The sequence below is a fragment of the Anguilla rostrata genome, chromosome 4, assembly GCF_018555375.3.
Source record: "Anguilla rostrata isolate EN2019 chromosome 4, ASM1855537v3, whole genome shotgun sequence".
NCBI lineage: Eukaryota > Metazoa > Chordata > Actinopteri > Anguilliformes > Anguillidae > Anguilla > Anguilla rostrata.
In genome coordinates, this window is record NC_057936.1 from 29,936,717 (window position 1) to 30,080,895 (window position 144,179).

Genomic DNA, 144,179 nt, shown 5'->3' on the forward strand with positions numbered 1-144,179 from the left:
TACTGTGCCGGCAGGGGGAGCTCAGGTGACAAAGACACAAAGCAATTGTCGCAGCCAAATTAATTCACTCCGAATTCAACAGCTTCATTACACTTGGATATAGAAATGAATTATGGTAGTAGAGTCAGATGATTTTGTCTGAATGAGGAATGGCCTATGGGAAAATGCCATATGTCTTTTGTTCAGTGAGAAATGCATTACCATTTATTAGATAGGCTACTTATATAGCGAGTTTATCAAAAAGAATTACGAAAGGCTGATTATTCAGGTTACACTGGTGCGGGACTTAAACTATCATATAGTAATAGGTACCATTCATTTATTATTGTCCCTTGTTTAACTGATATTTTATGTCGACTCGTGTCAAACAAGCGCATTCAGTCCCAAACGTGTAGCCAACACTTTTTGTTCCCAACTCAAAGACAGAGGCAACAATTTGATAGTGCAATATGCTGAGAGGACAACGTATTTTAATGCACACAGACTCCTTGTAACCAAAAGCCCTGGTCCAATCAGAGAACAGCTGTTCTGTATAAGGAATCGTTTTGCTTTCTTCAGCGTCCGGACTGAGTGTGGGGTTACTAATCTCGGACAAGCGCCCGTGAGTCGACAGTTACTTCAAACTGTGATTGTGCTCGGGCACTTCTTGGTCCCTTCAGCCGAGAGGTCACGCGCACTGAACAATAGCACCTCTAAGAAACACGGAGAGCATCTTTGGCACAAACGGAGAATTTCCCCCTGGTGACAGGCGAAATAAAAAAACTAAAGATTGAACTTTCTCTCTTAATCGCTTCACATCTTTTGCACCAAATGTCTTTCCTATTACCACAACACTTTTTGAGGTTTGACTGAGAAATACGTAAATCTTTTGAAAGGAAGAAAAAGTAGTGTATGCTGCGGACTAAACATGGTCTTTGGACCTTTTCCTCGGTTTGTTCAGCAGATATTGCTCCTTGTGGTTTTGTCCACTGCCCAGGACACGACGACCGAAGGGACAAAGGAAGATATCCCCGAAGGAGCTTCTACCTTAGCGTTTGTCTTTGATGTAACTGGCTCCATGTACGATGATTTGGTGCAAGTCATTGAAGGAGCATCGAAAATATTGGAGACGTCTCTCAGCAGACCAAAGAAGCCTTTGTATAACTTTGCCCTGATCCCTTTCCATGACCCAGGTAAGAGATAGCCTACGTTATTTTTTACAAACCTATGCAGGAGTGTTTTCTTGATATTGTGGATAAGTGATTTCAGCGTCTAACCAGAAGCATTTAAATGAAATGTGAATCGCATGCAGCAATTAAAGTGTTACACTAAACGAAATGATTAGTTTCGTTTGCTTAACGCAACGTGTTTCCTCGTGTATGTGCGTGTGTGTGTTGTGCTGCATTTGGATTAATGTCTCGGAGGTTTCCTGGATCGTGTTATTTCTAAAATCAATCATTTTGTGAATTGCTTGCGATGATATTGTGTTGTCTCTGGGATATACATGAATACGTGATTCGGTGCCATGTATATGGCCTGGGCTGCTGTGAAGTGAGAATATATGTTAAACAGTTGTAACCATCGTGTTTTTATTTACATTTACTACCAATAAGAATGGTTCCAGATGTGCTAATTAAAATGAATGAACAGGCGTTGAAACAGAATCGCACTTACTTGTCAGAACGTGAGATATCTTGGTTTGTTCAGGCTTAATGGTTTCGGACAGGACCATCTCGCACCTTGTAGTGGTATCAAAGCATTGTTTTCCCCAGATGTTCCGCTGTTCTTTCACTGTCATTATCATTCCGCTCGACCTCAACGTAGAGCATGAGGTTTTTTTGCATTTGGGGAACTCCTGCCTGCGCTTTGTCTCCAATGTACAGTAAAGTGTATTGAAATACAGATAGGATGTGGTTAATACCCGCGGAGTAATATAAATTAAAAGGCATATATTACGAAGGGATATGGTGCATATACCGAGATATTGACTACATTCAGGCAAACATGTTGTATTTCAGATGGATTCTAAGTTTAAAAGAGCAGTTAAAACAGTATCATCTTGTAAGCCGGTTGAGACAAACTCACACTACTCTCCTCAATTAAAAAGAATGGGCTATGCTCGTCGCGGCGTCCCATACAACGTTTTTACTTGACCATGGAGTGACATTGAGTTACAATGCTGCAAACCTTCATAAAAATACATACGGGGCATCCCAAACGTACAGGAGAACATTTTAAAATCACAGGTATAGTTCTCATGTTTCTGGTCGCATATTAAAAGTTTTAAGTTTTGTTTAAGTTCTCTTTGAAGCCTGTTATTCAGCAAACCGCAGATAAGGCAGATGGTGAATGTGTAATTAGGAGGTGCGAAGAGAGAGGGAAAAGCACACACCTTAATCCATATTAACCTAAACCAAAACCCCTGCCGGTGTTGTGTACTGAGGCAGAAGTGAGAACAAGAGGCGTCGGAGTAAACGCTTGGTCAGCATTAGCAGCGCGTAAACAGAGAGAAACGCCGTGGGCGCGCTCTCTTGGGACGCCCGGGGAGAGCTTGTTAAAAAGAAGACACACTACTTTTTCATACTTCTCGCACTGAACCTAGACCTGACGTACAGCTTGTTTCCAAACACCATGTGTCAAAGAGATTTTCCACCTTGTCTTCTGAGCTCTTTGGAATGTCTTTGGAATCACTGGCTATCCTTTCAAACCATCCTCCACTGTAAATAACCGAGAGATTTGCACACACACACACACACACACACACACACAAAAACGAAAAAAGAAGAGGTTCCAACGAGAGCAAGCCTGTCCTTCAAAGGAGTTCAGAACCAGTTTTCCAGATGTGGTTGTTACTAATATTATGCTAAAGTCAGCATGTAACATTCTTTAAGCATTTTTGAATGATATCATTTAAATAAAGGCCTTGCGTGCAGTTCCTTGGAAATGACTAGTTGAAGTGAAGTATGCATCTTGTATACAGATATAAGCCTGTGCAAAATGATGTCCGTTTGTACAGTTTTTATTCATAGTGAACGCATCATATTCACATAGTATCAAACATCTTATGAACAAGACAATATCGTATTTACATTAGCAAAATGGACAAGATGTGTTTAACACAGCTCTGTCCTTTTATGATATCTTTTCATTGAAGCATGGTCCTGTTATTAAGGATCTGCTTTAAAATGCTGTTCAAGTTCTGAAAACTGTGGACACATTTTCTCCATTTCCCATCCCACACAGTGATAAGGAAGTCTGTTTGTTTGATTTGGCTGGCTTTGAATCAGAAGTCAAAACTACATATTATTTACTTTGTAATCTGAAATGGTAAACACAAAGAGGAAATGTGTGGGGTATTGGGGACCGGGTGTATGAGAATAATGTGCAGGAAACGTGTCTCTGTCCGGAGAACCCGGAATGGCTTATAGTCAATGGCAGCGCTTGTGCTGCACTAGTATGTGGAGCCTTTGCCTGCCACATTATGCAAATCTAAAGAAGGTCTACAGCCAGGGGAATGCACACTGTCCTGGGAGAGGAAGGGGAGCTGCAGGGAACAGGGTGGGGGTGAGGAGGGGGAGTGGCTGTGAGAGAGCAGGCAGCAGTTTCAGATGACTTCAAAGGGTTTGGGATGAACCCTTCGGACCAGCGCAATGACTCAAAGCAAAGGCTCCCTGTGTAAACATACCGTACGTACGCAGGCCGTGATTCCCTGTAAACACGATTCTCCTTGTATATTTTTACATGGCTGTTTTTTATTGGTCGTGATGAAATAGGTCAGTGCTCAGTGCTGGGTCAGGAGGAAGCGCTCTGAGGTCATCCGACGGGAGATTGATGGGAGCTGCCATCGCTCTCTCTCTCTTCAGGAAATGAGCTCACAGGATGGCCCTGCTCTCCCACAGCCCTCCATCCGCTGATTGCCATGACAGCACTTCCGACAGTAAAAAATAAAACTGTTCCGCCATTTTCCCCATCATGTGAGCAGGGTAGCAGCATCCAGCATCCAGCCGGACAGCTGTATTAGGCACTGTTTGCATTAGGAATGGTGCTTATTGTTGATTCGATAGCAATTACTAGAAAACAGTTCAAAGAGTACTACAAGGCCATATACGGAAGCTTGTTCTGTCCTGCAGTCTCTGCAGTCTGTAACAGATGGCAAAGCTGGGCCAGTGTTGTGCTGCTTTTCCACATCAGCCATATCAGGTCAGCTTTAAGGAAGGCAATTAGTTTAAAGGTTCAAGGGTGCTTTTCTCCTATCTGTCATTTAGCCCTCATTTCATCTCTCAGCTCCAAAGGTACGCTTGGTACCCTGTGTTTAAGTGGTGAAATAAAGCTCTTGGAATGGGATGGGAGGTGTTGAGAGAGAGCTTTTAAACCCTGCGCCTGTTCAAAGCCTCTGTGTTTTTTCTACACATGTGTCTTCTCTGCCTGATTTGTCAGATTACAAAGGTCCTGAAATGACTGTGAATAAAGTCGATGATGATGCCATTAGCTGGAAATTCCAGAGAAAACCCGTGAAAATGGGAGTGTGTCGCAGTACAATGTAATTATGGGTTTCGTGTCTTTAATGACATGCTGGGAATATTAAAATGTCCTCTAATTTTGGAGTGTGTCATACAGTTTTAAACACACTCTTTAAAAATATTTCCTTTGTCATTTTCTATTGTTCATTTTGTATGTTTTATCTTCTACTTTGATGTAAATATTTTGTAGTACTGAAATTTAAACGCTGTTCAAATAGTACTGTTTAGAAACTTTTCTTTTACATCATATTGCAGTATTGAAAGAGGCAGAACAACCTAAAGTGATTTTATAGCATCACCCTACTTACTTAGTTATCTGAGAATGAATCTTGAGAGTAGACTGAATAATTTTGCCACTTGCTTTTCAATCCTGTTGTGATTGGATGACGGTATATTGCCTGCATTTTGACTGTGATGTCATAAACTTGAGACTAGTACGTAGAGAATCAAACACGTGAGTCTTTTTCTCTGATTTTCTCATGGGTTATGACGTTAGGAGATTCAATGCCCTCTCATGCTTAACGAGGTTCAGATTGTGACAGCAGGTCGAATGATAGCATAGACTATACAAGCTCACGACCAGATCAGATGGCATTACAGTCGGCAAAGCACAGCAGGCAAAATGTCATACGTGGAGCCACCTCCTGATTGGCCAACGTGAATTGAAACACAGAATCGCCTCGCATGACCTCTCACATCTGACGAATTCAAGCCAACTGTGATATTGATATGATTTTTTAGACACTTGGATCAGTTCAGAATGGTATCTCATACTTTGCAAGTTGCAACGTTACGACCTAACGTTTTTCTTACGATTTGGTCCCAATCAGAAAAAAACAATTGGAAGCCTGCAAATCGTATAATGTACACCCTACCTTAGGGTGCATTCTAGCCACTTATTTTTTTCTCCTTTCCTTCTTTCCTTTCTTGGTATGGAAGGCCAAACTGGTCAAAACGACATGAAATTGACATCTGGAATCACACGTTGTCTCATTACATTCGCTTATTTTATCTCCTTGCTTCCTTTTCTTGCTCATAGCTCCACCCAATGGAGGACGCTAGGAAAGGAAGAAAGGAAAAGACACAGGGACAAAGGAATCGAGGAAATGTGTATGAGACAATTGAAATGTCCTTGCTCTTTCAAGGATGAGTTTGAAGCCACGTCAATTACAGATGTGGAAGACTGGGAGAGGTGGATCCACAGGTCGATCATTACACGTCACACGTTCTGACAGAATACTTCCGCAAAGGATGCACTTGTGCTCCCTTACTCAAGAATTCTTCAGGAGTCTCCTAGCTCCTCACTCCTAGGTCCTTCAAGAAGCACTTAACGAGTTGGAATGTCCTCAAAGATGGCGCACCTTGGGTCAGTCAAGGATCTCAGAGACAAAGGACAAATAAATTAAGCGACTGGAATGCACTGACGTTGACAACGCATGATTCCAGACGTCAATTTCATGTATTTTTTTTACCCTTTTGGCCTTCCATACTAGGAAATGAGGCAAGAAAAAAAAGCAAGGAGGTGAAAAAATATGCGGTTGGAACGCACCCTTAGAGTTGCTATTGGAGAAAAAAAGGCAAGTGAGATGTAACAGTAAGTGTAGGCTTTAATCCAAAGGCTTGTTGATTGGCAGCCATATTGGCCCAAGCTCTGGAAATAGCCTAATTGAATCTGCGTTGGCTCACCGTATGGACGTATTCAGGCCAAGGCATTAGAGACCTGCAGAATAAAGCCCCCTTTTTCATTACTACCATGGACGCAAAAGTAACCTGCTGGTAGTACCCAGGTGACCAGTGCAGCCCAATGCTGGTGCTGCTTATTCCCTTGGGTCTGACCTGGGTATGTATCATGTGTGCAGAGCTGTATATTTGTAATCTGCATGATCATGGTAAACCATATGCTGCAGTCTGCAAATGTACGATTTAATGTGGAATAGGAGAAAAATCGTGTAGCAAAGAAACATGTTGTATGGCCTCGTCTGTTCATCACTGCTCTTTCACTGATGGCCACTGCTCTGTCTAGTATGATCATGCGGTTTGCAGGGATGTAGTCACTTTCCAGGTGGTAAATGCAAAGCAATGGAAAGCCTTTTCAAAAGACTGTAGTCAGCACCATTGGTTGGCACTTATTCAATACAGAAGTTTTAACAGTCAAATTAAAATCTATTACACAGCATAATGGATGTCTAGACAGCAGTTTCCCAAAGAGTGGTTATTTGAAGGTTCTGCTGATTTTTAAAAAATTGGTCTGGAGAATGAATTAACACTTAATGCAGTGCAACGTGTTATAAAACAAAGAAAGGCCAACTTCCACATTTTGTTCTTGCTAACTTGATCTGATCTTTTGCTCTTTTTAAATATCCCTTTTTCCGAGCACTGCACTGTAATGCTGTTAATGTAAAGCAGAGCCAAAACATGGTCTGAGTAACGGAACTACTGTGCTGACTGACACGCGGCGTGTTTTATGGTCAAGTCGAGCGCTGCGGTCCCGTCCCCTCCGGTGAGCGGCCCAGTTGTAAGTTTGGGTTCCGTGCGTGTGTGCTTTAAGTAGGTTAGCGGAGGAGAGAGCAGCAGAGTCCCGGGGGATGGCGGCTCTTTTATCGGCTGGAGCCCTGGCATATTGTTTGAATTAGAGCGCCGGGCCCAGAGGAAGCCATTGTAATTTTGGTGGCTGAGAAGCTCTGGAGCGCTCTCTCTCTCTCTCTCTCTCTCTCTCTCTCTCTCTCTCTCTCTCTCTCTCTCTCTCTCTCTCTCTCTCTCTCTCTCCCTCCCTCCCTCCCTCTCTCTCTCTCGGGCTCGGCCCTGCCATCCCTGGGGGCGGCCGTATTCTGCTGAAACATTTCCTGAGCGGCTGCTAACGCGGCTCCGCTGGCACGCCTCAGTCTGTTTAGTCAGTGGCGCAGCTGAGCTCAAGCCATGCTTTGGGCCCAGACGGGCGGGGTGGGAAGGGGGGTGGGGGGTGATGTTAAGGGGAGCACTGACCACTCGATCAGAGCTCAGCACACACTGGCAGCACCTCAGACCGGGGTCCTGGGGGGGGAGGAGAGGGGCTGATGAACAGCTCTACATTAGAGGGAACCCTGCTGTCCCCGGTGTTCCGTAAATGTGCTTGAATGTGCAGTCTGGGGTGGAGGCTGGGGGGTGTAAGACAGAGTCACATTGTGAGGGGATGGGGGAGGTGACACATTGTGCTGTAAAGCATGGAGGAATGGTAGCGCTGGGCTTGTGTTAGCGCCACTCGTACCGACATTCCAACGATGAAAGGAGTTCGGTCCAAACCGCAGCGAGAGCATTAAGGAACATTTGCATCTGCGGTTACTCTGTTGCATGCACCCGGAGGTCCGTCCGCTGCGGTCGTAAATGTGACACCGCCCCTCTGCTTGGCAATAACACAGAGGGCCAGCATGCTTTGTACACAGGGACTGTTTTGACAGTTAGCATGCTGACAATCTCAACTGCCAAGAAATCAAGTCCACATGTTTGAGCAATCCCTATAGCGATATAACTTTACATTACATTATAGGTTCTTAGCAGACGCTCTTATCCAGAGCGACTTACAACAAGTGCATTACAAAACTCAGAGACAAGTGCTTTACAACATTAATATTTTTAACTTCCTGCTTTGAATTCAGTAAGTGTCAAAATATTTTCTGCACTGTGTCTCATTCGTAAACATTCAGATTTCGGAGCATATTTGGGCATTTCCATATCGCACATCCATCATTAGGGTGTCTGCCCCACATTGTCAGCCCTGCACTCTGCTGAAGCTAAGAGCTGACCCAGTTCCTTCCATTCATTTGAAAGTAAAAGAGCCTGAGGACAGAGCAGCCAGCAGTAATGGTAAAAGTTAAGTATTAATCAAGTCAGCCTTTTAAGAGGAAGGCAGACACTGCTCGAGGCCACGGGGCGGCAGACTCTGTGCTACTCACATGCTTGCAGGCCTTGCAGGAGCCCCGCCCAGAGGCCAGGAAATGAGGCCCTAATGAGTGGTTACCTGCCCTCCAGAGGTGCATGCTGGGAGTACTGTCCACTGCAACATTGTTCCAAGTAGGCTTGAAAGAAGCCTTTGTTTGAGTCTCAAGGTGCTGGCTTTAACCTGAATTTATTGCCACGGCACATCATTATGGACGTATGGTAGAACTTGCTTTTCAGAGGTGACAGTGATGGCAAAAAAGAAGATGTGTGACTGTAGTGTTCTGGCAGTGCTGGGGTTCATCTGGTATGTGCTTTGCATCTTATTCATGTCCCTGTGTTGCCATTATACCATAGTATCTTCTCACTAAATTGATTTTTGTTAAGCACACATTACAGTCTTCTATGGTTACATGACAATTGTGAAATTGTTTTACAGTGTAAACTTTAATGATTTGGTTATTAGGTTATTGTCATGACATCACACATACTATGATTATCTTTTGTTTCAAGTCCAAAAGAGCTTTGTTTGTGACACAGACACATTTCTAAGAAAACATTGAAACCAGAAGTTTTCTGTTTTCATTTTTCTGTTTAAAAAAAAAAAAATTTGGGAAACAACATCTAGCAAAAAACATTTTCTGCTTATAATGTTTTACAGCTGCATTCCTGCATTGTTTATGCAGCTCATTCAGGTTGCTTCCGCATCTCTCAGCCAAGCAGTGGTCAGGGGTCACATCTGAGACAGGATCAATCTCATTGTCATCTCTCAAAATAACACAGCCTTGAGTGACTCCCTAGGCCAGGAATCCTAGGGTTATCTTTGGAAACTCAGAAGAATATTCTGACACAAAGAAGAACCTGCCAAAAAAAAAAGCCTTCTGTGACAGCCAGATGGCGAAGACGTTTTGAGAGAGCGAACTGAGAAGCATTTACGGTTTTAACTTCTGGAAATCATTGCGATAATGAAATGCAGTTCTGGGAGCATTACTTATAAACAATGACTATGTTTTTTCCTGCCATGAAAATAGTTTAGTTGGTCTATACATTTCCACTGTGAGTTTCATACATAAGCTTAACATTCAAGTCAAGTCAAGTCAAGTCACTTTTATTTATATAGCACATTTGAAAACAACAGGAGTTACGCCAAAGTGCTTTCCAGTCACTACAATACAACACAACAAACCATTAAAATCAAGAATACAGTGAATTTAGTCCTATGAGAGGGATATGTTGCATTTTGGGACATTATTCTTTACTGTTTCTGACCGAGTCACTCCTCAAAGTTTAGTCAGCCTTTTTTCACAGTCATTTGTAGGTTGAAAATTCAGATTGTTATCACTGATGTTTGCAGGGGAAGTAGTGTGTTTGCCAACATCTGTCAGTGTTTAGCATTCGCAGACAAACTAAATAGTTTTAGGATCAACGCTGTTGTTTAATTTCTATGAAACTCATTCCCGTCTTCAAATGAATATTTTTTGGAATTTGAAAGGCAATAATGCATGGAGGCTGTGTGTCATTCTTTCAATTTAATCTTGTCCTCTGTCATTGCACAAATTCTGGAAATAAACATATTACTTTATTGTGCACATACCAGACACATGAACATTTTATTGACCATTTGATCGCACTCTTATTCCTCCATAAAATATGTCTCACTTGCTGCTCAGCTCCCTCTGTACTACCTCTGCTGGCTCCCTGCTTGCTTCTGGACTCCCCCTTACCCTCAAACTGAATAGTAGCGTGGGCCTCAGGACCATGCTGTGACAGTTTTATGGGGTTCATCACACCGTCCCTCAGCATTACTCAGCTCCGAGACCTTCCTCCACACGTCCCCGTTCCAGGTCTACAGCAGGCCCCTGTTCTGCTCATGCCAGACCAGTCACGTCCACCCAAATTGGAAGCAGGCCTTGGCGGAAGTCCTCGGGGCATATCCTGAGTGGGGACCCTCGAACCCTCCTCTCCCCCAGTCAGCGGCGACAGACCACCTCTGCTCCCGCTCGTTAGCCGCTCGTCCATTAGCCTGCTCGTCCACAGGCATTCCGCCCTCCGCTGCAGCTGTCACCGACGTGCCTCCGCAAACAGCAGAGATAATCTCTCCCAGCCACGCGGATAATCAGTCTCCCGGTGATGGACAGCAGGGCATCTCCGCCAGTCAACCACTGACTTAATAAGGGCCGCTGAGCAAGGACTGAGGAATCTTTTCAGCCAATCACGAAGGGTTCAGTCAGGTTATCAATCAATCAGTTTTCTTTTGTAGTGTGACGCTGATCATGAAGAAATTTTTGTTAACTCCAGATTTTGTCTCGTTACTGATTAGGCCTCTAGCCTGACCAGGAAACAGAGACTGGTTATTTTTCTTATTTAACTCTCTACCACTTTTTTGATAAAGCCTGCAAGATGGAACCATAAGCCTGTGCAGTGGTGGAATGCTGCCCGAACGACCTTCCGTACACCTCAAGAAGTGAAAGCAAAGAAATCACTTTTGTTATGACATTCTAATTTTTTAAATTTTAGTTAAACTTTCTTTATTTGAACAATGTAGAGAGATGATTTTCCAACGGAGATCCTGGGGGGGAAAGTGTTTAGATTATAGGGGTTATTAGTGGTTGATGAAGTCAGAGAGAAAGAAAAAGTGATGTGAAGTGGAACCAAAAGCATTGTGCTTTGTAATGCTGTCCCTCAGGGCTCTGGAACAACAGCAGTGTTTCCTGAAGTCAGCCTAAATAAGCAAAGCCTGGGCTCCCAACTTACAGTATGATGTTAAGTATTCTTGTATAACAAGCCCAATGGCAGGACTTATGCTTCTCATGTGGTTCTAACTGTACAGAATATGTACTGTGTTCAGGTTACTAAATGGGCTGAATTTTCAACTGTAATATAGATGGGAAAATAATCTGCCTATGTTAAACAGAGCATTGTAGTTCATTGAATGTATAGTTAAACAGAGGTGCCAGCTTTCCTGTAGGGACTCTGTTTTGAGGATGCAAAAGGACATTTGTGCAAGGAAATTTCCACCAAAGTTTCTATTTCAGTTTCTATTTTCAGTCCATAAACTGAAACACGACCTTGATGTACCACACACCCATGTGTTGAGCAAGTATTTGCCCACATGTTTGCCAACTTGCCTTTGCATCCTCAAAGTAGAGCTGTAAGTATTTTGCCAGTCTCTTAGTCATTAGCGTATAGTATCCATGCGGCACAGCCGGGGTGGGGAAGTTTTGCTAACTCATCTAGATCTCTCAGCACTTCAGCTGTGTGTCAGGCCAAGAGCAGCTGCCTCTTTGGTCCTCTCCGGCATGTGCCTTATCACCTGCATGGAGCATGCATTCCACCAGTGTCCATCACAGAAAAGTTGAAATCGAGCCAATCTCTCTCAGTCAGCCTCATAATCCCATGGCTGTTTGTGAGCACCCCTCCCCCCCACCACAAGAACATGCACCTCTTATACCAACTTTTCTCACCATCTCAATCCCCCACACCCCTCCCCCCCTCCCCATTAGAAAAGGCCTAAGAGATTGTGGGTTTAGCCTAAGGAATTCTGGCACTGCCACACTTCAGCTGATGAATAATTGCATTGTCAGGCTTGAGGGAGACGTATGGGGGTTGGGGGTGGTAATTATATTACAAGAACAGTGAACCTACTCAACCTCTAAGAGACCTATGACTCCCCTGGGACTAGAGGCACCGATGTTCTAATTGGAATTATGCTAAGCATGTTTTACAGTTGTATTTGAAACATGCTGCCAATTATTGCACGTATTACCAAATTCCACAGCACTGTGATACACATTCATTATTACGTCGCATATTCAGCGATGTAATGAAACTCTATTTCAACAACTTCTGCCAGGTATAGTGGAAGGTTACTATGATCATTGACATCAAACTTATTTATTCACTAGACAGCTGCTGGTCTTGTTTACTGTAAAGAAGCAGTATATGCCCACCATCTTTTAAATAAATTTAAATAAACAATTACAGTGGAATGCCACATTTTACCAATGAACGCCAGTCTGCTTTATTATGAAAGATTGCTGTTGAAAGCCAGCCTGTAAATCCATAATGACAGCTATTACCCCTGTCATGGGAGTTACATGTGAAGTTGATGTAGTGCTGAGGTTGTGGTGCATTATGTCCACTGTGTCTGTCTTGTTTCTTATAGCTTTGTTGTGTCACTCACATTATTACCTGGTCAGTTTTATCCATACTGCCAAACAGTATGTTAAAGAGTATTAGCTGTGTTGTGTTGTTACCTGCAGCGTCTATTTTACTTTTTGTGAAAAGTGAACATAGAATCAGAGGATTATGCCCACAATGTAGAATGAGAATTTCCTTTTTCTCATGCGACATTTCACACCTCTAAAAGACATTAATTTCTCAGGGTCTTGCCAGGACCACCGTGAGTTCTAGGCAGGTTATGCAGAGGCCACACAAAAAAGTTTATTTCTTCTTACCATTGAAACATTACATCCTCCCTTTTTAAATGCAGTTTTTTTCCACAAGGCTTTTCCATGCACCGATCATGTATTTTCATTTTCTTTGCACTTCAATGCTTTATTTTAGCATATTTCCATATTTTTGTCTTATAAATGTTTCCTTATTTTTCATAGTGAAACTGTTATAATAATAATACAAATAATAATAACAACAACAAAAACAACAATAATAATAATAATAATAATAATAATTATTATTATTATTATTATTTTATAGCGCCAGTGTCAAGAATGTATGCATGGGGAGACTGGGAGGGGTCGCAGGTGGCTGCTGACATCACAGTTGAAAATTCACGATTAGCTTTTCTACTGTTTTGCAAGTTTGCATTTCACAAAAACCTGTTATTCCCTGCTATGTTGTTAGAGTACTTGAATTTGTGCTGCTGACAATCTTCTGCATATCCCTGGAATTCATATTCTGTCTAAATGTAAGTGATCAACATTTATATTGATCCTCCTGGACCACTAATCTGTCATATTCAACAAGGTCACAAGCTATTGTGCACAAGCCAGGTACCGCTACAACTGTTTTGCAAATGACATGTATGACCTGAGTATAAGCTTTTGTCAGTCCATTTTTGGTGAAAGACAGCGAGTCAGTGCATGTGAAAGCAGCTTTTGTTTTTGCAGTAGGAAGTCAAACTCTCCTACAAGAAAATCCCTGTGGTTCAAAGGACTACTGTACGCTTACATCAAATATAAAAAGCTCTAATGCTATATCGGCTGTAATAATTGAATGGAGACTAATCAGAAGTTATGGAATTAATACATACACCTCAAAGGTCAAGTTTATAAAACCACCTGTTACTGACTGAGCTCCCATTATCAGAACAGACTGTAAGAGAAAGCATTTTCTGTCAGGAGAGGAGTTTGGTTCAGATATTGCAGGCACTCTTAAACACAATGTAGTATAGCAGGAAAATGCTTGGTAATTATAAAAGGACACATTCTTGTTGATTTATGGTGGAAAGACAATAAAAGGGATAAACTAAGGCAGAAGGGATTGCACATCCTTGGGATTAAATGCCTTTTCCGGACATCTTGTTAAACTATCATAAAGATGCTTCCAAAGCCTGGAATTCCAGTGTGCTGCTCAACCTGGGAAACTTATCAAGAGAAAAAAAACAGGGGCACCCTGTCACACTGCATGATTCCTAGAAGGTCTTTTTTAAGCCACACAAAATCAAAATATTCAGCATGTTCAGAGATGCTTTAATTAGTTATTTATAGAGAGCTGAAATTATACATTCAGAGAGGCGCATTACACCCCAGGGCCTGAAAATGAATGAAAATATATGTTCTGGACCGTTGGTGTGATTACTTCCACAGCTATACAAACTCCCTTGCCTATGGCGCACGAGGAAATATTCACATTCGTTTCCCAGACCGCTCCAGTGTTTGACTTGGGCAGTGCGGATGCAGGCAAAACTGACTGCTGCTTCTTCAGAGGAATTTCCTGATATTTCAGCTCTCTGAATGAGCAGGAAATGCTAACCTGCTAATGTTGACCTCAGTGAAGAAGAAGAAAAAAAACAAAAAAACAACTGTGACTTTGTATATGAGACTGGAATTCTCTAATATTCCTGCCAAGACCAAAACACAAATGCAATTTCCAGTGAATTACCTTAGCCTAATGTCCAAGGCAAAGTTTAGATTGTTCTGGAGGGAGGCCTGGATCATTCCTTTCCATTCGCTTCTCTGTTAGCATTTAAGCACACACATGGTACGTGGGGGCAAGATATTTCCACATGCTACCTTGGAATGCTTGAGAGAAGGTAAAATTGCCAGAATTAAATTAATTTGTTCCTCTTTTCCACTATAAACCTTTTTCGGAATCTTGAACTCCATTTACCTAAAATGATTAGCATTTGGCTCGTGTTCCCGTTCCTGTGTTTTGTTTTGTTACCCCCCGTTCATACTTCTAAGCATTTTTTCCACCTGAGATCATGCGCGTGTTCCTGTTTGCTCTGTTTGTGTTAGCATCATCAGGAAAACACTAAGAAAATTCTTGTAATATAAGAATGAACGACACCCAGATTGTTTGTTTTAAGTAAAAAACACATCCTATTTTATAACATTTAGTTTTGATTGTAGGAGAATGGCTTGGTTTCAGAATTGACTACAGAAGAGGGTTATTATTTCCCCGATTCCCAACCACCGTATTATATTTTAAGAATGCTCCAATGACTTTGAAAACACCTTTTCACAACAATTCGCCTACCACACTGGGGGAATCCCATGTGCTATCTGTGTTGTCACTTTCTTACATTGCTTTATCTTCGAAGAGCTAAGCAGCACAAGTTCAAGAGCATGAATGCATTTTAAGACGAAAACAGCCTCAATCAAGAAAATGTTAAGTATATATATATTTCCATTCATGAAAAGCAAAACTTGTTGAAGCAGTAAAATTTGAGAATTTGGAAACTTTGCTGGGTAGTTTAACATCATATTATTTATGTAGCATTTCACATGAAAACCCGCGAAAATCCAATCGAAGCTAAATTATTGGAAGCTATTTTGTAAATGTAAAAGTGAGCAATAAACAATGGTGCCCACAATAATGTGTTAATATATTTCTCGACGAAACCGAGGCTTCCACGTAGCGTCAAGTCGCTGCTGTCTTCTGTTTGCTGTATTGAATTGCTTATAAAAATCCAGCTCATTAAAATGATTTAAAGGGTAGATCCGAGAACACGACCACTGAAACAAAACAAACATGCGGTCATTGCAATTGTTCATGGTTTTTAAAGCGTTCTCGCACCGAAGCAGACACGAGAACATACCTGAGTCAAGAGGTATTTTCCTCGTGCAGGAGAACAGCTGATGAGCGTGGAAACGAATGTGCGGTTAATGAGGAGATGTTGGTGACGGAGCCATAGCCAATTAGTACCAGCAGGGTGCATCATTAAAGTGGGGTTTATGGGTTGCGTTAGCAGTGTGACTCCATAATGTTATTATTTAATTAAATAGATTTTTTTTCTCTCCCTCAAATGATTCACTTTTTAACAATGTTGAGCACCAAGCATAATCACTATGGGAAGGACATGCAGAGTCTATACATTGAAAATGGAAACCCTCTGTGCTCTATGATTCACTCCCTTACAAACTGGTGCAATAGTGTGATTACATTTAGTGTGAATTTTGTATGTGTGCATGGTTTTAAGTCCCTTCATACACACACACACACACACACACACACACGCGCCATTGTAGATGTTACACAAAACTAAAGCTCTGTTTTGTGCAATCCCAATCTAATTCCAGTCTAAACCATGATAGCCCTTTGAAAGAGTGGGCTGACATCCCTGCAGGGTTGCGCTCCTTTATCTTTCCCAAAAGAAGGGCCCTGGTGGACATGGTGGCGCCGCTCTGCAGACGGATCTGTTTTGAGCAGGGGCACAGAGAGGTGTGGGTTGGGGTTGAGGTGATTGATGAGGGGCTGGCTGAGGTGCCATGGCGGAAACGTGAGGAGTGCGACGTCCACTGTCAAGCACACTTCACAAAGCCATCCATCCTAAAGACCACTGGGCCCTGTTAGCAGTAAGCCCTGTGGCCTCTGCTTAGAGGGACCATATGGCTGTCGGAAATACCGGTTATTAGCATTGCTTCGCCTGCATATTAAACCATTGGGGGTGTTGGGGGGGCTCCAGAGGGGTTTTCTCACTGAACAACACGGAGGACCCGCAGCGTGCCAGGATTACAAATGAGAACAGTCCTCAGAGCAACAGCCACATACCCCAAATTCCACAGAAAAGCATAAATTAGAATCAATCTGATTTCCTCTGTGTTTACAGAGCAGGGCGCTGTCAGTTGAACTCAAGCACAGAAAGCTGAACTACTGGGTGTCTTCTGTCAAAGGCCAAGATAAATATTTTTCAGCAGTATGGAATTTGGGAGGGAAAAGAATTTCATATCCAATGATACTTTTTCATAAGGTCATTGGTTTCAAAGCATCATTGTGTTATGTATTTATGTTGTTAATGTTGTTTCTTTAATCTTTGTAGAGATTGGCCCAGTCACCATCACCACAGACCCGAAGAAGTTCCAGTATGAGCTCAGGGAACTCTATGTTCAGGTGGGTTCTGCGCAAGATCGTTGTTCTATGTAAATCACAACCATTATCAAGTTAATGTAGATGATTTACACTGTAGACTTCTTAATATTACATATACTTCATTCTATATCTTAACTCATACCTTTATTAAATATATCCCTGTAAAGAGCAACTGAAATGGCTGCATTAAAGCTCACAAAACTGGAACACAGTTGTGTCCAAAAGGATGTTATACTGAACACAAGCAACTGCTCTGTGAGCGGAATAAATTAACTTTACAACAATATTGTAAGACATGGAGTCACTGTCCTGAGATGGAGCATCTTTGAGTGGTGTGTCCTGTGTAACATGGCACTCTCTAAGAGAGCCCACTTCTCCTGTACCCTCCTCTCACCTTCTTACAGCTTATAACTGCTGGTGGGGGGACTGCCAGATATAAGACAGTTATTTCCAAATGAGTACAAGTCTTTTATTAGTTGCAGGATTGCAACAGCACTGTCCATGGTGTCATGCATACGGTGCTGGGCTATCTCTAGTATTGGTGGCAGTAGTACTGGAGATTGTGGGAGGGATTGGGGGCAAGATAAGAGAAACAGATGAGGACTGAGTGATAGAAAGGGACAGAGAGCACCTCACATTCCATCCCGACTGGGGGAAACACAGATAGCTGACTTCCAGATGTGCTGAGCCACTTGGCGTGCTGCCATCAGTGTTCCCCCTCAGTCACACAGCTCCAGGAATGTGCAGCAAAGACAGTTCCCCTATCCTGAGGGGGAGGAGCATGTCTTCCCCAGTCACTCAGAGACAGCCAGAGTGGGGTTCCACCGTGCAGCTGAGTGTGACTGAACCAAACGTGCACCCCCGGAGGAAAGAGTGACAGGTCCTTTCTTTCAGGATCTCCCCATGTCTTCGACTAATGACACGCTTAACTGAACTGTCTACCATAACTCCTCAAGCACTTAAGGAAAATTAATTTGTCCACAAGAAGTGGGACACTTCTGTTATAAGGATTTCTGTGGATTTATGAGGATTATATTTTGGGGGTAAGACAATGTATGATCGTGGGAATGATGTTTCAATGCTTGTGGTCCTGGTATCAACAGGGAGGAGGAGACTGTCCAGAGATGAGTATTGGAGCCATTAAGATTGCCCTGGAAATCTCTCTCCCAGGATCGTTTATCTACGTCTTTACTGATGCCCGGTCCAAAGACTACAGGCTCACCCATGAAGTGCTGCAGCTCATCCAGCAGAAGCAGTCTCAGGTGCAGCCTTCTCAACACAGGGACCACGCCTTCAGTGTCAAAACAGAGTCACAACCTCATTCAGTTCAAGCAATGATTTGTCTGTAATCTTGGACAGATAATTGCTGGGAAAGTGCTCTATAAATAAAGTTATTATTATAATTAAAATAGGAGATCACTCCACAGCCTGTAGATACACTATTCCCAATGGAGAATCTCAGCTGTGGATACTGTTAGTTAGTGTCCCTAAAGGTAAAGTCCATACCCAAAGGATAAATTCCATATTGGATATGGTATGTTCTTGTGAGTAACCTTTTATTCCCTTGATATCCAGTGATATCTTACATATTATTCTATTCTAAATGCTTTTTGGATCTTTGAAAGCTTTCCTGCTCACAGATGATCATTTATATAGCCGAAGTCCAGCTTTAAGGTCCTCCATATGTGTATGTGTAACGGTATCTAGGTGGTGTTTGTTCTAACCGGTGACTGTGATGACCGGGCACACATTGGGTACAAGGCCTATGAGGAGATTGCGTCGACCAGCTCAGGGCAAGTCTTTCACCTGGACAAGAAGCAAGTCAATGAGGTATGTGACTCCCTTTGCCCCTTGGTTTCTCTCAGTGTATGCTACATGGGTTTGGCTACCAGTAACAAGGTTTTATCACCATACTGGAGTCACAGTTCTCAGTTGAAGGCTCCCAAGTTCGGTAACACATGTGGTTATACTTTCTTATACTCTGCAATCTGCACCTATACTCAGTCACAGTAGGCAGATCTTACTGTCTATAGAGTCCTTTTAAAGGAACGATTATTTAACCAGTGAAAGCCCTGTACTGGCTGCAGTCCTGATATTTTTGCTCAGTGGAGGAGATATGGTACTCATGGACAAATAGAGTCTTCATTCCTATCATTTTTCTCAATTTTTTAAAATGGTTTATTCATTAAGATACCAACAAGCTGTGTGGCTTCAACTGCAGCTATGCGTTTAAATTTTCTGTCATGAAATTAATCTTAAAACATTACTCATTGCCCAACTATTGCATCCCCCTACTTGTGTTATGGAATTTTAAAAGGAGACATGCCACCATTAAGTGCAGACCCCTGAGTGATTTATGGATGAAATTCAGAACAGTTTATTCCCATCCTTTAGTTGATGTAACCCATCTGATGGTTGAAGCATGTTTGTGTTCTTAGGCGATTGAAAGCTGGATGTTTGGTCTGAAATATCCCAGAAGCCATTTAAATTTGAGTTGAGAGTCTTGTAGCTCTAGTTTCCCAGCAGGTGCATTCAAACTATATTTTATTTCTTTGTGGTTTAATTTAACCTGAATCAATCATAGTTCCAAGTAACTAGAAACCAGAATTTTGGAACTTCAGACCAGTGTTGTTGTTTTAATATCATGCATTCCAGTCAAATTTTGTGTACTTAATAAGCATCAGCCCTCTCTGAATGATATAAAAGCCTGAGCTTTCTCGTCCAATGTCATCCATGACCAAAATACAAAATGACTTGGTTAAAGTTGCACTTTCTTATTTTCAATTGATTGTCCTTTTGTTTTGTACTGTACCTGCGCCCATGATATGTTCTGGAAATTTGTTAAGTCAGATGAAATGGATGCGGTTGCTCATGGAAGACGTAGTCTATCAATGCTCACCCCTGACCCTTCCCCAGTCTTTTGCACCTGGCCTTGCCATGTATGACCCTCTATGACTAAGATGTCAGGATATTCTGGACTGTGGCATGTTGGGAAATAGCTAGCATCCTTGATCCTGTCCTGTGGGGTCAGCATTGGTACCATGTGTCATGCCCTTTTTAAAGCTCTGCTAAACAAACAGGAGCCAGAGTGGAGTCTCAGTAAATTTCCCAGAATTCCTCGCACATTCCAGGGATGACCTCACAAGCAGAGAATAGGGCGAGAAGGCAGAGGGTCTTCTAGTCAAGCTTGTTCCATTCTACAATCTGGATGAAAATGTGCTACTGGGCAGACAAATTTTTTGTCAGATTTGATGAACTAACTCTGCAGTCCCACAGTGGACTGCCTTAAAGGACGGTTTGGTCCCAGAGAAGACAAGAGATGGTGTGCATACAGAGAGAGGACACGGCTGACCACCCCTTGAAGAGGGATCTAACAGTCTCTGTGTCATTAATTACTGTATCAGTTTTAGATGTGGAGTCTTGCTTTCATGGCTTTTTAAGGCAGGCGTGAAAGTCAAATTCAGTTTAATATACTGTATATACAGATATGCATATATTTATGTTATCTTTTTAAAATTTAACTATGATGGGTACAGATGGATGTATTTAGTTAATATAAATGTTGTGTATGAATGGAATTTCATAATGTGTGGCGCCTTTCAATGGTATATCTGTGCTTCCTTGAGTGAAACCATATATTATGGCCTATAGAGTAACTCATCTGGAATGAAATTGCATTACACATTCATGATAAATTCTTTTTTTTTTCTTTTTCAATAATTACCTGAAAAAATAATAGTTTCATTGACTTTACAGAAAGCTTGACTCATCCCACCAATCTTTTGAATTTGTTGTCGTTTTTGGTTTTACAACTCCTTCACGTAAAAGCAGACAAGCCCAAAACAAGCTGCTTATACAGTTGACGAAAATCTAATTTGTAGGTTGTCTTTATTATTCGTTATTCTAACTTTATTTTATTATTTAGTTAAGTAGACAATTGATGTTGAACGTAAGTGTTGAAATAACTATCAGCGTCCTGCCCAGAGTCCAACTGAGATGGTGTCTCTTTGTTTACAGGTGCTGAAGTGGGTGGAGGAGGCGGTGCAGTCCTCCAAAGTTCATCTGCTGTCCACTGACCACCATGCAGGCGTGTCCAACACATGGCAAATCCCCTTTGACCCCAGCCTGAAGGAGGTGACGGTCGCCCTCAGCGGCCCAGCTCCTGATATTGAGATTCTGGATCCCCAAGGTAGCGCCTCCTCTTGAGCGGATGTGGTTGGTTTGGATGTGCTCTCTGGTTTCTTTGTCCATTTCATATGTCATCAGCAGCCCAGAATCACGGAAATGGACTGCATGTCCTTGTGGCTCTGAGCTAGCCATTGGTAGGAGTTGTGATGTGACTGTGTTTTCAGGGAAGCGGATTGAGAAGAGTCAGGGTTTGAATGAGCTCCTGCACATCCCAAACTCTGCCAGGGTCATCAACGTCAAGGACCCAAAACCAGGAATGTGGACCATTAAGGTAAATGAATCATTTCCTTTAGTTTGAAACTTTGTTTTGTTAGAAAACAACCAAGTCTTGTTTTAGAAGCCCTCAGCTACTTGGCAAAGCTTTGAAGGAATTTGATTTGTTTTATTAATGATGCAGGTGACAGGTCTCTCAACTCAAGGCAATGGTCCTAATTCTGGGGCGCCTATTAAATATTGCTCCGCTATATACATGTCCTCTGATGGTACTTCAACTCTGAAGTCTTGCTGTGTGAAGTGTTGGAATAAAGGGTTCCCACCAGGGTGTCTGCCATGTCAAACTGGCACAGGAGGAAACACTCACATTTTTGCCTGAGTGATTTGCGGTGCTGTGGAACCACAGGCTTTCCGGGAGGCCCCTTGGAGATCCTCTCACTCCTCTGCTGCGCCACTCTTTGTGTTTGTTATGACGGCTGATTTATGACAGGGGATAACGTCACGTAATCCTAGGATCCTGGGTGTGACCAGGCTGGAAACTTTGCAGAGGAAAGATCCACAGTTAGCAATGTTACCACTTTTATTTTTTGCCTGTGTTCTCTAATTCAGCAGGCTGCCACATGTTATGTTCTTCGCTACCATGGCAACCCTACCAAAAAAAAAAAAAAAAAAAAACCTGGCAAATGACCCATTAAGAACATTTATTGTAATTTAATTGCGAACTTTCTTCCCAGTAAAGTCCCAGTATGCATCTAGTGACGTTAAATAAATTAATTTGGCCTTTAAAAAAGAAGAATCTGTCTTTTGGCATTCAGGCTAGACTGATGTTTGTATTCCCAAAGAAAATAACAAAGAGAACTTTTGAATCGGACTGCCAGTTTCAGGCCTCTAAGCAAGTCGTCTGTATAACCCCAACTAAATACCAGAGGCTGCTTAATACAATTTTCTCTGTTGTTCTGACTTCCTGTGTCCATGCTGCCTGTACACTTCAGTTCCGGACTGACCCATTGAACATAATAAAGCAGACATTCCTTAGGTCTCTGGGTTTGTGCCCACTGATATCATGAACTCGTTGCTCCCAAAAAATGTCTGTCATTATTATGTCAAGCAGAGAATACAAAGCATAAACATTTTTGCCCTGTACATTCAATATGTCTATCTGCTTTACCAAATATTCAAGTCCTCCATCCAAGGATCCCTAGTTGGCAGAATTACTGTTTTGTCTCAGGCATTGTGTTAATACCGAATTAGATTGTTTCTGCCTACTTTTAAAAATGTTTACATTTTTCCTACCCTTTAATGAGTGCCAAGGTTTATAAAGTATGACAACCTCTGAAAATATGATAATTGTTTTTTTTCTGTTGGATGTCGCACCAATCTGAATTTATCTTAGTTCCTTCACACTAATGAGCTCAGACATTCTCAATGTAAGGCAACAGCCACAAGCTTTGTGTGATTGGGCCTGATCCCTTTTTAATCTGGCTGTAATTGAGTGCAGTAGCGAGTGGAACTTGGACGCCCCCACCAATCCGTGGCGTCTGATGTTTCTTCCGGCAGCCCTGACCCAGATCCTGCCTTGACTCTCATTCAGCCTCTGGATTTGGATAGCAACAGTTGCTGTGGCCTTGAAGGACTGTTCCCCCCTTTGACTCTTGAGATTTTAGTTTGATCTTCTCCATTCCATTGACCCCAATGATGATGGTCTTGGCTTCATACTACATTATATTTTATGACCCGTGATAATAGTTTAGGAAGTCTGTAATTTAAAAGGTATTCAAAAAACCCTGAGGACTTGCTAAGCATTGCAGTCATGCACCTCATTGATATCTTCAAAGCTGCAGATGTCATCCAATCCTTTCATATCTTTTCTTTCAAAATAATTAAATCAATATTCCAAAAATAAAAATGTTGAGCAATAGGGGAGTTTTCTTTGTAAAAGGATTGGAGAGTAAGGTTGCTCTTTCCAAAACAACAAAGAGTGAAGTTTTCTTCTTCAGAGTTACAAGATGGTTCACAGCATTAGATTCACATGATGTTCATATTGAGCATTGGGGTCTCAAACAAAGAGAGTCAGACTCTCTTGACCAAATAAAGGCCCCAGTCAGCTGTGAAGCACACAAAGCTATGGTTCACAGCTGTGCGGACGCTCAGTCAGTTTGTCTCATAGGTACAGCTTGCAGAAAGCTTGCTGCATTGGCACAGGGTCTGTTCCACATTGGACCCTCGACTCCAGTGATGGTCAGTCAGGTGACCCTCCTGCTGTTTGGAAGGGGGAAATGTGTCGGTTCCGTTGGGAACTTCAGAGAGACTCTTGTCTTTTCACAAGCAGGGCATTTCGAGGGAGATTGTTCTTAGTCTAAATATGTATTTTATCTCATTAGTTGTCATGATATGGATACTGTTATCATACTGAACACTGGTTACTGTCAGCATAGTGTGATCCGGCTTCTGTGTTAGAGAATTAACTGTTCATCATGGGTATTCTTTGCTGCCTGTTGTGTTCTGTTTGAATGACCTACATTACATTATTTGTACAGCAGATGCTGTTTTCCTGCCTGGCTCTGCTTAGTGTAGAATTACTTTCTTTTCAAAGTATTTCAAAATTAACTTCAAATAATCAATTAAATGATTACTGCATCTATGTTTTTGTTAGGACAATATGCTTTTTCATCAGAGGTAAAATAGCAAGGCTTTCGGGCGGTCTATATAATTTATTTACTTGCCTTTCTTCATTTGGCTAATTCTATATTTAAAGCAGTGCTTAGTACCTCAACAAAGTTAATTTCCATGTAAAGCAAAGCAAAGAATATCATTATTTTATATGCTGACTTAGTTTACTATGCTAAACCAAAAGTATTACTTAATAAACAAGAGAAGGTTTTATTTTCTGCCCTGTTGTCATGTTTATTTGAACAACGCTGACATTTTCATGCAGTCTTTTCCGTTACTTTGTAAACAGCATACAATATTCTAAATTTGTTTGAATAGCTATCAGCATCATTCTTAAATGCAATTGTTTAACACAAAAACATTCAGGAAACATGCTTTTGTTTTACAACAGAATATAACAATGCTCACTTCTACCAGTATAAATGTGATTCTAGAATAGAAATCAGATTGAAATATAGTAGTTATTGTAGAACTGCTCCAGCTTTAGCACATTGGATGCATTTTCTTTTGGATTTAGAAAAGGGAAAATTTGTGAACACCCCATTGTTCTATTATTGGAATAAATCAATCTCCAGGCACAGCACATCATATCCTTTTGTACTAACTTCAGAACTTCCAGTTCTTATTCTAGCTTGATGAAGAATGAGTTTGGCTTGTGAAACACAATCACTGTTCATTGTCCTGAAATGCCTGTTCTGACTGCACTTGATATGAACTATTTGGCCATTCCATGCTATTGGATCACTGTCAGTCAGTAAACAGGCCTGTCATCCCCTGTCTGCATTGTTGTTAACACTGATCCCTTTGAAGTGTGGGCCCTGCTATCATCTTGGCATGAGAGAGGTCAGCTGAGAACTCCGTTGTCAGGGGTGTCTAGATTCTACAGAGAGAAATAAATCTTCTCAGTTATAATGGAGACTAATACCTGGGAGTATTTCACAATAAAATCATGGTATCGAACAGGAAAATAACCACCCAGCAGCTGTTATATTCCGAGTGCAACAGTGTGTTGTATATTAACTAGTTAAATGGTGAAAACGCGACTCTTTCATTTTGTCATTATCCTGCAGACGACCAGTGAGGGGAGGCACTCGGTTCGAATCTCAGGTCTCAGCACTATTGACTTCCGGGCTGGTTTCTCCAGGAAGCCCACACTGGACTTCAAGATGACGTCCAGCAGGCCTGTGCAAGGTCAGTGCAACCAATCCTCTTCTGTGCATCCGTCATGTTTTGCTGCTGGTTTTGGTGTTAATGTTTGTTGCTGTTGGCTTTGGTGTTGCTGTTAGTTTTTGGTGTTGAGGTTTGTTGCTGTTGGTTTTGGAGTTACTGTAAATTGGTTTTGGTGACAGTGTTTGTTACTGCTGGTTTTGGTGTTTCTGTTTGTTGCTATTGGTTTTGGTGTCACTGTTGTTCCTGCTGTCCTGATGTCCTTCTCGTCCTCTGGTCGCCCAGGCATTCCCACTTACATCCTGCTGAACACCACGGGGTTGTCTCCCCCAGCACGAGCTGACCGCCTGGAGCTCGTCAGCATTTCGGGCGTCGTCATAAAGACTCTGCCCATTCGCTACTACCCTGAACGCCAGCCCTTTGGCCTCTGGAACATCACAGAGTTCATCCCTCCAAATGAGGCCTTCTTCCTCAGAGTCACAGGCTATGACAAGGATGGATTCCTCTTCCAGCGGGTCTCCAGCGTCTCCTTCTCTAGCATCATCCCAGGTCAGTCCTCATTATGGGGGTCTAGACCTCAGATGTGTTACCTCAGATGCGGTCACAGGGCTGGGATATGGCTAGTCACAGCCCATCGTTGTGTCTCAGGTTCTCATGAGGCTTTATTACCATGGGACCTCTCCTTTCTAAACACCATAATGATCTCATGCTTTCTTATTTCCCAGCATGTCCTTTTGGTGTTGTTTATTTGAACCTCATTTTCTCCAGATGCTCCAAAGGTGACAATGCCCCAGCGCACCCCAGGATACTACCTGCAGAATGGGGCCATTACCTGCCAGGTGGACAGCCTGATCCCCTTCACCCTGCGCTTTAGCCGAGAGGGGGTCAAACTAGGAGTGGATCAGCTTTTCAAGTAAACACCGCCACCTGCTAATCGACAAACCTTTAGCTACCTTTTCACAAAGAAGCTTCATTCTACATTTGTCATTCTCCCATATCACCCCAATTTTCTTGCCATTGCAGGGAATCGTCCAGCACCTCTCTGGAGATTGAGCGGGTAACCCTGAAAGACGAGGGGTACTACGAGTGCATCGCCATAAGTAGTGCAGGGACAGGCCGGGCCCAAACCTTTCTAGATGTGTCAGGTAAGTCAGCTCTCCAGGATGATATTAAACTACAGGAACAATCCTCACTTGAAGTTCATGATACACTGTTATTCAACGACAGATTAGAGGTAAGGGGGCAATACTTAGCCTAATAGGCTTAGAATTTGTATTTTTTCTTTGTTTAATTAAAAATAATTTAACTATTTTTATTTTTACAATTTTCTACTATTTTAATTGATAGCCTGTGACTCAAGTCACTACTTAGCCACTAGCTCCTACAGAAAGAGCTCTGCACCAAGCTACGATCAACAGTGTTTGGTCTGGTAATCTTTTTAATAAAATGTTTATTATCGATGAGATACATTACCAACATTTAAAAATATATTTTTAAAGGAGATCTGTGTTGTGTATTACTTTACCAGCTGTGACTCAAAGTTGAGTTGCACATAGCCATTACAGATGGAAATTATCAAATAGGATCTTAACTTTAGGTCCCTATGAGGCAGCCATTAGCTTAGATATGGAGATATGCCATCTGCAAACATGTTTAAGCGCTGTTGTGGACATGATTGAGTATCACTGAGCCTTGCAAGTAAATACTGTGAAATGGGCTGTAATGGGTCACATGTGTGATTTTGGTCCAGAATCCATTACTCAGAATGCCTGTGAGGAGTTTAATGGTGGTTGGTCCGAACACTGCCATCTTTGTTTGCATGTCTGATCTGAGGCCTGCCTGATTAGTGGGACGGAGACATGGCTAAACTCCTTTGTTCAGATACTGAAGATAATAGCTCCTAGATTAGGATCAGTACTCTGCAGGAGAATGGTCTCAGTGTATGTTTACTGTATGCAACTGCCTCAAGTAACCCCCACCCCCTAGAGAACACATTGCAGGTGCCATGGGTGAAATGGCAGCAAACATAAACTCCAGCATTTATGCTATGCTCAGTGAAACATGGCTGAATCTCTTGGGTTACCTACCACTGAATTACATTAAGTAACAAAATAAGATGAAATTGATTTTTTAGTCCCTGCAAAGGCTAGTAATTGGGCAGTAATTGTTCTTGACCTTCATGGAGGGAGATGATGATCTTTCCTGAACAGAACTGTTTGCGAGAGAACATAATGTGGGTGACAGTGGGTTCCTTCAGGCCTTTTACATATTGTATCAGTAGCCTCCTACTTCTATATGTAATGTTTGACTTGGGCTGCAGGCTAAGGTTGGTTCATACAGAATAAAGCTTGCCTGCTAATAATAAAGGATGCTTCAGAATGCAGTCCAAGAGAGTGGCTGTATACTGGCTGTGGTATTATTCTGTTGGCTGGAGTCGCTCATATGCTAAATGATATTGTGCTGCCTCTGCATTTTAATAGCATTGTGTTCAGTGCATCTGTGTAAAGAACATGACGATTTGAAGGCAATAAATTAAATGAAATATGGCAGAACCTCGCAATTATGGACTGTCCATGTTCTAATGAGATCCCAGTTCATAAAAAATGATTTATGGCTATGAAATGAGAGCATGTTTAAAAGTAAGGAAAGACTAATGCAAAAAAAAGAAACTATTCCAATAAATCATTTAAAACAGGTCTATGTTCACTTAACTTTCAAAGTTAAAAACATTTCCGAACAACATCAATTTCTGATAAATTAATAATTCAGGAGTTCCACTGTATGAATGCCACCAGTTTATTAGTCTAATTTTTACTGTTTTCTCTTGTGTAGGCAGTACATACCCTGTCCAATTTTGGTTGATTGATTGAGTTTTATTGAGTTGCCACATATACACTTAGCCCTGGACCTATTCCAACTATGACAGACCTACTGTCCAACACTCTACAATGACATTCCAGCCCGTAATAACAGGTGACAGAACAGTGCTTTTGATTGAGAGGTTCTGGTGCACATCCTCTCCCACTGTCTGCGTGTGGACTCTGGCTTCAGAAATAATGAAAACATTCATAACAAAACTGAATGTACTCAAGTTTCTTGCTGCTCCATCTAATTCCCATCTGTTGTATCCATCCCTCCGCCCACATTCCTTGTTATTGAGGGCAGTAACCTCTTTCACCTCCAAAGGCAAAAAAAAGCTTGGGCTGGTCATTTTTATTTTTGGAATGCTTGTAATTGTAAAGAAATAAAAAAGCAAAGACCTTTCTTTGCTGTCTTGCATATTTTGTAAATCCTATGCCAAGGAAAAGACCATGATTCTTCATTCCGTGGTATGAATTTACTTTTTTTGTCCTACTGCGATAGATTGGCATTATTCCAGTGATTATTCCAAAGGATGCAGCTGACCAATATAGGTAATGTTTGGGTACAAGTGTTATGTAATATGGGTGGAACAAATACAGTTAAAGACTAATACATAATATTGATTGGTAAAGACGAGTGTGAATGAAGTAAAATGTGGTGAGCCCAACAGATTTCTGAGAATAATATCAGATTGTAAAGTGGCCTGCTTTCATTTGAACAAAATGTATAAAATTATGCGCTAATTTTTGGTTTATTTAATCTTTGGGATGCACACTTAAAATTCAGGTAAATGTTTAGGATTCTGGGGCGAGAAAACCTGACACTCTATCATCCCCATCAGTGTTTAAACAAACAATAGTGGAAGCGATTCGATTTCCTATACCTTAACGTTTATTGAAACGTAACTAACGATGCCAAAGCCTTGTAATGCCGCTGGCCTTGGAGGGATCTACAGCTTGTGGAAATAAAACATCACCATAGCACACTGGTGATGGAGACCCCTTGGGCTTGATAATTCACCCCTGGTGCTGTGAATTCCCTTTCTTTTTTACCTCTGTCACCAAGCCAGTGTCATACTGAGCAGACTCTCAGGGTGACATTCCTTGCAGGTTCCATCTTAAAAAACTCCCTCCCCTGTCCGAGGCCTTTGGTTTTTCACATAGTTGGCTCTTATTGGAGAGAGGATTTACGATATTCTGAAGAGCAGAAGATTACATCTCCAGCAGTAAAAGCTACGCTGATGCATTGATTCAGTGTTACTTACTGCCAGGGGTCAGTCCTTGTGTTTCTGGTAGCTGGATCTGGCTCCAAGGATGTGTAGTCTATGAGACCTTTTCTATGATATTTTGTCTAAAAAAAGAATTACCAACCCATGCGCTCAAAGAAATTTTTTAACAAACTAGGCTGTATAACAAATAAATGGTGCGTTAGCTTCTCATAGATAATCATAGAAAGGAAAGACGGGAGCCCGCTCTCTTAATGAATAGATATAGATTATGAATGTCACTGAGTGACACTGAGGACGGCTTAGGCCGAAACATGTCTGTCTCTTTGTCCATATAGGAATAAAAATGAAAATGATTTTGTTGCGTAGACATTCATAATCTATATCTATTCATTAAGAGTGCGGGCTCCCGTCTTTCCTTTCTATGATATTTTGTCTGCCTAGTGCTGTTTGTGATGGCTTCTCCATCATACCTGTGTCTGAAACCCTCTCTATCGATGCCCTGCCTGTAATGCACTGTCTGTGCTATATAGTAGTATGGTTCATGTGATATCCTGTCTCATCCTCTGTGAATAATACTTTTTCAGGAGTTCTGATGAAACATTTGTGACATTCTGTCTTTGGTACCCTGTCCGTCATAACCTCTATGTGTGGCGTGTTCCAGAGCCTCCACCCGTCATCGCCGTCCCCGGCAACGTGACGGCGTCGCCAGGCACTGTGGCCGTCCTAACCTGCCTGGTGGCCAGCACGGTGCGGTACAACGTCACTTGGCAGAGGGGTGGGGTGGCCGCCCATCTGGACCCCCGGGTGCGCACCATGAGCAACTTGTCCCTGGAAGTCCGCAGGGTCACTGTCGATGATGCCGGCTGGTACAGCTGCATTGCTGCCAACGAGGGCGGGGTCTCTACTGCCAGAGTCTACCTCCTTGTGCAAGGTGAGGCTGATGGGGTGCTGTGGCCAACCCTAATTATAATTTTTCTGGACATGTTTGGCTAATTGCTTGGTTGGTTGTACTACTCATTGAAACTGTTCTTACCTCCCTTACACTCTGTGAAGATTTGCAGCCTACTCTTTTGTCATATAGCTGGCTAATACTGGAGATTGGATTTATGATATTCTAAAGTGTAGAGGATTATACGTCCAACAGTAAAAGCTGAACTGATATAATGATTCAATGTTCCTTCTGCCAGGGCTATACTGGTGTCTCTGATAGTTGAGTCAAGCCTGTCCAATGCATAGGTAGTGATGCATTACCTGCGATACACAGGCAGTGACACAGGTGCTGATCCCTCGTTTCTCATAGCGATGCATTACCTGCGATACACAGGCAATGACACAGGTGGTGATCCCTCTTTTCTCATAGCGATGCCTTTCATGTGATTCTCTTTCTCTGTAAGCTTGTGTGTGGTGCCTGCAGTATCATGTCTTGATCTAATGTCCAATGTACACATGCCACCCTGTCAGTGATAGGCAGTCTGTGATGGACGGCCTATCCCTCTGTGTCGGACGCCTTACTTGAACTTATTTTTATGGTATGATTATAAATATTTTTCATTTGTGAAAAATGTGGTCAAAAATATTACAGCTTTTCCATTGTTCTTTGATTTATGTCCAACAGTGACAGGTATCTGGAAAGTCTGCAAGATCTATTGTTGTAATAATATGAAATCGCTGATATGGCATGCAGGTTTTCCAGGAAAAGAAAAGAGTTCCTTTCATGTTCTGTCTTTGTAATAAGTCCCAGAGTGAGAAGTGTCTGGAGTAATTGATAACCCAGGGTTGAGCTCATTGATAAATCTGCTTTAATATAGGTGTGAACGCCCGTTCAGAACTTCATGTGGTGTTTTTAAACAGTCATGGAACACAGGCATTGCAGTAGAGGGGCGCTGTGTTCTTTCTGTGGAGTGTTCAGTGTAATCACAGGGCCACTGTTGGCCGGAGTGTGTCCTGATGACATGCAGAGATTTACACCATCGGGAACAAGACCCTTGGAACAACTCTTACAGGCAGAAACACAAGACACATTTTCAGCTCAGCCACAGGGCAGTATATCATTTTAATAGTTTTTTGGATGTGTGAAAATTATTTATTTATGGATTTTTGGGAGTACAGAGCTCTGTCTTTTAAATAATCAATTTTTTGTTTTTTATTTTTAGTAACACCCAATAAGCTTCTAATGCAATCTTAGAAATAAAAAGGAAAATCTGGTAATGAAAGGCTCCAAGAGATATTGAGTAACTGGATTTGTTTCCCAATAAAATACAGATGCAAAACTGCTTGTCAGTCTGTCTCCATTTAAATGGAACTTAAAATAGAATGGAATTTCCGGTGCTCCAATATTTTCACACAGGTTCAGAAAAATGGCATTTTATGTTATGTGATGTCGGAAAAATATGTTTCATGAGTTGTGTAGGGTTATGGGACATCCCGAAAAAGCATGCCTCACACCTGACAGCGTAACCAAGAAAACCCTATGGATTTCATGTCAGCGAGGCAGGCTTTCTGTGTGCAGTTCGTACCTGTGGTCTACAGTTAGCCTGCTAAAATTTGAGAGAAGCCCTTGAATTTACTCCCATGTGTGGAACAATGCGGTCATCAAGTACGATCGGTGTAGCACAGCAAAATGGTGATGTGTGTTCCACTCCATTCTGTTTGTGTGCGTGTTTGTGTGTGTGTGTGCATGTGGTAGTATCTTTCTCTAACCCCCTCCATCATTTTCTCTGTCTCTTGTTACATCGACCACCCCATATAAAAGTCTTTGTTGCTCAGCTACAGTGGGAGGATGACACTGACACACAGCCAACTTTGATTCCTTTGACTAAACTGATCGCTCCCCTTCACAAACAGCTGTCACAATGGGCCCAGGAGAGCTCTAATTAGCACCTGCGGAGATGCCTGTCCTACTCATTAGTCTAGCTTTGAAGTGTGGCTGCTAACACAGGAAAGCTAGTGGATGGGAGAACAGGCCATGCTTATAGTCCATTATTGAATGCTAAAGACAGGCTCAGCTTGACAAACAGAGGCTTCTTAGTAAGTGGCAAAAAATGCACCACTCTATTGATTCACGTCAATATAGCTCAAGCACCAAAACCACATTCATAGCCCTCTAGGTACTTTGTCTCAGGGGGTGTGGAAAAGACCCAGACTTACCCCAGTCACTAGTGTGCAATTTGTGAGGCATTATGGATTACTGCAAAAGCTGCTGAACTGTTGCTCCCAAGTAGACAAGGAAAATACTTTCTAGGACTATGTTTTAAATTCTTTGCAAGCACATTGTAACTTCAATTAAACATTTTCTGCGACTTGAATTGTGTATCCTCATAAGACCCAGCAATTCAGTTTTGTCCACGGGACAGAAGTCTCTGGTCTTAATCTCTACAACCAAATATTCAATTATGCTGAAGCCTACACTACATGGGACATTCGATAAAACCAAAATAAATTTATTTGGAAATATTTCCACTGCAACATGTTTTTGGTCATCCAATACACTAGTATTATGTTAGAAAAATGTATAAATGTGAATGTATGTATATATATATATATAAATATATATATTTCCTTGAGGACACAGCAGTGCTGCAGTTTGAATGGTCCCAGTTACAGAGAATAAAACACAACAATCTCACACTTACTATACTCACAAACTCTTCCACAATCCCCTTTGGAATTTCTGAACAGGAACCTAATACAGCACATTCCTCCTTTCTGCAGTTTCTAGGAACACCAGAGGAGACCATGGAACTGGACAGGGCTTTGTGTTTTGACAGCAAACGCTCCCTTCCAGGATGTGTCACACTTTATGAATCAAAAGGGAATGGCCATGATTCCACAGCTTAAACGTGTCTGGAATCAGTATTCCATTTTTCAACCTGTAAAACATAATGATAACAGGAAGAAGGTGAAACCACTGCAGTGAAATATTATGAAGAGTAAAATCGCAAAACAGCATTAAAGAAAGTAGGTTTATTGTTACACCTATAAGGTGGGAAATGGGTGGAGATATTAATGTGATTGAATTTGATTTAAAAAGAATGTTTGAATATGAAATGGACCATACAGTCAAATCAGTGTGGGAAGATGCACAGCAAAATATTCAGTGTAAAATAACCCTGATTGGGTTCTTTTAACTCTAATAGATTACATTTGGTCCGTGTTGGAATCCTATAAACTATTAGAATTGATTGAACATTAAGCATTTTGCTGTGTGGCTCCCAAGGGTGGAAGTCTGAAATGGATGAGCCCCTGTACCTACGTAAAACTGATTATCTTGTCAATATCCATAAAACTGTTTCCTGGTTTCAAGCTCAGGAGAAAGTTAGGGGTAGTTATTTTCATGCTTGTGATGTGCATTTTTGTACAATATGCAAGTTTTTATAATTTATTTGAAAATATCCAAACCCCCAGAAACCCCGCAGGTCACGGTAGCACCCCACAACCAGAGCTTCCTGACTGGGCAGGAAGTGCGCATCCGCTGCTTGGCAAAGGGCTACCCTGCCCCTCGAGTGGTGTGGACTCACAATGACATGTTCATCATGGGGTCCAACAGGTAAGGACTCTCTCTCTCTCTCTGTCTCTCTCTCTCTCTCTTTCTGTCTCTCTGTGAGATTAACTTTCCGTTTTGATTCTCTTGAAGACACCGCTTAACCCCAGATGGAACCTTGATCATCAAGAACACGGTTCAGAAAGACGCAGGAGTGTATGGCTGTCTGGCCAGCAATGCTGCAGGGACAGACACGCAGACATCACTTCTTACCTATTTAGGTAAGTGAAGGAGTGGGCAAGCCTGTCTCCTCACAGTGTTCAATAAAAAGGTTGGTTTTGTGGACCTTTTGATAAGCTAGCCAGAAAGAAAACATTTTCATCTTTGAGTTCCTGCCTTTGCTCATGTTGTCTTTAAACCCTCTTGAAGTGCATGTAGATGGAGTAACCTTATCTTGTGTACTTATTTAGTCCATGTGTTGTACTCGAAAGAAGGGCAATGGTGTACTGTACTGCACATGTTCACTCAGTGCTTACAGTGAATTGTCTACACAGTGCATTTCTGTAGTAAACCACAAGTGTGTGTTCATGGAGTGTGTGTGGTGTGTTTACAGAGGCTCCGCAGATAACAGTGACCCAGAGCGAGATTCTGATTGGTCTGGGAGACACCACGGCCATGGAGTGCAGAGCCACAGGGATCCCTCATCCAAAGGTCCAGTGGCACAAAGGTGAGGAGCCGTCTCCACAGCCCAACTCCAGTCATTTTGGGAGAGGCTGGGGCTCTTTTTTTCCTCCATTTTATTTAGCTGCTGTCAAGGGAGGATTGAATTCCTTTCCATCACTGCAGCCTCCTCTAAATCTTCTTACAGCAACAGGAGAGCTCTGACCAGGGGCCTCACTTATAAATTGCGAGTACACACAACAAAGATGCGTGCATCACTTTCCCTGTGGATTTGGGATTTTTTACGTAGATTTGCAATGGGCCTCATTCACGAAACATGGACAATCACATTTGATCGTAAACTACGTGTAAACTGTGTGTATGAACATTTCCTAGAACATTTTGGCATTCACAGTATTTTTCTTATCTGTGTTTGTTCATGGCTGTTTCCTTATGCTAATCACATGAACAGGATTGCACATAGAATTTAACAGTCAACATTCATCATCTCATACACCTGGTATATGCACAAAAACAAAGGTCTGCACTTGTCATAAATCTCATCCTGTTTTTTTTGTAGGAAAGTTCTTAAATTCTTATCTATGTGAAACTGTTCTGCGTAATCAGACAGTAAAGTATTATCGTATCATTTAGTGTTTTAAATAACATCTCATCGCTGGCTGATAAGTACCGAGACTCAAATAATCACAACAGTTATTATTAATTCCTGGCTATAACCTTAAATTTACTGCGGGAACTTTTTGTCGCTGCGCATGCAGTGTGCTTCCATTTTCCATGTCCGGCCACTTCTTTTTAATTCCTGAAATGGTTCGGCTGCTGTGACATGCTTCCCCTCCACAATGTTCTTTTATTGCTTTTGCCACAACTATTTCCGTCAAATAATATAGCCCATCTGGCCTCTTCCTCTGTTTTTCTCTTTTTTGCATTGTGGTCTGACTTCTCCATTCTTCCTGACAATGCATGACAAGCTGGTTTATACACATGACTGTTCCATTAACCATTTATGTTAATTGTGGGAGTTGATGGGAGCGATACTAGGCCCATGCACATACGCAATATTTCAAGTTGCTTGATTTATAAAATTCCATGCTGTTCAGTGTAGGCATGGTTTTGTAAATCAGGATATTTTTTGACCTTACGTGCTTTTCTTCGTTCGTGCATGCGCAGCCTTTTACTGTAGAACCTCCGCAACATTTTATAAACGCAGCCCTAGGTCAGGTCTCTGATTCATTTGCGTTAAGTGAAAATAAATTAGATCAGGGTGTCCAAGAGCTGGAGCGGAAAGTGGTGAGTTTGGAGGGTGTTGCAGATGTTGTCTCTGCTAACAGTGGTTGGTTTTGTCCCCCTGCGGGACCCTCAGTCTGTCAGCTGCAGTGATGACTTAAACAGCCATGTGTGTTTCCACTCCCCTACTGGTCACTTTCATCGGACTACATTCACAGGCAATAAGACACCTGCCAGGGAATGCCTCTTATGCATTATACATTACCTACTTGAGAAATATGTATGTAATGATTCAGTCGAATTTTATTATGCAGCTTAACTTTTCCATTTGTCAGGGTGTCCTCAAAGACTTGTAGCATTTAGAGAGTGTGGAGATGCCATGCATGTTTTCTACTGGTCCAGTCAAGATGTGCAGCAGGTGTCAATGAATTACATTCGAGCGCCAGAACTCTGTTCTCTAAGTTCTGTCCAGTTGAGTTTTGGGACTTTGGCCATGTGTTGGTCAGGTGATCTTCAGCTGAGGACCTCTCCGTTTGTGAGCGTCGATGACCTCCGAGGGACCCTGGAGATCAAAGAAACCCAGGACGATGACGCCGGAGACTACACCTGCGTCGCCATCAACGAAGCAGGAAGAGCCACGGGCAAAGTCACTTTGGACGTGGGCTGTAAGTCTTTAGTAACATGGAGGACCCGGTAGTTGCTGCCCGCAGCCAATGTTTGGAACAGTGATAGAGATTGAGTTCACTCACCCCTGGCTGTATCCCCTCCAGCCGCCCCAGAGTTCTCCCAGGAGCCGGTCGACGTCTCTGCAGACATCGGCTCCAACGTCACCCTGCAGTGCCACGCCCAGGGCTACCCTGAGCCCAAGATCATCTGGCGGAGAGATGACAATGCCGCCCTCTTCTTCCGGCACCACCCCCACAGCTCCATCACCCAAAAAAGTGGCGGAGACCTACTCATCAATAGTGTGTACCCACTTTCTATAAATTACCGCAAGCTCACAGCTTTGTCCAGCTATTTTTATGGGTCTCTTTATACCTGCAGCCTTTCAGGAGCAGGGATGGGAATTTTCCCACCCTGAGCACTGCTGTTTATTTGATCACAGCAGTATTGGCCACTGAGGATTATCTTTATACACATGCACTGACTTCTGATGTGTAACTGCATGAATCTGTACTGACCTCTGTCCTATGGTTATCTCAGATCTGTGGGTGGACGATGAGGCCGTGTACATCTGTGAAGCTCAGAATCAGTTTGGGAAGATCCGGGCACAAGCTTCAGTCACTGTGACGGGGCTAGGTAAGAGATGTGTTCTCCTCATAGACATACGGTACTCTCCGTGTGCCATTGATAGCAGACTTGGATTTTGTTGTAATCAGTATTTCACTAATAGTTAAAAAATAATGTCAATAATTGTTCATTTCACATTGTCTGCTTTGCTTTGCTACAAAGATAAAGTCATATGTTCATTGGTATTTGGCTCTTTAAAACAAAACACTGTAGGAGTACAGCTATGACTGTTTGCATGCACAAACACATTAGTAAAACAAACATTTTTTCCCCAGAAATGTTATTTCAATTATTTTCTTTCAATTGAAAGCAGATCCTCCCATTGGGTCTGGCAGCACAAAAAGGTAGCCAGAATGTGAATTATATATTAATATACAGTGAATTCATTTTGAAATGCAGGAATATCCATCTTGCTGTGAACTATGTCTTTTAAACAGGTTGGCAGCATGTGAATAGTCAAAGATGTCATATTTGCTGAATAAAATGCAAAGATTTAAAATTCAAAGACTGGGGGAAATGAATTATCTGCTTTTCCAGATGTGCATGAGGGTTTTGGTTTGATATTTCTTCATTTGCGTGTGCTAAGGGTCGATCAACCATGTGGAAGAATCTCTGGTATGCGCACAATCCTGCAGTCCTGTATCTTTAGGAGGTGATCAAAGCCAAGGAGCCAAAAATATTCTTCCAAGTTTGTGTTTAGTATTTATGATCTTGTGTTTTGGGCCGTCTGTCCTTTCTCTGGCGCTTTGAAAGCAGCGACAGGGGAAACTGCATTGGAGTCACTCTTGGCCCTCCGGTCTCCGTGGGAGTTTCACAGCCTCATTAACTTCTTAACTGCCCTGTAGGCCAGGGAGTGCACGGCCGTATGTAGGCTAAAGGTCACACAGCACAGGGCCCCGCTTGGCCAACTCTTACCCCTGTCCTGACCGACAGTCAGGCCTCAAGCCTCTATGCAACTCGACAGCTGTCGTGACATATTGTAAAGATGCAATATGGGAACTTCTACCACTTTCAGAGAGTGAGCAATTGAAATGGAGGTGAAACTATTTTACAAAGACCTGCTTTTATCCCCAGTTCACCCCGATTTGTATGAAGTGACTGTATCTGTATAGCATGGATCATCCCTTTTTGTCCGTGTGTTTGTTTGAGAGTGAAAAAAACACGAGGAGCTCTTTTATCGGAGCCATGCTGGGCTTAGTCACATTTCTGGGTTCAGTCATAATTCTCTTTCATCTCTCAACATTTATGATGGATGGCCTGCATTGTTTGGCATTTGAAGATGTTCTATGTGGTGTGCGGTTGATGAAGATGTATGAAAATATGCGGCCTAGAATGAAATGTTGAAATTGCGACTGAAACAATTGCTAAGTGCGTTCATAGCAGCCCTTGATCAGTGGGATAACTTATGGCAGCCCTTATTCTCTGTACTGTGTATGCACTCCAGATGTAGTCTCTTCCTGGGCGGCCTGGGCCTAGCAGATCTCCCATCGCAGAACAGGAGAAATATCATTGCTTGGCCCTGACGAGGAATTGGTCCTCAGAAAGCCTTGAGTCGTGGTTTCTCCAAAAGTGTTCAGTGTCCAGTAGGCGACCGTCCATGCGTCCAGGAGCACAGCGGCTTTGATTGCGCCCATTTTTGCTAATCGCCAGCCAGAGGGTCATTCGGAGGGGTCTGAGGTTTTCCGAGCCAGTGCTGTGGCTCATGGGAGAAATGTAAATACAACACAGTGTTTATAGCAACCAGGCAAGTGACGCCGGGGCTCCTCTTGGAGAGGAGATGTGGAAACCATATGGGGCTGAGAATGAGCGCAGCATGCCATAAAACACAGGGCTCCAGAGGAGTCACCGTGAAGGGGAACCGTGGACAGGCTGGGAGGGAGGCAGGGCAGCCCTGGGGGAACTCGCTGGAGATGGAGTAGACCCCCAGCTGGGAGAACTAGTGACGGGAGGGGGGCGGGTGTACGGGGTGGTGTTCTCATACGGGCCAAAGTGCTTAACCCTCCGGAGGGGCCCTCCGCCCACACGTGCACAAGCATGTAAATCATCCACTCCAAAACGAAGACCTTCCCAGCCTCACTCGGGGGTGCACAGAGCTAATAGACTCAGAAAGCGAAGCCGCCCCCGCCTCGTGTAGCTCCCCTGATGTCAGCACAGAGGAGTGAGATCTGGAGGTTCCCTTCGACGGCGCATTTGAAGCATTTGAACCTCGCCCGAGGCCCTCACGTGAACATCTGGCCACTGAGGCTGAATTAATTTTTATTACCATCGTGGCTCTCTCCATCATGATAGATAAATCAGAGCCCTGTAGACTGTTGTTTAAGGTGCTTTCGTGACAGCTCAAAGAGATCAAGTGCGGCTGCAAAGCTCAGTTGCACCAAGCTGAGGAGCTCTCTGTCTGTGCCTTTTCAGTGTCTCCTGTGATTGGCATCAGTCCGAGCGTGGTCAATGTGGTCGAGGAGCAGCAGGTGACCCTGTCCTGCGTGCTGCTGGCAGGGAATCCACTGCCAGTGAGACGCTGGCTCCGTAACAATGGTCTGGTAAGAAAGCAGCGGTTGGATTTACACAAAGAGACCCATAGAGTACTCAAACACAAAGATCATGCACACTTAAAGAAATTCTGCTCACACACAGTTTCATCTACAGTGCTTTCCCTTATATGTCTCTCATGTTACAGCTTGACAAAAGGCCCTATATAAATGCAATACATTATTATGCAACGCATGCAATAAATGAAAACTATGCTACTGTGGTTGAAACTGCCGCCATTACAGCCTCATGAAACAGTATGATATCTGATGTAGCCTCAAAAAGCTGTGCTGAACTGGGAGATGAGGTGTGACCTCAAATGGTCAGTATGTCTGCATAAGTGTGAAATTGAGAAATGTCGTTTATGATTCTCCAATAACTACTTTGCTCTGCATTCTGTTCTACCTGAGTCATGTGATTTAAAGACTATACTGAATGTTAAACTAACTTTTTTCTGGCTTAGTATCTTATCCTTTCTACCTCTGCAATGAAAGTTTTGATTTGTCACTTCTACATTGTGCTGAATGAGCTTCATGGTAAAACACTATTGTCTAATGAACCACTTGCACCTCACACTTAGTTGTGTGGATGAAAGGTCTGGTCTGTGTTGATAAACTGAATGAGACGAATCTGTTGTAGGACGGGCTGAATTGAGTTGTTTCTATGCCCAGGTCAGTCCCAGCCCCTACGTGACAATCCGACGGGACGGCAGCCTGCACATCGAACGCGTGCGGCTGCAGAATGGCGGCGAGTACACCTGCCTGGCTCAGAACGTCGCCGGATCCAGCAACCGCACTACCGTCGTCAACGTTTTCGGTACGCAGCAGCCCTAAGTGAACCTCTGTTTGGACCCCACCCATGCCCTGCCCTAAAAAAAGCAAAAAAGGTGCCCCTTCAGCACTCAGCAGCCAGAGCAGGAATGACGATCAGGCTGCTGGGGGCGAGGAGGAGGAGGGAGGGAGGGGGAAGTGGCACTTGCTAAAATACACAAACTCCCAGCTGTGCTCGTTCTGGCACTCTGCTCCCTGTGTTTGACTTATATAACAGGCCTGTATTTCCTCTGTCATTGTAGTCATCATCAGTAGGATTGTCTTACTTTATTACTGCATTTAGAATTTCATATACTTACAAAAACTTGAATCAGTTGCATAGGGTGGGACACTGTTGAGGAATGGGTGGATGAACTTTCTCTTTCCATTGAATACACTTGGCAACCAAGTAGCAGGTCTGGCTTAGCACAAATTGGTTCTGACAAGCAAAAATGGAGAGTACTTGGAAGATCAAAAGCAACACTGCACTGCTGTCTTCAGTATATAGCAACAATGATAATGAGATGCATTGGCAGCCAGCTTGTTTGCTGAGGCCATAAAAGAACACAATTGTCCATGTAAAGCGTTGCGTAAAGCTAAGGGCTAAATCGCTAATTGTACCTTAAACCCTGGCGGATCACAAGGGCCGATCCAAGTTTCCAGTACTAATGGCTTCGGCAGATGTCCCTCTACTTATTGTGCTTATTAATAAAACAGATAGCAAGAGCAGGGAGGCAGAGAAAGGATACCTTGAGGTGTGGAGCCAAAAGCTGCATCAGCCATTCAGACGCCAACCGAAGACCACTAACTTGCGGAACATGAGCTGCAGTGGACAATGGTCGCACCGTCAAATAAATCATTTGATCGCGGTGGATGCAAAAGATAGCCAATTCTGGAAAGTAGGTAGTCGGTATTCTGGAAAATGGGGAGTTGGGGACCAGAGAGAAAAAGAGACAAATGGGATGGTGTGAGTTTCCGGAAGCATCCATCAAATGATATTTCCTGCTGTCATTAGTATTCAGTGCACGCCCAGTGGAGTTTTGCTGTCAGCTTTATGTATGGCCTACAGAGAGGTTTGGTTGGAGAGCTGCAGCACAGTGGGGGTGAGAGTGTGGGGGGGGGGGGCGCGCTTTGGGCCACTTTTCCTTATTCCAACTACGTATGCTCAACCCCTCACAATCTGATAACACTGAGCGCCTGAAGAAGAATGCTGAGCAGAATATTCCAGAAGGGAAAAGAAACTCTTTGGAGTGTTGGATGCTTCCCACTGTAATGACACCTTGTTTTTTCCTCCAGTGCCTCCCAGTATCCAGCATGGTCCACAGGTCTTCAGCACCATTGAGGGGATGCCCATCTCCCTGCCCTGCCGTGCCAGTGGGGTGCCCATTCCTGCCATCACCTGGTCCCAGGTAAAGAGTGCGAGTCCGTCATGGTTATTCTGGGCTCTGTACCGTGTACTGTATGTCCTCCTGTGGCACACATGGCCCAAGCGTATTCTCTGTTTCTGTAGTAGGTTTGTCTTAGTTTATTTTATAAGTTCTATTCTCCCATTTACCATTTTTAAAAAAAAACTATTTTGGTGAATTTTGGGGATCTTTTCCCCTTTATTTTATGACATTCATCAGATAGTCGTATCCAAGAAACTTACTCAAATTGCATTTTTACATACAATCCAGTTAAACAGCTGGATATTTTTACTGAAGCAATTTGCGTTAAGTGCCTACTAAATTGTACAACAGCAGTGCCCCAGCTGTGAATCAAACCTACAACCTGTCAGTCTAGTTCCCTAACTAATATATTGTTATGACCCTGTATAAAACAACACTATAAAACAAGCACGGAACTGTCCAGACCCACGGCGCAACTCACTCCCGCAGACACATTTTAGCTGGCACTACCTGCGCATGCGTCCTACTATACGAAGCACCGCCTGCGCATGCGTCCTGCAAAACGTCCCTCAAAGGTTGTCCGTGAGTGAGTGACTGAGTGACCACAGTATATATAACTTGCTCTCTGTGAAATGATTTTTAATAATTCCTTTTTTGAGAGTGCTACAGCAAATACGTACATCCATCAATAAAACCTCAGTGTAAGCGCTGTTAAAAAGCGCCAGACAGAGTGGCCGTATATATATTGCTGGTATTTAATTGGGCCTGGCTTGACCCAGTACCCACACCTTCCTGGTTTCAGGGTACACATTCTCTCTCTCATCCACTGTAACATGTTAAATGTTACCATAGATATCTGTGAATTAATCTTTTTCCTTTGGAGACTAAAATGATCTGGAGAATGGCTTGAAGAGTACACAAACTTACATAGCACTGCTGTGTACTCACCAAAGACCCTGTGAATGTATATTTGACTGAAGAGAATGGCTGTTGTTGATTCTTCTCAGTAATTGTCAGAGCTACAGTAATGCTGTCATGAGTGATGTACATGCCTGTAAGAAATTACAGTCTCAGTATTGTATGACGTGTTTGTCACGTGCAGGAGACTTATACAATACAGACTGCCAGTTTCAGAAAAGCAAAATTCCTTGTGTTCTATACAGTGTTAAACAGAGGTCAGTGTACATTGGAATACTGGAATATGCTGTAAAAGTTGAAAGCATTGCACAAGAACCCATCACCTTTTATTGCAGTATCTGCGCTAGAACTGTCTGCCAATATATGTTCAAAAAATGCATGCACAAATGTAGCCTGTGTCCATAGCAGTATTCTGGACCGAGTTTTGGCTTCGGTGTTTTGAAAGCATTGGTGCATGCAAGGAAAACTGAAATCTTTGGCAGGCACACGAAATCAAAGGCAGTAAATTTAAAATTTGAGAAGCAGTATGGAATGAAGTCATCGTGTCTCATTTAAATGGCATCACAGTAAATGTCCCACACCCACGCAACGCATACTTTTCTTGCTTCGAGACCTGTGTAAAAAAAACTTTTCCAGAGCTTGACTTTGACATGGCGTGAGAGCGCAAGAACATGGTCTGAGACCACGGTTACTGTTCCATTGCAACACCCGTGTCTTGTAATACATTTTTATCACTGTTCTATTTCCAGCTTTGGGTGCTGCAATGACAGTGGCAGAAGGCAATAGCCAGCAAAAGCCTTTAATCTGCTGCAGGAAGTTTGTGTGGCACTGCAGGAATGTGTTTTTCTCCTTTAGTAAGGACAAATGTTTCAGTATTAAAGTGAATGGGACTTCTGGGGCAAATGAAACCCAACCCTGTTAATAGGTTCTGCAGCAGCTGCTGAATTTTGATGCCTTTGCCCTTGTTCTTCAGTATGATGTTTTTATTTCATGCGTAATGACTTGTTGGATTACAAAACAAGCCGCTTCTCCAGATGTAACAACGTGTGAATGACTCCATTCCATTGTAGTGTCAGTGTCAGTCAGGGAGCTAAGCAGCAAGGGGTGTGGACTTTTGTGCTGTGAGCAAAGAAACCCACCCACTCACTTTGCTTTCGGTTTGACTGTCTTCTTAAGTTGAGAACGAATAAAGACCTATGATTCCTTTGTGTGTATGTGTGTGTGTGTGTGTGGGTGGGTGGTGCTCATTGCAGAGAGGGGATCTGCTGGATCTCAGTGGTCAGGCCTTCACCCTGGAGCAGGATGGGAGCCTGCACATCGCCTCGCCCAGCGGGAGTGAGTCTGGCGAGTTTGTCTGCACTGCCACCAACGCTGCAGGCTACAGCACCAAGAAGATCCAGCTCACTGTGTACGGTACGGCACCAACCCTTACCCCCACCACCATCTAACCTACAGCTGACTCTTACCCCCACCACCATCTAACCTACACCTGACTCTTACCCCCACCACCATCTAACCTACACCTGACTCTTACCCCCACCACCATCTAACCTACAGCTGACTCTTACCCCCACCACCATCTAACCTTCACCTGACTCTTACCCTCACCACCATCTAACCTACAGCTGACTCTTACCCACACCACTGTCTAACCTAAACCTGACTCTTACCCTCACCACCATCTAACCTACCCCTGACTCTTACCCTCACCACCATCTAACCTACACCTGACTCTTACCCTCACCACTATCTAACCTACACCTGACTCTTACCCCCACCACCATCTAACCTACACCTGACTCTTACCCACACCACTGTCTAACCTACAGCTGACTCTTACCCCCACCACCATCTAACCTACACCTGACTCTTACCCTCACCACCATCTAACCTACAGCTGACTCTTACCCTTACCATCTTACCAACACCACCATCTACCTAAAACTAGACACAAGTATACAAATTACACCTGCAGGAAGCCTTTCGCTCCTTTGATACATCCCTCTGTGGTCTGCTTCTTCTCAGCTTCAGTTGCAGTCCTGCAGTGCAACTGACTGCCTTTTCTAAATTAAGATTAATTGACTTTGCATTAGATTCTGTCAGACTTTGTGGGAGTCTAGGCTGAGCTTTGTTAGCAATTAGAAGCACTGTGCTCTCTGTGCCACATTTACATCCTTTGTGAGGACCTCCATGTCAGGCCCTGTGTTTGTGTGTGTGTGTGTTTGTAGTGAGACCACGGGTGGTTGGAACCCCAGATGGTCAGGACAGCGCAAGTGGACTGGTGGAGGTGTCGGTAACCGCAGGGGAGGACGTTACCCTTCCATGTGAGGTCCAGAGTGTCCCACCCCCCATCATTACCTGGGCCAAAGAGCGACAGCTCATCTCCCCCTTCTCTCCGAGGCAAGCCCCACCCTTCCATTGCTCCCTTTCCCTCTCCTTGTGCATGGGGCTTCTACTGTACACACGACACACTGCAACATCTATAGCTGTAGAATGACCCTGTGCGCTATTTTCATCTGATAGTGCAGCGAACAGTAAAGCTCCTTGTGAACCGATACTGAGAGGATGAGAACCTGAGAAGACAAGTCACTTTGTTGACATAGCTCTCATTGAGGCTTTCCCATAGGCTTTCAGGTCTTTACCAAAAATAACTGTGAACCATTGGGAAAAATCAGAAACCATTTTTTTCTGCCATTGCATTTGGCTGGAGATAAATCTCGCCGTTCGTGTCTCCGAGTGTGGATTTTGGACTTATGCTTCAAATTGCGTCCATATGTTTGGTAGGGTGTGCTAAACTGAAGTCAGCCTTATCCAGGCCTTCCAGGGTCTATGTCAGCTGCACAGTGAAATAAACAGTGTAGCCGAGCTCCTGGCAGCGCTGGCAGCCGGTAGAGAGGTGTGGTGGGGTGAGCGAGCGCATGCGGTCGGCAGGTTTGAGCGCCGATGAGGTCACTCTTATATCGGCTGAAGACGTGGAGTTTGCATTCAGCGTGCTGCACGGTGAAATGTGGTTTTGAGTTTTAACAGGTGGTCCCGCACTTTTACAGTGTTTGTCAGAACCAGCAGCGGGGCTTCTGATCTGGGACAGAGTGCTGTGCTGTACGATTTGCCATTTCATACATCATGATATCTGTTTCAGCCTGTAACAGCTGCAGTCACTAAAATTACATGGATTCATTTGTAGAAACTGGTGAAGCATAAAACTTAAAACCATGCATTTTGTGATTTTTTTAAATTTTTGTTTAAATTCATACCTATTTTTCCCCTGGGGGAGCAAGTGCTTGTGGTTTAGCTAAAATTACTGCGCAATTAAAACCTTGTCCTTTCAATTACCATCAGCGTTGAATGCGCAGGTGGTGTATAATCGTGGTACAGACTCCGTGATAGCCGTGTGCGTGCTTTTCCCTGCAGGCACTCCCAGCTGCCCTCGGGGTCCATGAAGATCCTGGAAACCAGGGTGTCAGACAGCGGCATGTATCTGTGTGTGGCCACCAACATCGCGGGGAACTTTACTCAGGCAGTGAGGCTGAGTGTCAACGGTAAGAGTGCACGTGGGCGCGTCCCGGTGTCCGCACACTTCCATAACTCCCTTCACATCTTATCTCAGCCAGCTATGTCTGTCTTCCCTCCAAGCCGCTGTGGCTTTCATCCCCACACTGAAACTTCTTAAAAATAGTGTCTCTCAATGCAGTCAAAGTTTTGGGGGGGAGGGCAAAATTATTTTTTTTAGGGCGGTTACCAAAACTGCAAAATATGCAGAGGGAGGCAGCAGACCTGAAAGAATCAGTCTGGGCTTCCTCCCTCTCCTTCAGCGTTACCGTGATTTATTTTAGCAAAATAATCAGAAACCATGCTGGCAAAACCACCATTCATCTGGGCACAGGTTCCATAAGGTCTTTCAGCAGGCTGTGGCCTCATTCCTCAGTCACACCTGAAGCAGTCTTTATAAAATAACAAACTCTGCCAGAACCTTCTCAGCTCACACCTACCAAGTCTGTACATCGGGGTTCATCAAAAGCAGCCCGGTCAGAGACGACCCAATTAGCCCACTTCACTCAACGGCAAAGCGAAATCTGAACAGCAGAATCTTTGTTCATGAGTTCCAGAGGCACACCCTCAGTTCCCTGCTTGGCCGTTAATCTGCTCATTCCCGTATCACTAAAGGAAAGGCCATTTTTAATGCAAGTTTTAAATCGGACTTTTTTTTGCTAACAGCTGCTGGTGCAATATGTTTATTTGTGCTACGGTATATGACGTACTGCTATTTGGAATGTAATTCAAAGGCCAAAAAAGGTGAAGTCATCACACCCCATTGCTACGTGTTGTGTTGGAACGCGTTGTCAGACATGGGGTTATGGTAGAAATAAATATATGACACCAGGGAAATGATTAAAGCCATTCCAGTTACACTAACTGGAATAATTTTGCTGCCGTAAAAGAAAATTAAGTAAAATAACAGCTTAGATTCTAACCGCATCACATGAAATATTTTCACATCATTAGAAACGTCTGAAGACTGCAGTTAACATTCAAATTATAATAATCAAGAAATGAGTCAGTTGTGTTTTTTGGTCCAGACATGTAAAACAGGATTATGCTTTCCAGACTTTCCAGGGGAACTCCTAAAGGAGTTTAGAAAATAAATTGTGCACATCACAAAAAAGTATAAAACAAATGCTAACACCTTGCCCTTACAGAATCTATGGGAAAAACAAGAAAAATAAGGGAGCGATGATCATAGTCAGTGTCAACAGTGTCCGGCTGCCCTGCACAGTTGACGCTAACATCGTGTAGGGGAGGGAGGGTTTCAGTGCTCCAGGATGACAGCTGCTCTTTGTGTGTGAATGATCAAATCTCATTTAGCTGCATATGAAGTGCTTTCCTCGAACTCATATCCGGGTGGCTGACATCACATGCTTCTGAGGAGAGAACGTGCTGCTGTGTTCTTCTGAATCGAAAGCAGAGGTTTCAGCAGTGAGGGCTAATGAGGACAACTGGGCATTCAAAATGTGGAGAAGAAGGGGAAGTGAACCCAACGGGCTCTGGTCAGGTGGATGTTTTATAATAGCAGATCCAGTCGAAATAGTTCTGGCTTTTGAGTGCCTGCCAAATTCTTTCAGTGCCACCGAGCATCCAGGCTGGCCCTCGTGTGATGAAGGTCCAAGTGGGACACCCCGTTGACCTGCCCTGCGTGGTTCGGGGGGTGCCCGAGCCCACGGTCACCTGGCTGAAGGATGGCGCCGCCCTGCTGGTGGACGGCTCCCAGTACAGCGGCCTCCCCGACGGCACGCTGGCCATCGCCCAGGTGGGGCTGTCGGACGCGGGGGTCTACACCTGCGTGGCCCGCAACGTGGCCGGACGCGACGAGGCGCACGTCCAGCTGCAGGTCCAAGGTGCGTCCCCGCCGCTCTCCCGCCGCTCTACCGCCGCTCCCGCGTAACAGCAGCGAGCGTCGGCGCTGACTGTGTCCCCTCCGTTCTCCCCCCAGTGCCCCCTGTCGTGGAGGAATCCGAGCCTCCTTTCAACAGCCCCCTGCAAGAAAGAGTGGCCAACCAGCGGATCGCTTTCCCCTGCCAAGCTAAAGGTGAGGCTGCGGCATTGTAACGGCAGGTTTATCTGACAATGAAAAACAAAGACTGCTGTAACTAATAAGGGTTCAGTGTTTCAAATAAGGATGTTTCCGTTTATTACGACATACAGAACATTCTTTGATAACGACAGCTGTACATAAAGTGCAGGTGCCTAGGACCAAATGCTTGCCCATTAATTAGGGCATGAATGGATGTAATTATTCTAGCATGTGTAGCCTGGTCTTGTTTGTGCTCAGTGGCTCTGAATGGCTCTTCGCTGTTGAACTGCAGGAACCCCAAAGCCGGTGATCAAGTGGCTGAGAAACGGTCAGGAGCTGACCGGTAACGAGCCGGGCGTGTCCATCCTGGAGGACGGCACCCTCCTCATCCTGGCCTCCGTGTCTCCCCTGGACAACGGCGAGTATGTCTGCGTGGCGGTCAATGACGCTGGGACCACAGAGAGGAAGTACCAGCTGAAGGTCAACGGTGAGCGCTCACGTGACAAGTCTCGTTTAAGTCAGCTGTTGTGGGACTGGTTCTTGACCCCTCCCGTCTGTCTGTGCAGTGCCTCCGGACGTACAGGATAGCCAGACTCCGGCTAATGTGTCAGTAGTGTTGCATCAGCCCACCACCCTGCTGTGTGAGGTCACAGGAAGTCCCACCCCAGTCATCACATGGTACAAAGCAGGAGTGCCTGTAAGTGTGACTGCTCACATTCATGATTCATATTTGTCTATAGTCAAATCTAATTTGTCATATTGTTACTGTAGAGTGGCTCTTATTGTAGATATCTCATTGCCACTCACATTTCCTCCATAGCTATATGCTTCAGGGTCGCTGTGTAAAATGACTTGAGAAATCAATTCATGAAGGAGTGACAAATTAACATACTTCACATACGTATTAGAGCTTCTCACTGAACAAAAAAGATTCAATAAATTGGCTTATTTGAAATGAGGTATAATTGACACATAATGACAGTGAGCAATGTTTATGAAAAACAGATCCAGAGGCAGTGCGTTCTGGGAAGTAACTTGCTTTTTCTGGCCACAGGTTGTCCCCAGCAGCTCAGTTCAGATCCTGCAGGGCGGGAAGACTCTCAAGCTCCTGAGAACGGCCACAGCTGACGCCGGTCACTACAGCTGCAAGGCCATCAACATTGCGGGCAGCACAGAGAAGGACTTCCACCTGGACGTACTGGGTGAGACTGCGGAGGGGCTCTTCCTGGCTGTGGGGGTTTACTTGCATGCAGAAAACAGCTGTCCAGCCTTGGTATAAATGCTCTTGGTATTAATCGGAAATGCTTCATTCTGTTTGCAGTTCCACCCAGTATTATCAGTTCCAACATTCCCCGTGACGTTTCTGCCATTCTCAACCAGGAGGTCAGTCTGGAGTGCAAAGTCAAAGGAGTGCCCTTCCCCACCATTCAGTGGTACAAAGACAGGAAGTGAGTGTCTGCTTCGCTCCTTCCCAGCAGATACTCTCAACCATTTGCATTAGAACCATTTCAAACAAAATAATAAAGTAAAAAAAAAAGACTATCTCTTTTTATATTTATATATTGTAAGTGTTCTACTGAAGGCAAAGCTGAGAATGTTATGTAAACGTTTGCCGTTGCTAGACCGGTGTTCCTGGGTGATCCCAACCTCGAGCTGATGAACAGAGGCCAGGTGCTGAGGATAAAGAGTGCCCGTCTGGGGGACCAGGCGCGCTACCAGTGCAGCGCCACCAACGCAGCGGGAAAACAGTCCAAGGACTTCAGCCTGAGCGTGCACGGTGAGTGCAGGTGAGGCTTCCGTGGGGGACTTCACACCCAACAGGAAAAGGGTGAAGTGGCTAACCGGACACTTCCTGCCTATCCTTCCAGTGCCCCCTAGCATCAAGGGGGGTAACGTCACCACCGAGGCCACCGCCCTCCTCAACAGCGCGGTGACGCTGGAGTGCGAGGCCCGCGGCGTGCCCTTCCCTGCCGTCACCTGGTACAAGAACGGCCAGGTGATCATCTCCAACCGGCAGGCCCTGTACGTGGACCGGGGCCAGTTCCTCAAGATTCCCCTGGCCCAGGTGTCCGACGCCGGCCAGTACACCTGCCGCGTCACCAGCGTGGCCGGTACCGCCGAGAAGTCGTACGAACTGGACGTTTACGGTAAAAAAATGGGTTAAATTAGCCAAGTGAAACAATGTTTTTAGCAGTATGGTGCAGACGGTTACAAAGATGAAAGTCAGCTAACTGACTAACTTCCACCATGAAACACTCGATTCCAGTATAAATAAATACTCATTTTAAGGTGAAATCTGTGAACCATTTTGTGTCGAGCGGGTTCTGAGCCTGTCCTTACGTTTTCTCAGTCCCCCCCTCTATAGAAGGGGGTCTCGACAAGCCAACGGAGAGGAAGGTGGTGGTCAGTAAGCCCCTGACCCTGGAGTGCGAGGCGGGGGGTCACCCCCCTCCGGCGCTGACCTGGCTGAAGGACGGAGTCCCAGTGAAGAGCAGTGACAGCGTGAGGGTGCTGCAGGGCGGGAGGAAGATCGAGATCCTCACCGCCGCCGTGTCCGACTCGGGGAGATACGTGTGCGTGGCGACCAGCATCGCCGGGGAGAAGGAGATCAAGTACGACGTCAGAGTCCTAGGTAACGGCGCCTCTGCTTCAGCTTCTCTGATGGACCCTCTCTCTTGATGAGTGTCCGGTCCTCAGTCTCCTGTGGACTGTTACTGCAGACATTGTGCTGCTGATCTGTTACTCTGCTTTAACTCTCAAAAAAGATTGTTATTTCTCAATTCCAAATAAAAATGTTCAGGCTCTCAGGGTTTCTGTTTAGTTAAACCTCATTTAGTCTCAAAGTAAAGCGTGGACATAAAACATAGGTGCCGTATATCCAGCAAGCATGCCGGCAGTTTCTTGCAACAAAGATTAAAGTGGTCAAAGAAAGGGCCGGAAAGTGATTATCTTGCAAGCACATAGATTACAGGAGTTAGTACAAACACGGCATGTTTGTTTAGTTTATTTCTATGTATTCTTTCACCAGAGTGATCGATCAATTCCTGAGGGAGCTCTTTGGCTTGCGCTGGAGCGTGTTTCCTGTTTGCATGCTAGTTGCACATGAAATGGCTGAGAATGTCTTGGACCTCAAACGAGATAACATGCGCCTGGGCACTGGGCCCCATGGAATATCTTGTATGACTGAAAATGAAAGCCGTAACTCATTTTTAGTTGACTTTTACATTTTAGCCCCTGACCCCGGTAATTCCATGGACTCCGGGTTTTTTTAAATCCTGTCCAGGACAGAGGCCACTCTGCCGGCATGCCCATACACTCTTCCTCCCACACTGGGCTTCAGTCTACTTGCTAGAACACATGAATGCTTTCTATTTTGAGTTATCACCCTGTCAAATTCATATCTTTATCTACACCTTTTCAGATAAAAATGACAGCAACTTAAAACATTTTCTCACACAGAAAATGTAACTGCTGATGATTTCCTTTGCACAAAATCAAGCCGAGCTGTCTTATCTATTTTGCCAGGCTTTACACAGTGAAGCTGCTGTATGAACTTATCTTTTCTGACGTACTCAGGCGAAGTGAAAAGTTAATTGTTTTTGCAGGCTGTATGTTACTTGAGTAAGGTCTAGATGTAGATCTTAGCAGGAAAATCCCAGGAATGCAGAGGGCTCATCTAAAATAATTTTGGGGTCAGAAGGGCAGGAACAGTCTAGCGAGCATTGTTACTTGCAGAAGTTAAGTGGATATCATGCACACACTCTGTCATTACTGGAATTTGGCTCAGGCAGACGTGCACAGTGCTGTTTTCATTTGTCTGTCTGTCCTCACTCAGTACCGCCAACTGTGGAGGGGGGAGACGAAACCACAGACACCACCGTCATCGCCAACAGCCCCCTGGAGCTGGAGTGTCACGCCACGGGGACGCCGACACCCCTTCTCACGTGAGCGCAACCTTCTGTCCCGCACAACGGCTCTCACCCCTTCCCCCAGCAGGGATCAGATTTTCCTTTTTTGGAGGACGAGACTAACTGCAAGGACTGAAGAGTCAAACCATTATCTGCTCATCTTATTATTCTTCTGAACTGAACTTGGAGTCTTTGTTTTTAATTGCGACCTGGGTTTAAGGAATTCAGCTTTGAAACTCAGATAAGATAATATATTTGATATTGAAGAAGTCCAAGGAGCCTTTGAAAAGAGGACAGTCGTGTATGTATAGTTTAAAGGCAGCCACGCCACATATAGAAACTTGATGCTTAGCAGTGTTCCGATGCAGCTCTCTCTCTCTGTCACTGACTGCTCCATGTTCTGTGTCCTGCAGTTGGCTGAAGAACGGTCAGCCAATCAGCCCTTCAGATGGGGTGAGAATCTCTGCCAACGGGAGGAAGCTGGTCATCTCTCGCGCCCAGGTCTCCGACACAGCGCAGTTCCAGTGTGTGGCCACCAATGAGGCCGGCGACCACGAAAGGAAGTTCAGCGTGGCTGTTCATGGTAACCAGGAGTGGCCGTTCTACATTTACAGACAGCGTCTGTGGGGGTTTAATTCTATCAGTTGGCTAATGCTGTCAGAGATATCTGATTTACTGTAACGGCCTCTGTGTTTTCCCTTAAATGCTTTCCTCTGGAAGGGTTTAGTTTTGGGTAAGTGGTGTACATTTTTCCTGATTCATAAACTGTATACTTAAAAATGAATTACTGTAATTCTCTATCGCATTTGCTGCTGTTTTAGCGGTCTTGTGCAAACAAGCACAATCACATCTCATAATTAGCAATGGGCTCCTCATCGCCGATAGGACCCACAGTAATGCGCATGAAGAGTTTCTTTCTTTTTCACAGAGCTTTGTTTGTCTTTCGATCTCTCTGACTGTAGTGCCCCCTTCAATACGCTCCACTGGCTCCTCCGAGCGTTCGGTGATCCTCCACAAGTCCGTCACCCTGCAGTGCGTGGCCAGCGGCATCCCCGCGCCCTCCATCACCTGGCTGAAGGACGGCCGTCCGGTCAGCACCGCCCAGGGGCACCTGAAGGTAACGTTTCAGCCATAGCCCTCCGCCGCGCCGCCCTGTCCCGGTCTGCCGTCTCGTAGCCCTCTCCCAGAAAATCGACACGTCCTTCTGGCCAGCTCAGCTCAGTCGTCCGCCTCTTCTTCTGTGTCGATAGCTGGAGTCAGCAGGCCGGGTTCTGAAGATCGTGAAGGCCGCACTGGAGGATGCTGGGAGGTACACCTGCGTGGCCATGAACGCGGCGGGGGAGGCTCAGCAGCACGTCCGCCTCAGCGTCCACGGTACGAGACATGATGGGCGCGCTCGCTGAGAGGTGGCGTGAGCCAAAGGCGAAAATGTAGTTTCTCTGGAGCCTTTCCTCATGCTCTGGTCAGGGCCTCTCAGATGAGCAAAGCCGCTGTTGCGCTTGTTTGTCATGCGCTGTGTACACATCTGTGCTGAGCGCATGGTTGGCTAACCTCCCTCTGGATCCGTAGAGCCTCCCAGTATCCAGCACAGTGGAGAGACCCTAAACGAAACCATCCTCGCCGGCTACCCAATTCAGCTCAAGTGCAAAGCTTCTGGGAATCCCCTGCCAGGTACCTGCAGCAGTTTAATGCCTTAGTTAGCATAACGTCTCTGTTAGTCAGGAAGGCATGTTCCCGATCAAGTTTCCATCAAAAATATGCAGGTGTATCTTTTTTTAGTGATCCCATGCAGTTTATGTTTTTTAAAAGCAGATGTCTTTCCAAATTTAATATGAGGCGAATATGTTTTACAAGAGGTGATTATTTTTTTGCACCTACAGTCTATTAAAATGCTTGGCCAGTGCAGCCATGGACTAATCTGATGCATGTTTATTGGAACATAAGCTTTTATGAGTTTGCATAAAACAAAATGAGACTGAGAGAGGGGTGTTTTGAGTCTTCTCCGATCTCTTGTCAGCCATTACCTGGTATAAGGACGGACGGCCGCTGACCAGCGCGGCCGGGGTGACCCTGCTGAACCGGGGCCAGGTGCTGGAGATCGACAGCGCTCAGATGTCCGATGCGGGGCTGTACCGGTGCGTGGCAGTCAGCATGGCTGGAAATGCCGAGCTCTTCTACCAGCTGCAAGTGTACGGTGAGTGACCGGTCTGGATGTTACATTTTATCAAATGGGCTACGTGATAGATTATTTAGCGGTCTTGGCCATAGTTTTGAGGTAGCATGTCTTGTAGAAGCTTGTAATTAATTAAGCCGCGTTTCCACCAAAATTACCCGGAACTTTCAGTCCCAGGAACTACTTTACCAGGAACTAAAAGGTTCCTTCAGCCAATGGTTGTCTGCGTTTCCACCGGGGTCTAAAGTACCGCGAAGATTAGGCAAATTAGCCCACTGACGTATGAAAAAGCAACGTTGTCGTCGGTCCATCTGTCATATGATTTCTTCCGTAACCCCATACTACCACCGAAGTAGCCTACATTATTTTCTAATAACCGGGACAGCCCGGAGGGGTTTATTCCACTTATACAACGGGTCCGGTCCTATACCAACAATGACTATATATGGTTACTTTTGTATTTATTGATTTTCATATATCCTCTCAAACACATTCATTATGTTTTTATGCGAACATTCGCTTTCATGTCTTGACATCCGAAGCGACAGAATGCATTCACATTTATATGTATAACTGGCAACAACAGCAGAAAACATGCACACGTTGTAAACAATTTGCTGTTTGGTTACTTTCTCGTCGTCAATTGCATATAGGCTAATGGCAAAATGACAAGAATAGAACGAAAACTCGGACTTGCGTGAAAATGTAAATTAGTAGTGGTACAGCCACCGTTTGCTTTCCTTCGAAGTTACTGCTAGCCGAGCAGCGAAGTGTGCCCTCCAGTTGCGAACCATGCACCATAAATTAGTCCATAGTCTTCCTGGTCTTTTCGTGGAATTGAAAAATGGCAGTAAAATTGAGTAAAATTACGGCAGTCTGAAAAAGCTAAAGGGAAGGTTACTAGAATTAACCTGTTATTTTACCCGGATAAAAAGTGCGAATGGTGATTTCCAGTTTGCTTGTACTGTATCACCAATGTTAATTATGCAGAACTACCGCATACCTCACATAACTGTATCAAACGTTTTGAGTCAATTACAACGGGCTAACAAAGAAAATCCGGAAGAAAATATTCAGCAACCGAATTAATCCGTTTGAATGTTTTGGTAGCCTACGTAATATGCTGTCCCAGCACGAATGCTTAGCATTTTATAAAACGAATACTAAAGCAAGAAAAGAACAGAAGAGCACACGTTATAATTCCAAGACGTTGACAGGCTATAACCAAAAGTAGGCTACTGCGCCGCATAACATACAAGTTTGATTTGAAGTTATTATGAAAATAAATTGGTTTGCCGCTGCATATTTTCAAACATGGCGGGTAATGGCGGAAAATAAATACAACACAAATGCTGCGAGTACTCGACCAATCAGAAATGTTCAGCGCTGCAAGCTCCACCCAAAAGGTTCCTGTACTTTCGGAAAGTACTACCCCCGAGCAGGAACGTTTTGGGGGGTAAAACAAAGCCCCCAGAACTAAATTTAGACCCTAGTTCCTGCGGTGGAAACGCACTGAGTTCCTCAAAAGGTTCCTAGTTCCGGGGTATAGTTCCTGCGGTGGAAACGCGGCTTTAGTAAGAAGTTGTTAGCTGCACCATGTGACCTGTGGCTCTCTGGCCTGCCCCCCCTGCAGTCCCCCCCTCCATCTCCAGCAGCGGCGGCACGGTGACGGTGGTGGTCAACGACCCGGTGAGACTGGAGTGCGAGTCCAGCGGCGTGCCCCCTCCCAGCCTCACCTGGCTCAAAGACGGCAGCCCCGTGTCCAGCTTCTCCGACGGCGTTCAGGTACAGCCGGGGGCAGGCGGTTCGGAGGCGCGCGTGGCGTCTGCGACCTGATTGACACTGCTGCTCACCTGACCCTGCCTCTCCTCCAGGTGCTGTCCGGGGGCGGGGCCCTGGCCATCGGCAGCGCGCAGGTCAGCGACGCCGGGCGCTACACCTGCGTGGCTGTGAACGCTGGAGGGGAGCAGGAGAGAGAGTATGACCTGCGGGTTTACGGTGAGCTCAGTTTCACTGCACCGTTAAACTTCATGGCTGTGTAACCTGATCTTTTCCCTCAAATTGAAGTTTCCTGGTCATTAAAATCTTCTCCCTATGGATTTTCATACCATATATTTATATGATGTGCAATAGTATTTTAATGGCTTAGCAAAATTTCAAGTTAATGATCTATTGAACGCAAAAACTCATTTTTGAACATTTTGGAAATGTGTGAGTATGTTTTATTATGTTCCTATTACAAATTATGTCAAACAATGAAACTGCCAAGTCTCCCGTTTAACGCAGAACTGCTCTTTTTAGCGCTGAAGAAGGATATCCACTTAAACCCTCTGTTTCTTAAAAAAGATCAGAGGAAAGTGTTGAAAGTAAGAAGGGCATATTTGTTGCAGTAATTGTTACCAGTCTTTGACAAGTTCCTGCATCTGGGTGAGATGTTTGTTCTCCTGCCTTGACCTCGCCTTCTTGGCCCCTGGTTCGTCTGGATAAGGAGAACAAATGGAAGGGAAATTGGCCTCTGCTCACAGGATGACTGAGAATTCTCTGCGAGAACATGGCTGTTGAGCAATCGGAGGCTGAGGGTGTGGGGGTGCGTGGGGGTTCGATTGAGAAACCGCGCTGCTGTCTGTAATAAAATGTGACTTGAAAACCACACACACATTAATGATTTAATAGTTTTGATTTTACTGCTGAGGGTCAAGGATGAGGGCATGTGAACAACAGTAGCTGGTGGGGGGACCTTTGGATTTCCAGGGCTTTTCTAATCACCATTTTAGGCTGCTTTGTCACTCGCGGTGAACTGAGGTCAAGCTCTGGACTACAGTCATGCCAATGGCATGATGGGATAAGATGTCGGTTGGACTTGGTTGCAGGGCCTGGCATGGGTCCCATCTGATTCAAAGGCGCTCACTCTCTGGGCCTGGATCGGACTCAGCCCTTGGCAAGAGGACACAGCTGAGCAGGGTTGGACTATCCAACTGCAGCCTCCTGTGAATGGGCTGACAGCAGCGGTTGTTTTGGTTGTTTCTCAGAAACGTGTATCTGACAGTCCTGTGATGCTTCTCCAGTCTGATACTGTGTCGATCCTGGGGGAGGAGGGTGGGGGGAGTGCAGTTTTTAGAGCCAAGCAGCGATTAGTGGTGGCGGTAGGCTAGAGTGATGAGGTTTACTGCTGGCATGCGCATAGCAGAATGCTGAGCTCTTTTGGCAGGGATGGGTCTGGAGGCCTTTGGTTCTGACCCGGGATACTTAAATTAAACACCCCGCTTTGGCACCTTCCCTACCCCTCTGTTTGCTAAAGTGCCGCCAAACATCATGGGGGAGGAGATGAATGTGACCGTGCTGATGGGTCGCCCCGTCGAGCTGCGTTGCCAGAGCGACGCCATCCCCCCGCCCACCCTCTCCTGGCGCAAGGACGGGCGCCCGCTCTTCAGGAAGCCGGGACTCACCGTGTCCGGGGACGGGAGCACCCTGAAGGTACGGCCTCCCGCCCCTCCTCTCTGTCCTCTGCGGGAGGTGCAAAGTTCCTTTGGGGACATTTAGGCTTTTCTCTTCTTCTGAATCCAAATTGTGAAACCACAGAGATGCTTGTGCACATCTAAGATGGAACGTCAGATATTTAAAAAATCTCTGATGGCTCGTCTTGATTTTGTTCATTGTAATTGGATACATACCATCCTTTGCACAGCATGTTGCTTTGACATGGTGTGTTACCAATTTAACATTACTGACACGGATGTATTTTTTCCTGAATGTGTACATTTTTGTGTTAAACGCAAATCTGTGGCCTTTTAATATGTTCAGATTGACAGCTCTCAAGTTCAAGACATGGGCAGATACACCTGTGAGGCTACCAACGTGGCCGGGAAAACAGAGAAGAATTACAACTTGAATGTCTGGGGTGAGTGCTTCCATTTTACTTCTTTTTTACTGTTGATGATGAAATAATAATGCATTTTTGTTAAAATAATAATGACCATAAAGCAGTATAGAGGGAATTAAAAAGATATAATATTTGGAGAGGATGATTTCTGAATGCCCTATTTTTGGAAGGGAATTACCCTTTCGTCAGGTTTGGATTGAATCGAATGTTTTTTTGTGATTGTTTATGTTTTCTGTTGTGAATGTACTGAGAGAGGGGATGCCCAATACCGCTCGGGGAACAGTGTGTAACCACTAGCCGGGCCCGTGAGGTACCTGCGGGCAGATTAGCGCCGTGCCCTCTAATCGCGGTCTCTGCCGCGACCGCGGAGAGGAGGAGCAGGGCGTGGAGAGGTTTCAGCCCTCTCCCGGGCGCAGATGTTCCTCAGCGGAGTGGGAGGACACCATCTGCAGCGCATCATGTCCGATGATGTCATAGGCGCCGCGCTGCGCGTCGCGTCGCGGCCGTGCGCTGAGGTGATCTCAGCGGCCCGCGGAGCGCCGAACAGCGGGCCTCTCCTCCTGCGTCCGCCGCGAGGACCCCCTGTGGCACGCGGTGCACGGCGAGGTCGCCCCGCTTTTATACCTGTCTGCTGGAGCTCATTAGGGCGGCAAAATAGCGTCTCTCGCGTACGCCACGTTTCTCAGCCCCCGAAGCGAATCAGCCGCTGTCAGAGCTGGGAGTAAAAATCTTTGGCGCCCCTAAATGTGGGTGTGTTGCTGACTCCTCCACCTCAAAGAGGAGTGATCTATTGCTGCCACAGGGATCTGAATGAAACAGTGCTCCTATGGGATGACAGAGTGCACGGTACTGTGGAGCAGTCTCTCTTTCTCTCTCTTTGTCTGTTCTCTGTCTCTCTCTCTGCCTCTCTCTCTCCCTCTGTCTCTCGTTGTCTCTCTCTGTCTCTTTCTGTCTCTCTGTCTCTCTCTCCCTCTCTCTCCGTCCCTCCCTCTCTCGCTCTCTCTCTCTCCCTCCCTCTTGCTGTCTCTCTCTCTGTCCCTCCCTCTCACTCTCTGTCTCTCTCTCTCTCTCTCTCAGAGGTCTGCTCCTCTCGTCAGCGCTGCACTGAGGGGTATTTTGGTATCTATACACACCGTTTCTCATGGTGAATGGGAGCCCCTGTCTCTGGGGATTAGGGTTTACTGGGGCTGCGTGCGTGCGCCCCTTGTCCGCCATTTGAAGTGGGCTCCGGCCCATCTGTCTGTCTGTTAGCGCCTCGTCCGTCACAAGGTCCCAGCGCAGCTCCTGCTAGCTGCACACGCAGAGCCGCGCAGCCCAGGCGGACCCCGCAGCCGACCGGCGCACATGCACTTTCCCGCTGAGAGGAAAAGGGAATAAAAACAGCTTGGACGTCAGACAGAACGGTCACGGTGTTTGAGCAAGTGTAACAGTTTGCAGCCTCTCACACTGGGCGTGTGCTGCTTTGTTGTGCAGATGTAGCGTTTTAAAGCTTTTACTTCTTCTTTTGTTTCTTCTTTCTCAGTATCCTCCCGGAAAATATGTAATCTGGGAGTGTTTTAAAAGGCTCATAGTTCTGGATGTCAGTTGAAATAGGAGCATGCAGCGCTTGCTGCATAGCAACAATTCCCAGTTGTTTGGGCTGTTCTGACAAGGGTTTATACTGGCATTATAGAAACCTTGACTAATGTTATGGTTGAAAGAAAAAATGAATGCATGTCTTAATGTAGAGATAATTTCTGATGAACTATGTACACTCCTTTTGGCCTACATTTAGAATTCCTTTGGATTTTAACATGCAATTTTGAGCCTGTTTTTTTGTCCATAAACTCCCAAGTGAATCCCTTCTGCCTGTTACACTGTTCTAGTGTGTGTACACCCTCTGACAAAGCCCCTGTGTTGGGTTAATACATCATAAAACTCAGCTGATGTAAGGATGCTGTATTTAAGGGACACTGTGCTCATCTGATGTAAGGGTGCTGCGTTAAAGGGACACTGTGCTCAGCTGATGTAAGGGTACTGTGTTTAAGGGACACTGTGCTCAGCTGATGCAAGGGTACTGTGTTTAAGGGACACTGTGCTCAGCTGATGTAAGGGTACTGTGTTTAAGAGGCACTGTGCAGAAACTGTGACGGCTGTGATCGTTGTCATGGGATGCTTGAGTTGCTGTAAATGTGTGCTGTGCAGCCGTAGACTTGTTGTGATTGGGAGCAGAATGAGTAAATTGAGGTGAGACTGTATTACAGTGCCCCCTACATGCTAAACTGATGTATGTGTGTGTGGGACTCTTTACCCTCAGTCCCTCCCAGCATCCGTGGGTCTGATGAGGTGTCCCCGCTGACGGTGATTGAGGGGAGCCTGATCACATTGGTGTGCGAGTCCAGTGGCATTCCCCCTCCCAGCCTCACATGGAAGAAGGACGGTAAATAATTCATCTGTGGCTTATCCATTACATGAACCTTCTTCAATGAGTACTTCACCTGCAATATCTCAGTTCTGTATCACAGAGGTATCGCTCTACTTGCCAAAGTCCCTCTTACGCTGTCCTTCACTGTAGCTCTCTTCCTGGTTCCCCTCTACAGTGACTCTGTTCCTGTCTCTGTTTTTGCTCTCATAATAAGCCTCAACCTGGTTTGTCTGTATGTGCAGGTGCTGAACTGAAGACAGACTCTCGTAATCGGGTTCGAGTGCTGTCAGGTGGTCGGCAGTTGCAAATCTCCAATGCAGAGAGGACTGATTCCGCTACCTACACTTGCACAGCTTCCAGTGTAGCTGGTAGCGCCATGAAGGAGTACAGTCTACAAGTCTACGGTATTGAAAACATTTCTATATCTACATTCTATATCTGTAATTAGCATAGCAACATAGCAAACTAAGATATTGATATCCATAATCTGAATGGTTCCAGCATCAGAAGACAACTGCATAAAGACAAAATTTTGTTGGAAATAAAATGTATTGTGTCATGAGGCATTTTCTCTTGTAAGACCATGAGGGTGTCGTCGAAAAAGATTAGTTTTGTTTTTGTTCACCACAGGGACGTTGTCCTGAACTGACCTCATCTTCTCACTTCAGTTCGCCCTTCCATAAAAAACAGTGGCAAACCTCCCGACGAGGTGACAGTGACACGCGGCAGCGACGTCACCCTGCAGTGCGAGGCGGAGGGCGTGCCCCGCCCGGCGCTGTCGTGGCTGAAGGACGGCCGTCCCGTGGTGAGCGGCAGAGGGGTCCTGATCCTCAACGAGGGCCGGCTGCTGCAGATCAAGGACTCCAAAGTGTCGGACACCGGGCGCTACGTGTGCGTGGCCGTCAATGTGGCGGGCCAGGCAGACAGCAAGCACGACGTCAACGTTCACGGTTAGTCTCGTCCAGTGCACGTGTATTTTACAGTAATGTTGTTATACATTAACTGGAATTCACTTTAATCTTAGATTCTCATTGACATAGTGGAATGATTGTGCTTGATAGAATTTGATAACTATCATACAAAACAGTCCCCAGTACCTCAAAGACATGTTCAATGATTGTCCTTTAAAATTGAGAACAACAAGACTAATTTGCCAAATCTATTTCAGCTGTGGTCCTCTTTGTGGAAGGCAGAAATATATAAAATGGCTGGTATTTTTGAAGCCATAAGGCTTATCACAGTGTTTCGTCTCCTCAGTCCCACCCGTCATCACTGGTCAGACCCACGCCCCAGAGAACATCAGTGTGGTGGTGAAGAACCCAGTGGCACTGACCTGTGAGGCATCAGGCATCCCTCTCCCTGCCATCACCTGGCTGAAGGATGGCCGGCCAATCAGCATGTCAAATTCTGTAAGGGTCATTTCAGGTGCGTGCTCTTATTGGCCTATTGTTCATGACACTGCAATACATCGTTCAAAATGTCAGTAACATAACCAGGAACCTCCATCTTGCAACTGCCTTACTTTTAGCTGAAGAATCTGAACCTTTCACTTTTATTGTCAAGTTAAACAGTTATGTTGTTGATGATGAGACTGAAAACAGATTTATAAATGAAATGATAGATACTTTGTCTATAAATATTTTCATCTTTTTATATTTAACTAACAGTGTTTTTTCCAAAGGTAATACTTTTGAAGTAAAGTACCATCTTCAGTTCAATTGTGATCCAAAATAGGGACTACAGTGTCTCCTCCACTTGGGACATATCAATATCAATGAACCCTGTGTATCAATAATCATATATCAATATTGTGATAGTTACTTGATTTAATTTGGTGAGACTCCATCTCCTATTAGCTTCCAAAGCAGTCTACATTCCTTAGGGCCCATTTTGAACTGTTGACTTAGGCAAAGGTTGCTGTGGCTTTGGAGATGACAATTGTTGGTTTAACAAACTTGGAACTCAGGGGAGAAAAATGAGAGGTGATGTTTTTTTGATCGGTGTTTGAACAGCTGGTGAGATTTCCCCTCCATTAATGGACTCATTCATGGGGCTTGTTTCTCATCCTCAGTTCATCACCGGAAATCTGAGATTGGAGGACCTGCTTGTTCATTATGTTACATCATAAACAATGTATTCTTAAAACCAAAACAGTCATAAAAGGACCCTGACTAACTGGGCGAACGTATTTGGTTTTCAGGAGGTCGAACCCTGCGGCTAATGCACGCTAGAGTAGAGGATGCTGGGAGGTACACTTGCATTGTATCCAACACTGCTGGGGAGGAGAGGAAGAACTTTGACCTTGAGATCCTGGGTAACCGATCTGTCTAAAATATTGTGATTTGAAAAAGTACCATAGATATTCTGAGTATCTGATAGCTGAAAGTATACTAAATGCTGTAAAGCTGTCTCCATCCTCAGTGAGAGACAGTGGGAAGATTTACCGTGTGTCTTATTTATTCCGTCGCAGTGCCACCAGCGATATTGAGTCAAGGGACAGTGGATGACGTCAAAGTGAAAGAGAAGCAGAATGTGACTTTATCATGTGATGTCACAGGTAAATTGATTCGCTGCAAACCCTGTCAATCATAAATGATTAACAAAGCTGAATAGTGCATAATGTCCTGGACATAACTATAGTGTTGGGAAGTACTTTAACTAGTTAAACAAGTAGTTTAATTACATTTTGCAGCAGTTTGCTGGTAGTTCAACTATACTCAAATTTGTGTAGTGGTTGTAGTGATTAATTTTGTCGTTTTGAGGTGTGATTAATTAAAGGAACTATCAACTACTTTCGGCCCTAAAATATTGTTTTCCAAATTCCTTTGACCGAATACCACCTCCTCTTTCTGTTTTCCCTCTAATCCTGTTTGGTGAGAAGCACTCCACTTCACTATAATTGCCAATGGTCAACTGCAAATTGCCACAGATGGCTGGTTCTCGCCATGTATAAAACAAAGGCATTGTACAAACATGCATCATGTCTGGGGAACATGATCATTTTTACAGAGTAGTTTGAACTAAATTTTTTGAGTATCTGTACTTTCACAGGCTACATTTCTCCTTAAGGTAGCTTTGCTGTAGTTCAACTACTCCCAGTGTTAAATAATTGGTTGTGCGTACAACTATGCTTTTGAAGTAGTTTCAACAAAACTGCCTAATTGTACACTTATTGTGTATGTAATATTTAAAAACTTCTTGTGCCTCCATATTTTAATTGAATCCAATCAATCATCCCTTCTCTGCTCACTTATTTGCCCTCATATAAAATTCCTGGTGTTCTGAGACTCACAAACTACCTTTCAATTTATTCAAAATGCATATGACACCTCTCACATATAACACCTCACACATGACACCTCACACATATGACACCTCACATAGTCTGTTCCCCTTCTGGGATTTAACCCAGGTAAAACCATCTGTGGTGTGTGTGCCTACTGTTGCCTAGGTAACCCTGTTCCAGAGATCAGCTGGCTGAAGGACGGGCGGCCGCTGCTGGAGGACGGGCGGCACCAGGTGCAGTCCCACGGGCGCTTCCTGCACATCTCCGGTGCCCAGGTGGCCGACACCGGCAGGTACAGCTGCCTGGCCTCCAACAGCGCGGGAGACCGGAGCAAGCACTTCAACCTCAACGTGCTCGGTATGGAAAAACCCTCCTATCCTGTGTGTGCGGTCAAGAATTCTCATCAGACTGTGCTAGAAATGGGAGCCTGATTCTAGCAAATGTACTAATGCTGACACTTACAGTTCAGAGGAATGCTTGAGTGACAGTCAGTATGTGTAATTGTGGCAGTACATTAAATTAGAATGTGCTGGTAAGGCAGTGTCGGATGTTAAGCAGTCAATGTGTTATTTCTGTATCCAGTGCACTGTGCGAGTAACAGCTAGCCTGTCCTGTGTTCAGTGTCTCCCACCATCGCAGGGTCAGGTCCAGAGGGGTCAGCAGAGGAAGTGACAGTGACCCTAAACAGCCCGACCTCACTGGTGTGTGAGGCTCAGTCCTACCCCCCCGCCATCATCACCTGGCTGAAGGACGGCACGCCCTTTGAATCCAGCCGCAATGTGAGAGTCCTTCCAGGTCAGAGATCATATTTATTAAGCTAACACTTTTCATGTCAGTTTACATTTGTTTCGATGCGGTTGTGCTTAATTGTCATAAAAAGTAGTCAAATACAGTACAATGTAAGTTGTAAACTTATCAAACCCATAAAAATAGATCATCATTTTTATATGGTTCAGTGCTTTTACAGTATATTGGCCAGAGACTGCTAACACCTGATCCTTGCAGTCCAGGGTACATGATTAGTCTATTCTGTGTTAGGTCTGACCTGCTGTTTCACACTCAGGGGGGCGTACTCTGCAGATTCTCAATGCCCAGGAAGGGGATGCAGGGAGATACACCTGTGTGGCTACAAATGAAGCTGGGGAGACTCTTAAGAACTATGAGGTCAAAGTTTACAGTGAGTAAAGCGCTGCACTGCTGGTCTCAGTAGCGCCATCTTGTGGCTCGGTGGTGTTCACAGTGATATGTATGTGTCTATCCATCTGCAGTTCCCCCTGTGATCAGTAAAAATGATGTCCCTGGTGAGAGACTCTCCCCAAAGGAGGTGAAGATCAAGGTGAACAACACGCTGACGCTGGAGTGTGAGGCTCAGGCCATACCCACACCCAAACTGCTGTGGTACAAAGATGGACAGGTGGGTGCACAAATACACACGTGTGCACACAAACACACACACGCCCACAAACAGAAATAACTATAAATACAAATGCACATGCACACAAACATCCATGTGCACATGCACAAACAACCACGCATCCAGATGCACATTCATGCATAAACTTACACATAAACACGAACACACAGAGATGCAAACACACCAACACTATTCCAAAACCTCTTTCAAACCGACGCAAGCTCACATATAAAACACACACAAGGACTCACTCGACTTACTTATCTTCTAATGTAAGCAGACGTATGGTCAGCTTGTCCCTTGATTGTGATTGGCTGTGACTCTGATTGGCTGTTAATGGTCTCTCACAGCTCCTGAAAGCAGATGATCATGTGACCATCTCAGCTAATGGCCGTACAGTCCAGATCAAACAGGCTCAGGTATCCGACACAGGGCGCTACACTTGCGTGGCCACCAACATCGCTGGGGAGGACGAGAAGGACTATGATGTAAATATTCAAGGTGAAACGTGTTCCAAAAGTGTTAACTGTCTACCACACTAGCTTATCTCTCTGTTGATGATGCTGTCCCTTGTGGTCACATGCTGCAATGTCTCACACAGATATGTTCTGAAATATATATTTATGTCTGTTTAGATGAGACATTTGAAGTATCCATACTGCTGTCACATGAGCTAGACCCCAAGCATGTTCACAGGACTGTGTTTTGTCTTCTGTAGTTCCGCCCAGTTTCAATAGACCTGGGGAGCCTGGAGACACTGGTTCCACCCTAGGAAATGACATCAGAGATGTGATTCTGAACAATCCCATCTCCCTGTACTGCGAGACCAATGCTGTGCCCCCTCCCACTCTGACATGGTACAAAGATGGCAGGCCTCTGGCCTCCAATGACAAAGTGCTGATTCTGCCAGGTAAGGGTTACATTGGAACTATGGAGTTGGAGGCGGGCTAATCTGTGTGATGTTGCTCTTTCTCACACTCCTGTAGGGGGCCAAGAGTATGGAAAAGTAAGGTTTAGGAGCTCTAGAATGGGCAAATGTCACATTATAAATAAACTGCAGGACAATTAGGGAGAGTGTAGATTTAGTCATTAGTAGGGGTAATGTAAATAAGGTATTAACAAATTTACACTATTGGCAATCTTTTTGTAAACCCTCTTCCCCGGCTATCGTGACAGCAACGGTGTTACTTCTTGGCATTATAAATGTACTTCATATCTGCCCATTATGTCTGTCTTATTTTCCTCAGGTGACCAATACGCTGCTTGAGTGCAGTCCACGCTGTGCTGCTATAGGTTGCTTTTGTCCAACACCCCCACTTTTATGGGAACACGCTCAGAGATTAATTAACGAAGCCCGTGTTCACTTAGCAAGTTGATAACCACCTTTGGGATAGTAGTGAAGCCTGACTGTGGTTTTTCAGTTTTGGGAAGCCAAGTAACGCAAAGAAACCCTGGATATGTTAAGCTTCCTTCGTAGTGTACCCCCCAGAAGCTGATTTAGGGCAGCATGTGTGTTGTGTTCCTGTAACCATGGAAATGGCAGCAATTGTTTATTATTGAAAGATTGACTTGGGTTAAATGGAAACCTGGGGTTTTCCAGTAAATGGACAACAGACTGGGTGCTGCAGCCGAACAAACACTATTATAATAAGCAAAAAGATTTATTTTTCTCTCCCTCTCCTTTTATCTCACCCTCTTCCTCTCCCTCTCTCTCACACACATGTTATTGTGTGGGCAGGATGTTCTTTGTGGATGTTTTTTTTAAGGGGGGGTGCCTGTGTATGCACTGTTTGTCTTCCGCTCATAAACTGCCCTATATGTCTCTACCCAGGGGGTCGTGTGCTACAGATCCCCAGAGCTCAGGCAGAGGATTCTGGGAGGTACACGTGTGTGGCCGTTAATGAGGCCGGGGAGGACTCCATCCAGTACGATGTCCGAGTACTGCGTGAGTAAGAGCCATTGCAGATAACATCTGAACAATTTATCAGTGAATGCCAGACCGCATTAGGCAAGGGAAAGGAATGGAAAATTATGCGGGTCTTGGAAAAATGTGATAACCCGCATTATGCAGAACTTATTTCTTGGAAAGTAAATAGTTTGCATTTGAAAGACTGCTAGAGTATTATGAAGGTTATAGGTCATGGTTACTTGGTTATTTTCAGTTCTTCGTTGGACAATCCTGTAAAATGAAGTAAGGCTGTATCAAAGCCAATTCCCATCCTAAGAATTGATTGAAATCATGGAGAGAACTGTGGGTTAAGTTGCTGAGGATGTTGAGTTAATTAGGATGTGACCTGTGTGTGTGTGTGTGTGTGCTTGACTCTGTGCTGTGTCACAGTTCCCCCCTCCATCAAGGGAGTGGAGGGGGACCTGCCCGATGAGGTGACTGTGCTGGTGAACAAAACTGCCGTGCTGGAGTGCCAGGTGGACGGCAGTCCCACCCCAAAAATCTCCTGGCTGAAAGACGGTCAGCCCCTGACACCAGACCGCACGCACAGACTTCTCTCCAATGGCAGGACACTGCAGGTGAGAGAGAGAGGAAGAAAAAGAGAGAACAAGAGAGAGCAGAGAGAGATAGAGAGATAGAGAGAGAGAGAGAGAGAGAGAGAGAGATGAGAGGGTGACAATAAGTGACAGAGAGAGAATGAGAGGGTGAGGCGGAGAGAAGGGAGGCTTAGTGTGACTGAGACAGAGCAAGAGAGAGTGACAGATAGGGACTTGGTTTACAGTAGAGCCTTGAGCTCCATTTGTAGGTAACCATGTGGAGAGTAGATCTGTCTGAATGGAGTGTTTGTTACTTTTGGCATTCTGCACTAAAGCTGCACTGGTGTCTGTCTGCAGGTGGTCAATGCCCAGGTCACTGATACTGGGCGGTATGTGTGTGTGGCAGACAACATGGCGGGCAGCGCTGAGAAGCCCTTCAACCTGAACGTTCATGGTGAGTGCGGGACTGTAGCTGTGAATGCTCATCCTGAGCCAGTGTGTGCATGACTCTTTGATGCTGTGTCAAGGCTGAATGTTGCCTTACTATGCAGCTTGCAGCTCCTCTCGGGTGGGTAAACTCTGCCTCACTACCAGGGTTGCCGGGCTCATATCAAAATCCCCAACCAAAAGGACATAATACATCAGCTGAAAAAGTCAAACCCATGATATTGCAAAGCCAGAATGAGCCAAAGCAAATAAAAAAGAGAAGAAACAGTCACTATAAATAGTCACTGAGGAAATGCGCATATTGCAATTTCAACTCAGGAGTCTTGAATCACTTCCTGTTGTAGCTCAATATAATTGCAATTTTAAAAAAGCCTTTACAATTCAATACGTCAGTACAAAACCAGTTAAAGTTCAGCAAATTGCAGCATTGCTCTATGTTGCTGTGGCAGAGAGCCTCCTGTCTTCAGGTGACAGTGCTATTGTGTCCCGCAGTGCCCCCCTCCATCGTGGGAGTGAACCCAGAGAATGTGACTGTGGTTGTGAACAACTTCGTCTCTCTGACCTGCGAGGCCACAGGCTTTCCCCCTCCCACACTCAGCTGGCTAAAGGACAGGGGGCCAGTGCAAGCCAACACCAATGCTCTCATAATGCCTGGTGAGTCTAATTCACACTGTACCAGCACCAATGCAGTCTTAATACCAGGTGAGTCTAATTCAGACTGTATCAGCACCAATGCACACATAATGCCAGGAGAATATGCTACTTTGCTAGGTCACACACTAGAACACAGTCATAAAGCCAGTACCAATGTACAGTACATATCATATCAGGTGAGATTTTTTTTGTACTTAGTAGGGCCATACCCATTAAAAAAAGGAAATTAATTGACATTATCCCTTGCTGTAATTTAAATATTTGTTTAATTTGGTCTTTGGCACCTCGTTTTCACATGAAATGAAGTATTAAAATGGATTCCATCGGCAACGATTGCTTTCGCTGTTGAGAACGGCTCAGGTCCCTGTGTGCGCGGGGCTGGTTCTGATGGCCCCCGCCGCAGGGGCCCGGTCTGAGGGTCCTGTCCTTTCCCTTCCCAGGCGGCCGCACCCTGCAGATCCCGCGGGCGAAGATGTCGGACGGCGGGAAGTACAGCTGCGTGGCCATCAACCCGGCCGGAGAGGCGCAGAAGCGAATCCTCCTCACCGTCTTCGGTCAGTGTCCTCCGCCCCCCCCTGACCAGCCGCCCTGCCAGCGGGCGGGCCTGTGTAAACACCGCCGCCTGGAGAGCCTCACGCTTGTTTGGGTTCCGCCGTCCCCCTGAGCCGTTCCTTAACTGGCACGACTCTGATCGTATATCTGGAGACGGGGGAATGTGAGCCATTTCAAATATGCGTGTGAAGGGAGATTATGTGTAAACCAATTCCTCGCGCCCTTGGGATGAGTTTTAGTGATTTGTGGACTCTGGGGATGCTGGGGGGAATATTGGAATGCGCTGTATTTCTTTTAGCAGAAAAACACCTTTAAGAAAAACACTGCATTTGATGTTTGTCAGGACTGACTTGGCGCAGCTTGATGCTAAAGCTAAAATGTTGGTGCTTGCTGTGAACGAATGCGCTTTGCCACCGCAGTTCCCCCCAGCATCAGGGACGGCGGCGGCGACTCGCCGGTGGTGGTGAGCGTGCGCGTGGGGAACTCGGTGACGCTGGAGTGCGAGTCCAACGCGGTGCCCCCTCCCACCATCACCTGGTACAAGAACGGGAGGACGGTGGCCGAGTCGGCCAACCTGAAGATCGTGGCGGGGGGACGGATGCTGGAGCTGAAAGGGGCGGAGGTGAGACCCGGCAGCAGGGACTGTCAGTCAGCGCTGTCCCCTTCACACTCAGGGACTCATTCACTCTGTGCCTCTGTCATTCAGGTGTCTGACACGGGCCAGTACGTCTGCAAGGCCAGCAACATTGCAGGGCAGGTGGACAAAAACTTCCATCTCAACATCTATGGTGAGAACCCTCAGACAGTGCAGCTCAACATGCGTGTTCTTCTCAACTCTTTAAGGTGTAAAATCACAAGTATGTGATTAGAATGTTCTCAACTGAACCTTCAAATGCTGATGTAAAAATCAGCATTAGAATTGAAGTTCTAGAACACTCACATAGAATTTTGAAAAAAATAAATTCTGAAATAATCTAGTCTTCAAATGTTTAGGTTCTTGGGCATAGGTGTTGATTGTTTCTATTGGAAGAGTGTCACGTTTAAGGAAATATCTTTGCTGATCCCGTGTACAGTCCCCCCCACCATTGATGGGCGTGCGGACGAGCGGGTACTGGAGACCATCAGCAACCCGGTCACGTTTGCCTGCGACGCCACCGGCATCCCCCCACCTAGCCTCACCTGGCTGAAAAACGGCCGTCCAATAGGTGAGCGCGCTCAGCCAATCAGAGTCGACTCTCATTCCTGACGACCGGTCCGGTCCTGACCGCGGTTTCGTGGGCTTTCCTTCCCAGCGAACTCCGAATCCCTGGAGATGCACATCCTGTCGGGTGGGAGCAAGCTGCAGATCGCCCGCACCCAGCTGTCCGACAGCGCCACCTACACCTGCGTGGCGTCCAACGTGGAGGGCAAGGCCAGGAAGAACTACCACCTCACCGTCCAAGGTGTGGCACGCGGCACGATGTTCTGAATGTGCAGGGCGGGCAGAGATAGATCCTGAGGATAGCATCGGTTATGCTTACACTGTTGGCTGATGTACAAGGCTCTTTGTTCAATTAGTAGAGTCCCATAGGGATCGCATGTACTCTATCAGAGTAAAATATACACTCTCAGAGTTGACCGTATTTTATCCATTCTCATTCAGTAAGTATGGGCGACAGACTGTATGTTCAGCTGACTCCATCGCAGCGTTTGATTGTGTCTCTGTGCCCCCCCCCCCACAGTTCCACCCAGCATTGCGGGCTCTGAGCTGCCCAGTGATGTCAGCGTGCTGCTGAACGAAAGCGTGAAGCTGGAGTGTCGAGCCCAGGGGACCCCGCGCCCCACCGTTCAGTGGCTGAAGGACGGGAAGGCCGTCAGCAGCTCCAGGCACATCAGGTAAGGCCAGGGCGCAGAGAGGCCCCAGGGAGGTCCCCACGTCCCTGGCGCGCGGGCCCCTGACCCAGGCATCCCCTCTCCTCAGAATCAGCCCAGACGGCACCACGCTGAGCCTGACTGGAGCGCTCACCTCCGACAGCGGGAAGTACACCTGCGTCGCCACCAACGCTGCTGGAGAGGAGGACCGCATATTTAACCTCAACGTGTATGGTGAGTGGACACCATCAGCTGTATGTGCTTGTGCAATTACCTTCCTCTCTGGAGGAGTGGACAATTTCCCCTGTCATTACATTACATGTTGTCGCATTCCCAGTTTACTGTTTTGTCATATAATTTCCAGGCTTCCATTTAATTTCCCATAAGGCATTTTACTCTAATTGCTTTTCTGGACCTCTGGGGCTTTTGACTTTAAAATATATAAACACAGACAGCGGAGTAATGAAGTTGAATGATATTGGTGTGCTGTTAAGTAGGGTATTTCAGCAATGCAGTTATGTCTTTTGGATCGCACAGTGCCACCTACAATCCAGGGGAGCGGTGAGACAGCCAAGGAGCTGACTGCTGTTCTGGACAGCTCTGTCAACATCGAGTGTGTGGTCACTGGCTCCCCTCCACCACAGCTCAACTGGCTGAAAAATGGTCTCCCCCTGCCAGTGTCTGCCCAGATCCGTATACTGTCCGCCGGGCATGTTCTCAGGTGGGTTATGGGTCATTTTCACTCATTATATCACCAGCAGCCTCATTATCTGTTATGTTTTACCTTTTACTATATACAGCATGTATGACTGTGGTGGTCTGCAGCGACCTCTGCTGGCTGACTAAGATATGCATAAGAGCTTATCATTAACTGACACCTCTGCTTTAGAGTATATCTGCAGTGTACCCTGGGAGATGCTCACTGGGTGCTTGTGAGCTGCATTAATTAGTGCATTAATTACTCCTTGAGGCTGTCAGCATCAGTTAATCTTAAATCTTCCCTTTTTTGGTCAGGATTACCAGAGCCCAGGTGTCTGATGGAGGAACATACACTTGTGTGGCGTCGAATCGGGCTGGAGTGGACAGCAGGCACTTCAACCTGCAGGTGCACGGTGAGTCCAGCTGCTTCCTCTCCCATGCTTTCCCAGTGACACTGCTGCTACAGAGTTTACCTCAGCTACTGCTGCACAGGAAGTGCTATAGTAGAGATCTGCAGCCTGGGCCTGGATAGTTACAGGGTCTGCTGGTTTTTGTTTTCACCTTAAAAGAAGAAAACCAATTCTTGTCCAAGAAACCAGATGTGAGTTCACCGTGTTCTCAACTGCTGTATACAACCAAGTGTGGATTATTACCACAAACCAGTAGACCCCATGGTTCTTTAGGAACAGATTTCAGATCCCTGTACAAAAGTTTGCTGACATTATTTGTCTGAAAGCTCTGGCTGAACTGATGTACTTTACTCTTAGGCTGCATGGCTCAAGTCTCCTGTATCTGAGAACCATTAAAATATTTCTGAAGTTAATGGAGCCATGACTCGTTCTCTGGTATCCCCCCAGTCCCACCCAGTCTGGACAAAGCAGGCAGCACTGAGGATGTTACCGTGGTGAGGGGTAACCCAGCAACGCTGCTCTGCATCACGGATGGGAGTCCCACACCCACCATCTCCTGGCTGAAGGACGGCAAGCCCCTGCGGTCGGGCACCCACGCCACCGTAGTCAACCAAGGCACCACCGTGCAGATCACCCAGGCGCAGGTGGACGACACGGGAAGGTACACCTGCGTGGCCACCAACGAGGCGGGCGAGGCCAGCCGGCACTTCAACCTCAAAGTTCTGGGTGAGTGCGGTGAAGAAACCTGAAGCAAGGCCATTCGCTACCAACTCCCAATCTGACTTCAGTAGCTATTAGTCTGAAGCCCATTTTAGCAGTTTGATCTAATGAGGCACATTTTAAGCGGTCATTGGGTAAATCAGGCCCCTGACATTCACTCTGTACAGAGGCTTGTGTGAAAATGCTAAGGATAAAAGTAGCTGAAATATAGAAGGTTAAATTCTCAGAGCTGTAGTTAGCATACTGTGCATGAAGGACCAGGGTCCCTGGGGAGGCTTATATAAAAGTGCTGTGGCCCAAAGCCCCAGTCCAATAGTTCTGAGCTCTGCAGCACTGTAATAACTTCACATTTAGTTTTCCTGACTTATGGGATAAAGGGACCCTTAAGAGGGCTTGACTATGAGCCAAAAGGAGCTCAGAGACGCTGTCCAGGATCGCTGACTTCCTCTGTGCCTAATATTTCTCCCACAGACCCTCCGCGCATCAACGGCTCAGACGTCCCTGCGGAGGTGTCAGTGGTGGTGAACAACGTGCTGGAACTGCAGTGCGTCGCCACGGGGATCCCCGCTCCCACCCTTACCTGGATGAAGGACGGCCGGCCCCTCCCCCAGACCGACAGCACCCGCGTCCTGAGAGGGGGGGAGGTGCTGCGGGTGGCCTCAGCCCAGGTGACGCAGCCTCTCGCTGTTGACTGTAATGTTGAAGGGTTGTTTTTATGTTGCCTGAGTGTTCTGTTTTTAATCGGTCGTGCGTCTCTCTGTGCTGCAGGTGGAGAACGCGGGACGGTACACTTGCCTGGCCACCAGCCCCGCAGGGGACGATGACAGAGAGTTCCTGGTCCGAGTTCATGGTGCGTCTGCATGTTAAATTAGGTTTAGGTTACAACGTCCGTCTGGCCACAAATCCTTTAGAACACATTCATTTAAAATGAACCCATATTGACAGCAGCTGACGTGTTCAAGTGGAAGTTTATGAGTCCACTGGGTTTCAGTATGACAAAATTCCCTTCAGTCGTATTGAACAGTATGAACTGTGGACACCAGAGTGGTACAGGCAATAGCCTCTAGGGAGCGTAGGAATTGTCTGGATTTCCCCACTCATGTGTGACTCCTTTGGGTGTTTACGTATGAAGTTGAGATGAGAACACTTTACAAATATAGAGAAAATAAGCATAAAACATTTTCAAGATAAAATAAATCCCCAATTGAGGTCAATAACTTTTCTCAGAAGTTTTTGTTGCATTTGCTTGTTGTGTTCATGTGGCTGAAATGGGGTTCTGCAATATGGAGGAATAAATGGGGTTGTGTCGTTGCAGTTCCTCCTAACATCGCGGGGGAAGGTGGACCTCAGGACATCTCGGTGCTGCTGAACAGACAGGTGACCCTGGAGTGTAAATCTGACGCGGTGCCACCCCCCACACTCACCTGGCTCAAAGATGGGGCCCCACTGCAGGTAGAGCTGCTCCTCACTCACAAATCAGACATGCTTTCTTTCTTATGTCTTAAAAAGGGCATGTGTAGAAGTGTTTTCTCTGGAATATAGCCAGCTCATATTTTCACATGAAAAGAGTTTCCTGTTCCCAACGTCTCATGTGTTTGTGTGCTGGTTGTACATGCTGTTGTAATGTCAGACAGAGCTGGCGTCTGACGCTGTACCGTCTGTTTAGGCCTCTGCGCGTGTGCGTATCCTGTCCAGCGGCCGTTACCTGCAGATCAACAATGTGGTGCTGGGAGACGGGGCACAGTACACCTGTGTCGCTAGCAACATCGCTGGGAAGACCACAAGGGAGTTCAACTTAGCCATTAACGGTAGGCTGGGTACAAGTAGCCTATCACTTGACCTTTCCATTTGATTTGCATTGCAACTGAGCAAATGACCTGCCAGCCTAATAAAACCTGTGTGTGTGTGTGTGTGTGTGTGTGTGTATGTCTTTCTTTGATGTTTTAGTTGCCCCCACCATCCAGGACGGTCCTCAGACAGTGTCTGTGCAGGTGGACCAGCCTGTGGTGCTGGAGTGTATTGTGAGTGGTGTGCCAATGCCACGTATCACCTGGAGGAAACATGGGGCCATACTGGCAGGAAACAACCCCAGGTACTCACTGCTAACCCCTAATGTAGAGTATACTACAGAGTAAGAGATGATGTGTGTTAACCCCGGGTACTCACTGCTATTTTGATTGCGCAGTATACTACAGAGTAAAGGATCATGTGTGTTGAGCCCAGGTACCCACTACACAGATGTAAAGTATACTTGAGAGTAATGTATTAACCACAGGTACCTCTATTAACCCCTAATTTACAGTATACTATGGAGTAAAGGATGACGTTTTAACCCCAGGTAACTACTACTAACCCGTGATTTGTAGTACACTACAAAATTCAGAGTATTTTTGAGATATAAACATAGTGCCTGTTCTTAAACTCATGTCATTAGCATGTTCCTTATGGGGGCATTTTAGCTGCTGTGTGATGTAACCGCGCCACTGTGTTTGGTCTGGACAGGTACGTGTTTGCGGAGAACGGGTCACTGCACATCCACTCAGCGCAGGTGACTGACACTGGGCGCTACCTGTGCATGGCCACGAATGAGGCCGGGACCCAGCGCAGGAGGGTAGACCTGCAGGTGTATGGTGAGCAGAGTCCCCCCTGACACACATCATCCTCAGGTTATCATCAACATCGTTGAATTCATATTTAGGACCCCCTTTCGACCCCTTCAGGTGTGCAGTTTAGATAGGGAAATTTTGTGTGTGCTACATCATGGCATTTGCCAAACAGGCCCGAAGAAAAGCAAAATGTGATTAATCGTGAATCATCACATAAATTATTGGAAATGAAAGAAATACTGCCAAAGAGTTTAGCTGTCTCATGTTTGGTCTGATAAATGAATCCTGACCCTCTGTGTCACTTGTAGTTTTTTTCCATTAAATATATGCTGAACATGTTCTGGAAATGTTTTTATATTTGATACTGAAAGAAAAGGTGCTTGGAATCAGCTCCATTGTCTGACTAATAATCTATTTATGGCAGTGTCCCCATCAATTGCCAAAGGCCCGTCCAACATCACGGTCACCGTCAATGTCCAGACCACCCTCTCCTGTGAAGCCACGGGCATCCCCAAACCCTCTGTCACCTGGAAGAAGAACGGACGTCTGCTCAACACCGACCAGAACCAGAATATGTACAGGTTGATCCAGGTTTTTCCTCAGCTTCTTACTGATCTCACAATTTCACACAACTTTTGTAAAACACCAAATACAATACACTTGTGTTCTCTTAGACATATTGAAGTTAAGCAGAGTCTTGGTTATTCAGAGGTGTGAACTTACCGCATTGACATTTATATATTGTGTTATACAGGTGAATATGCTTTTAAAAGCTTCTGGTGTTTATTGTTGGTGTCTCCAGGTTGCTGTCCTCAGGGTCTCTGGTTGTCATAGCACCCACTGTGGAGGACACTGCTGTCTATGAGTGTGTGGTGGCCAATGAGGCAGGACAGGACAATAGGGCCATCCAGCTCACAGTGCATGGTGGGTAATCAACACATTACATTACATTGCATTACATTGATAACACCTGGCTAACACCTGGCTAACACAATTGACTGTATGGTTTTGTATGTATATTAAAACAAATCTACATATCAACAAAAGCAATTTTTTCATTCCATTTTTGTTTGTGCAAATATTCCATTGCTGTTCTGTCCAAAGTTAGTTCATGCTTGTCGCTTGAGTGACCTGTAGCATCAGTGTAGTATCAGTGCTTTGTTGTGTTGCTGTGCAGTCCCGCCTTCCATTGCTGATGAAGCCACGGAGCTGGTGGTGACTCGTCTGTCCCCGGTGGTCATCAGCTGTACTGCGTCTGGCGTGCCAGAGCCCGTCCTGCACTGGAGCAAAGACGGGGTCCGGCTCCCGAAAGTGGGCAAGGGTTTCAAGATCCTCCCCTCAGGTGAGACCCACACCCACGCCTCACACCTATCCCGTGGCAACGCCATGGCAACCATGACAGCGCTTGTCTCCTCCCCCGCCCAGGCCCGGTGGAGATCCCCGCCGCCGAACTGAGCCACACGGGCCGGTACTCCTGCGTGGCCAAGAACGCGGCCGGCAGCGCTCACAGGCACGTGCAGCTCACCGTCCAGGGTAGGTCCCGGTCAGACCTGGGTCAAATACGTATTTGCTACAGCTGCGCCTGCACCCTTGGGAAATGACCTCCGTCCCGTTATTAACGAGTGTTCCCCCCTCCTCCCCCCCACACCCCGTCACCGCTCAGAGCCTCCTGTGATACAGGCGCATCCCCCGGCCCTGGATGTCATCCTCAACAACCCGGTCACCCTGCCCTGCAGGGCCACGGGAACGCCCCGTCCCACCATCTCCTGGCAGAAGGAGGGCATCAACATCCTCACCACAGGTCAGGACCCCGTCACCGGGCGCACAGGGGAGGGGAGGGGCGGGGCAGGGCGGGGTATTCAGCAGTCATCCTAAGGCACAGCCTGTAATCTGACCCTGTCTGTCTCAGGGGGCGCCTTCACCGTTCTGCCCAACGGGGGGCTTCAGATCTCACGGGCCAAAGCGGACGACTCCGGGACGTACATGTGCGTGGCTCAGAACCCAGCCGGGACCGCGCTGGGCAAGACCAAACTGAAAGTGCAAGGTATGCTTACACCGTTCCACGAAATACAGCTGGACGTTCGAAGCTGTAAACTGTGGGCAACATTTCAATTTCATGGTGTGTGAGCTCATGGTCAACTGATTAATGCTGTACATATTCTTCTTGTTTTATACTGTGCACCAGGGATTCCAATTCACTCCAACAAACGTTCGATAACAAACTCAATTTCCTTGAGCTGTCTCATCACAAATTTCCTATTGCTGTGCCACATGTACAGTTTTACTCTTTAATAACTGCATTCATTCAGGATGTTGCAGTATTGAATCTTAATATCAGGATGCAAGAATAAATTTTTCACTTGCAACGCTTCCTGTTTTTTTACCCATCTCAACGCCTATGATGAGGCCAGGTTAAATGTGGGGGGCAGCCCCACGGTGGCTGTCCACTGTTATCCAGTCAACAGGGAGGTTTTATCTCATCATGACCCCTGCTTGTCAGTCTGACACCTGCAGTCTCCCCACCTCTGTCTGTATTCGAAGCGCGCTCCTCTAAAGCAATCGTCCACAGTTTTTAAGATTTACTCAGCTGAGGGACTGTGGACCCTCATGGAATGAAGAGAAGTACGTTTCACAGGTGAAGCAGGCGCTTTCCTGCTCTCTCTCAGAAGTCGCAGCAATCTAATTGGCTTAAAAATACAACTGGGAATTCCAGATTGTGAGAAAACGCTAAAAGGCGAGGGTAAGGTAAGATCAAACGGTGCTCCCTACAGTACATTCTGCCAGTAAGCTCTGCTCCCTGCGTCTCTGCAGTCCGGCCTGTCATCAGCTCCCAGGCGAGGAGCTACACGGCGGCTCTGGACACCTCCGTCACGCTGCTGTGCCAGGCGGAGGGCCACCCCGCCCCCGCGGTCTCCTGGCGCAAAGACGGGCAGCGGGTGGCCGAGTCCGTGCGCCAGCGGGTGCTCAGCTCCGGCTCGCTGCAGATCGCCTTCGCCCAGCCCAGCGACACGGGCCGCTACACCTGCACCGCCGCCAACCCGGCCGGGTCCAGCAGCCTGGAGATGAGCCTGACCGTGCAGAGTGAGTCAGAACCACTGTCCCTCCGGACCACTGCATCTCAGAACTACTGTACCTCAGAACCACTACACCTCAGAACCACTGTCCCTCCGGACCACTGCACCTCAGAACCACTGTCCCTCAGAACCACTGCATCTCAGAACCACTGCCCCTCAGAACCACTGCACCTCAGAACCACTGCCTCTCAGAACCACTGCCTCTCTAAACCACTGCCCTTCAGAACCACTGCCTCTCTAAACCACTGCATCTCAGAACCACTGCCTCTATAACCACTGCCTCTCTAAACCACTGCCCCTCAGAACCACTGCCTCTCTAAACCACTGCCCCTCAGAACCACTGCCTCTCTGAACCACTGCATCTCAGAACCACTGCCTCTATAACCACTGCCTCTCTAAACCACTGCCCCTCAGAACCACTGCCTCTCTAAACCACTGCCCCTCAGAACCACTGCCTCTCTGAACCACTGCATCTCAGAACCACTGCCTCTCTAACCACTGCCTCTCTAAACCACTGCCCCTCAGAACCACTGCCCTTCTGGGTTACACCCCCAGGGATGCTTGGCTAATTTTACATCATTGCATAATTTGAATACATTACACATTATATTATATAGTATAGTATATAGTATATTATACAATATACAGTATATACTGAATTGCATAATATTGTAAATTACACTTTGTAAATATGGCTCTCTATTGGTAGAAAACAGGTAAAAAATAGATATTCTTTACTTTTGTCTTGGGAAAATGCTGAAGACATCGAGCTGTGTATCTGTGTGTTCTGCTGGCTTCCCCTCTGGTCACTCACCGATGCCCGCTCTCTCTCCCCTTCACCTCCTCCTCCAGTCCCGCCCTCCATCCGTGCCGGGGAGGCGGAGCTCTCCACGTTGGAGAACTCCCAGGCCCTGCTGTCCTGCATTGCAGATGGAGTCCCACAACCAATCATATCCTGGGAGAAAAAGGGCACGCCCCTCACAGACACCACGGGGGAGTACACCCTCCTGCCGTCCGGAGAGCTCGTCATAGATAGCGCCCAGGTGGGTCAACTGACGGTCGCGCGGTGTCTGTGTTTTTAGTCGATTACTGTGAATTTAATCTGCATGTATTCAGGGTTTGTATTTCAGTTCTTGGTTAGCGTAGGTGTTTTAATGATGCTGTGCATATACTTGCTGGTCTGGGGATGTTGTTAGCCAGCTGCTGACACTAGTGATCGTGTAAAACAGGTGAATGCACTAATGTTCTTCTACAGTACATCGTCTCTCTGGGTAACAATGTAATGTAATGATTGTTAACATTGTCACGCTGAATGTATCAGTAGATGAGCATTAGGTCACAAGAATCACACTATAGCATGACGCCAACCTACCTTCGTCTGCCTACCCGTGCAGCCCGAGGATTCTGGGAGTTACACCTGTATCGCTACCAATGACGTGGGCCAGGACCGCAGGACATTCACCCTGTCTGTCCACACTCACCCGGCCTTCACAGAGCTGCTGGGAGATGTGTCCCTGAACAAGGGAGAGCGCCTCCTGCTCTCCTGTGGTGTAACTGGCATTCCCACCCCAGAGATCACCTGGGTTTTCAACAACAACATTATTCCAGGTATCTTCTGTTCCTGAGACCATCATTAAAAACATCCTCAGAGTTTTAGTCAGAATAACCAAAACTAATGTTTCCTGTAGCTCACTACGACCATGTGAATGGACACAGCGAGCTGGTCATCGAGCGAGTGAGCAAAGACGACTCTGGTACCTACTCCTGCATCGCCCAGAACAGGGTGGGCACCATCAAGTCCCTGGGTTTTGTGTATGTCAAAGGTAACCCCGATTTACAGCGCGTCCCTGCTGTTCAGTTCACCTCTGAAGCCAGAGACAGGAGGAACTGACCCGTGTTTATTCCACCACCCAGAGCCTCCCATCATCGATGGAGATTTCCACTCCAACCGCATCGAGCCCCTGGGCGGGAACGCCATTCTGAACTGCGAGGTCCGAGGAGACCCGCTGCCCACCATTCAGTGGAGCAAGAAGGGGGTCAATGTCCAGATCAGCAACCGCATTCGCCAGCTGGACAATGGCTCTCTGGCCATCTATGGCACTGTGGTAAAATCATGCCTTCTCACTTATGACATGTTTTTATTTCAACTGATGCCGAAGGACTTTGAGAGAAGTAAAAAAAAAGTTTTTAGTTTTTATATAATTTTTATTTAAATGTTATGCATACAGCATTATATAACAAGTACATGTGAAGGAATAAGCTGTTATGATGTCTTTTTTGCTTTGTACAGAATGAAGATGCTGGAAGTTATATGTGTGTGGCCACTAATGATGCTGGTGTGGTGGAGCGGAGCGTCACGCTAACCCTGCAGAGTAAGCGTGTTCTCTCTCCAGAGCCAGTGCAGAGAGGGCTAACCGTGTTATGAATGAGTGATGATGAGTCTATAGAACAGTACATTACGTGGGAACTTAAGGAGGGAGGCTGGTTGAATATAAATCATTTATGGAGGCTAATGGTCTCGTCTCACTTCCAGGCTCCCCGACCATCACGGTGGAGCCAGTGGAGACGGTCGCAGACGCCGGCACCACGGTGGTGCTGCACTGCCAGGCGGACGGGGAGCCCCCTCCCCTCATCGAGTGGTCCAGGCAGGGGCGCCCCCTGCTGGGCAACGACCGCATCACCATCCTGTCCAACGGCTCCCTGCGGCTGGCGAGCGCGCAGAAGGAGGACACGGCGGAGTACGAGTGCGTGGCGCGGAACCTGATTGGCTCGGTGCTGGTCAAGGTCTCGGTCACAGTGCGAGGTGAGCGAGCCGGCCGAACCTCTCCGGCTGGTGACTGCCGTTGCTTTCCCCCCTGAATTTCGTGCGAAACCCTGTGTTCTGTCTCTGCTGCAGTGCACGGGGGCTTCTCAGAATGGATGGAGTGGGGGTCCTGCAGTGTCAGCTGCGGGCTGGGGGCTCAGAAGAGGCTGCGCCAGTGTAACAAGCCCCTGCCCGCCAATGGGGGGCGCCACTGTGCAGGGCCGGACTCAGAAACCCGCAGCTGCCAGGGCAAGCCTTGCCCAGGTATACTCACTCAGTTTCCTTTATGCTGTAAATCTGTGCACACTGACTGTCAAAGGAAATGAACTGTAATTCCAATTTGAAATACCTATTGTGTTTTATGAGAATGTTTCAGTTACTTCATTTGATTTAATTTCCTGAATTGGCTGGACTGAAATAGAACCTCAGTGTCGTCTGAAATAGAATCTGGTATACTCCAATACTGGTTCCCTTGTATATTAGATCATAGTAAAATGTTTCATACAGGTACAAGTCAGTTATTATGAATTGAACTTTTTAGGCAGAAATGTGCCTAAAAGTTCAATTCATAATAGCAGAATTTCCACGAATCCAGAAACAGATCAGATTCTCCTTTTCCACTCCTGTTTATATGTTAGACAACAATATTTGGCACCTTAAAAAGCAGTTTCTTTCACACCACCCTGAGTGCCAACAGCAACATCGCTTTTTTGGCATGCAGCTTGTGCTGTTCTGCAGTCACCCAGCTTGTCTGCCTTTGTGCAGTGTGGCTTCAGGGGTTTTGTCCTACCAGGGCAGGAACCCATCAGTCTCCCCATGAACCAACACAAAACCACATGATTCTGGCGCAGCCACACAATGTGATTAGTGCAGCCATCATAAACATGTTATTACTGGTGAACTCCGTTATGAGCGTGCGTTGTGTGATAATCTAAGTGGTGCTCATTTTTCCGTACGTGTGCAGTGGATGGGAGCTGGTCCGAGTGGACGCCGTGGGAGGAGTGTTCTCGCACCTGCGGCCAGGGGAACAGGACCAGGGTGCGCACCTGCAGCAACCCCCCGGCCCAACATGGAGGAAGACCCTGCGAGGGCAAGGCCGTGGAGGCCATCATGTGCAGTGTCAGGCCTTGCCCTGGTGAGTGGGCACTCAGCACTGTCATGCCTAATTTAATTATAGACTCGTATGTAATTAAAGTATGTTTGAGTTGAACAGCATTGAGTGCTTGATGAATATGTATTATTTGTTTTGTATTTTTCCCTGTATATTAGCACCACTGAACTGTCCCCCCCCCCCACATCGTCTGTATCTGTTTGATTGGTTGGATTGCTGATTAACTGCTCTGTTGCAGTGGCTGGTAACTGGGGCGCCTGGTTGCCGTGGAGCCCCTGCAGCGAATCCTGTGGCAAGGGGATGCAGACGAGGATCCGGCTGTGCAACAACCCCCCTCCCTCTTTCGACGGGCCGCCGTGCGAGGGGGCGGACACCCAGACGCAGGTGTGCCAGGAGAGGCACTGCCCAGGTAAGGCCAGGACGATCGGCGTCACGTACAGCGCCCCCCGCTCCCCTCTCCCCCCCCGCCCGCTCGCTCTGAATAACCCCGCCCCCGTGCGTGCTCCGCAGTGGACGGGAAGTGGTCGCCCTGGGTCAGCTGGGCAGCGTGCAGCGTCTCCTGCGGCGGGGGGACGCGGCAGAGGACCCGCTCCTGCACCAGCCCCGCCCCCCAGCACGGGGGGAGGCAGTGCGAGGGCAGCGACGTCCACATCGACTTCTGCAACAGCGAGCCTTGCCCCGGTGAGTGTTCGCCGCCGGCCCTGTGCAGTGTCTGTCTGTGTGTGTGTGTCTGTGTGTGCGTGTGTGTGTCTGTGCGTGTGTGCGCGCGTGCATGTGTGTGTGTGTGTGTGTGTGTGTGAGGCACAATGCATTCAGGGTCTTTAAACCCGCTAATGTGCCATACACTTAGTCTTCTATTTATCCACCACAGTGTTCCATTTCATCTGTTCATTATTGTGGATTTGTGTTCTTGCAACTCTCTGCCTTTTTATTCTGTTGTTCTATTCTGCAAATTGTATTTTGAAGGTGAATAGAAAAATCTGTTTTTCAATCCCTGTCCTTTCACATCTCTCCCTTTCTGCCATATTAAAATTGAAATTAAATTTGTCAATTTACAATTTAGTTTTTTCAGTTTACAGTTTTACAAAGTTGCTTAATCGACCAGAAGAACGTCTGTAAATATCTCTCTCGGACTCTCTCTTCTCCCCTCTCTGTCAGTCCATGGTAACTGGGGCCCATGGAGCAGCTGGGGCAGCTGCAGCCGGACGTGTAATGGAGGTCAGATGCGCAGGTACAGAACATGTGACAACCCCAGGCCAGCCAATGGGGGTCGGGCCTGCGCAGGAGCGGACACACAGATTCAGAGGTGTGGCACAGGCAACTGCCCTGGTAAGTCAAGGGATTCTTTTGGTTAAAAGCCACTGTAATGGCTGGCTCAGTAACAGACAGGTGCAGGAAATCAATGGCGGGGCAGCACAAGGTTCTGCTTTTCATTGTTGTGAAAAAGCAGTTTTCTCACCTGCATGTTAGTTATACCTCAGCATGAGATCAGCAGCGCCTTCTTTGATTGCAGATTTACATTTTCTTTTTGGTGTGAAAAACTTCGGAATTTGTGTACTGGTTGAATTGCAATTTCTTTTGGAGTGTATCATGGTTTTAATATGTCCGTTTTTTTTACAGCTTCTCTGAATGTTTTGACTCCTTGGCTATTGTTTTGTCTATGGTGTGTCTGCTGAGCCATTGTTTGGAATTCATTTTTTGATTAATCAATCTTATTGTACGCTTCATGTATTCTGATTACTCTCAAACCAGTGGGTCATATCAAATGACTCTTATCAAACCCTTATCAAACAACTCCCTGAGCTGTGCCATCAGAGTAATATTTGGTGAGATGTCAGTTTCCAGGCCCACTAATCTGGAATAGAAATTTAAGTAGTAGGAATGACACAATACCAGCTGTCCCATCACGCTTTGCTCAGGTGAGAGTTTTATTGGAAGTTCTGAAACTTGCTGTTATTCCATTTCTCACAAGTGGTGTGTAGCACAACTTTCTGCTTTTCAAGGCTTAAAAACCTTTTTAACAGCTCTCCCCAGGTTGAGACAGTGGTGTGTGAGAAGGCTGAACAGTGACTAGTAATGTGTGTGTTTGCATATGTGTGTGTGTGTGTGTGTGTGGTGTCTGTTTAAGTGTGTAAGAGAGGGAGAGAGAGATGCTCTGAATGGTGAGAGTAGCGATGTGTGATCGCGTGTGTGTGTGTGTGTGTGAGAGAGAGAGAGAGAGACACAGAGACAGAGATGCTCTGAACAGTGTCAGTAGTGATGTGTGTTCGCGTGTGTGTATGTGTGAGAGAGAGAGAGAGAGAGAGAGAGAGAGAGAGAAAGAGAGACACAGAGACAGAGATGCTCTGAACAGTGTCAGTAGTGATGTGTGTGAGAGGCTCTGAACAGTGACAGAAGTTATATGCTCTCTCCAGTGGATGGGAATTGGGGCCCATGGCAACCATGGACGGAGTGTTCAGCCTCATGCGGCGGAGGGGAGAGGACCCGGGTTCGACTCTGCAACAGCCCTCCACCCACCAATGAGGGTCGGACCTGCCCAGGAGACTCCTCCCAGCTGTCCAGGTGCAATGTCCATGCTTGCCCAGGTACTGTTCTCTCAATTAGTGTCTGTATCAAGAGCACTGATTCCAGATATAATGAACCAAACACATTCTCCAAACACGCCACACACTCCAAAAAGATGACAAGATTACAGTGGTTTACTGTCATTTTAAATTGTGTTACTGAAGTTCTACATTAAATTCACATGCTGGGCTTTTGAGAATGCTGAATAAAAACTACAGATGACTAAAAAGGCTTTATTTTTATATAAGCAGTGTATATAATGGTATTAACAGGAATTTAGTGGCTTTCTGTAGTTTCTGTGAAATACATGTGGTCTGTCTGTATTTTTCTCAGGTGGACCTCAACGGGCGAGAGGTAGCATCATTGGGAACATCAACGACATTGAGTTTGGAATCGCCATCCTCAATGCCACTGTCACCAACAGTGTGCACCCAGGGGGCAAATTCATCCAGGCAACCATCTCCAATGTGCCCAGAAGCCTTGGTGAGAGGCCAAGATGCTCCCCATCTGAGCTGAAGTGGTGTTCGCAGGGCTGCTGAAGTACCCTTAGAAGTACTGGCCTGAAACCGGACTCTGGTTTGCCAGATTGTGGGGAAGGGTTGTGCAAAATACTATCTGTATTTGTATATGTTCAACCAGCAAAACTATCTGTGTCATTGTAGGCATTGCATAAATTGGCAACTGGTCAAAGACAGGATGTAAATTTACATTAGGCTGAAAAACTGCCATGGTTGTTGGTATGCAACTTCCAGGAATCCTTTCAAGTACAGATACAGGTAGAAGCACAGATACTGATACTGCATAGCCTTAATGTGGGGTTCCCTCACTGCTTCTAAGGGGACCAGCTGATACTGAACTCAGTCAGTCACTCATTCACAGATCCGCGAAGTACTCCTATTGGGTATCAGGTTCAGTATACTGCAGTACTGATGTTAAATGCTCCTTTTCATTTCCATGACAACTGCCCCACTGGCTCTCAGGGCCGGCGATGAGGAAGCTCATCTCCATCCTGAACCCCATATACTGGACCACTGCTCAGGAGGTGGGTGAGGCTGTCAACGGCTACACCCTTACAAATGGGGTGTTCAGGCGGGAGACCCAGGTGGAGTTTGCCACAGGTGGGCAGCATCAAGCACTAAAGAGGACCTTCTGTGGGTAGCATGGGTATTTCTGCAAAGTCTTCTGACATTGTGTGGTTTGTTTTGTTCTTCTCCAGGAGAGATCCTGAGAATGACTCTCGTTGCCCGCGGACTGGACTCTGATGGAGTTTTGCTACTGGACATTGTTATCAATGGACACATCTTACAGCTGCCCTCTAACTCAGAAATCAGCATCAAAGTAAGTCTGCTTTGGTTCAAGCTTTACATAACTGGTGTCTGAAAACAGATGCCTTAATTAACATTGTTCACGAATCTCGAATTATGTATCGGATCATGTGGAAAATATTTCCTGTGCTGTGTTTATGTGGTCAGGACTACTCGGAGGACTACATACAAACAGGCCCGGGGCAGCTGTACGCTCTCTCCACACGCATGTTTACCATCGACAAGGTCAGCGTGCCCTATTCCTGGAACCACACCATCACCTATGAGTCCTCCAGGGGGAAGATGCCCTTCCTCGTAGAGACCCTCCACGCTTCAGCGATCAGCGCTCACTATCGCCCTCTGGAGGAGCTGCTGGAATACAAAATATACGCCACCATTGCTAAAGGTGAGCTGATCTCCCTCCAGGTGTCAATCATATCGGTTTTTACTGACACCGCAGGGGCGTATGGAGGTTGACTGGTCTTTTCTTTCAGGAGACAGAAGCAATCAGTGTCCTGTCGGCTTCCTCCTGGACCCAGCCGGACCCTATTGCGCAGGTAATTTCACACAAACAAAAATATTTTTTCTAAACACAGCCCTGTAAAGTTGAGAGAGATAATGAACGGTCTGCTCCTCTCTCGGTGAAGACGAGGATGAGTGTGTTGCTGGGAACCCGTGCTCTCACGCCTGCCACAACGCCATGGGGACCTACTACTGCTCCTGCCCCCGAGGACTCACCATATCCGCTGATGGCAGAACCTGCCAGGGTATGAACAACCACACCAACACATCCACCTCTGTCTAAGACAATGGGTTTTTTTCCTAAAGCATGGAACACATTTTAAATGCAAAGCTGATCTAAATTATTTATTGTGAATAAACAGCTCCTTGCATTTATGTAATTTCTGTTGCATTTCGTTTTTCTTTCCCAAAAATTTGTGATAAATTTATTTTTTATAAATAATCAGTGCAGTGTTAGTTTTCTGTTCCACATACTATGATCCTATGGAGAATGTCGAACAATAACTCAGTTCTACACGCAGACTTCAATCAAGGTTGAGAAGTTTTAATACATGATATCATGGAGAGAAATACATCTTCGGTTCGGTGCAGTTCTCTGAAAATCGACAGTTTATTTAGCAAGTTTTATACCTCCTAGCCAGACAGAGAAACTTACAGTTCTTTAAAAGAGATAAGGAACTCTAATAGTTCTTTCTCTAAGGGAATGAATTAAACATGTGAGGTTACATATTTGGCAGCATGCCCAGACTAAATGTTGATCAGTCAGAAAACCACGACAAGGCGCTATGCATGTACTTTTCCACAAGAGAGAAGACTGTTAAATTTTTCCACTGAGAAAATGTTGTCTCATTAGCCTAGCTGTTGCACATAGTGGGATATAACCAGGTTTACAGATGCTCTGTAAATGGATATCCTGTTGACTGCAGTATGTGTGTGTGTTGCAGACATTGACGAGTGTGCTCTGGAAGGGCATTTGTGTCACGAGGGACAAGACTGTGAGAACACCATTGGCTCGTACCGCTGCGTGATGCGCTGTGGGCGGGGCTTCCGTAGGACGACTGATGGACTGAGCTGCCAAGGTCAACGCTTGCTCTTCAATGTTGGTTGACGAGGCGCACGACAGTAATGTCCTTATACAGTATGGTTCTATTCCCAAACTACTCCTTTTTACAGATATTGATGAGTGTCAGGAGGCCAATCCCTGCAATCAGCACTGCCTCAACACCATTGGCAGTTACCGCTGTGCCTGTGAGCCTGGATACCAGCTGAGGAATCGGAGGTGTATCGGTGGGTACTTCCATCCCAACCTGACCCACAAAAGTGTTTCACCAACCATAACCAATAAACATGTCATTCCCTGTATTTAGAAAGTCACTTCAAATTAATATCTCCACATGAGACATTGATCATTGAAAGCGTTTTTTAAGAAGACGAACTCAAATAAATCTGGCAAAACAAGACTGAATAACGCTTTCTATTTCTTGAGATTGACCAAAAGGAGAGTGTTTTTTATTCTTCAGTGTGTGAAATCTTGTAAGTGACTCAGGCTCTTAAGTGGTCACAGGCGTGGTGACCCAGCCATGGAAGCTCTGTGCCTGCGCTGCTGTCCTGACCCACCTCTGTCTCCATTCAGACATTAACGAGTGCCGGCAGAGGGTTTGCCGCTTGGACCAACAGTGCAAGAACACCAGGGGCGGGTACACCTGCATCGACCTCTGCCCCACTGGCATGACCAAAGGGGTCAATGGGACCTGTGTTGGTGAGTGGCAGGACCTGTTGCTCCAGGCCGTGCATCACAGCAGGGTCAGAAAGGGGTCGCTCCGTATGCTGGTTATCAGACCGCACCAGTCAATGGGGCTAATTCATCAGCAGTAGGCCGCGTTGCCTAAAAACCCCTATTTATTTTTGTGGTTCTGTTCTTTCTGCAGATATTGATGAATGTAAAGATGGCACACACCAGTGCAGGTACAACCAGATCTGTGAGAACACCCGGGGCAGCTACCACTGCACCTGTCCCAGAGGATACCGCTCCCAAGGAGTGGGGCGGCCCTGCCTGGGTACGTACCGCACTGCGCAGACACCCTCCACTCGCTGCTGCTTCGCATCACCTGAGCATGCCCCAGCATTCAGACAACAAAGCTTTTCCCATGCAGAGAGACAGAAACAGAGACAAGCTTTGAGGTCACTTCCTCTCCTTGCTCGCTAACAAAGCGCTGCTTTGAACTTCTGGACTAACTTTTAACCCTTGTGGATGGAATGGGAATTTCAGGATTTTGGATTGCAGTCCTTTTGATTTTGTACTCTCCTGACGAGTGTAACAGGTAAATAATCTGCCAACCAACACAACAAACCCAGCACCTCTTACATTCTGCTTTTCTACCTTCCTTTTACTTCTGATCTCCTGTTTTTGCTTGGGGTCCAGTCCTGACCCACACTGCTTTGCCATGGCATTCATTCACTGTCTCTCAGTGACATTATTAACATTACCCATCCCGATCATTGCTTCACTTCCAAATCTGTTGTGTCTGATCTGGAAAATTATCAGAAATATGTTTTGCCAGCTTAGAAAATTATTTTTACTTCTATGGACTACAAGGCGATGGGTTTCAGTTGGTTGAGATGACAGCGCCTCATCGCACACCAGCGACCCCTGCCGGTCAATCTGGCATCTGCAAGTCTATCTTTTAAGCTGCACATGAAGCGTCTTCCTCCGACTCATATCTGTGCAAGCCAGACCTGCCAATGGAGTGATAAGATTTGTGCCTTTTATCTTGTTCTTTGCTTGTCTGTGCTCTCCCAGAAGCAACAGCAGAGATTGCAGCAATGGCCACTCACTGGGCATACCAAAGTCTGGAGAAAACGGGGAAAATAATTTAATTTTTTTCTTCATCAATGTTTGCCGCTGTAAAGTATCAGCTAAGCACTGAGAATCCTTTACGCAGATAGAGCACCAAACATCACATTGACTAGCAGTACTACTGCACATGCCCTATAGTAGACTAATTTGATCACTTTCTTCAAAGGTATTGCAACAACAACATCAGTTGCTTTTATTATACCACTCTCAAATTGATCTAAGGTATATCAAATCATCCATCATAAATAACATTATGCTTGTTTTACATTTTGTAAAAATACCTAGAATGAGTTCTAACGCATAACACTTAGTAAGTTCTTAAAGGAGCCACTGATTTGGCATAAGACATCCTTGTTTTTTAAGCACACATCACTTGTGTGGGACTTGATGTTCATGCTCAGCGTTGGGGCAACTGACTGATCCCCGTCCTCTCTTTTTCTCTCCTCCTCCTCTCCTTCATACCAAATCCTCCTACTCCTCTACCCCTACCCTCAACGTGCTGGGCCTTGTTGTGGGGGGGGCAAGACATTAATGAGTGTGAGTGGGTGCCCACGCCCTGTGCCCACCAGTGCGTCAACAGCCCTGGCAGCTTCAAGTGCCTGTGCCCGCCCGGGCGCCACTTGCTGGGCGACGGGAAGTCTTGCGCCGGGCTGGAGAAGCTGCCCAGTTATGAGAGCTATTCGTACGGTTATAGAGCGTCGCAGTCCTCGCCAGAGAGGAGCTACCACCAGCGGCAGTACCACAGCCTGGCCTCTCAGTCGTACCCTTCCTTTTCGAGCGATAGCAACCGTAACGGGCCGGCCCGCCGCTCACGCAGAGGCACTAGACGGGCATGTCTCGAAGGCTTTAAAGCAAGGAGAGGCCGTTGCCTAGGTAACTATCAGTCAGGACGGGGGTCGAAATGCATAAAGCGTTTGGTGCTGTGTTCCCTTACAGAGATGACTTCTGCATTTTATACACTTTATACATTTAATACTTAAGAGCAGGATAATGAAGGGGTATTGAGGCAGGCTGTCCATATGTCCAGTCCTATGAAATGTCAGTTGAAAATAAATAGAGCTGCTGTGTGAAATTTATATTTAAAAATATCACACCCACTATCTGTATTTCATATTTGGAATATTAGGCTTTCTTTATCATTATGAGCACAGGGCTGTTTTGCATTGCATTGCTTTGAAATTATATTGTGTTATTATATTGCTCCAGTAATATTTACATATTTTCATTAATAGTAGAATTGCAGATTAATATAAATACCACAAATGATTGTGATTAGGATCTCCTGTTTATTTATTTACTCAGTTTTAGATGGTACTGTGAAGCATACCTTTTTTGTTGCTGTAGGGACATTATGAAACAGGACTGTCTAATATTAATGAGAGAAGTTTACTGTATGCACAAACCTGTCAGTGAACTCTGTGTTTCCAATCCATGGACTTATTTTTTCAGCCATGGTAAACTAAAAAATGTGTTTGCCAATGTGATGTTATACGTATTACATGAACAGTGTCAATTGTTTCTCCATAGACATCAATGAATGTGAAAACAGCGATACATGTCAGCATGAGTGCACGAACACTCCAGGGAGCTACAAGTGTCTCTGCCCCCATGGATACCGACTCATGACCAATGGGAAAACCTGTCAAGGTAAGCATGCCAACCAATCAGTCGCACTGTACTTCACTATTGCTCGTTTAAAATCAACCTAGCACTCATTCCGTATGTTTGCTGACTCACCAAAATGCAGTAATGTGATTCGATGAAAATAAAGTGATCTCAAATCGTTATAGTGGCAACACATAATGCACAATAATGTGTGCTTGTTCCTTTGCAGATGTTGATGAGTGCCTGGAACAAAATATTCAGTGTGGAAGCAATAGAATGTGCTTCAACATGAGAGGAAGTTATCAGTGCATAGACACACCCTGCCCACCAAACTACCAGAGGGACCCTGCCACAGGGTAAGCACCATCCTGTCCAGACAAGCCCAATGCATGATGAAACCAGGGCACCCACATTTAAACACTAGTCAATAACACCTTTCCTAACTTAGGCAACTTATGTAGCAGTCGTATACACGTATAATGTAGATCACTACATAGCAAGAATATATCTCTACATGTAGTGCTCCCTTTGTCATACTTTTACATTGAAGAAAAACCATGGAGGGAAAAAAACGCATGCTTGTTGTGATGTCACAGGTTCTGCCTAAAGAACTGCCCTCCCAATGACCTGGAGTGTGCCCTGAGCCCTTACGCTCTGGAGTACAAGCTGCTGTCCCTGCCCTTCGGCATCGCGGCCAACCAGGACCTCATCCGCCTGGTGGCCTACACTCAGGACGGGGTGGTGCACCCCCGCACCTCCTTCCTGGTGGTGGACGAGGACGTCACCCTGCCCTTCGCCATCCGGGACGAGAACATGAAGGGGGTGGTGTTCACCACACGCCCGCTGCGCGAGCCCCACACCTACAGGATGAAGGTCCGGGCCTTGTCCTCCAGCGCGGACGGCGGCATCGAGTACCAGACTACTTTCATCGTGTACATCGCAGTGTCCGCCTATCCGTACTAGAGCACTTTAGGGGCAAGGACGTGCCTTTGTGTACACCACTGCAAGGTGCTGGAGAGCCACCACTTAAAAAAAAGAAAAAAAAAAAGAAAAGACTATTTCTACATGCAAGGCCTTGCAGCCAGGAGAACTTCTAGCCCAGGAGCATTTTAAAGGACTCAACACTGCCCCCTGGAGGAAGTTGGGAGTGTTTACAAAAGTGCATTGTTTTGCTGTTGTTGCATTTGGAGGGGGAAGAAATCATCAAATATTACTTAAAACCATAATCTACATTCCTCCAAATCTTCCAAAGTTTTGTAAAAAGAAAAAGAAAAATCTAAGAAAATGCAAAAAGGTTTTACAAGCACAGGAAAGACAATGTTGATTTAGGGATGTTTCCAACAGGCTCCTATTCAAGTGAGGTCAGTTAACACTACCTGACACTATTTACATCTACTTATTAACTTATTGGTAAGAGCTTGAACAGGAATAAGGGCAGTTCCTCCATTATTACCTCCAGCTTGATTGGCCCCAAAACAATCCAAAGATGCTAAAGACAGTTAGGCAGCAGACAAGGAGCTGTTTCCTGAATGCCCATGCAAAATTAACCCAGCCACTTCTGAAGTCCATGAAACAAAATGGAGGAGGTGGGTTTCTGTGTGGCCTGAAGCATAGCACTCCGCCTCATCAGGTAACCGTTCCAGGCACACACAGAAGCCCTTATCGGAACCAACAGTGTGAATACAACTTCACTGTGTCTAGAATAGTGACAATTATGGACAAACATTAGTGTCATATCATTACAGGTTCGTATGCCTTTGGACCCTTTCATAGGTCTGTTTTACTCAGTTACCAAGATGTATTCTATTTTTATGATTTGTATATAAGTGTTTTTTTCTTTCATTTGTTCCATACAGTACTGTATTCCATTTTGTAAAAGACAACAATAAATCTACAATCACAAATACAGTTAATCCTTCATTCGCTTCTTGAAAGGAAACAATAAATAAAAATACCACACAAAAAAATCGAAACCCTGCAATTCAAGTACCGTATTTAGAATATTGAGGATGGTAAACTTTGATCATCTCGTTTCTATAAGGTACATGATATACACACGTGGACCTGAAAACCAACACACACCTTGCATGTGCTGGTTTGAGAACCACCTATAAACACCACACATCAATAAACAACTTTGCATCTATATATATTTTATTGTATCACAAAAGCACAAACATAAAAAGGAATATTTGATAAGGCAGTTTGTACACCAGTTTGGTTGTTATTTTTTGCACTTGTTCACAAGAGCAATAAAAATTACTGCATCAAATCAACAATTTAACTTGTACAATTCAAGAGAAGTGAAATAAAATGCATTATTTCACAATTATCATAAAAATTGTGGTTCATACAATATGGTACAGGACATCTGAGGTACATATCCTACAGCACAGCTTGGAGCCATACAAAGTACTGTTACATTAAGTACACTATACTGTAGCTCTAGGTGCATAGAAAAAGAACTTTAAGAAACCACAAATGCTCTGACATAGAAAGTATCAGATGAATTATGCAGCCTGAAAGTACTTTTACTCCATGATTGAATAAAATGGCAATGCAGTTTGTCCTTAACTTTTAATAACTGATTTGTGTTTTTTTTTTAGATAATTACACAAATAATAATAATTTTAATTTTTTTTTTAATGTGCCAGAATTGAAAGCATTTTTAAAAATGTCTGTTAAGTTGAAAACAAAGAGCACTGCAGTTATACTAAATCCTAAGTTTTCATTCTTTCAATCATTAAGGAGCTGTAAAATGATCCTTTTTGCACTGGTTTGTATCAGGAAGCTACTTATATAAACAACATTGACAACCATCCAGCATCAAGACTTACTGGAGTTATTTGGTCCAAAAACTTGTGCAGGAATTTAAAATGTTCAGCAAATCTGTCTAATGCATGGGGAATAATAGAATACTGGCTAAATGCTTCCATTACAAATAAACAGTGAAACATGATACTTTATATGAACGGATCAAACGGCAGACATTAAATTTCGATTCTTTAGATTTTCAAATGTCCTGTGTATGAATATTCAGTATGCGATTTAGAGATACCTCAGTTTCAGGCATACAAAATAAAACGGTTTGATTATACTCATACCTAGAACAGCCAATCAGGTTCCTCAAACATGTCACCAGTCACAAACATGTATCCAACATTTACCGCAAACGTAATACACAGCAGGACAAATTTATACCTCATTAGTTGAAATACCAGAAAGACCCGCTTTCATTTGACTCTGCAGGTGATGTTCTTTGTATTATGCTATTATATGCAATCAGTATCTAGAAACAGGCGCCATGTTTCCTGTGTACATATAATGAAGGCTTGCGTCTCGTCTCATTCAGTTATTGTAAATACACATCCAGCTATGTTAGACACCAAAGCTTCAGCACATTTTGAACAGGAAGTGCAAAATGGCTTGTACCTTGTCTCTAAACATCTTAAATATGAAATAAAATTCCATTAGGAAAACATCCGCTCAAGCTTTACCGTTGTAGGCCTGTAAATATCCGTTGAAGCGATAGTTTAAAGTGTTTCAACAGTTTCAGCCTAAAGTTTCAGTCTTTTCAAAACAAGCACAGGGCAACATGGGGTGAATATGCAAAGCAAGCACAAACTTATGTTCTGTAGGTACAAATATTCTTGGCCAATCAGTGAAAAACTGCAGATGCATAAGCGAGTACTGAGCACTTTGCAGGAGTGAAAAGAATGGGAAAGGGTCGTTTTAATGTGGAAAGCCGTCTGAAGGTACAGAATCTTAACACAATGCACAATGCCCATGAAGATACAATTCCTGTTCACAATTAACTATATTCATTATTCAACTGACTGCATTTGCTTTTAATATGCTTTATTTGTTGGTTTATTCAATTTCTCAAGGAAACCTGGCTTGGTTTTGCCAAGTAAACCTTTATATCTGTATCTCATCCTCTGTTCACCTTTAATATCACCTCCATTGACTCTAAAATGATTTTACTGCCAATGTCTGTTCTAGGTATGAGCACAAGTGCCGCAGTTCTAGCTTTGAACAGAAAAGCGATCGATGACAAATGATTTCATAGTTCGGCAACAAAACCTCTAAACAAGCAAGACAGATGCAGGTTACAGGAAAACATTTAAAATGTCAACAGTTTTTTTTTCCTTTTGATGTTTTTCCATTTTAAATACACACGATCGATTATGTTCATCAGGTAAATTAGGAATGCTAAAAAAGTGGAAAGCACGTGGGAAGGGGAAAGAGAGATTTGCTCTCCCATCAGAACCATCAAGACAATACAGAGGAGAAAATAAACACAGTGCCAGCTGAGCTGGAAATGACAGGTGCACTTAGGGAATGTGACTGGAAGCCAGATCTATGACACCAACATAGCTACAGCATGGCAGGAACATTAACACATGAATTATGATTTAGTTTTTATGTTTAGACAAATAAAAGCTCACGTAAAACCTCAATGTCGAATGCTTCATCGGTTCTGAGAGGAAGAATCCCTTTTAATGAATGTAGCACGCTAATGCCCTCGGTTGTGAAATGATGTAACGAGGCGATGAGATCTGTAAGACTGGTGATGAGCTTCATGGGCAACAGGGAGGGGTTATTAAGTCTAGACTACAGCATGCAGGACCCCCCCCCCCCCGCAAATCCCACAGCATCCTGTGGCACGATGGCGTCGGCCACTTCCTGGGATTTACAGAGAATCAGAATAATCCCTACGAAACGGCCAATCTGCTCAACAAGAACAAAGGAGCAACCGTACTGTTCTGTCAAAGGAAATTAAAGATCAAGACATTCCTGAGAACGGCAAAGCCAACAAAAAGGAGGCTTCCTGCCAGTAATCCAGACGAGACGACATACTGGCTGCTTTTTAAAATCTAGAAAGGAAATATAAAAATAAAAAAAACCCTTTTGTGGACAGATCCTCACCACAGAGTCCACTCTTTGCGTTGTACGGTACAGTGTCCGGCTTCAGGAGGAACAGGGAACCCATGGTGTGTGACAGCAGAGGGAGGGGGGAGGGGGGAGGGGCTTTGAAGCGAGCAGAGACAAAAAAAAAAGGAAGGGCAGAGAGGAGCGAGTCCTCCACTGCACCCTGTGAACAAATGATTGGCGTATATGTACCATCCGTTTATGCCCAGGCACAGGGCTCCTTACACGGTTTTCCTGGCAGTTAGTACTCGTACGATGGACCCCACTCCACCAGCAGATAAGGCCTGGAAAAACAAACCCAACATAAACCACCACAGCTTTACAATACAGCATAAAGAAATCAGCCCAGTCCAGGGTTTCCGCCAGTGTATTGCAAGCCCGGCGGCCCGCCGGCCCTAATTTGATCCCCCGCCGTGCCTAAGCATCGGGGAATTTTTTTTTTAAAAGAAAGGAAAAAAAATGTAATGTATTTTTAAGATGTTTTTTAAACTACAGTTACAGTGGGGCGGCTCGGTTGAAAAGCTCACCAGCGACATCTATTGGTTAAAACGTGAGCGCACTGTAAGGAAAGCAGGTCTGAGGTCTGTTCTTTACCCTCATTGTGCATAGGGTGACATTCAACACTTGACGCTTCCAACTATCACAAGCTAACGTTACCTAGCAAGCCACCATTTCTTATTTAGTAGGCTAACTAACCTCGTTACAAACTGCGTTATCACTTCATCTCGTCGGTAAGTACATTCTTTTTATATTAACTTAAGCAGTGTGTAGGTAACGTTAAAATAGTAGCATGAATGTAACGTTCGATATATTGTAACATTACATGACTTATTAATCGCCATCGAAATAACACCTTCACTTGTTTATTAATAACGTTAGCTTGATGACAATGATGTGCACGACAACGTTGTCATAAAATTTTTCCCGACCGTGAAAACTGCCTGACTTGTTTACATTTTGGACAGATGTGGCTTCATGGTAAATCCATCGTTGTTTCCATCGCAGCACTTTCGACACAAGTAATATCGGAAAAATCCTAAAATTTCTTCTTATGGTGAAGAGTGCCTGACCGGCAACCGTATTTATGTGTTAACACAGCGGCAAAATTAGGCTATATCTAGAAATACCATCTTTGGGGAAAAAACGCTACGGTTAAGGGTCAAGCACTCTTCACAATAAGAAGAAATTTCAGGATTTTTTCTATATTGCTTGTGTCTAAAGTGCTGCGACGGAAACAACAATAGATTTACTGAGGAGCCACATCTGTCCAGAATGTAAACAAGTCAGGCAGTTTTCACGGTTGGGAAAAACTTTTGACAACGTGGTCATGTAGCTAACTTAGCTAGCTAGCCAAACAGTCAGTAACACAGACACTTACTTTGTGCCATCTAGGGATAATGTCAAGAAGGAAAGGTAGCCTACTGTAAAAGCCAAAAAACCTTAGACAGTTTTTCAAAAGTTTTTCAAGCGTTCCAAGGCTTGTTGTAAGACTCAGTAGCCAATCAGGACTTGAATACACGTTTTTTGTAGAGTGCAAAAACCTTGATATTATTTATTTTAATTTAATTTAATTTCTTCTGTTGTTGTTGAAATGTGTCCAGCATTCCAAGGATGTAAGAATCAGTAGCCTATCAGGACTTTTTTCAAGTTTTTTGTAGAGTGCAAAAACTTTGATTTTATTTATTTAAATTTAATTTATTTTGTTGTTGAAACCACAGCATTCCAAGACTGTACATTGTTGTCAGATTCTTTGTAAGACTCTGCTATGCTGTAAATCGTTGCTGATTTTTTAAAATGTGTGTTGAATAAATGACTTATTTATAACAACATTCACATTTACGTAGTCATATTTTCAAATCTCCAGTCAGCTTTTAGTACTGACTTAATGTAGGGCCCTATGAAATCTGTGTTATACCTTTTTTAAATTCTCAATTCCGCGATTCCATCCGTGATTCTGTTATCACAGAAACTATAGGGCCCTACCTTAATGCTGCCATCAGTCTGTCGCTGGCCCGCGCCGGTCCCCCATCAAAAAAGACACTTGGCCGCCGGGCCGCGCTGGGCCACTGGGCCCTGTCAAAAGATACTTGCCACCGGGCCTAACAACTTTTCTGGGGGAAACCCTGCAGTCGAGTCTACATATCCTTTGCTCTTGATTCAATTAAACAATATTCAGGTCCTTCCGTTTCTTAGGATCCATCACTGTGACAGAGCAACACAGACATAAAGATCCAGACTTCTTTAGAGCTGCCTTACCTTTTCATGCCACTGCAGCAGGACGGCACTGCTGTTTTCAGAGGGCCTCTCAAACCCCTTGTAGATGTACTTCATGAGGAGGTCCACACCGTTCTTGTCCAGCGACTGCACTGCCTTCTCAATGTCACTACTCTTGAAAGCACTGAGGACTTTCAGTACTAGGAGTTCAGCCCGGTCCTAAACAAAAATCCCAAGAAGGTAAATTCCACATCATGGACCCCAATGAATAATTATTGCATAATTCTATGCAGATTCTCTTTGCCTATGCATATGCTTTTATTAAAGGCATCTACTGATATTTCAGAGAAATTGTATTATTCTGGTGGATTAACAAAATACAGCGTTTCCATTGTACAACCTTGTTGTTGCTTTACTTAAGAAAGAATGATAATAACAATTATGTAATGTTCATACACATTAGTGCATGAATGCCTTTCATCATAAAATCTGCTGATGCATGAAAAGCTAAACTAAATGAAGTATTCTGTTTCACATCTGCTTTGTGAAAGACAATTACTTTTACTGGCTGGAATTGTGCAACAGCACTAACTGAAATCAGGACGTCTGATGCTGAGCTACACAACCTTGTTTCATTTTACATAATTAAGCATAGAAGCACAAAGTGTAACCTCACCTTGACATTCTGGTTCTTCGTGTTGATTGGTGGATTTTTTAGAACAGCCTGCAGGGCCTCCATTACATTCCCTGTGCATGGAGGGGTTAAGGAGAACAATGGCACCCCCTTATCTACATTACTGTGCAATTTAATACTTTTTGACGTTTAGCAGATGCTCTTATCCAAAACACAACTGTCACAAAATTTGGAGAGTTATGGAAGACCAGGTGGTATATTACAGTAAGTGCATTGAAGAGTAGCAATGCATCATACCTTTCAAACACCCCAAAGTGCCAAATATTGCACCTTTTGCTATAAAGTGAAAATGACAGGCACAAAAGTAGAGTTCATTTTTTCCCCAAACTCTCCATTGAAAGAAAAATTCCATGTGTCTATCACCCTTTCCTCTAAATTTTACCTTGCACACAAAACAAGGCCACGAAAAAGTAATCACGAAACATTAAACAGGAAATGCACTAGGGCACGACATAATTATTGACATATAAGGCAATCGCACTCAACTTCCTATTTTGCTGTCTGTCTTCTGTTAAAGCAGCCCAGATATATACGTCTATTTTGAAATGCTTGACTTAACTGTTCTTTTCAAAGGTCTTGCAACAATGCCAGGAATGTTCTCAGCAGGCAAGTCAGGACATAAGATCTGAATTACCGAATTACTCTCAGCCCACGGTTCCATCTTCAGAACACGTTCAACCTACTTAAGTTCAGCAGTAGAAAATTCTCTACATTTTTTCAGCAAGTTAATAAACGGAGCAACATTACTTATGATAATTACATTACAGGACTACAACCTTACATCAGATTACCTCATACTTTCTCACAACCGTGGCATGGTTGTAGCAACAAACCAACATGGGGGTGAGACAATATAAAATCCTAAATATCAAGAATATGAAGTGATGCTACCACTGAGCGCCTTGACATAAAATCTTCGACAAATTAAGTACCAAGCTAGACTAGCTGGTTAGCTTGATTTTGACTTGGATATTTGACCACGCTCTCATATGTATTGCACCGAATAAATCGTGTGACATTACAGAATATAATATGACCGGTACAAACTAATGCACCGACTATAAGCACGAATGGAATTGCAGACGGAAAGTGGCTAAAGTAGAGGCAAAATCTTTATTTCCCATTCATTAGCAAGCAACTGCCTAGCCACAATGAAGCCAGTTAGCCGGTTACATTTTGACACTTTTGTTTGCATAACAACAAACATGGTTCGTAACCATGTTGAGAATCGTACAACATTCTTTCCGATTTCATCACGACATACCATTACTGCCGCTCCTGCACTAAAATGCTAAATAAAGATATTATTAGCTGGCTCCATCTATTAAGTTAGCTATAGCTATGAGTCAGACTTGCACCACACCCTACTATGCTATCTAGCTAGTGGCACACCGGCCGAGCAGCTTAAGCTGAAGAGCATGACGATTTTTGAAAACATTAATAACCTCGCCGAGTCAACATGCATCGCCAAACCAACCAAGCAATATTTTCATAAATACCTGCAAAACCATTTTAAAGGATATTGTCTTATCAAGGAGTCAACTTCTGCCTCATCTGGACCGAGTTGGTTCTCTCCACCATCCTCCTCGTCAACAAACTTATTCTCGTCGTACTCGTCTACATCTACCTTCCTGAAGCGATCAGACACGGTATTCTTAGACATTGTGTCAGGGTTTGTATTGTTTTCCTGGCTAAAAAAAATATTTTAAAGGATCGACTGTGCACGATGAATCCGATCCTCAATTTCTTTCAAGAAATGGACACGGAACAACCTCTTCCTTCCTCTCTCTGTATACCACTCACTTCCGTAATGAAGCGCGCAAAGTGGCCGTCATGTGTATTACATTCAGGTTCAAGGGAGCAAAGCATGTACTATACGCGGATCTAACAGCAGGCTACAGTAAAGCTCAGGAAATGATTTGTTTGAAAAACACACTTGGTTGCTGACTATGGTACTTTGTACAGGTTGGCTGGTGTTACAAATGTAGATGTTGCCTTAAAATTGTTATGTCTTTAGGGGAAACATCATATTCATAAAGCCAGCGTGCTTAATTGTAAATCAAATATGAAATTATTTTATGTTGATTTAAAATCCCTTTATACTTTATTGCTTTACTTCGTTAGCTACCACTGCAGTGTAGATGATACACAACTTTATATATCACTTACTGTAAACCAGGTGAACCAGCTAGCTAAACTGGAGACCTGTCTTAAAATAAACATGAAGGCTCGGATGACCAAAACTTTCCTCTTATTGAATTCAGATAAGAAGATATTAGTAGTTGGTAAACTGTGCTAAATTCTTAGTTTTCTTTAAATTTAGATGGCTTTTCCGTCTCCACTCAATGCAGTCGTCAAAAACCTTGGTGTAGCTATTGATACAGATAGCTCCTTTCAGGACCTCATTAATAACATCATGAGTGGCCTTCTTCCACGTGAAGAATATACTGTATCTAAATTAAGGATGATGTTGTCCCTGCAGGATGCTGAACAAATGGTTCAGATTTTTGTGACCTCTCAGCTGAATTACTGTAATGTTTTAACATCGGTTACACCAATTCAGCCCTGAAATATCTCCAATTTACACAAAATGCAGCTACTAGGGTTCGTACTAGAACTAAGAAATGTGAACATTGTTGTACCAAATATACAATACAGGGAATGAGCTGTACTGTTCGCTCAAAACAAGGGAAAACTGTATTATTTAATACTAATACAGTTTCCTGGAGATATATGAACACTTGTGTTATCAATGGTTTTTGTTTTCAAGGGAAAAAGGAGTATCCTAGCCATATACAACTCTGCCACTGTATATAGAAAAAGTCAAGGAAATTATCCAGATTAATGTGTTAGGATTACTTGAGGAATCAGAAACCGTGAATAGCCAACATATTGCACTTCGGAGTGACTCATCCTTCCCTGTTTTTAATCCTAAGTGAAATATTTATATAATCAAGATGGCTACAGAGGAAACAACTAATCTACCATGGCGATCCTAAATTGCAAAGCAATCCTCTTTAGTTCCGAACATTTAAACCCGATGTATGTCAAATAGCAGCACTCAGATAACTGCTTTGTCAAATATACCATATTATACTCATATTTGTACATCAAAAGTACATCAAAACATGGTTTATGATTAAAAAAGGAAGAAAACAGTAATTTCAGAATTTATGAAATATTCTGAAATAGGGCAGATTATATTTGCTTTGAACAGAGCTTGACCTTTAACAAAAAACTGTCAAGTATAAAACTTGCTTCTATAGTAGACAGATATCATATAATCTGCACACATACTGAAAAAAGGTATGAAAAAGTGTCTAAAAATGTACAACCGTTTGTCACTGGGGTGGTACCCTATAGGTACATAAAATTGTATCCCTAGCCAGCAATACATAGCTAATTTGTATTTTTTGCTTGTAAAAAGTACTTATTAGTACCTACTACCCAAATACAAAATTATTGTACCTTCTGGGTACATGTGGGAAATTTGTTCCCTACAGAACAAAAATGCACCTCCACTGTACCTTTATTTCTGTGTGCAGATGCTGTCATTTTTCAATCAGTGGGAAAGCATTGCCCACTATCAAATCTCCCATCTAAAATATTCATAGGATTACAACATAATTTTATTATTGATTTTTTAGATCACATAATCAGAAACGACCATACAAATGTAAATATAGAAAATACTTTTAGTGTGACGCTAATAGAGACAGAAAGTAAATTTTCTCCACAGTGGAAAAGGTGTAAAATTACTATAGCAAAATCTAAAGTCAAACAAAGTTCTTTTTTTATGAAGCTAATAATATATTCAATTGATTGACTGTGTAAAATTCCATTGTGTGCTGGAAACCTTGTGTGCAGAAGCAACAGCGGGCCTTGATGTGTGTACAATTCCACTGTGCAGTGTAATTTTACCCACTGTAGTCTTGGGTTTAAATGTTCCCATACAAACCTGGCTCATTAAGCCTGTCCTGAGCAAATGATTAAGGATTGTGTAAAAAATCTCTGTAGCTGTGAATACCATGTATACTTAAATAACACAGACAGTAAAAATAATATCAGTTAATACAACAGTTTTAATACTTCCATGGCTTTGTCTGCTCCTCAGTGAAAGTCAGCCTTAGACAATGCTAAATGTAAAATTGCTCAATTGCTCAGAAAAAAATAACCTGTAAGAGAATGTACATAAACTTGTATGTACAGTATATGGTGAAGGATGACTCATCTGACCATATGACTTTTTTTTCCACATCTCTACTATAATATCCCTCTCTATGCAGTTCTTGCTGACCCAGTCTGATCCCATCCTGCACTCAGTTGTCTGAGGAAGAGTTTCTCTTCTATTTTTATATTATCAGATCATCTTATGATGGATGTGTGGCACTTATATTTTCAATAGTATTTTCAAGTTGTTTTAAGCAATGCATTTTCTGAAATGAAAAATAAAATTAATTTAATTTTTAAAAAGAAATATATCATTTCATATAATGGAATTCCATTTGGTATGAGGGTAATTTCCCTGAAAGTCTAAAATACTGTTACATTATTATTTATTAGATATGAATATTGAAGAGCAAGTAACTGGTTTCACAGGAGAGCACTCTCGACTCCTGGAAGGATTTACAAGCATTAATGATGAGCATGGCTCGGTAAGCATGGCCTGACCAACATTTGAATCCGAATCCCATTTGTAATACTTCGAAATGTAATAGGATTCACCAGACATTGGCAAGTCAGCATTATTTCAGCTAAACATGGGTTGTGTCATGAGACTCTCTTTTCATAAACTTTTTGTTATGCATTTCACAGAGTGAGAGAGAGACAGAACAGTGAGAAGGGTTCTCCCTCCTGTAAAGGATGCTTTCCTTGATTGCAGTCTTAATCACCTGGAAAGGGGCAAATAATAGTTCTTCTGAGTCACTTCCAGAACAGCACACTGCTATACTGATATGACCCTGCTCTTACAACCCACACAGCAATGGCAACTGGCAAAACACCCATAGCCATAAGAAAATGCATAAGCAAATCATACATTCTAGCATAATTTAAATAAAACTGTCCCTTTTCATATACATTAAGCAGAAAAATGTATCCTTTACATTGTTTTAGTACTAGACATCCCTGGGTTTTAAAAAATGAATTTTAAATTGTATTGGTGTGTAAAGCTCTGTCGTTAACGTACATAGCTACCTCGGTTATATAGAGAGACTAATTGACTTGCCTTTACTTGCACACCTACAAAATAATAGCACCGCTGTGACAACATGTTGGCAGACAGACCTCAGTGTTGTTGAGGGTGTTGAACTCCATCAGGTCATGAAGCTGGGTGAAGGCTTGATTGGAGTAATGGAAGTTGAACGTGGAGTAAGGTGTCTCGGGGTCATCAAAAATGTCAAAATCGGCATACTCTCTCTCCTGCTCAGTGTTTCTAGGAACTCCTTCACACAAAAGTCAATTATCTTTTCAAATGATCTTCTACCATACTGTCATACCATACCATACATACCATACTTCTACCATAAAGAATGATTTATCTCATGTATCTTTCCCTTTACTGACACATCTGATTCAGGAAAAAGTTGAGAACACAATGTAAAGAAGGAGACATGATCCTCAAAAATAAATTAGTGGGTTCAAGAAGGAAGATTTTGATCTTTGATTGTATGTCTTTCCAGTGTTAGCTATCATATGTTTACACACTGTTATCACAGATCTGTGAGAAATTCTTGGCTTGAGGAGTATCTGTATGACATATCTCAACAGCAGATTTGAAAGTTTGTAAACTTTCCAAGAAATACTTTTAAAATACTGTATATTAGTTATTCAAGAAAGTTGCATGATGTGCAGGCAATATTTTAAACCACAGTTTCATATTTATGGAATTATTCACAGCACTAATGTACATAATATTTGTAATGCAGTAAAAGCTAGTGAAACCTTAGTACAGGTTACAGGCAACATTAACTTACATAAAAAACATCTTTTCTCAAAAATACAGTATTCCAGGTTGAGAAAGGGTTTTATAAATGAGGTGTCAAATTTAATAGATGCAAAGTTAACTCCCACCTGGATACTTGAAGTTTCTGAAATGTATGTTTGCCAGCACAAAATGGATGACAGTAGGACAGTTCTTATCACCCCTCTCTGGTTTGAATAAGTAGAACTCCTTCAGGCCCTCCCTGTCAAACACTTTAGGGTCAATTTTTGGGAAGGGCAGCTTGTTCATCCGGGCCCATTTCTCTGCCAACAGCAGCTCCTAACGGTTAAAAGTCATCCATATCGTTCATTAAAATTCAGCATTGTTATATATAAGCAAATAAATATCAAAATAAAATGAAACACATTTCAGTAGGAATAGACCTTTGTGAACATTACGCAAACATACATAGTATTTATCCAGTAAACAAGGATATTTAACTAGCAATCACAGCTTTTACACTGGGAAGCTAGCATACGCAGGTGGCTGGCTAGCATTACCAAATGAAGCTAGAGATGTGTCTGAAAGCTGAATGACTGATCAGAATATTTGAGCATTTATTGACTTGTTCTTTGTACCCATCACTAAATGAAAAGTTACGGTAGCATTGCATTTCAAATGGCAAACATGAGACCTAAAATGAGCTAATTAGCCAACACTGCTTAGGCACAGTTAACACAATGCAGAAGAACCTCAGAGAATGGTGGACGCAGAATGAATGAATGAATTATATGCATATGCTATCATCCCTTCTAGACTGGCCACTGACCTTAAAGGGAGGGCTGGAGTCACTGGGCCGAGCAGAGAAGTCAAAGGAAATAATGAGATCCACTCCTCTTTGTGGCCGCAGTATCAAGGGGTACGGCAGGTTGAAGGTCAGTCCGCTATCTACCACATGGATCTTCTTGCTTTTCACATCCAGGGGCTCATAGATGCAATCAAATTCATCTGGGTCTGCGCAAATGAAATTTCAGTCACAGGCTGTTGGAGGTAGATCTGCATAGCCATGTGGATTGTTAATGCCACAGCAGCAAAATGTCTACAGTATCTGCAAAAAGGCAGGTATATTATCTTGACAAGCTTTTAAAAAATGATGGAAAAGAAAATATACTGTTGTGTTCTCTGTTTTGTCTAGCCCTCATGCCCTCTATAAATAAATCAGGTTCCTCTGATGAAACCCATCAGAGGGGAAAGTAAATCCGTTGGATTAAACAAGACTATTGGATTAGGAACACTCAGACCAGGCTGCATCTACTGACCCTTCTTTAAGAACATGCTTTGCCTTAGCACCTCAGCAATGCAGAAGCAGGATGCCAGGACAACAGACTCCATGTGCCAGACTGACATCAGGGATGCTTCTGACCTGTGACTGCATCCCCTTCGTCTTCGACAGGCGTCTGGCACACACGGTCTCCGCAGGGGGAGAACGGCACAGCAGTGTTGAGTTTGAGGCCCCGCATGAAGTTGTGTACCTTCCCTGCACGGCCCTCGCGGGTGTTGAACAGGGAGGAGTCGCTGACGAGGGAGGTGAGCATGCGCTGCACCCAGCTGGCTTGGGCTCGTTCGTGGTACTCGTCCTCCACTCCCGATTGGGCAATTTCTGACAAGAATTTTCACAGATTTTAATAGTCTATTTGGGTATAAATTAAACTGGGAAAAATAAGAATGCTGAGCTTTAATAAAAGTCAGTTGCCTTGAGGAAAGTAAAATGAAATGGCATTAGATAGCTTGAGCCTAAAAATGACTATCCAGAGCTAGAGATGTAAATGAAACGCAAGTTTAGGAATAAAGGTACAAAGTTAATTAACCTGATCTGTTTTGACTGTTTCATTATAATATATCCAATACATGTAATTAAGGTCACAATACTTCCTAGCTTTAGCTGTAGCCTAATAATACTCTCATGTATTAAAGAATGAAACTGGTTTAACATCTTTTCATCTGCGAAGGAAAAAGGCAAGACGTTCTTACGGTAGACTTTCCAGCCTATCAGTGATAGGTGCCTGAAACATACCTAACATTTTATTGTTATCAAAATATAGGAATTCACAGGCACGGCTTAGCACAACTATAATTCAAATTGTTTGGTCAAAGGAAAAATTCAAAACAGTTTGATTTGGAGACATTTTACCTATAGGCCCTACAAGGTGAATGGCATATCCTCCATAAAGACTGAAGCCCGAGCACACCACTGTCTTTTCTCTCTCTGCTTTGCTGCTGAGAAGGTGGCTTTCTTGGTTCTTGTGGTTTTGGTTAGGTTAAAATGGGGAAGGTAGACTTCAGTCCTGGAAGACTTTATGTTGGCATCACCTTTTCTCTTTTTCAGGTCCTAGGTTATGTAGGATTTGCTTTTCCTTGTTATGTAAAATAAATGATATAAATGTTTTTATAAAGTGCCCTTTGATCCTTTTAGGCTCTGGAACTCACTCTGTTTTTGGCCACTTTATTCACCAATGTTTAGCTTTTCCTCAATAGCCATGGACTTGACTAACCATAACAATTCTTACAGTCATGATATACAGCAATACTATAAATGTAATTATTTTTGGCATTGGTCTCACTTTCATGTTGTTCTTCCTCATTGTCAAGACTCTCCTCTCCCACAATGTGCTCCGGCTTTATTTGTTCTGCGGAAACAAAAAAATGTTGCTTGTCAAAACTCATGTGCAAGAAGTGGGAGTGAGTGTGTGTATTTGTGCTTTATCTATCCTTTAATCTGCACATCACATTAAACACCGGAAATCCATTAGAAGAAATATCACAATAGACTTCAGGTTAGTATCGGGTTACGTTTTGTAATGTTTTGACTCACACCCAACCTCACACCCAAGGGGCGACATAGCTCAGGAGGTAAGACCGATTGTCTGGCAGTCGGAGGGTTGCTGGTTCAAACCCCGCCCTGGGCGTGTCGAAGTGTCCTTGAGCAAGACACCTAACCCTTAACTGCTTTGGCGAATAAGAAGCATCAATTGTAAAGCGCTTTGGATAAAAGCGCTATATAAATGCAGTCCATTTACCATTTACCTCTGAAAGGCTAAATATATTTTGAGGAAATCCCCCTGTAGCACATAATCTCTGTGACATTGTAATAAATCACTAAGTATCTGCATTTTTCTAAAAATAGAATTTGAACAACAGTCAATCAAAAACAATGGCAGGAACAGCTTAAGAGAGAGAATGCCATGCAAAGGCCTTGCGTCTTGAGTAAAGCACTACTATACATGCCTGTGGTATTTGCAGATACTTCATCCACATGAAAGACCTTACTGTGCTGTTGATTTATGAATTTGGTGGACAGTCATTTAGAATAACTGGTGTGGCCACTGTGGCAAAGTGGAGGTGACACGTCTCTCACCAAGCTCTTCTTCCATGGTGCCGCCTGCTGTGGCCCCTTTGATCCCCAGTACTCTGTTAAAGAGGATGGAAAAGGCACTACCCCACACCCCTGTAAAACGCACAGGGCACACATCAAGACAGCACACCTCATCCAGGGATATTTACATTTTTTATTAGCATCTTTATGCTATTATTCAACATTCAACAGTAATGTTTCTTTGTCATGAATCCTATACTGTGTATGCTCCACTATGCTATATACACAAAAATTACTTTTATTTTTGTTTCATATTATATGGGTTTAATTCTTAAACAATTAATGAACTGTGTTTTGCAAGGCATCAAGACAAATGTTTCATGAGTTTTCTCAGGATTATATTTATCCTTTCTGGGAAATTTGAGGGACCTTGTGAGAACTGTTGCACAATACATTCATCAGTTACAGTAAAAAGGTCACGCATGCAGTTATCTATAGGTTCATCAGTAAAGATGTAACCTGGTGATCCATAGCTAAAAGCATTAACACAGTCTCTTCTGTACCCACCCCCTTCACAGAAATGCAAAGCTCACTGTCCACAGATGCACTGCCACAGGCGCAGTGGATTACCCTAAACATAGGCAATGGAAACACGCTCTTCCAAGTGTTAGTTAGCTGAATCTCTCAGCTCTGTTTGAATCATCGTTTTCCAGTGAAAGGATGTGACCAGAAAATACTGAGAATACATACACTACTGTTACATATAAATAAGGCTTTGTCATCTGTCTGCCTAATTACTGATTTACTGATTACCTAATCATCTGATTTCCTATAATTTCCAATTTCCACATAAAATAAGAGCAAAGTCATCTTAGGGAATAAGTTTGAATAACGGAGTAGAGGTCTGCGTTTCTTACCCATTAGGAAATGCAGGGGGTTCTCCTCATAACGCTTCACCGCAGTGCCCATGAAGAACTTACTGCCAAACAGATCTGGTGTCATGAAGGTGCCATATTTGGCCATTCCAATCTCATACGGGCTAAACTCCACCCAGTCTGTCAATGGAAATGAACACATATACTATTTAAATCAAGCTAAAGTGGTTGCTCACCCCTTGAAGATAAAATTGCCCACCCTATCATCCACATGGTAGAGATATTTGGTATTTATTTGCAAAAGGAACTAATTTAACCTTGATTGTTCAAAACTAAAATCTTTTAAAAATAAATCATTGCCTTATCCATCTACCCCAGAGGGATTTCACCATAGCAAAAGCATTTTGTTCTACTATAGTAGTAGAAAATGCAGCCTTTTTAGAGTTAAAACATTACAGACATTATACACTGCTCGCAGTTCATGTGCAACTTGGGGAAGTTTCAATAAGAGTAAGAGCATAATAGCTGAATATGTATTCCACCCAGGGAAGCCTTTTATTTTTACCTTTCATTTATTCAAGCTGATGCAAATAAAACATACATGTAAAGTGGGTTCTTCAACAAAGACAGGAGAAAAAGTATTAACAAACAATAAACAACAAAACATATTAGCCTTACATTTTGTAGTTTTAGAAAATAAAATTATGTAATACAGTATTTCATAATGCAGAACTATTTTTTTTAATTATAAAAGCATTTTCAGTAATGCTAGTAATGATAGTAAGGATGAGGAACAATGTTTTGATGTTTGAAACTTGATTCAACTGTTTGTTTACCTCAGTGTTATAAAAGTTGTTTTGGCTATATAACCTATAGGCAATTGTTTGTTAAACTGGATTATTATTGATGGCATAGTAAAAACCAATGCTTTAATATTTCAACAAGAGCACTGCCAGTAAAAATCAGGGATTTTTGGCATTTAATGCAGCTTCCGTGTTAAACTCCACCCACTTTTTATATCAATACAAATACAAATAATTTTGTTGGTTGAATAAATACATCTACACACACTCGCATGCGCACACACACACACACATACACACATGCACACACAGACGCACGCACACACGCACACACATACACACACATACGAACCTGCAAACATGAGCTCTGAAACATCAGGTTTAACGTGCAGGCAGGTGAATAGTGGCAGTGGGCACTGCCCCTCACTCACTTTATCCGCCATCTGGCTGAGCTTACAGTCCATTCGCTGGAAAGCAGAGGAAAGCAGTCTGAATCAATGAACTACCAAACCCCAAAAACTACATTTTAGTCAGCTTATTTATCTGGAATGGATGTGTAATCAAGTTCTTTCATGGTTCACTTTAATACATTTTCACTTTAATAATATTTAAGAAGCTTATTTGACAATGCAATTTCTGACATGAAATCAAATCAATATGGTACATTCATATAGTATTATGAATTTTGCACACACTACTTTCATAATAATATGTAACATATTTTGTGAAATACTGTAGGTACCTGTTACAGAGACAGAGAGGAACTGGTGTGAACAGGTGATGAGGACAAGAGATTCACTAAAACATTCCTCTCATATATGATGGTTTACAAATGTCAGCCACCTTATTGTTCTCTCGTACCTTTCGAATAACTCTGGTTAAATGTCAACCTATCGATGCAAAGGCGAGCATAGTCACATAACCACCCACGCACAACCCCATACTTTAAATGTCAGCCATTTAATCGTTAGCCTGGCCTCACGCCCTTTTGTGTTGACGTGTAGGCCCTAGTTTCCACAGTCTGCCCGTGGTGAAGCAAAGGGATGAGACCAGGTTTCCTGGAGGTGAGAGGGCCTTACCCCTGGAATGAGCGTGTCTCCGATGAGCATGCCAAAGATGTCGGTGAAAGTGACGGGCTGCCCCGTGGCTTTCTTGGCCCACAGGGCCTGGATGTAGTGCTTGACGTGCTGGGGCAGGAGCAGCCGGAGTGGGCTGCAGCTCACTCTCTTCATCAGCTCCTGGTTGATCTCCTTGGGGCCCGTTGTGGGGAAGCCAGGGTGTGAGTACAGCGTAGACATGTACCTGCGGTACCCACAGACATGTATCAATGAAAGACACAGTGCACCCCCAGCCGAAAACAACAAGGAACCACAAATATCACAGAAATCTTAAGGCCCCACTGTATGAAGACCTTGTGATATGCACATGTAAGACTCATACAGTTTAGTTTGAAATGGCTCAACTAGGCAGCTCCTAAACTGTAATGTAGTCCACTGTTATCTGTTATCACAAGTCTACAGTGCTTTGTTTAAGGTTTTTCTCAACTACTCTCACTTCATTGAATTAAACTATGGTCCACTTATTCCTGACTATACCCTACCTGAATAAGTCAAACAAAACTGAAGCATTTGAACTCAATGGACAGAAATTGCTCCTAAAATTCTGAACCTCTTCTACGCGTATGCAAAACCTTTTTGCACCTTCATTCAGTTAACAATCCTTATTAAGTCCTTATATATGCATAATCGGGGTCACCTAGGAGTTGGTGTTTGCAGGAATGGCACAAGTAAAACTAAGGAAAGAATGGGCAGAAAGTGTAGTGAACAATAATGCATTTCTTATGCCATTTTCACCTTGATTTGTTTTCACAGTAACACAGATATTTACAGTATGATTCAGAGATCCAAAGAACAAAACAGAATAAACCAAAGCCTTCTGTTGCTGTGGAGGAAAATTACATTTTGGTAAAACAACAAAATTATTCCGGGAATACCATCAAATGTAACTGACCTTGCTTAATCAGCTGTTCACAGAACGAGGCAGTGCATTATCTATGCTACTTTGTGAAACTGGTGAAACAGTGTATCACACTATATTACATTACATTTGTTTGGCATACGCTTTTATCCAAAGTGACAAACAAGAAGTGCATACCAAAGGTCATTGGAACAACCACAACACACAGGTCCAATAAGGTAAAATGCTAATTTTGTACAGTGATTCATAGCCATGAACAAGTCCAGTTCCCACAATGAACATTGCTCTGAGCTAATCTATGCTAAATCAAACTAGGAGGCACTACAAGCTACAACATTAAGACAATGATACAAGGCGCAAAAAGTGCTGGATGGAAGTACATGCAACATGAGTGGCACAGGAGGTAAATGTGTAGCATGAAAAAGGGGACACATCTTTGATCATTTTTTGGTAAAATCACTTTACCAAACGAGAATACAGCCCATGGTGTGGTAGAATGTCTATGCCATTAAATAATATAGCATCAAAGAGTGAAACACACTCAACTGGGGAGCCAGGTTAGGATTTATTAATAGTTGTCATGAGTACTTATTAGCCAATTGTGTAAAGACTGATACACTTTCTGTGAGATGCCAACTTATGTTGTTCTGGCAGAGTCTGATTTTGTGATACATATTCAACGTTTTGGGGGGCCGTAGGGCATTTTGTAGATAAAATGTATTATTTTGGCAAACGCAGTTTGGTTTTTGGGGCCATGTCATCTTTTCTACAAAAGTGCCTTATGTTTGGATAAATGTGCTGAAGCAATTGAGAAAATGGTAAACATCACAGCAGTAGGAAAACTAGCAATCGGCAAAAAGGCCACAGAATGAATGCAGTTGACAGAGTGGTCTGTAAATGGCACAAACTGGTACACAGTAGACTACAGATGTGCTGTGGCTGGCACAGACTACACGACAGAGGAACATGGAAGAGCACACTAACCAGGAGGACCCTGACAGCCCTGCCATGTACATGGCGCAGTCCAGCACTCCAGACTCGTACAGGGCCTTCACCACCCCAGAGAAACCCACCATGGCTCGGAAGCCTCCTCCAGACCCCATAATGGCGATCACTGGCACCTGAATAAACAATGTGCTGTTACTGACACTCCACTTCAGTTGTGACTTCACTTCCTTTTTTTGAAAAGTGGAAAGCACCCGCCATTCTGCGCTCATCCTCCACCCCCAGCGGACTTATTCTTTAAAAAGTGAACCATCATACCCAAACATAACATTATCATTCAGAATAGCATGTCCACAACTAGTGTACTTGGTGCCTGAAAATCTCTGGAACAAATGTTATCCTTCCCGGAAGAGTTGATTTACCGACTACTTTGCTCGTGGCTTTAGATTTCCAGACCAAACGCAGATGCTGGGATGCACAGCCAATGTTACAACTATAAATTCTTGGAGCCAATGGCAGCGAGCCAAAATAAGAGCTCAATGGGAAAGCCTGGTTCTAAAAAGCAGACGCTGCAACAAAACTATTATGCTACCACTCTGAGAAAACACATTGTTTTGCATCTCAGGCTCAGTTCAAACAAGAGAATCACAAGACTAAGGGCTGTTCCTAGCATTCAAGTTCAGGGAGACAGTAAGGTGCTCTCAGTGCTGAAAAGAAATCTTTGGACCTACTTCCTGCAGAGAGGTGGGGAGATAGCGAGCCTTCTCTGTGTTCAGCAGTTTCTTGATACCCAGCATGACCCTCTCCCCGCGTGTCTGTCTAAAGAGCTTCTCCTTGTCACACAGTGCCAGGCTGAAACGCAGATCCATGGAGGAGCTGAGGACATGAGGCACCAACACAGTCACGTTCAGTTTGTCACATGCACACTGTCACTGCAAACAGATGGTGTGGGGGCAGGGCCATGTCAGATAGGCTCATTATGGTTCACACAGTGAAATAATACAACCATTGGTCCAACACCTGAAGGCGTTCTGCAGCAAAACATGGGTTTGTCATATGGGATGGAGTGAGTGTTTATTGGTTTAATTGTATCGGGCTTTAATTTAACGGTTGAATCTGAGACAGGAAGTTGTGAGGCCCCATTGAGGCCTGGACTTGGCAAGTCATTAATATCTGCCATAAGACTCTGCTCAAGTGCTGTTGTTATTATAAAGTGATAGTTGCAATTAATCACAACAGCTGTTGTAGTGAAAGCACTGTGTGCTTTTTTTGTTTTGTAATACAGTAAAATGACTTATCCCTGGTAGTGTTATGAGACAGTAGACCAGTCCAAATTTGAGTGGTCTCAGTCTTGTCTCGAACTCGACTGCATTTCCACTAGGTCATTTTACATGACTCATGTCTCATTCAATGAGGACTCATTTCCCCCTGAAAACCAGTCAATACCATTAGTACGCAGAAAAAAGGTGCCGCCAATGACTGTACCTTAATTACAATAAACAATTGCCGAAATAAGACTTTTAATGAAATGTAGACCTATTATAGAGCAGGGGTTTTCAAACCAGGGGGAGCGCCCTGAGGGGTTGCTATTGGGGAGCAGACATTGATCTCAAAGCCTAATTAAGCTGAATCCTCAATGTTAATATTAGTTGAATATTGTAGCACTGAAAACAGCTATAAAAATCACAAAGACAACAAAATAAAAATAAGAAAATGTCATGCTTGTGATTTGAAATTAAAATGTTACTTTATTAGACTTTTTATTTTTCATGTCTCCCTGGAAAGGTTCTCAAACAGAAACGTGTCAACCCCTCAAGAAGCCATGCCGGTATCTAAAATACTGGTTTTTAGATTTGGGATTCACTTACACTGTGTCAGAGGAGCAGCAAGTTCTCGCAAATGACAGTATGAAGCCTTGTTGTCACCTCGAAATGAAACACCACACACTGACAGACAACCCCGAGACTACTTTTAATGAAAATGGTCACAATTAAGAAGTCAGGTTAATTTACTGTCAGAAAATTTGGTTTTCGTTCCAACCACAGTTGCACTCCCAGAATTTTAACAAGCTGTTAATTTTTTTTAATTGTCTGCATTTTATAGTTTTAAATTAGCAATGGTATAAAATCCCCATTTGGTTCCCAGAAGGGCCACTCGATTATTCAGAAGTGTGATGCAATGGGGCATTCCACGCCGCATGGATTTAGAACACCAGCGACAGCGCATTCGAAAGTGCTTCCTGCAGAATGCAAGCTGAAGCTGTGACTGTGTGCTGGAATGAGTCATAAGCCAGGAAATGCAGCGTGGAAGAGTTCTGTCTCAGGAGGGATGGTTTGACATCATTCTGTAGTTTCCTCCAGATCATCCAGTAACTGGAAAATGGCATGACTTGGGAGCCTGTAGGTTATTCACATTCTCCTCTGACATGCCAAAAAGCGATACTCTGTTTAGACCGACTTTCTTCTTACCACGCAGAACAATGGCAACTGATGCCATGCAGATCTTTTGCCTGAAAGAAATTAGCACCTGCTTTTTTCCCTTTTTCGGCAGTCCAAAAGTCAGACCACCCTAAAATACATGCACATTAACCCAAAAGCTAATTTTAGGGATGCCGTTTTCTCTCATGTTGCCAGTGCAAACATCTGCTGCGACACCTTAGTAGATATTGACAAATACTATTTGTCTCGTTAGCATCTATAAAAGCAACTGTCTATTTCTGGATAGGTTTGGACTTGAGCAGAAGGTCATTTTTATTATAGTGATACTTACCACACCTCCAGAGACATCTCCAGATACACTTTGGTTGTCTATAAAAACAACACAAAAGAGGGAGGGGGTTATTTCGAAGGAAACAAATCACTTGAAAAACTGTCAACCTAAAATAGGTCTGGACTGGGAAGGAGGCTGTTGCAGTCTGATAAAGTCAAATACCCAGTGAGGACCAACTAACTAAGATCATTAAAAATTATGGCTTACCCGCGCACCAACTAATAAAGATAAGAAAAAATAGTGATTTTAGCAGCGTAGCGTTAGTGAGGCAACAGCCAGAGCCATAAACACTATGACAGTACCAGTGCATGATCAACATGAATTTCAAGCCACCAAAGAAGAGCAGAATTGATGAGCATTAATATGTTAGGGAGAAGGAGAGCCATACAAACTTTGAAAGCCTTTTTGACTCTTACATTGCCAATGGGAAGTAGAACTAACTCGGGCTGTTCCACCTTGACTTTAGAGATGGCGTATGATGCAGTCCCCAGCATCTCATCCATGACATAGTTAGCATCCATCAATGTAATCTGAATGAAAAATGTCAAAGAAACCACACAAGAACAAAAATAAAAAGTGGCATTACTGGAGCAGAAAGTAAAAATCATTGTTTTTTTTTAACAATACTTGACCGACTGCTCAACAATGGCATTTATCTCACCTCCAGCATGTTCTCCTGGTTGGGGTCAAGTATGAACTCAAATGTCTCATTCCACTCTGGATTTACATTGTTGTTTATGTGCCGAGTCCTTTTTCTTGCCTCGGGGGCAGATGGGACGAACAGCTCAACATAGGGGTCTGGTGTGTCCACTGTTATCCCATGCATGCATGCATGCGCACACACACACACACACACACACAAAACTATGTTCAGAACATTTGAAAAATCTCAAGAAGCATACAGGTTTTTACTGTTATAACATTTAAAGCTCAAACCCTCAAGCAAAGCTTTAAACAACTTAAAGGCTTAGCTGACATCATTGGAAAATTGATCTCCTGACTTACATTCAAAGTCAAATTACAACGTGACCTGTTCTGCTTGAATCTTACAGTTCCATTCACGTCTGACACAGTGTGTTATTTTTTCATTAACTAAGTTTCTATTTTTAAAACATAATGAATTCTTCTGAATGGGTTTTCCAGTTTACTCAAAAGGAGAAGTTTAAGAAACATGCATTACAAAACACTGTTCACGTGCAAATGTAGCCTAATTATTAAATGCTTAATTTTGATATGTTTCATGTCTGATTGCCCAGAAATAGGCTGGCATATGTTTAGATTTTTCATTTATTAATATTCCTTCTGTTGAGTTATACTGTGTGAAGTGTCTCTGTTGAGTTATACTGTGTGAAGTGCTAACTCAGAGGAGTGCATCTTTAAGGGATGGTTTGTAACATGCTGGATGGTGATGAGGAACAGGACAGGACGAATTGAGTCTAATCCAGATGGGTCGACAGAGAAAAGACAGAAGTTAGATGCTAAAGAATGCCCCAGAGTGTTTACAGAGGAAATTTTGTTTATTTTCTTTATCTTTCCAAAATGTAATAAACAAAACAAAAAATGAGCCTGTAGTTACTGTTACTATGATTACGACAAGCATCTGGATATCTGGAATAACATTTATGCAAAAAGCAAGTTAAGTACTTATTATTCCATTCATTACCTAATAAGTATGTGCGAGTGTGTGTGTGTGTGTGTGTGTGCGCAAGAGAATGTGTGTATGTGTGTGTGGCTATATTTGCGTACATCAATATCTCAGGAGTCCCAACACCTGTTTTTCTCCGTCCCCTACTTCTGAAATGACTGGCACCATTGTGTAGAACACTTATTGAGCACTTTTGACATGCATAGCATAAAACATTTCAAGCTAACAAAACACATTAAAATACCATACTTACGCAGGTCTCCCAGCAATCCCTTTGTAACATTCTCAGCCCGAGCCACAGTCACTTTGAGCTTGTGTGAGTACTGCTGCTCCACCTACAAAGTAATAAGAAATGTAGTGAAAATCAAAATATTTCTAAGATATCACAGAAAAGTCACATAACTTCTCAGATTTTACTCAACATTAGAAAAAATGCATTACAGCTGAATGTTGAAAGCTATTAGACATTTGGAAGAACAGAACATAACACAAGAACACGCTTGTTTCCAGTGCAGTCCTTTATGGGACCATAACTCCCCTACATAGCACAGTAGAATGTACATATTTTTGTAAATGTATAGAACAAAGTACATACCAACCCAGTACCATGCCAAAGTGTCGTTCAGATCTATTTGGCCAAACATAAAAGTGTGTCCGAAGGCTTTTTGGTAAAGTTTATTGTATGCAAAACATGCGCACTACACTACACATTGGGACCTAATGTTATCTGTTAGAGTTGAATTAACACTGGACATTTCACTGTGTATGCGATGATGTTTGCAAGACAGAGGAGAAAAAGACTTTGGAAGCTAAACTTAGCTTCTAATCAGTAGTACCAGTTTCCCCTGCTTTTACTCCTTGTCTTACCTTTGCAATAAGGTGAAGCAACATGCATCTCAAATTGTGACCAGCAATTTAGAGCCAAGACATCAGGGCATGTCTGTGTAAAATATAATGTGTTCTTTTACTCACAATAATATATTGATATGGATCCATGCACGACATAGCCAGTCATAGGACACATCCACTCCACACTGTCCAACCTCCAAGTCTCCAGACCCTGGGTATAGATATCAAGCCACAACTCTCAATTGGCTGCCATGACTAGTCACACAATAAATGAACTTGGCTTATTCAAATGAACATAGATTTTATTTTTTAACACTGTTATTTTGTACAAAGCATGCACTTCTAATGAATTTGAACGCCTTCAAATTAAAATTTTCTTTTGCTAAGAAAAAGTAGAAAAATAGCTTTTTACTACCAAATCAAGAAAGAAAAATGTCTTTCTCCCATATATTACGGAGCTCACTGTATATATACCATACTGTTTGGGACATATTAAAGTTACGTAAATGAAAGTAATCATGTTCAGTACTTTGGAGCATATCCTTTGCATGAAATGACAGCTTGAAATCTGTGACCCATAGACATCACCAGGAGCCAGAGGTGGACAATCCAGTTTCAGAAAGTAAAAGTTCATCCCAGGATTTTGTTCCAGTCACCTGGATTTGCTAATGAGCATTCTTCAGCCAGGAGGTAGAGCTAAATCAGCTGGCTGAGTTCAGGGGTGGATGAAATACATGGCAGGACCTTTACTTTCTGACCCCTGGAATGTCCACCTCTGCCAGGAGCACAGTATCTTCTCTGGTGATGCACTGTCAGGCCTGTACTGCAGCCATCTTCAGCTCCTGCTTGTTTCATGGACAAGTAGCTGCCTTACAAAGAGTTTACTAATGGTTGAAATATTATTTAATTATGATTTATTTATTGTCTATAAGTAGACTTTAAAGTAAATAAAGTGTGAACCATATGGAATAATAATAAAACTTTTATTAAAAAAATAAATAAATAAATATCTAAATCCATCATTTTGAGAATTAACTTATATGTTCACCGACCTAGAACTGGATCAAGTCCTTCATTGAATCTGTCCTTTGCTGTGGAGTCACAGCTGTTTTCACTGTCTGTTTTCACGAGTCTTCTGTTTAAGCATTGCAAAATAAATTTTAGTTGTAAAACAACAATCTTTTTAGTTATGAAGAACTTTTTTGCCCGTGAATACTAACAAGGTTATGGTTTGTTTACACAGGAGAAACAGTCCTTTTCCTTTTATGCTAGCCTACAACCTATATTCCGTTAGAATCGTAATTTAATTGGCTGAAATGCTCATTCGTCACTATAATAGTCATTGGCTGGCTGTGTATTGGTGAGAATTTTCTTTGTCTGTGTAGAGTAGTTGCTTGCCATTGGCTATGCTGAGGACTACTTGGCCAGTACTGTTCAGACCTTGTAGGTGGGCTTCTTTTGTTCAAAATCTGTATAAACGGGATATAATAACATTTCCTATGTAGACAGTAGTCTTCTGTATGCTGAGAAGAAACAGAGATAATGATAATTTTCTTAGAGACTTGGTATGTAAACAATGGTTCTATCGATGTTTCTCTGAGTTACTATTAATGTAAACTATTTTGTTTACTGTACCCTTGCAAAGTTATCGCTACATCAACTGGGATAGTAACGATTCTAACTAGCGATAGAAACAGTTTTAACCAGAGTTTTAACCAGGCTTTAGCACTTTCAATCGGTATATTGTGCGACAACATTGATTGAAAATTTCACAGTAACAAAAAACCCAATGAATGCAAATAAAAACCACTTCATACTTAATACGGACTGGTGCCAGTCAAGCGGTTAAATAAATGCACCACTTAAATTCAATTAAATATAATTTCATTGGAAATGCTAATGTGCTAATCAAGATAAATCATTAGCATTGCATCATGGGCTCCTGACAGACTTGTTTCTCTCTTTAATTTTTTAAAATTTTTTGTTTTATTATTTTTATTTTTTACCAGAATGCACAACGGTAATCGGTGACAAAAGGAAAGTCTGTCTTCGTTTCCTCAGTCCTTAAAGAACAAAATTGCACTTTCCAGCTACCAGTTTAGTGACACTGCAGCCAAACGTTGGCAAAGTTATCGTTGCACTGTTTGGTACAATTATGTTTAATTAATACATTTATGGTTACCTTCAAATTCGAATAATGTGCAGTTATTCATAAATAACATATGGCCACTTACCTTGTGTTTATAGGGAAAACCTAAATCCTGAAAACTCGAATTCCTTCTGCACAAACTGTAATACACCAGTGTATAAGAGGAGGTGCTAAAAGTCACATCCGAATCCAGTGCATCATGAACAGAACAAGACAGAATGTTTCCTTAAAGCGAAATACGTCCAATTGCCTTGCCTCAAACCACAGAAAATGTGTTTTTTTTTTAAATTATTTATGTATTTATTTTTTATCTCCGTCTTAAAATTAATCCCAAAACGTATGACTATTGAACTTGAATCGATACTGGTTTCGTAAAAATATAGATGTAGCCAAAACAGGCAAGATAGGTGTCTTATGTGCTGCGATCAGTTAAAGACGAATATAGCCTACAATAACTATGATCCATCACTTAAGAATAGCATGCATTTTAATTTTGTGCACGATTTCAAGCGTGCTAATGTACATTCAAAAGTGCTGGAGTTTCAACTAGTAAGCAGATGCCGTACTGACTTGAATTGGTATGTTCACCCAAATCCACAAGAGGGCAAGCAAACATCACGCCGGCGTAGATCGAGATGCCCCTGAAATATTTATTTCAATATTAATTAATTTCTAATTTCGCTGAGATCAGTCATCTCATTTTCAATGAAAAAAAAAAACATAAATTGCACAGGGAAGTTGTACGAGTAATTACTGGAATGCTTACTTGGGGGTAAAATACAATTAGAATTGGTATTTGAACATTTTCACAAGTTTTCAAATAATCTTTTACATGACCCATTTGTTTCCTTCTGGAAAAATTATCTTTCGAGTTTGCAAGGAAATGTAGCTGGGTCGTTAGCAAAGATTATTGTAAATTATATATAAATTACATTGGCGTAGTCAAGAATTTGCATTAGTATTTACATTACTAGGCTTTTTCTTGAATTAAATCTTGTTGTGCATGAACCATCACTATAATATGTTGAAATCGCACTGAAGAGAAACCAGGCACATTATAGGTATAACGTGCATAGCCGAATATTTACATTCTTAAAGTAAAAGCTTCATTATTGAAAACAAGAAAATTGGAACTTAATGAAATCTGTAATACACGTTGTCCAGTTGCTACATTATAAGGATGACCTAATATTCCACACCAATTAGCTACTACAATGAGCTTTATACAAGTCAACCACAATTTCTGTCCTTACAACTCCATTGCCTTACAGTTGCATCACAGATACATGAAAAATAAATAAATAAATAACATAGGCTACATCAACCTGGCTAACGTAGGCTGGGATTTAATCAACATTTGTCCTTAACTTTTAACTAAAAGTACAATGTGTCTTCACAAACAAGTATTGCTTACTGTTATATTTACCCTACTTTAACATTTTTTTGTTTTCTTAGGCTTGTATAAATCAGTGCGGCAATAATTATACTATACGAAGTGTTATACTGTATAGCGTATATGTATTTTGATACTTAAACATATTAACGGAAGCTGTCCGCACAATGAAACAGTTTTGTTATAAATATCTCATAAACGAGTAATAACATTTGTGAAGTATGTTGTTGAGTAAATTATAGGCCTATCTCAAATAATTGATTGGGAACGCTAATTGCATAGCTATACTATTTTGAAGGCATCCGAATATTAATCGACGTAGCAACGTACAATATTTAATGTATGACCCAAAAAGCGTTTAAACACAACGGTTCTTAATATCCATGGTTTTCATTATGTGAGTCTTTACACGTACGTGCTTACTGAAGTTCCGCCCACATACCGCCTATAAATCTCCACTCCTTCAGAGAGTTTCATTCACAACCACTGAAGTAACTTTAGGGAACTTTAAGGCGCACCGTGAAGAGAAGGCATTGGAATGAACAAAATCATATTTTTTGTTGCTCTTCTATCTGCGGAGATTTTGACCTGCAAGGGAGGTAAGATTATTTGCGCAAATATAGGCTAATTATAATGCCACAAATGGCTTCTTCATTATTTGATCGCATGTTATTACGCATTCTCGTATAATAGGGGGTGTATTAGGCTAGGCTATTACATTCAAGGTTGGGAACATATAGGCTAATGTGCATTAACAATGAAAAGATGATTTTTAAACCATACGTGTACTTTGCAGCCAATCCGTGTTGTTCAATGCCATGCCAGAACAGGGGTGTGTGCACGTCGAGAGGCGCCGAATCGTATGAGTGCGACTGCACAAGAACTGGATATTACGGCGAGAACTGTACCACCCGTAAGAGGAAGCTATTGTTTCATACAACATATTGGTGATTATCTTTTTAAAAGTGCGCATTCGAAATCCATTAACAGTTTCACTTTTTCTTTGACAGCGGAAGTTTTGACGTGGATTAAAACCAAGCTGAAGCCAACCCCCAACACTGTACATTATATTCTAACGCATTTTAAAGGATTCTGGAATATCTTGAACAACATTCCGATTTTAAGGGATGGTATCATGCGTTATGTATTGACTTGTAAGTTTAAACAATTTCATATTTGTATATTTTATTTTTGAAGATGTTAGATTTTCATATTCTACTGAAATGAGAAAACATTTATCTGTTACCCTGCTTTATCTAATGTTAAACAATTTAATTTATGTTTTATTTAAAACAGTTGTGTATGTAAAACGTGCGCAGTAAAATAACCACAAATGTTTAAATGCAAATGCACTATTATTTCAGTCAGGATACATGATTTTGACTGAGCATCTACTCTGGGGATCTGATTGACTTTTAATTTATCTTTCATATTGCAGCCCGGGCACATTTGATCGACAGCCCTCCTACCTACAATTCAGATTATGGTTACAAAAGCTGGGAAGCGTATTCAAACCTCTCCTATTACACACGAACCCTACCGCCTGTACCTGAAGATTGCCCAACACCCATGGGAGTTGCGGGTGAGTCTCAATACCGGTTCTTTAGGATTTTTTAAAGCTTACAAGTATATATAATTGTTATGACATCGTGAATGCTTCACGATTATATGCTTCACGACTATATGGGTTCCCCCAGGGCCTGTCTCTGATCCACAAACCTATTACGAATGATCTATTCAGCAAACCTATTGCCTATTACAAAATTGAACATGTAGTTAATTAGATAAAACCTCCGGTTTTACTATTTTAATATAAATGACATTCAACTCCTGATATGTGGAGCTATGTAAAATATGTAAGTTACACTTGATATGTAGACATCCTTAACTTTCCTCATTGTTTTTTTGTTGCTAATTGGCTAATTATTTGATTTCAATATTGCTGAATCTGGTGCTCTTTTTCCTTTCTCTCAGGTAAGAAAGCACTGCCTGATGTTAAGCTGGTGATGGAGAAGTTTATACTGAGGCAAAAGTTTATCCCGGACCCTCAAGGCACCAGTCTAATGTTTGCATTCTTCGCTCAGCATTTCACACACCAGTTCTTTAAATCAGACGTAAAACGTGGGCCAGCCTTCACCACATCTCTCGCTCATGGGGTGAGTAAAATTCAAGCAAATAATCCATATGCACATGCAAACATGTTTATTTTAAAACATTTACATAGTTTTCCATGGCAGAGGTGTCTTCATTTGTTCTGTGTATTACCTTTAGGTGGACTTAAGTCACATATATGGAGGTAACCTGGAGAGGCAGCACAAACTGAGACTTTTCAAGGATGGCAAGCTCAAGTTCCAGGTATGGAGTCTCACAGCAACCAGCTTTAGAGAACTTAAAACTTAGAGATAAAGGGCTGTGACTGTTTAATTGTGACTGTAAATATCTATAGTCTGCACTTATGTAATGTGTGTTTCTTTTTTATTGTTATCACAAAAAATGGAACTGGCTGTAACTTTCATATTAACTGGACCCAAAAAGTGAAAATGCACAGGAATCATCTGAAAGGAAACTTTAACTGAAATCAAGCACTATATCTTGAAGCTGTATGAAGGCTGTGTTGACAGGGGTTGTTTTTGTCTCTGTAGGTGGTGGATGGGGAAGTGTATCCTCCTACAGTGAAGGAGGTCCAGGTGGACATGCACTATCCTCCCCATGTCCCCGAGGAGCACCGCTTTGCCGTGGGCCATGAAGCATTTGGGCTGATCCCAGGACTCATGATGTATGCCACCATCTGGCTTCGTGAGCACAACCGGGTCTGTGACGTGCTGAAACAGGAGCACCCCACCTGGGACGATGAGCGCCTCTTCCAGACCACACGCCTCATTCTGATTGGTGAGTGACCCCATTCTGGACACGGCCACCACGGCCATAACCAATCACGGCGACGGGCAGCCTTGCTGCTTCGGTTTTATTGGTGTACTGCAGAGCTGGATCTCTTCACGTTTTCTACATATGGTTTAAGGATAGAGGATGAGATGGGGGGGTATAGCGTGTGGGAGGTTTTCAAAAAAGAAAAGCCTGATGCGAGGTGTGGGCTAAGCGGCACCTTTCTGTCTGCAGGTGAGACTATCAAAATCGTGATTGAGGATTACGTGCAGCATCTGAGTGGGTACCACTTCAAGCTGAAGTTCGACCCCGAGCTGCTGTTCAACCAGCGCTTCCAGTACCAGAACCGCATCTCGTCCGAGTTCAACACCCTCTACCACTGGCACCCGCTGATGCCTGACGCCTTCCACATCCAGGACCAGGTCTACAGCTACAAGCAGTTTCTCTTCAACAATTCCGTAGTCATGGACCATGGCATCCACAATCTGGCTGAGTCCTTCACCAAGCAGATTGCAGGCAGGGTGAGAATCTCAGTTTTTGTTCACTCCAGTGCCGGGATTTACATAGAGGCCTATAAATATATATTGATCGGTTCTGGTAGTTGACCTGCTTCTCTCTCCTTACTAACAGGTTGCTGGGGGTCATAATCTTCCACCAGCATTGATGATGGTTGCCATGAAGTCCATTGAGCACAGCAGGAAGATGCGGTATCAGTCACTGAATGAGTACAGGAAACGCTTCATGTTGAAGCCCTACACATCATTCCAAGAACTGACAGGTGATACATTTCAGAATGTAAACTTTCAGTCACATGAACGTCAATATTTCCCAAAATTCTTCCCTATGATTGGTAAACATGTAATGCCATTATTTTTATTGTGTTTACTTAGACAAAGAAAACACGTTATTCAGTTTAGTTTTTCAGTCTGTATACTATGTGTGCATATACAGGCATGCATAAATGGCATAAGGATAAACTGACAATTACAAGAATGCAACAACAACAGAGAACACAGCCTGACCAGTGACATCAACTCTTCATGTGTCCATATTGCAGGAGAGACAGAGATGGCAACAGAACTCGAAGAGCTGTATGGAGACATTGATGCAATGGAGTTGTATCCTGCCCTATTGGTGGAGAAGCCCAGGCCCAATGCCATTTTTGGAGAGACCATGGTGGAAATGGGAGCCCCATATTCTTTGAAAGGACTCATGGGAAACCCCATTTGCTCCCCGGAGTACTGGAAGCCTAGCACCTTTGGTGGCAAAGTTGGTTTTGAAATTGTTAACACTGCTTCCCTGCAGAAGCTGGTGTGCAATAACTTGAAGGGGTCCTGCCCAGTGGTGTCCTTTCACGTGCCTGATGTAAAAGATGCGGGCTCAGTTACTATCAACTCCAGTACCTCACAATCTAGACAAAGTGGCCTTAACCCCACTGTTATTCTGAAAGAAAGAACCTCTGAAGATAGAAGCTCTGAACTTTGATAAAATAGACAAAAAAGTAAAACAAGTAAATCCACTGGAAGTAGATCATATTTGTGAAATATTTATTAATATTATATTTATTTATTTATTGTACTAAATATATTTTTATAATTATTTTCAGCGTTTTTTTTTACTCCTATGGGGAAAACATGCTGAAACATCCACCGTATCTTCTTTTATTATATTTATTTGTTATTTATTTAATGTATAATTATATGTATAAAGATTTTAATACTTGAACAAGAGTAGTTTGTAACTATGTGAATGATCTATGTAAATTCTGTGAACAGCACACCCAGTGCCTGAGACAAAAACCTGACAAGAAAGTCAGCTGCACCGAGAATTTTTTTAGCACTTTTTTGCATAAAATTGTTGCATTTTATGAAACTGAAATAAAAACAATAACTTTTCACAAAATAATTCTAATGCACAAATGGTCTTTTTGTGGTCTCTCTCTCTCTCTCTCTCATATATATATATATGTGTAGTTTTCCATCTTCACTTAAGTTTGCTAGTCTAAATGCATAAATCTAAATGTTCATATATTGTGAGCCAAAATGAAACAATTTGGCATTAGACAGAGATCATAAGTATTTAACAAATTAACTCAGTTAGTACTATTAAAATACACAGTGCTTCTTCTATGACCTAGTGAAACTGTGAATGGTGTTTGTGCCAAGTATTTATGAATTACCCTTGCAATGACCTAAATGTGCACTTCATACATTCCACAGAACATTATTCCAGCTTCTTTCATTTTCCTACTCTACTATTAGTTCAAACTGAATTAAAAACAAGTAATAAAATGAATGCTGCAAATTATACTTCCACACCAGCTTAAGTTTGTACTGTTTTTTTCCAGTTTTATGAAAGTTCTAGTCTCCAGATGCTGTCTTTAGGACACCTGAAAAGGTTACAGTTTTTAAGATGAGTATTCTGGCAATCTGAGTAGCTGTATGTTTTGTTTCATGTTTGCAGAATGCCATGAAATGTTTCCTGCCATGAAATGTAATTTGGCATGCCTGCCACACACCCAAGTCAAATCTGCTGCATGGCTCCATATTACATTCATTAAAATAATATCTTATTTGTGTTTCCTGTTCATGTCTATATATTTAAAGACTCATTAGAGCCCAATTAATCAGATTAATACAGAAGCAATGCTGTCGTCACAGCCCATACCAAAACTTTGCCGTCAGCGCATAAACCTGCTTGAGCACGTGTGCTTTCACCCCCTGTTTCTCTTATTTTGCTCTGGATTGTCTGTACAGACATGTGATAACTTGCCAGCAAAGTGTTGGAATGGGGTAAGTACCTAAATTACGTAAGAAAAGACAGAGCTCAGCTAAGGACCACAGTTTAGTTAAACAAACAGCAAAAAAGGCATATATAACAAATGTAACAATGGAACAAACAAAATTAAGCTAATGGTTTACCAAAGAAAATGAGGTAGAATTTAGTCAATGGTTGCACACACAAGGCAAGCATATTCTTTACATTACAGGCATTTAGCAGACACTCTTATCCAGAGTGACTTACACAACTTTTTACATAGCATTTTTTTTTTTTTTTTTTTACATTGTATCCATTTATACAGCTGGATATATACTGAAGCAATTTCGGTTAAGTACCTTGCTCAAGGGTACAACAGCAGTGTCCTACCCGGGAATCGAACCTGCGACCTTTTGGTTACAAGCGCAGTTCCTTACCCAATGTGCTACGCTCTGTCCGAAGGAAAAACACTGCTAATTCTTATTCTATGAGTCTTTCATATTTATTTCATACTTAATATGGATAGAGCCTTATATTTTGGCCCAAATAATCATTGTCCAATCTCCAAGCTTTCTTGCTTGGCTGAAATCTTAGGAAAATGTATTCAACTTATTCATCAGTTTATTCATATTTTATTCAGTAGTATTTTAAACTTCTATCAGCCTGCTTTTACGCCTGGGCACAGTACTCTGCAGCCTGCCAATTGGTCAATGCTGTAATTTGTTCATTGGACAAAAGAGCATTGCCCTGCCTTGATTAGTGATTTATTAAAAGCTTTTGATATGGTCAATCACACTGTTCTTTAAAGTAAATTAAGTTAGTTGGGTTGGATAGCAGCGCCTTTATGTGGTTTGAGTGCTATCTGGCTATATTTAGGAATATTTTTCAGATGGCAGTAAAATGTAACAATCACTATACTGGACATACTGAAATTATGTGTTTGTTTAAATTATGTGTTCTTCTCATGAAATATAAAGTATATATATAAACACAGGAGTAATATAATGATGAATTATTAATATGGTACACACAGCAAAATGTTTAATGTTGAATCTAATTTGTACAAAACATTCAACGCAAATAAGTGTACAGTCACCTCTTAGAGAGTGAATTCAACTCCAAAAGACAGTATTCAACTAGGATATTGAACACATAACAGGGTTAAATCTGTTTACATCCATACTATTTATAACAAATATACTCTAATACTAAAGGTCTTGGCTACCTATCATTTAGTTCTTCACTTTAACCAACAATTGAATTATTTGTTCACCTATCAGTTTTGTGTTATACATTCTGAACTTAACATATTGTTGTGCAAAAATCAGTGTAGGAGCAGTGACAGTTATTAGGGTTACTGTAGAGTTAGGCTATTTGAAGCTGAAATTTTAAAAGATCACATGAACTTTGTATAACAATTGTGTCTCTTTTCACAGATCCGTGTCTGGCATCTGTAACCAACTACCACAGAGGAGCACTTTGTCCATTCTTTTTTATGAAATGGTCATGAAATAGTCTCTTTTCCCCCATCGTGGCTCATGGCTGTAAAGCAAGCAGAGAGCCTGTAAATACAGGACGTGTTTGTTTTTCTACAAACCATGATGCACAGCAACCCTCAAAATGGAAAGAATGTTGACGTGTTTCCGAGCGTGACGTAGCCCTGAGTCACAGACACTTGTAAGCACAATTTACACGCACTTACATAAAGGGCGTGTGCATCTCATTTACTTTATTGAGCGATGTTCTTTCATAAAAAATCATATCCAATGTGTAGTATATGCTGATGAAGTTACCGTTGCAGTTATTAGATATTAGTTCTTGTAGTTATAAAATTTGATTATATTAGACTGTATATGCACAGCTGTAGATTTGATTTCAAATCCTAAATTTCCTGCAGGCATTAAATCAGTTTAATTTGCTGTCATCTATGGAATAAAGGACAAGTGAGTAGCTCCATGTGCAGTCATGCATTCTGTATGAATACGTAGGGGCACTATTTACAGCTTATGAAACAATTTCTCATGAACAGCTTTTTGACTGTAGTAGGCAATCCTTGATGTTACAAACATTGAACCACATTATGTGGCACTGCTGGAGGTGCTGGGCAAAGATGAAGTGACAGAAGAAGTTTGTCATCACAGTCCTTTGAGAATACTAACCAGAGCAGAATGCTTTGACTTCAAAGCATTTCTGACTGTTATTAATGGCTGGACGCACAGAACATTTGACACACAGATACAAAGTCAGGTAATTTATAGCATGTCCACCTCCCCAAGCAGTGGGCAGTGGGAAAGGAGGAAGTTACAAGTTGGAGGTGCAGAAGAGCTGGCATTGTGCCATAGAGGAAATAAAAACCAAGCCAGGAGTGTAGAAGGGGATCACCCTCCCTGTGAAAGTGAATAAATCACTTTCAGAAACCTTGTTTACCAAGATTATAATGTTTTTTTCTTTTCTCTTCCTGTATGTTCCAACTATATAGTACTTCTTGAACAGATAGATTATTTTGAACAAATAGATTAAAGATAATCTTAAACAGATAGATTATGCGCCTGCAAACATGAAGAAAAAAAAACATTAGTCAAAAGTACAACTGCCATCTTGTCTAATCAAATGCATTGTACACAGTACATTGATATGATGTTACAAACAGCCCTGGTCTCATTTGGCTAAGGCACCACATTCAGTGGCATCGATGTGCCACACAGCCTCAGATCAAATCCGGACCGTGCCAACACCAATTGTGTATGGTACTGTAACTCCATAGCACAATTCATCCACATTCATCGCTATCTAGCGACCCCTGCATGCACTCAGATACTGCTGGGTTTACCCCACCTAGTTCACAATGGACATCCAGTGATGTGGGACACAGACCCCTGTAGACCTGCAAAGGGAATGGTGATGATGCAGACCACATGTAATACCTGCAAAGGCATGTGAGTCATTGCCTGAACTGAAGGAGGCCTGGCTGTTTAACCCTCCTATTGTGCAAAAAGGAAGGCCTGACGTATCTGTTTACACTGATGCAGCAGCATCCAGATGTCTTACATTACATACTGACCTTTGGAAAAGACAGAAGAAAAGGAAAAGTCATAGTCAGGCTTAAAACCTTTTCCGGGAACTATATAAGGCAACTGACTGACAGAGACAGTGATGTACAGCACTCCCACAAAACATACGCTATAATCCCTTACATAAACATCTAATTAACGACACTCAAGCTTCAGACAATGTGTACTGTACGTGTATGCCTGTGAGGTTCCAAAGACCTATTATTAGCAACAATAACCAGGGCATTAATCCAAAAATACTCGGTGTATAAAAGTGCATTCAACGCATGCCAATATTTCCGGTGGTAACAGTGAGTCATCTCTTACAATGCCAGGCTATTTGAATAAAGAGGGTTTTGCCATTGTAAAACCATTCCTTGACTGTGACGCGACATAACTCCCATTTATTTTGAACATGAGTGGAGGCAGATTGGTTACAAAGGGCTTTGAAACTGGCACAACCCTGCAAGGATTGGACATTAATGCAATGTGCTTCGCTGTCTGGGCAGAAGGGAGCTCACACTCACAGGGTGGGTGATGGAGTAGTTGGAAATATTGTTGCCAGTGAAATGTGTCAGAGTGGTGCAAGAGTGGAAGTTCTTGTACTTTCTGCCAGTCCTTGGATGGGGGCATGAGGCATTAATCTCTGTGAAAGCGAAGGGTGAAGTGGATTCGTGTTTGAAGTTAACTGTATGTGAGGGTCAAAAAGGTCATATTGTGCTGCAGGCTGCGGAAAAGATCTATATGAAAAAGCTCATATTTTTTTGCCCATATTTAACCCAGCCTTGGTGTCTTCCATGTCAAAGCATTAAAATCACATGTTTGGAGTTTTCTGTGCAAATAGCCAAATGTAGGAGAAGGAAAAGAAGTTTCAATGTTTGAGGACATAAATAGTTTAGTATGTGGTCACAATTAATTTTTGAAGTCACTCACTATAAATCACTTTTTAACTTCTAAAATATGTGTGCCATGTGCAATACCATTTCAAGGATTGAACTTTGGATATTGTGGAAGAAGCCCTAAAATAAACACTGCCAAGTTTCAGACCAGCACTTTAGCTATATTTTACAATCTTGTCACATTACCACCATCTGTAAACTCCTAATTATACCAGCAGCCCTTTCGTTCATACCTTTACCAGAATCCCAAATAAAAAATCTCAAACTCCACAGTGACTTAAAAGTTCTTGTGGTTTCGGTCAGCTGTCAATATTGGCCTGAGAAGCCAGTTGTGACGACTCGTTAGCCAATCGATAATTTCAAGTGCTGAAGAACAGAAACTCACTGTACAAGAACAAGAACCACTAGACACTGTGGATCTCTAGTCTGAGCTCCCTGCTCAATAATGACAGCATACAGATGTCAGTATGGTTTCTGGGATTTACTCAGGGTGGTGGTGGTGGGTGTATGTAAAATGACTATCTGACTTCCCCGGGTGAGGCAGAGATTTTGACACAGGTGTCACATTTGAGACCCAATGAGGTATGAGGTTGGCAATGTGCGTATCGAAGCAACAAAGACTAAACACTCTAAACAAAGGAGGGTGGACCTCAGACTTTTCCCAGTAATTTTATCTTTTCACTTGTATTATACTGTATCACTCCATCAGTTCTCATTTGTTTGTTTTTTTATTACTGTACACAGATAGTGTTATAAGGCAATGTCATCATAAAAAATAATCATTTATTGGACCAGTCATTGCACTTTGTTTAGACCTCATTTTATGGTTGTGGTATACAGTAGTTGAGGTACATACTGTCCAGACCTTTGGAATTCTACATGATGAATATATTATTTTGTAAAGAATCAAATAGACACAAGACTAAGAAAAACATTATTTCGCATAAACACATCCTACCCATTTTAAAAGTGTTTTATAACGTAATGCATCTATAGTACTTGCCCAATTTCAGTTGTCAGTTCTGCACAGTTAAGGTTTGTCAAGTTAAATTGAATATGTTGTACATTGTTAATGAGTTCAGCCTTCAATATATTGTATATCTATTTCAATGCAAAAACTTTACACTGAATGTCATTTGAATGCATAGTTTTGTCAACCTACTTACAAAAGGTTGAGATAACCTTATCACATACCGCACCTTCTAGTATGTGAGTAATAGGTCTATTTTTAGCATACAAGGTGTGAAAAAGAGTATGCTGAAATGGCTGCAGGACAAAAACAGTCACGTTCCCTGGGAAACTAATGATCAATGTCATTGGTTTAATATTGAGATATGCATCAGACGGAAACATTGTATGAACGTGACATTCCACAGCTGCCTCGTCTCTCTTTAAAGAGTTTCAGTCAATAGAAAAGGTGTGTATCATCTTTGGAAGAGCCTAGAGGAAAGTTAGTGCTTTAGTGGGGAATTCAAAAAATTCTGTGGAATTTCAAGTACGCTTGTATTTATAACTTTTTCACTTATTACACTGCGTTTGCATCATGTTCTTAAGATAAACACAGCACGTTTGTGTATTAATGGCATCTATAATGTACACTGTAGTTATTGGTCATGTTATGAAAAAGTTTTTTTTACACATTTCTCTGCTGAGCACTACAAATGTAGAAACATACATTTCTACATTTGTGGTGAAATAAATAATGAAGAAATTAGATTTGCTCCTAATGAACACATTAATGAATTAATATATGAAAGTACATAAATTTAAGAGGAAATAATGGTGTCATAAAAATCAAGTGAAGCCCTTCAGTTCTCATGCTTAGAGATATGTATCACTATATGATACTCCTGACAGGGTCATAATGTTGGCTCTGTGTCCTTGTATGCTTCTTGCTTCCCTCTCCAACCAGTGGGGGCGCCTGGCCTGACTGCCAATAATTTTGGAAAGCACTGTATGTCTTACTGATTGTTACAGTCTCTAGTTAGCGATGACTATATCTGCCGTGACCTCCCTGGCTGTTTCTGTGGTTCTGAGGTTCTTAACATTAATATACTGTCTCCATGACCATTATTACTGCAATAATGTCCTTCTTCCACAATGCATGCCTCTTGCTGACCTATGTAGAAGTGGACAAGGTTCTTCCATACAAACCACTTGTCTTCACTTCTCACTCTCTCCAGTCACTTGGGTTATACATTTTGTATTGAAGCAGTTATTTTTAAACTTTATTTGCAGCATCTTCAATAAGAACAAGCATTGGGAAGTGTTCAGTTTTGTGATGTTTAGCTGAGTGAAGTGTTTTTGAGTGGTGGATTCCAAAGAAAGTGTGTAACATTGAACTATTGCCAGTTGTGAGAGATGTAAGAAAATGAGACTTGCAAAAAATAAGCAGAATTATTATAGTTTTGTACATCATCTATCTGTGTTGATGTTTTTAAAATGTTCATTACATTACATTTACAATCACAGATGCTCTTATCCATTAGTGTATTTTAGGAATCCAAAAGAGAACATTAGTGTATATTAAGAATACAAAAATATGGTATCACCAAGACACGCAGGCCCATCAGTAAGTATAATGTTAACAAACAGCAATTTGTATTGTAATTAAAAAAGGACCAATAGACAATTAATCTTTACACTGCTACATCTACAACATCATTCAAAAGGGAATTCAAAGAAAGAAAGAAAAAAGAAAGGTTATCCAAAGGGGGCTAGGGGAACCATGGAGCAAACTGAAGAGGGGAGTATTCAGAATATTCTGTCTGCAAAATAACATGGGCAGAGTTTCTCCTGTCCTGATAGCAGTGGGAAGCTCATTCCACCACCAAAACAGACAGGGGGCCAAACCAGACAGGAGGCATGACCTGGAAGTGTAGGCATACGGGGGTTGAGATGCCAGGTGCCCAGAGGTAGCAGAATGAGGGGTCTGGTAGGAGTGAAGGTTCTGATAATCTGTGGACAATATAATAGAGATGTCCCAATAGACCAGCACTAAGGTTTAAAATTTAATGCAAGCTGATATAGGTAGCCTGTGGAGGGGGATGAAAAGGGGATTGACAGGGCTGAGTCTGATGAGGTTGTAGATCAGATGAGCAACAGGGTTTTGAATGGCCAGCAGAGGTCTGATGGCAGAGACAGGGAGGCCAGCAGGGAGGGAGTTGTAGTAGTCCTGGCAGGAAATACATACAATAAAGCCCCAAACCTAAAGGATTTTGCATTTTTTCCTCCTCCTTCTGCTTTTTCCTGACGATTACATCATCACAAATGCTCAAGGCCCACAAAAAATACATCTTCCCACTGGACAGCTACATCAGCCAATAAAAACATCAGATACACACACAAAGTGGACATATACATAAGTGCACACGTTTGTACAAAAAAAAATACATATCACATGCAAAACCCACATTTAAGATCAACTAGCTTGCTAACAGTTCAAGCAAGAGCAAGTGTATCACAGTACAACAGACGGCATCAAATTAAGCACCAAAATCTGCGTTGCTATTCGGTCCAGTAGGCAAACTTGCCGGTCATATGGGAACTGGAGCAAGACAATGACAGCCAATTTCACTGGTCATAGCCATTAGTAAGTGTTTATATCTTTATTCCCTTATGCAGTGATGAGATTAAAATTATATCGCAATGTCCAATTCATATGTTTAGGAAAAGTCACAAAGGGGAAGCCATAGACTATGGTTTTCTTCACGGCAGGGACAGTGCCTGGACTGAAAGTTTATCCAAAATAGGATTGCCAAAACTTCCTATGATATCCGTAATAAGTAATACGACTGTACCAGATCCAGTTTATGTTTCGCAAGAATCCAATGAAGCAATGGAACATTGTAAAAAAAAAATGCATAGAATTTTTGGCTGTGACTAAGCAGTCCAAGAATTTATGGCATCATTCATCATCTAGTGATTAAAGCACAACTCACCAAATCCACTTTGAAAATTAATTTTTGTCATGATCATTGCAGGTGGCAGAGTTGCTTTTTATATCTTGGAGCACACCAAATTCACTCATTGATAAAAGTGACATTTAAATCTTCCTGTGTACAGAATAGTATTTTCTTTAGTAAATTGGACATGTTCCAGGATATGCAATAAGTTATCACCTCTCTTCTTCAGTGGTTGATGAGGTTAGGCTGTAGCCACAACTGAAGTTCAAACAGAAATAATGGAGTGATCAATGCAACTAGTAGGTTACCATTTTTTGGAGCATCTGCTTAGTTTGAATTTTTAATGACTGTAAATTATTGGGTAATTCATTTTTGGAAATTATGAAGAGAGGTGGCAGTGAGACTGCACAAAACTGGATTTTTACACCGGCCTGTTCACTCTGGACCTCTGTGACTGCATTCTTATAATTGCAAAGGGCATTGAGAATGGGCCAAGTCTAGCCTGTGACTGAAAACACTGATCGGTGAACTGTGAATACTTTGAAAAATATTAAGGACATATTCACGATTTCCGCTTAATTCACAACGCACAATTTGGCTGAATTCCTGACCCCTCAATGAGTGAGTGGAAGTCTATTCTTAATACAGGCCTTTTGTAACGTTTGCAGAAGTGTATTTTTTTGTTCCTTGGTACATATTGTATGTTCACACCGCCGTAAGAGGCTGGGTGCGGGGAATACCTTGGGGCCACTTCTTGAAAGGATCCAGTATCACAATGTGGAAAAACTGAAATGTAACACCCTGTTATGAGCCAGAATGGAAGGACGCAGACTTGTAGGCAATAGCTTACAGAATGTGCACATGAGAGATGTTATCACCTGTTGCTTTTATAAAATTGTGCCAGGGAATACAAAAAAGGAAATAACTTTGACAGACATTAAGGACGTGTGCTGGAATCTGTTCATTTATCATTAACAGCTTGAAATGAATGCACCACTGAATAAATGGGTATGTTATTTCTAGGTCGGCACAAACCACCTGGCTAGCAGAACCTTTCATTTCCCTCTAGAGTCGAAACCTCTGAAAGAGATTAAATGCAGCGTGGCCAATCTGTGATTACATTTGGCTTTCTGAATGTAAACGTCTTCTTGACATTTTCTCCAAAAGAGGCTAACTTGAAGGCTTGTTTACTCTGAACTGAATCAGATTTATGTGTCTTAAACAGGGACTATGGAAGGTGAAGGGTTGTGTATGTTTGTAATCATGTACAAATGGTGGAAGGGTGTTTGTATTACTGCATTTGAGTGGGAAGTATTTACTTACCTACACAGTCTGGTGCTTTGCATACCCAAATGTCCTCCTACCCCCTTTCTGGTACACTGGCGGTTTTTCCAGGCCATACAATCATGCATTGTATGGCCTGGAAAAATAATCTTGCACATACACACATGCACACAAACACACACCTGAAAGTAAGTACTGCACATCAAATATAGTCCTCAGCAGATATCTCAAGGTCAGAAAATGATTAACAGAGAAAATTTGGCATCAGGAAGTACCAAAAGGAAGTTGGGAAGGTGTATTCATTTAGGGCATATGCATTCTTTTCTTGTTACCTATGTCAGCTTAATATCACATAAAATCAGGAGAAAATAAAGCTCATTCCCCAACAGTGCGAGCTAATCAGTAAGATTGTGGGGGATGGTCCCAATATAGTACTCTGATGCTCAAAATTTGACAGGTGTGCCTTAAAAAACACACATACAAAAAAACTCAAAATATTGAAGTAAGATAATATGTACTCAATAAATACTAAAAAAAAGAACACATGCTAAAACTAGTCTCTGTACCCTGGAGGCTGTCTATTTTCTCTGTTTGAGGGGACATGCTGGAGGGGCACCACACAGGAGACAGACTTCCGCTCAACAGCCCCGTAACTGTCATGGATTTGTGGATTTGTTGTCACAGTGATCTTGGGGGTAGACTCGCGGACTGAAAGTCAGGTCTTTCAGGCATTCCAGCATTCCAGCATGCTCTGTATAGAAAATCTATGTCAATTCACTAACAACTGCAGTTACATAATGCAGTTCTTGCAGTGGACTGCAGAGGAAGCAGTACTTTGGAACCTCAGCAGCCTGCTGGTAAATATGCTACAGTATATTTTTGCTATGGTGTACCGGTGAATAAAAGGTCCGCATTAAAGTTTTAATAAAATTACTGGCACTTTGCAGATGCTCTTATCCAGAGTAATTCAAGTAACTTTGTCCTCCTACTGTGGCCCCTAGTGATAAATTGGTGTAAATCGGGAAGCTGTTGATTCACTCTAGTTCTGAGATCAAGAATGAAGTGGCCAGTAAGATGGAGAGAAGTGTGTCAGCATGTGTACGTGTGTGTGGGGGAGGATAATTTTACATCACAAGAAGCCAACAGAAACTAGCCAGAAGACGTTGTGAAACAAGGAAACATTTGCATTCCATGAATCAGGATAGCTGTTAATACACTCACGAGTGGGGATTTCTCCTAATGCAATGTCTTCCTGCTAAAAAAATACTCCTGCTCAGACCAGTTGGGATTCTAAACTGATTTAAGCTGTTTTGAACACTTCTAGTTGATCTTAGCTGGTCTGTGACTGGTCAAAGCTGATATGTGGCTGGATAAAGCTGGTTAAGCTGGTAGAGTAAGCTGGTGGCCAAGCTGGTGGACTAGCTGACCATAGGCTGGTTAGCTAGTAAACAGCTGGTCAACCAGCTGAAAGTATTGAAAACACGGCATAAACCAGCTTGACCAATTTAGGCTGGTTTTAGCTGAAATTTTCAGCAGGGGTATTTTTACAGGAACTTCCCCTTAACCACAGGTAATTACAGCTTCCAGGCTCTGTCTCACCACACCAGCAAGTAAGGAGCCCCAGACTAATAAATTAGGTGATTCTGTTCTACTCAAAAACATCAGACTTTCTCCTGTATCAAACTCAAGTGCTATAATTCTAGCCTTTAAAATTACCCCCTTCAACAAACGATTTGCCTGTATGACTTGATGATGTGACATTGTCTACCAGTTAACACCAATGTTTCTAGAGACCCTAGACTAGGGGTGGTCACACATTGTTCATAAATGAGTGTAAAGTGGACTCTACAAATGTACTTCCATTCCACTTCTTGCTATATGAATGCAAGACTAAACAGCTTTTGCTTTTTAAACTCTGTAAAAAACACCATGCTCCCACAGTAAATATAATATATTCACTATAAAGCAGCATACTGTATCAGTGATTATCCATTTTAGTTGTAGATACAAGACTCTGGCACACGAGGCTTATTTGATCAATTGATAAGAACTTTTCATCATTACCACAATGAAACTGACATGTTGAGACACGGCTGAGTTTTTTTCCAAAGGGTTAGTATCAGGGTATGTTAATGTGAAGCACAGGTGACAGAGAATTGTAAAACCTGATGATTCACAAAAGAAAGCGGCCGACATTGAGAGTTTCAACATGATGTCTGCTTTCTGGCAGGTACCTTCCATTTCGTTTCAGAGCCTCATTGCCATTAGGGAAGCAGTAACAGTACCGCAATTAATCTTTCAAATGAACGCAGTCAGAAAGAAAGCGTCATGCCACACATGCAATCTCACGTGCCAGCAGCCATAAAGATTTGCTGACATAAATTTATGCATGCATTCAAGCATTCTCCGAATGCTTTTTACACTTAGAAACAATCATTGTTGACTTCTGCTTGGAGCACGAAGCACTTTTTCAGCCGAGTAGTGAGCCATTTGGAACCTCTGAGATGACTGGGTGTCAGTTATACAGTCATGGAGCATCCCCTTTATTTTCTCTAGACCATTATGAATTTTGAATTTGAATTTCAATCACTGCAACAAAATGGAAATCCACCATACATGACTGATCAGTAAAGAATACATTTAAAGGTCATATTCTCTACACTAACATAAACATTTATTAGTGTCTAAATTAATGATTCTTAACATAGTCAAATCAAGATTTGGTCTGATTTTGACAGCTCAATGTTCAGCCAAAGTTTAACCTTGACAGATTTTTTAATTGCTTTACAATGGGTCTGCATTTGCCCAAGAAACACTAAACCTGTTCATCTCTGTGGTCACATCAAAATGATGAGAAGTGGAAAGACAAATGTAATTTCTGGACAATAATACATTAGCAATAATCAATCAATGAGGCATATGAAAGGCAATGTGTTTACATTATGCTCTCTGTCACCTATTTCTTCTTCACTTTTATTGTGGAAACTGATAACATCGGCACTGTGCTCACTGATTACTCCCTAGCACACAGGAGAGTGGCAGGTATGTTATGCCCAATAGCTTTCTTTCCCTTTTTAAGTGCTGGGTGGTAGAAAAGGGCAGCCCCCTTGCAGTTTGGTATGTCAGTGAAAGTGAATAGATTTGACAAACAGAAGTAAGAAGTGGCGTGCTTTCTGTAAATGCAGGTGGGTTAAAGACTGGCCAAGCAGCAGCAATCTGCAGCTGTAGCAATGGCCTGATGGCCCAGACCAGTAAGTTAGCCCGCCTGCAAGGTGCTGCAATAGTCCAGATGAGAAATTACCACAACTTGGACCAATAGCTGAGTGGCTTCTTTGGTGAGGAAAGGGTCGAGTCTTCTGATACTGTGTGACTGCAAGAAGAGCAGTCTCAGTGCAGTAACCAGTTGAGAAGCCTTATTGGCTGAATTCAGTGATGTGGAGGAATTATGGACAGGTGAGAGGAGAGAGACGGACATGAAGTGTTGATTATAAATATGCAGTCAATTCCCAAAGGCTCTTGTCCCTGTTTTATCTGCTTCTATCGTCCTAGATCACTATATTTGGATCGATTTTACCTCACATTTTCTCAGGCCTGCATGACTTAAAAGATAAAGATTAAACCCCTATGGAATGTGACTCATATCGTCCAATCGACCATCTTAACAGAGACACAAATCTTGCCGAAGGCACTAGCATTCACTGGAATCTACTTTTCCCACTAACCCCCCCCCCCAACCCAACTCAACTGTAACCTATGCATTTGTGATACCATCCTAATTGTAGCAGGTAGCTTTAAGCTCCACCTACTTGAGTTCCTTTTCCCCGAGTTATGACTCTCAGTTGTGGTTTCCCTGTTCCTTTCTGTACTGTCGGCCATGTTTATTTATGAGTGCGCCATGTCGCACTGTCTGAAGCAGCCTGCTCTCGTTTCAGATAGGTCTGACATGTAGAGAGGATGTTCACTGCCTTTCTCTCACAGACTTTCTCTTTCTTTTACAGACACAAGTATACACAAGATTCATCTGTTCATCTTATTCAGGCAAGACTTGCAGTGGGTTAATTTCTTTTGCCTAGATTGCAATATAACAACTCCTCTTTTAAAAGCCTGCAAACCATAAATATTTATGTAAAAGTTTACATACTGGGGGATGTTCCATCAGATCAGAGTAGTAGCACAAATACATGGGTACATGCAAGGAGAAACTATGAAGAGTATTGCTTCTGTGTAACTTACTGCTCTAATTCTGTGTATTCTAACATTGTGTGTAACATAAATACACACAAACACACAAATACTAATGCAATTTGTATGTCTCATACAGACACATATTTCTTTTTACACTGAGACTTACTGCCCTCTAGTGATCAGTGCAGTAAACCATACAATGGCATTTGACCATTCCGAACAGTACTGAAAACTGACGATCAATACTATTTAGTATTTTTCTCCAAGGATATAATATAAACCAAGCGGGATTTCTCTCTATATCTAAGGCACAGTCTGCTACTGGGATAAATCATGCAATTGAATGTTGAACCTAAAGGTGGTTTATATTGGAAACATGACCTTTGGGAATATGCACTATTTTGTGTTCCAGCATTTTCTTGAAAATAAATCATAAAACTAAGGTATTGTGCAATTATTTCCTCTCGTTTTGACTGTATTTGTCACAAGGGATGAATTCAATAACCAGTTTAAATCCAGAAGTACATGGTTTCATTAGGAACACAGGCAGAAAGCATTTAGGCCCCAGTGACGTGTGTTGATTCTGTCCACACTAAAATAGTATCTGTAAGCCTTTAAGCCAATAAATGTACTGATACCGAGTTAAATGGCACAATGTACACTGCATGTCATCAGCAGTATACGGGTAATTGCAGACTGGCACAGATGAAAGTCGATGTGCTCTAATGATTAATTTCTGACATTTTAATGTCATGATGATCCATCATGAGAGTTTGCTGCAATGATAATTGATTATTGTAACACAGTGATTTCTGATCACATACTGATTGTTTTACTGAATAGTGGATCCCTATTCAAAGACCTACTAGTGCTTTTCGCACATACATAACATGGCCAAAAGTATGTGGACACCTGACATCTGCAATCAAATCTAAAATAATGGGCATTAATATAAAGTTTGTCAACCCTTTACTGCTATAACAACCTCCTCTCTTCTGGGAAGGCTTTATATTAGATGTTGGAGCATGGCTGCAGGGATTTTGGTCAATTAGGTCTGGCGCTTGCAACTGAGGTCAGGGCTCTGTGCAGGCCAGTCAAGTTCTTCCACACCGATCTTGAAAGAAAAAAAAAACATTTCTGTAAGGACCTCACTGTGTACCTGGGGGCAATGTCATGCTGAATCAGGGACCTTCCCCAAACTGTTGACACAATATTGGAAGAATTGAATCATCTAGAATGTCATTGCATTAAGATTTGCCTTCACTGGAACTAATGGGCCCAGCCCAAACCATGAAAAACAGCCCCAGACCAATGAGTGTCCAAATACTTTTGGTCATATAGCGTAGGTAATAAGGTATTAAATAAACAAGCCATCATTGAGGTGTATTTTGCAAAAGCCATCGTAAAGTAGGAAAGAAGCCTTCTCTGGCACAGAAGAACATCTTTATTATTTTTTGGTCAGGGTTAACCTCAGGTCATATGATGTTCATACATTGCTCTGCAGAACATTTTATTATATTGGTTTGGAATACCTTATGTGTCCATAAATGGCCAATGTTAACTTAATTTATTATTACTTTTTAACAAAATATTTGTATTTTTATATTAAAAAAACAGTTTGCCATATTCTATTACACATGATAACATTTTGTATTGCTCAGACTTGCTTCCTCTGTTAAACATAATTAAAAACTGGTTCAAATTTTTTGGAATGTTTTTACAGGTATCGTGTTAAGATGATTGCTGGTATCATATTGCCATCTCGTTTGCTGAATGCATGCTGTACATCGTGACCTTCTAACACACCATTCTAACTGGAGTCCCTGAATAACTTCATGCAGTCACTTGACATCAAAATGCCACGGAATGGAAAATTCTGCTTCTCTATCGTGTGGCGCGCAATGCAGGCCAAACTTTTCCCTTGCTCTAAGCGACTCAACTCTTTCAGCTTATTGTTTAATTTATGAATGCCTTCCTTAATTTGACACCTGGTTGAGCTGGAACTGAGATGGTAAATTTCCATGGTAATTTTCCAGTCGAACGCAATCAAACGATGCGTGAAACGGCAATACCTCACATTCCGCTTTCTTAGCTGAAGCTTTAAAAATGTTCATGTTAAGTACAATGCCTCCGAGAGCTCTATAAATTCCACAGGAAATTGGTTCATTTTTATTCAGTTCTGTCTGGGGGAGATGAGCTCCTGGGGCACATTCATTTTAATCCATCGCTATAGTGCTACACGATTATTGTTTTTTTTTTCAGTTTGGTTCGATTTCGATTCGGTTTCGGAAAATAAGCACGGTTTTAGATTTCGTATTTTTTAAAATTATTTTTATATGAATGAACCATGATATAATGATATTCCATATTCTTTCATGATTTATTGAAATATTAAATGCTAACTTTTAAAAAAAGAGCTTTAAAACTTTCTCCTTCACCACATTGAAGCGTATAAACATCTACTTAGGCTACATTTGATACTAAAACTGAAGGACTATGTTTATTGTGGCTGTAGCCTATTTTCTAGGGGCTATTCTCTTCAAAAAATATCATATTCCTTAAGTCTAGGTGCCAAATGGCATAACTGGGTTTGTTTCCTTTTGATTCTCTGTCTGGGCCTACTTAGTTGGCCTAAATAGCCTATATTATATGCATTAGTCGGATTCGTGTACATGTCATAATTCCAGTAAAAATAATTGCTATTTGACTTTAATTGACCGTTAGCAAAAACTCCACAAGTCCCGCCCTTCTTAGCGAATGTCCCATTCTGCGCGTTCCCGTCAAGCCCACGAGGGTTTAGGGCTGTCCCATTGTCAAAACAGCTTTTTTGCGAGCGCTCTTGTGCAGACTTTTTTCACTCGCTTTCACTATTTTCCCTTCCAGTTTGCTGGTCCTGGTGGAGTCATTATGTATTTAACATGGATGTTTCTTTTGCTGTACTGGAAGAGGATAAGGACATTGTCACACGTCAAGCGTGACACCCCGGGGAGAGAGATGCGACAATGCCGGGGAACACCGTCTCTGTCGCATGGAGAGAGAGAGAGAGAGAGTGCACCCACACAAACACGAATAAAATAAACGGACCACTTCACCCTTCCCCCTCACGGGTTCCGGGTAAAAACAATGAATTAAAACAACAAGCTAAAATAACAAAGACAAAAGAAAAGTA

The 144,179-nt window shown here is 43.2% G+C and overlaps 4 protein-coding genes and 1 long non-coding RNA gene across 7 annotated transcripts; 3 read left to right on the forward strand and 2 right to left on the reverse strand.

The window, feature by feature from the left end:
• The first annotated feature begins 491 nt into the window (after window positions 1-491).
• Window positions 492-93,414, forward strand: hmcn1 (hemicentin 1). Of its 3 annotated transcripts, none has more exons than XM_064332124.1 (107): window positions 492-1,172; window positions 16,915-16,985; window positions 18,068-18,226; window positions 18,672-18,794; window positions 20,982-21,153; window positions 21,317-21,423; window positions 25,106-25,226; window positions 25,488-25,751; window positions 25,971-26,115; window positions 26,226-26,347; window positions 29,954-30,223; window positions 33,697-33,838; window positions 33,926-34,053; window positions 34,386-34,499; window positions 36,184-36,342; window positions 36,448-36,642; window positions 36,881-36,976; window positions 39,377-39,504; window positions 40,165-40,309; window positions 41,599-41,711; window positions 43,862-44,021; window positions 44,837-45,008; window positions 46,020-46,147; window positions 47,729-48,001; window positions 48,097-48,192; window positions 48,470-48,664; window positions 48,744-48,874; window positions 49,232-49,379; window positions 49,499-49,625; window positions 49,800-49,954; window positions 50,046-50,324; window positions 50,528-50,809; window positions 52,013-52,121; window positions 52,499-52,668; window positions 53,048-53,202; window positions 53,336-53,459; window positions 53,655-53,756; window positions 54,103-54,279; window positions 55,892-56,043; window positions 56,133-56,256; window positions 57,557-57,732; window positions 58,060-58,156; window positions 60,435-60,557; window positions 60,785-60,946; window positions 61,211-61,492; window positions 61,800-61,967; window positions 62,743-62,856; window positions 63,013-63,099; window positions 63,994-64,185; window positions 64,450-64,623; window positions 64,892-65,005; window positions 65,097-65,242; window positions 65,593-65,743; window positions 65,961-66,152; window positions 67,074-67,187; window positions 67,581-67,768; window positions 68,084-68,180; window positions 68,666-68,827; window positions 69,268-69,381; window positions 69,799-70,001; window positions 70,086-70,167; window positions 70,453-70,584; window positions 70,672-70,821; window positions 71,101-71,254; window positions 71,340-71,464; window positions 71,768-71,951; window positions 72,245-72,342; window positions 72,787-73,065; window positions 73,531-73,727; window positions 73,828-73,909; window positions 74,375-74,511; window positions 74,726-74,867; window positions 75,007-75,151; window positions 75,562-75,689; window positions 76,090-76,246; window positions 76,468-76,589; window positions 76,843-77,007; window positions 77,091-77,198; window positions 77,329-77,466; window positions 77,575-77,709; window positions 78,477-78,746; window positions 79,592-79,782; window positions 80,134-80,347; window positions 80,428-80,562; window positions 80,654-80,844; window positions 81,030-81,111; window positions 81,273-81,542; window positions 81,636-81,806; window positions 82,507-82,677; window positions 82,892-83,062; window positions 83,164-83,334; window positions 83,812-83,982; window positions 85,068-85,238; window positions 85,552-85,701; window positions 86,199-86,336; window positions 86,435-86,556; window positions 86,691-86,928; window positions 87,017-87,079; window positions 87,170-87,289; window positions 87,989-88,123; window positions 88,218-88,331; window positions 88,678-88,803; window positions 88,973-89,101; window positions 90,427-90,774; window positions 91,429-91,548; window positions 91,736-91,862; window positions 92,103-93,414. In XM_064332124.1, the coding sequence occupies exons 1-107, from the start codon at window positions 908-910 to the stop codon at window positions 92,467-92,469; spliced, it is 16,890 nt and encodes a 5,629-aa protein (XP_064188194.1). In that variant the 5' UTR covers window positions 492-907; the 3' UTR covers window positions 92,470-93,414. The 3 variants fall into 3 exon arrangements, with proteins under 3 accessions (XP_064188194.1, XP_064188196.1, XP_064188195.1); XM_064332125.1 differs by lacking the exon at window positions 492-1,172 and adding an exon at window positions 14,616-14,685; XM_064332126.1 differs by lacking the exon at window positions 90,427-90,774.
• Window positions 93,415-93,642: 228 nt separating this feature from the next.
• Window positions 93,643-101,156, reverse strand: arpc5b (actin related protein 2/3 complex, subunit 5B). Its single transcript, XM_064332127.1, has 4 exons — window positions 100,869-101,156; window positions 99,329-99,400; window positions 98,695-98,871; window positions 93,643-96,722 (listed from the first exon to the last, which is right to left on the reverse strand). Exons 1-4 carry the CDS (start codon window positions 101,007-101,009, stop codon window positions 96,660-96,662), a joined length of 453 nt encoding a protein of 150 aa, XP_064188197.1. The 5' UTR covers window positions 101,010-101,156; the 3' UTR covers window positions 93,643-96,659.
• LOC135253169 (uncharacterized) lies at window positions 96,720-98,267 on the forward strand. Its single transcript, XR_010329549.1, has 2 exons — window positions 96,720-96,988; window positions 97,048-98,267. It is a non-coding gene; the product is annotated as an uncharacterized LOC135253169 (long non-coding RNA).
• Window positions 101,157-102,728: 1,572 nt separating the features above from the next.
• On the reverse strand, window positions 102,729-121,013 carry pla2g4ab (phospholipase A2, group IVAb (cytosolic, calcium-dependent)). The gene is made up of 18 exons (XM_064332128.1): window positions 120,740-121,013; window positions 118,629-118,716; window positions 117,910-117,991; window positions 116,673-116,821; window positions 116,428-116,541; window positions 116,012-116,049; window positions 113,974-114,118; window positions 113,282-113,418; window positions 111,400-111,622; window positions 110,673-110,787; window positions 109,560-109,697; window positions 108,685-108,774; window positions 107,891-107,956; window positions 106,693-106,929; window positions 106,099-106,283; window positions 105,419-105,608; window positions 104,633-104,790; window positions 102,729-104,238 (listed from the first exon to the last, which is right to left on the reverse strand). Exons 2-18 carry the CDS (start codon window positions 118,659-118,661, stop codon window positions 104,101-104,103), a joined length of 2,238 nt encoding a protein of 745 aa, XP_064188198.1. The 5' UTR covers window positions 118,662-118,716; window positions 120,740-121,013; the 3' UTR covers window positions 102,729-104,100.
• A 1,485-nt stretch (window positions 121,014-122,498) lies between these two features.
• Window positions 122,499-126,835, forward strand: ptgs2b (prostaglandin-endoperoxide synthase 2b). Its single transcript, XM_064332130.1, has 10 exons — window positions 122,499-122,646; window positions 122,844-122,960; window positions 123,058-123,201; window positions 123,486-123,629; window positions 124,022-124,203; window positions 124,319-124,402; window positions 124,690-124,936; window positions 125,165-125,451; window positions 125,561-125,708; window positions 125,988-126,835. The coding sequence occupies exons 1-10, from the start codon at window positions 122,586-122,588 to the stop codon at window positions 126,413-126,415; spliced, it is 1,842 nt and encodes a 613-aa protein (XP_064188200.1). The 5' UTR covers window positions 122,499-122,585; the 3' UTR covers window positions 126,416-126,835.
• Window positions 126,836-144,179: the final 17,344 nt, after the last annotated feature.

Excerpts from the sequence above, each read along its gene's own strand:
- hmcn1 (XM_064332124.1), top strand. The coding sequence starts at position 908 with ATGGTCTTTGGACCTTTTCCTCGGTTTGTTCAGCAGATATTGCTCCTT. Across the intron at positions 70,168-70,452 it reads CTTCCATCTCAACATCTATG|TCCCCCCCACCATTGATGGG; the intron begins GTGAGAACCCTC and ends TCCCGTGTACAG. Across the intron at positions 74,512-74,725 it reads AAGATGGGGCCCCACTGCAG|GCCTCTGCGCGTGTGCGTAT; the intron begins GTAGAGCTGCTC and ends CCGTCTGTTTAG.
- arpc5b (XM_064332127.1), bottom strand. The coding sequence starts at position 101,009 with ATGTCTAAGAATACCGTGTCTGATCGCTTCAGGAAGGTAGATGTAGAC. Across the intron at positions 98,872-99,328 it reads CGAAGAACCAGAATGTCAAG|GACCGGGCTGAACTCCTAGT; the intron begins GTGAGGTTACAC and ends ATTTTTGTTTAG. Across the intron at positions 96,723-98,694 it reads TGCTGCAGTGGCATGAAAAG|GCCTTATCTGCTGGTGGAGT; the intron begins GTAAGGCAGCTC and ends TTGTTTTTCCAG.
- pla2g4ab (XM_064332128.1), bottom strand. The coding sequence starts at position 118,661 with ATGTCGTGCATGGATCCATATCAATATATTATT. Across the intron at positions 110,788-111,399 it reads GAGACACGCTCATTCCAGGG|CGAATGGACTGTAAGCTCAG; the intron begins GTAAGGCCCTCT and ends TCTGCTTTCCAG. Across the intron at positions 104,239-104,632 it reads ACACCCTCAACAACACTGAG|GTGATTAAGACTGCAATCAA; the intron begins GTCTGTCTGCCA and ends GCCCCTTTCCAG.
- ptgs2b (XM_064332130.1), top strand. The coding sequence starts at position 122,586 with ATGAACAAAATCATATTTTTTGTTGCTCTTCTATCTGCGGAGATTTTG. Across the intron at positions 123,202-123,485 it reads CATGCGTTATGTATTGACTT|CCCGGGCACATTTGATCGAC; the intron begins GTAAGTTTAAAC and ends TTCATATTGCAG. Across the intron at positions 125,709-125,987 it reads ATCATTCCAAGAACTGACAG|GAGAGACAGAGATGGCAACA; the intron begins GTGATACATTTC and ends TCCATATTGCAG.